This window comes from Coloeus monedula (assembly GCF_965178545.1).
Source record: "Coloeus monedula genome assembly, chromosome: Z".
Lineage (NCBI taxonomy): Eukaryota > Metazoa > Chordata > Aves > Passeriformes > Corvidae > Coloeus > Coloeus monedula.
In genome coordinates this window covers 12,791,036-12,935,214 of record NC_138822.1, presented here as the reverse complement: position 1 = coordinate 12,935,214, position 144,179 = coordinate 12,791,036, and the positions used below count along the sequence as shown (strand labels likewise).

At 38.0% G+C, this 144,179-nt stretch overlaps 2 protein-coding genes across 2 annotated transcripts; one reads left to right on the top strand and one right to left on the bottom strand.

Moving 5' to 3' along the window:
• Positions 1–54,331: 54,331 nt before the first annotated feature.
• SRFBP1 (serum response factor binding protein 1) lies at positions 54,332–121,741 on the top strand. Its single transcript, XM_082302105.1, has 8 exons — positions 54,332–54,424; positions 76,797–76,885; positions 77,860–77,932; positions 97,803–97,874; positions 118,168–118,249; positions 119,124–119,865; positions 120,292–120,329; positions 121,069–121,741. Exons 1-8 carry the CDS (start codon positions 54,395–54,397, stop codon positions 121,257–121,259), a joined length of 1,317 nt encoding a protein of 438 aa, XP_082158231.1. The 5' UTR covers positions 54,332–54,394; the 3' UTR covers positions 121,260–121,741.
• Positions 121,742–130,738: 8,997 nt separating this feature from the next.
• LOX (lysyl oxidase) lies at positions 130,739–138,882 on the bottom strand (the record flags this gene model as incomplete). Its single annotated transcript, XM_082302018.1, has 6 exons — positions 137,971–138,882; positions 137,443–137,551; positions 135,997–136,134; positions 133,501–133,657; positions 130,991–131,086; positions 130,739–130,858 (listed from the first exon to the last, which is right to left on the bottom strand). The coding sequence occupies exons 1-6, from the start codon at positions 138,695–138,697 to the stop codon at positions 130,739–130,741; spliced, it is 1,347 nt and encodes a 448-aa protein (XP_082158144.1). The 5' UTR covers positions 138,698–138,882.
• Between the last annotated feature and the right edge of the window lie 5,297 nt (positions 138,883–144,179).

Below are 144,179 nucleotides of genomic sequence, written 5' to 3'. Positions count from 1 at the left end.
TCAGTAGTATGGGTTTTATTGAACAGTAAGTGAGAGAGAGAGAGAGAGAAAGAGAGAGAAAGAGAAAGAAATAGAAATAGAAAAGAGGTGGGGGCAGACAAAGAGAGTGACAGAGACAGATTTAAAAACATCACCACTCTGAGGATGCCAATGGCATTCTGTTGATGCTCTCCATCAGGGCTTCTTGGCAGTAAGGGTTCCCTGGAAACATGGAGTTTGGGGGATTGACGTACGTTTGGGCCAGGTGGGAACGCCCAGGTACCTGCCCTGGTGGGGGGCAAGTTTGACACAGTCTCTTGCAACAGACTCTGGATCTGTTGTATCCCTTTGCATGGCGTGTGATGCTCTGCTGCAAGGCCTCAGCAATGAGTCTGGGGAGCGCTTTGGGGGTCTTTGATGGATTATGACACCTGCTCAGCTGCCCGTCATGTGAATTTCTCATGGATGTGGCCTTCCCAGGGTGGGGGGTTTTACAGCTGAGCCAGTTTGTGGGAGGGAGGATGGGTGTTCAGTGCCTCTGACCAGAGGTCACGCCACAGCCCCAAAACTCTCCTCCTCCCTTCTTGGTTGTGGGGGACTGTTGGGGTTTTAGGAGCTCTGCTGGTTTTTTTTCTGTTACAGGAATTTTCCCCATATGTGTTGCTGGGGGGACAAATGGCTGCATATTTCATCAAACAAAAGAGCTGGCGATGGGGGTGGGGTGCATCTGGCTACTCTTTTGTTTTGCCTGGGTGTGTGGGCAGTCGGTGCCCGGCGTTTGGACAGAGAGGGAGGCTGCGTTCTTTGGCTGCTTTTCCTTCTGCCAGAGAAACCCCGGGATCCAAAGCCCGCCTTCCCTGCCCCCACCATTGCTTTGAGCCTTCGCTACCTTGTAGCCCTGCTCATCCTGCCTGCCCAGACCTCCGGGGGGCTCCCACCGCAGCTCCGCGCTTTGGATACATCTCGCCTGCCACCCAGGATTTGTGCTCGTCCCTGCCGCTCCAGCCTGCCGCTCCAGCCTGCTGTTGCCCAGGGTCCGGCCGGACACCGGGATCGGCTGCCCAGGGCTTTGCGAAGCCTTTGTCCCATCCCTTCCCGGCATCCCAGGCCACCAGGGCCGCGTGCTCCCCGAGCTCGCTCCGGAGCGCCCCCTGCAGCCGCGGGGGAACCATCGCACCTGCCCTGCTCACCGGGAGCCGCCAGCGCCCCTGCCGGCTGCGAGCGGAACTGCACCCCAGGGGAAAGGGCCCGACAGCCCAGAGGGCTGGCACTGGGCTTGGGATTGTTTGCTGCTACTGCCAGAATTGTTGCTGTTTGCTTGACTGGTTATATACATATACATATACATATATATATATATATATATATAGTAAAGAACTGTTATTCCTATTTCCCACATCTTTGCCTAAAGGCCCTTGATTTCAAAATATAATAACTTGGAGGGAAAAAGGGTTATATCTGCCACTTCAAGGGGGGCTTCTGCCTTCCTTAGCAGACACCTGTCTTTCAAAACCGAGACAGATGGATAGGTAGCCAGCAAATTCCAATAAAAGAAAAATCAGAAAGGAATAAAAACCATTAAGAGTATTGCAAGAGGAAACTCCATTCCACATAATGTTCATTCTTCCTGTAGAAGTCTGTAAAGTTGTCTCTTCATTTCCAGCTTGAACAGGAAAGGAGCCCTTCAGCCAGCAGAGGAGTTAACTATTGTCAACCTAGGCATGTTGCTCACTACAGGTTTATATATTTATAGCTCCTTGCTTACAATAAAATCAATACTCAAGGAGTAACTGTCTCAGAATTACCATTCACAGCAATCGACAGGAAAGACATGCTGTGCAACACTGCAACAACAGCTCACCCCAGAGGCAAGGCACTGGTTCAAAGCTCATTATACCTCTTCCTCTAAAGTACAACCTCAGACAAGGCATCTGTTCCAAACTAGGCATTATTAAAGTCTCTCATCAAAGGAGACATAAAGGAGGTAAGGGTTCAATGGGATCGTAACAATTAAAGATTCTAGTATTTTCCCAAGACACTTTACATCATGTAATCTTGTCCTCATGTATGCTTCCACACCTGTTTTCTGGTCTAGTTTTGCTGGGGTTTTTAGCATCCAGGTTAGGAAATTTGGAACTTAGTTTTCTAGCTGGTTTTGTTACAGACAAGGAACTGCAGCTGACCTATTGAAGCAAAAGGATTTGGCTTATTCCTTCTAAGGTCAGTGGAAAATTCTTAAACGTAAAGAATCCATTTCTAAGACATTTCACTGAAAGACGAAAAACTGACATAGCATGTGTATTGAAGGATTCATATAATCTATGCAGCTATGTTTTGAAATTCTGACAATTTTTACTCCCCAAAGTGTTCGTTCTGTTTCTGTGAACATGAGGAAACATTCCACTGAAATCAATGAAATTAATTACAGCTATTGCTGGAATAGACTAGACTAGACTAGACCAGACTAGACTAGAATAGTTCATTTGGAAGGAATTTGGAACAATCATGTAGCCCAAGTACCTGGCCATTTCTGAGCTGACCAAAAGTTAGTACACATTATTGAGGTCACTGTCCAAATGCATGTTAAACTCTGCCAGGCTTGGGTCATCATCCATCTCTCTAGGAAGTGTGTTATAATTTTTGACCACCTTCTTGGTAAAGAAATGCTTCCTGATGTCCAGTCTAAACCTCCCCTGGAGCAGCTTTGAAAGATTTCCACATATTCTATCACTAGATACCAGGGAGAAGACACCAGTGAAATCAACAAGTGACCTCACTAAGATGAAAAACAGCCCCCATGCTAAATAATAATTAAATAATAAGTAACAATCCTGCTTTACTATGCAAGGAAACTAGTGAAAATATACAAATAATGTCTCTATAACAATTTAAAATATATTTTCCCCACTCAAAAAAAAATTTACTTTCTTGATTAAATTAACTGTGCAACCAGTACCATTTTTTAAATTGAACAGCTCTATCTGATGACTTGTGCCAGGTCAACACCAATCCTTTACTGTGTAATTAATCTAAGTTGAGTTATCCACCACATTAGTAAGGACCTTGATTTCTAACATATAGCTTCATTTCTGTGAATTTAGATCCTTCCATGACTGAAAGACTGCAGAGGTATAGCAAAAATCTCACATTTCTGCCCCATAAGAACACTGAAATCTGCAGCTACCATGGGATTTTAAAATCTGAGTTTAAAAATATTAATATGTTTCAGGAAAAAAAAAAAATTAACAGAAAACTGTACCACTCTGCGACCCAGGTGTCTATGCTCTGGTACACCACCAGAAGCAGATGTACTTCCCAAGGCACCAAAAAAAGTGCTCTGGCCTGTAAGTTTGTCATATCTGGAAGTTTTACAGAAACTCCTACATTTCACTACATCCACTATAACAGTTTTACATCTTTATTTTTATATTTCACTATATCCAATCAAGAAGAGTGTACTCAGATTTGCATTTTGCCTTTTTAGGCCACCTTCTGTAGGCTTGAGTACAGAATACAGATTGATTATCAAGTTCAATGACGGCATTTATTTCCCAGTTTGCAAGATTGTTTGGGGAGGCAGGGTTTGACTACTACTGCTACTGGACTAAATAAAATGGCAATCCATCAATATGCTTTTAGAAACAGGCAACTGGATATATCATTGATGCTTAAATATGAAAAGAAATGGAATTCTTAAAGCACTAAATTATTTGAAAATGAACCAAAGTTTTTTGACACTTAGGTTTTATATTCATTTCAAGAATCACAGAAAACAGTACCAAACTGAAATATTGCCAGGAACAGTCATTAATGGGAAACAGCATTCTAAGTGGAGAAAAAACAAGTGGAGAATTTGCTCTGAGACTCACTTTCTCTAGAGCTGCTTGTCTTTAATTTCACTTTGTATCACACTCTAAGGCAAAACTACTGAACAGGTGAAAGCAGAAATTGTTTAAAAAAGCTTTAAAGTCTCAAACCACCAAACGTTCTCAACTTAGTTCAATGTTATGCATCAGATTCAGGCCTAAAAACTACACATAATAATAAAACTTTTACTAGATCAGACTCTGATATTTTGGATACAATTATTTTTATGTTAGGCTACACATAGATGAACACAGATATTGCCTACAGCATAACAAAGGAAAAATAGCTACTTACACTTATTTATATTTATTTTGAACTTTCAGATTTGAATGGAGATATCTTTCTTCATGTTTAAAAAATTTTGATATTTAGCATCTTTAGAGATGTTAAATGAAAAAGATTTACAAAAAGTGCAGGTCCATATATTTAGAAATCCTTGATATACTGATGTTTCCACTGACTTTTAAAAACCGATATTCTGAAGACATCCAGTATCTAACATGGTCCTTTTATCTGCAAGAATTAAGAAATCTCAGACACAGTCTATTATCAGAACAAACTCTGGCAGAAGACAAGAACAGAAAAGTGAGTGTCTGGGACCATCATACACAGCTGGAGGATTATTACAATCCACCTGTTGATTATTACAAGACCTGGGATATGACCAGTCTTGTCACTATCATGTGCTGATATGTCCTATATGGTATATCAGGAAAAAGAATTTCAGAAGAACAGGTTATTAAGTCTTCGCCACTGAAGGATTTTTTCACCAGCTACAAAATGGTGTTTCTCTGTGGCACCCTGGGCCATTAATCATATTTAAGTAGATAAGAAAGTCTCCAGGATTTAAAAGAAACACTTTTAATATTTACTGTAGCTATTGGAAGTCACCAAAGAGCTACATAGGTGAATGGGAATGAATGGGAATGAATGGGAATTAACATTTCATGAGAGACATCATCAATAGATACTGATAAAAATTTGTGCATAAGAATTTTTTTCACAGACAGTAGAAAGGATTCTTTCTTATTCCTGCAGTTTAGAATGGTTTTTCTTGAAAAAAGAATGCCAGTAGTTTGTGTTAGTACACCATCTTGTGGATAACTCGTCTAATTGGGAGTGTTGCTGCAACAGCCAGCTACAAGTACTGGAAGTAACAGGATTCCTTCTTATTCACCCAATGCTTACAGTCACAGCAACTCTCTCTTTTATATGCACCATGGCTCCTTTCTAAATCTGTTTGTGAAGAGCTAAATCATTGAATGTGAAAGAAGATGTACCTATATGAAGAAATATTAGTTATTATTAAATACTTTTCTTAATATACACTTAAAACTGTGTTTGGAAGAAATCATAGGTATTAAGCTCTTTGATATACTATACAATATATACAATAACCCCAGAAATTGCAAACTAACTCCCTAATCCACTATAAATAGACTCTCATGGTCCTTTATGGTCACCATTGGCCCCTTGGACTGCTCTTGTGCTCATTGGAAAGTAAATGCTAGCTTTGAAAGCCCCTGTTGTTCTTTTTATCAAAGATGCTATTGTCTTTCTTCATAACTCAGACATTAAATTCAAATGTCTTCCACGATCTATCATGCTTCCAAAGCATTACTTGTAAAAATTTCTATCTTATTCCAGACCACCGGGGGAAAAAAAAAGTATAGGCTAAGAAGAAGGTGTGGGAAAGTTTCAGGATTTTCATATTCTTTATTTTCATACATCTATGATCAATGATTCCATTCTCTGCCATTTTAAGTTATAGGCATTAGAAAGTGATTTGATTTGATTTGATTTGATTTGATTTGATTTGATTTGATTTGAATTCCTCCAGGTTGGTTTCCCTGGCAGGGACCATCCAGAAATATTGCAGAGAATATGAGATATCCTAACTCACATGTGCCAAAATGGGCGTCTCTAGCTATTTCAATCCAGTATTGGATTAGTGCATAAAGATACAAGAATTTTCATTCTGCATGATAAATTTTCACAACTGAATTTTCATAAAATGAAGCACTGGAATAGACTGCCTTGAGAGACTGTATAGTCAACATAAAGTTAGAATAGTGCAAAATCAATTTGAAATTATGTAAAGGTTACTATCAGCAATATATCTGTTTGGAACAACCACAAGGTCCAGAACAGTGCAGAGCATAGCTTATTGAACTTAATTTCTGTGTAAGCTGCCTTTTTTGCCCTCTCTTCACTCTGCAGGGAAACACAAATAACTTGAAAAGGTATTTCAAGGTCCCAGGGCTGTAATTACCAGCCACGAGCAATATACACACTCTGCTTGCACGGACCCATATAGCCTCTCTGTCACCATCTTGAAAGCAATTCACACAAAATATTAGAACTGACAAAGGAAATAAGATCATCTGTTCCATTTACCACCCATTAAAATCTTTATAGAGAAAAAACCGTCTAAACAAATACTCTTGCAAAATGCTCCTCCAACAGCCCTATAGTTTATGTATTTTAGAGAGTAGCTCTCTTGGAACCCTTCCCTTGCATTCTCTGCTGCTACTTCTGGCTAAAATGAAGATCGATCAAAACTGTAAACCAGAACGCATAAAAAAATCCTAAACAATGAAGAATCAATATATTTACCACTTCCATGTCCACACCTTTGTGTTGCTTGCTGCATTTCATCTTCCACAAATACAGACAAATCAACTGATATTTATTATGTAATAAAATAACTGGATGTTTGGTGATACAAGTGAATTGAATCCAGTGTGCTTTGCTGCAGTCTGTAATATTACAAAAAAGGTTTAGTAGGATTTTCTTTCTTTCCTTCTTTCCTTTACAGGTTTATTATTTAAGCCTGGATTATTTTTTAGAAGCCGTTTTGTTTGATATTGTGTTTTTATGAGACTAGATCTGATCTTTAATGATTATGCTTAAAACACCAACAGAGATATAACACTGGGATATTTTATCTGTTGATGATGTAAAACTGGGCAAGGAATCAATCAGTACAATCAGTTGGATTCTTTTGCAAACCAGCACAAACAAGTAAATAGATGTATTATTAAGTATCTGAATGCATAATTGTTAGAGGTCTTCCAAACAGAGATTAGAACCTGAGTGCACTGAAGTAAAAACTATTCTGAAGTAAATAGTGGTTCTGTAATGTTATTTAGTACAGTTTAAATTGCCAGAATCAGAGAGAAAAGGCAGAAAACACAGAAAAGCAACTAGAGCAAATTAAATTGAATGTATTTCCTTTATGACAAATTTTCATTGTGTGCTCTGCTGCATACTTACTCAACAGGCCTTAAAGTAAAAAGAGGGTTGCTTCACAAAGTTACCTCATAACTTGCTGGTATTTTAACTTAACTCATTTCACAGTTAGAAGAAATAAAGCCTGGGATGAAGTGTAAAAAAAATCATTTTTGGAAAAACAGCAAAACACTTATAGCTGCTTCACTTGGTTGGCCAAACTGAAACACAGACAAAACATTCAGATCAGCATGTGATGATAATTTTTTCCAGAGAAAACAAATAGCCAAAATTTTATTTGATACAGCTAATTCTATTTTAATTCCAGAATAAAATATTTTGCGTTTCATTTTTCCTCTGTAATGAAAGAAGGATGTGTAACCTCTGATTAGCTTGTTACTGTATCGCCATTTTCAGTTTCTAAAACTAGACCTCAAAATAGGAGTTAAAGCGCCTCACTTAAAAAATCTGCGAAGGACATTCCAAAAATTACAATCATGCTTCTGTTTTGACTTTTCTGTAAGCAGTTTAATCCTCTTACTCTATGAACGCTCATAGGTGGGCTTGTAGCATTTTCTGGTTTTGATTCTCCCAAGTGTTCCAACGTAAAGTCATCATAATCCCATTGTTGACAACTTTGCAGTTTCTGGACATCTTTGTTTGTGCTGGCTCTTTCTGGAGCTGTCAAAGACTGTCCCAAATAGTCCTCTTTGGAGAAGAAGGGACCATTTTGCACATTCTCAGTGAAGACCTGGCAGAGTTTGACTGCTTATCTATTTCCTGATTCTGTCTCCTAATGATGAATGGACTGTGCATGACTTCATGCATCGAGCAGCTGGGCATGACCAGCCCTTGTCATGACTGCATCTCAACAACAAAAGAAGACAGGGTCAGATGGGAAGAGTTCACAAGCTGGATGGCAGCTGACATAAGAAAGTGCACTGACCTGTGCCATTGTCCAGGGTCTGAAGGAAAAACAGGATTCTTACGCCTCACTGTTCCTCTGATACCAGGATACATTTGTGGAAGCACTGGCAAAATACACTGAAGCTGCTCCACATTCAAATGGTGAAGTACAATGGAGATCAGTTAGTTTTTTTAACTCAAGGGGTGGAGACAATTCTCATTCTTCTACCAAATAACACTGATGTCAATGTGACAGTGTGCCACAGAAATTATTTCTCTTTCTTAAATAATGAATTAGCAGTAACAAATCAAGAGTTCAAGAACAAAGTATTTATCTGCAAAAGTTGTTTGACCTTATTAAGACTTCACATGGACAATTAATTTTGCGTTGGTAATGTTTTTAGAATTAATCACACTACGGAGTGAAGATGACATAAAAACTAGGTTTTATTGGTTTCATTTTCACAAAAAACTTAAAAGACTTTTAATGAACTGCTTAAGTAGGAAATTATAAAGACAGTCAATTACTTTCCTGGAGGATTGGAGATGTCTCTTTCAATTTTTATGTATTGTACAAATAATCTCAAAAAAACTTATCAGATATGATCTTTCTTTTGGTGTGTGAATTACTTGTTCTGATTTTAAGAATGGATGAACAGGTGACAACTGCAACTGAAAATTGTTGGACCTTCTTTAAAAAATTCTAAATCATGTCTATTCATTTCAAATGGGGCACTGGGAAGGACTATGCAATTTCTAACCTTCATGTGTAATGATGAGAAAACTGTAAATCATGTGCTTCTGAAATGGGAATAAACACTCAGATTCCTGAGTCTTTGGATCATGTAATTAATGTTTGTGAACCAGATATTATAGTTATAAGCAATACAGAAAAGCCTCAGGAAATGAATTATTCTTCTTTCTGATGTCTGTTGAACAACAAAGATAAAATGCAATATTAAATATTTGCTTTTTATGTGAGCATCATCTGTCCTGTGTTTTGAGTGAACCAGAAATTCTGAAAGAGAATAGTATGGCAACAATAGAATTAAGTCCTCTCTCAAGACAAATGAACAGTAGGAGAGGGTTTCTACTGTGCTTTAACTTTGTCGTTTCCTAGCTTCTGACGTGGTGACTGAAAATTGAATGTTTTAGTATGCTGAAGAAGGGAGAAAGTTATTAGACAAAGCAGTTATAAGACAATGCAGTTATAAGACAATGCAGTGACATCTCAAGAATAATTAATCCCAATGAGCAAGAAATCAGGCGAAGGAGGCAAGAGTTCACCTGTGTGGGTAAATAGTGAACTTCGGTCAATACCCAAGCACAAACAGGAGACACACAGAAGGTGGAAGCATGGACAAGGCACTTGGAATAAATATTGAGATGCTGTCAGATTATGAAGAAATGAGATGAGGAAAGCCAAGGTCCATCTGGGATTAAATTTGGCCAAGGATGTCAAGGACAGCAAGAAGAATTTCTTCAAATACACCAATAACAAAAGGAAAACTAAGAAAAATGTGGGCCCATTACTAAATGTAGCAGCAGCCCTGGTGACAGAGGATGCAGGGAAGGCAGAGGTAGTGAATGGCTTCTTTGCATAGGTTGCCACTGACAAGGACAGCCCCCAGGAATCTCCGAGGAGACCAAGGAGGAATGGCAGATCCACCAAAATGCTGTGAAGCCATTCAGAAGGATCTTCACGAGCTGGAGAGCTGGGCATTTATTAGTGGGCCCACATCCTAGACATAGCAAGATAGCATGGATACTGCATTTGCTGCAGTACCCATGTGCCTGAAAAATCTTACATAAAAAAGTTAGGATATGTATTAATACAATCAGGAACAGAGAGAAGTTTTTTTCCTTATGTGAATCTACACAGACTAATTACAATCTAGAAAATGCAGTACAAAATCCTTTTAAAAAATCACCAAATAGATCTCATCAACTCACTGATTGCAGTTACAATACCTGCTTCCAGAATGCTTTTAAAACTACACAGTTAATTGATGTTAATAAATAATTTCCATTTCAGGAAAACAATTAATAATTCATGACATTTCCCTTTAAAGGTGAGAATTTCTGTGCCTTTACAGAAAATCTAAGTAATTCCAAACTTTTTACAGAAGATCCTACATAATCCATTTTTTAAAACTCTTTCAGAACAATGTAGCCCCAAAAATTTCTTTTTTCCTCTCTGTTTCCCATAGTATAGCAAACTGAGTCTTAGATATTTCCTTCTGGCCTCTCTCTATCTATCTAACAGCTACAGCTATGGTTTCCATGAGGAAAGCATGAGAGTTAAGAATTTATTACATAATTCTCTTTACTTTACTGGAAATTTTCTTGCAAAATAAAAGAATAGGCTCAACAGCCTCCTTCAGTAAGGGCTCTGCCAGCCTCCAATTGTCTTCAACAACAGTCTGAGAGCCCCAACCTTTGTCCTACTGTACAGACGTGAAGGAGTACAGGAGTGAACCTGGCACCATCAATTCATTCACTTACCCTAAAACTGTGCCTCTCTACCTCCTTATATCTCATTTATTGTATGAAGAAAAGGGGAAAGTGGTAATGAATAGAATTCCTGCTTTTCTTCATGAGCCCCAACACTGTAGTGTCCTTTTCTAGTGCCCTCCTCTTAAGCCTCTTTTAAATGCATATCACTGGGTTTAAGTGTCATGGAGAGACATGAATGAGGTCCTTCCAACCAGATTAATCAATAGAGAAGACTCAATGTTTGTATCAGGGTATCACTGAAATGATAGAAGTATTTTTTAATTGCCCGGGGAATAAAAATAATGTTCGGGGAATCAGCTTCTTATACATGTCAATAACATGACAATAGTTACTGTCCTCAACTTCTGACAAGAAGCTAATGGTAAGGAAAGCTCTATGGCACCCAGCACAGCTTTGATGCCTGGGAAGGACAGCAGTTTGTCATTTAAGAGAACAAATACCAATGCAGGAGGGAAGTTAAAGAGAGTTAAACAGGCTTTAGTAAAATTGCCTTTACAGGGGCATGATACAGCTTCGCAAATATTTGATTCTGTTTAACTTCTGCACAGCTACAGTAAAGCACAGTGTTGGAAAATGCATAATCTGCCCACCTGGAAAACACTGAGCAAAAGCCCTTAGAAGGAAGGATTGGGACATGGTATTAAAAGACTTAGCCTAACAGTATCCTGGACAGCAAAACCATTATTTATCATTTAGATGATCACTAGCTCTGCTAAAGCTTAAAAATCAGGGGAAGTATTTTGACCAAAAACATTCAGATCTTGTCAGTGTGCCATTTAGATCCAGATTAAAATCTGTTATGGTCAAGGAACTCTGTTTACTAGCTGGAGAGTGGACAGAACTGATGGAAGTATGTTTTGCCACACATTCGAATGATCTGTTACGGAAAAAACAGTCTATTCCTACACTTATTTCTTAGTATTATAGGCAGATCTTTCTTCTTATTTTTCCTTTGTTACCACAAGATTTCTCATCATCACTGGCATGATTCCACTTTACCTTGTGCAACTAAGTTTAAGCACTAAAACGTTGTCACTAGGATTTTTAAAATACTAATAGGTCTGTTCATCACTAGGAACTGGCACCTTGGATGGATTAACTGATTAAAACTAATGGGCTGAGCACCTCACTTAGGCGAGCACTTCAAAAGATATAAGCAGAAAGTAATTGAGAAATATAAGAGGTTCTTGTACAAAGCAGATATCTTGAGCTTGGAGTGTCGTGCGAGAAAAGTCTGTGAAGTCTCTTGTTTGTGGATATGGAAAAGGATGTGTGAATAGGCACAATACAATGTGGACCTCTGATATTTTCTTAGTCATCTGCCCACACATATATACCCTAAATGATTCACTGAAAAGTGATTCACTATATCCTAATGGACTCCATTTACAGATATATGTAGTATGAGTACTATGCAAAATTTTTCTGGAATCCTCATGATTTTGAAATATCAAATAAGAGTACTTCAAAACAATAGTACCAGAACCCAAACCAGTACTTTTTCAGTATCTTAAAAACTATATCCTGAAAATATTTCTGAAGCATTTTGTTGTTCAGTCTGGTTCTGGTATACTGCAGTGATTAATATTTCAGCAAGTGATTCATGTTTAATATTTTTTGTATCCCAAATGTCTTCCATATAATCAGAAGGCTTCAAATAGGATGATTTTATATTATACCAAAATAAAATTATCTCAGAAACAAAAAGAAATGCTTTGCATCTGTAGAAGCAAACTTGTTCCTCTGTAATCTACTGATTTAGAGAACTTGATCTGCATAACAACTTTCTGGCTATGTTTTATTCATTTACTGGGTATTCATCAATGCTCTGAGCAAAATGAAAAATCAAAATGCAGGGAGTTGCATAATCCATGCAAGTACACACCAGTCTACCCATTATGACTGGTTAAATAATCTTTTAGGTATGTGTTTGAAATCAGCCCATTAAAACTGCTCCCCAGAAGACAGAAAACACATTTGTATATCAGTTTTCTCTGTTGAACAAGACAGTTTTCTTGTTTCTGATTTTTCATGTGTTTCATTGGGTTTTAACATGAAAATTTTGTAGATTCTGTGTAACTAAAGACCAAAACTGATAAATAAAACCTTTGTAAACTAGTAGTAACATGAAAGAAGAAACATGATTACTTTTAAAAAGTGCTCAGTTAACAGCAGCAATATGGGCCCTTCTAACTGGTCAAATACCTCCCTTCCTCCACTTGCAATCTTCAAAACACTGATCAGCCATTGAAGTGGTTGAAAAACTTTTGGAAAAGATTTTGTGTAAGAAAAGGTTTCCTGAAAACTTACAGGTCTTCCAATTTGGTAATTCTACTTCTTAGTGGGTACTTGCATGTTCAAAAGACGTGGAGAAGAAACAAATGCTGCTTGTCACACTTAAAAAACTATTTTTTTTTTTTAATATGCTTTGTGGCTAACCCCTCTTTTATTGATAGAAACACATATCCAAAAGTGGAATGAGGGAACAAAATGAGGTGACCAGCAAAATTCTTACAGTTACTTACAGAAAAAAAATTAATGAACACTACTGTCAGTTTAACAAAGATGACCAATGATGAAGAAAGGGAAAAAAAACCACCATGAAGATTTTGTATCTATTGTAGATATCATAGGAAATGTAGCTATGCTGGTAGAAGACCTTAGCACAGACAAAATGCAAAAGCCTCTACAGAGAACTAATTAAATGTTGCAGAAAAAATAAACAAGAATTGCAATTTACCATGTGAACTCTAAGTTAAAATGCCTTTGTAAAGAATTTATTCAGAAAAATAAAAATAATAAATGGGAAACATAATGTGTCACATTTGGATGATGTACTGACAAGAGGTAACAAAGGTTTTGACGCCAGTATGACATGTACATGTCAGGACTGACTAAAACAGGTAGCATTAGTCTAAAAGAAACAGACTGTGGTCTGATAGTCTAGAATAATCTTGTCTGTGCATAGCCATCCACCTGGGCTTCACTGCAGGCTGCCTGCCTGGCCAGGTGTCAGCCCTGCCTCAGGCTAGTCACCCACCTTCTGACCTGTGCCCACAGGACCCCCCTTCTCTGCAACTGGACAGGGCTGGGATTTGTGAGTCCTCTGCTCTGGTGGCTGCTGTCACACTCAAATCCATCTCCTCTGCTGGCTCCTGACATATATTCCATATGAGATTACATATTAAAGGCTACATACAAAAGACTCCAGAGTCTTCCTCAGAAATCACAGAAAAACACAAAGAGCATCAATATATGCCCCTCTTCTGCAGTGCAGGAAACATAATAAAATTTCCGAATCCAGATCTAAAAAGGACCTAGATGCCTAGAATGGCACCTAAGTACCAGACTTAGCTACTGGAAATTAGGTACCAAAATTCCAAACTTCAGCTGCCTAATCTGTTAATTAAAACCCACAGACAGGTGAATGCTGATTAGAGAGAGGCAAGACCCTCAGACAGAATAGCGAGGAAGGCTGTAGATTTAAATGAAGGTCAAATTTCAGCCCTGTGCAGTCCAGGGTTACAGGTTTTTTTCCAAAGCAAATGCAGAGGCATTGGTGGAGGTGGTGATAATTACATGCTTTAAAGGAACGTGGATACTACAGAAAGTGATTGCCTCAGGATGAAGCTTGTACAGCTCTTAGAAAAAGAGCTTCAGGAGAAAGTTCAGGGCCAGAGATGATGCTTTGCAAAAGCCATACAATGGAGAAATTTAAGACTAATGTGGTCTCTGTTACCCCACTGGCTGACTCTCATGGCGCATTTGCTCAGCAGGTTGTGAGGCTCCAGACCTCCCCGGATTTGCAGCTGCAGATAGTACAGGCAGAGTAGGCACACAGTGGGCCAGTCCACTTGAGAGGCCACACATCAAAACGTTCAGTGTTGAAATGCATGTTCTACATGTTTAAGTATTTCTACTCTTATTCCATTTCCTGCTATTCTTCTACTTAAATAAAAAATGATGGGTTTTGTGGGATTGGGGGATGGGGGGGAGGGTTGTTTTTGATGGATGTTGGTACTGATCTTTGCATCCTTTCACTGCCATGACTGACCTAAATAAAAGTCCTGTTTATGTACAATCTAATTTACTACCTTAAAGAGATTTATATTAGTTTAAAGTAACAGATACAACATTTAACATCAGCAGGATGGAACATCAAATTGCTAATGGCTATGCCAGACAGCAATGTGAAATCTAACCTATAGGCACACAGGAAGACAAAGCATTGGTGTTCACATGTACATTCTTCCACTATGCTGAATCCTAAAAGAAAGTGACTTCCCCACCATGCTCACTTTTTAATGAGAAGTAGAGAAGTCTCTTCTCACTATGTTTAAAATATCTGTGGAGAAACAATGCTAGATAAAGCGAAATGAGGCTGCAAGCTATAATTTTCCATTAATGGAAAAGAGTTTGAAAAGTTCAAATTTAGTCACCAGGAAACATTTCTAAATATGTTTAAGTAACTGGAAGTGCTGCCAACACTGGATTAGCACTGTACCCCACGCAATTCCTCATGCCATACACCAGAGAGTATATGGAGTGATGGGAATAAATTAAAATTTAATCTTTCATTTTTGTCTGTCATTTTTCAGAACCCTCTAAGAGGCTGTTTATACAGAACTCAAACAGAAGCCTTTTAACTATGCTGAAGGGAAGCCAGATGCTATTTTCTGAAACCCTGAAAAGACAGAAAGTTTGGATCTTCTCAGTGGTCTTAGTCTACAGTCGATTTCATGTTCAAACGAATACTGGTTTAGAGCTTTTTAATTGAAATTAATGAGACAAATAGACACAATTTCTGGAAAACTTAGGGAAATCCTCTTATCAGTGTCCACTTGAAAAAACTAGAAAGAAATAGAACCTTATTCTCTCACCTCAGACTAAATCCATTTTAATACTAATAAGGTTTATTTTTGTTATGACTTTCTAATGTACATCGTATTAATGCAATAAAAATCTTCAACGGCACCAACACAAGAATAGGTTTCAGAGGTTTTTCATACTTTAGTGTTCCCCTGCCAACCAGATGAATGCTTCTGCAGACGTGACTTAAAATTCCATCAGCTTATAATGGGTACATTGATGAAATGAAACACCCCTAATTTACTATAAACAGTATGTTTTTGTGGTTCCTCTTACCAAAAAACTAAGATACTGGAAAGTCTTACTCTGGGACAGACATAAATTCAGTAGTGTTAATGGAAGATTTGTTACTATGTCTATCCCCATGCCAGACCTTAGAAACGTGCAAAACAACATTCTACAGTGTTTCTCATCCATACAAAATAAAAGGATGAATATGTCCCTGTTATAAACCAGTATGAGTTGGCACCAGTACAGTGGTCCTGAAATAAAAGAATAAAATAATACAGTGCTACCAACTTATATGCCTCATATGAATCTTTTTCCAGCAATTGAAATGTTCAAAATTAAGAGCAGAAAGTATGACAAATATTAAAAAGAGACCCTGGGACTCATTGTATTCTCATTTATACATATATGAAGAACAAGTGCAAAATCAGGGGAATTATACTTTTATAAAAGTGGCACAGGAGAGGAGTTCAGCACATTGTAGAACGTACAGATTTATGGTAATATTCTTAGGTGTACCAATGTACCATAGCAGAGAAGCATACAAAGTTGTCTTTGACTGATCTAGCACCTAAGCTGGAGGAGGCTGGAGCATCCCTGTTAATCCTGTGGATGCTGGGCCATCCCAGGCAGAGCATGTACACAGGTGGGAAAAGAGGTTGCAGCACACGCATAACAAAAGCCCGTATTGGGGCTTTTCATCTGATTTTAGGAAGATTATGTTTATTTTATTGAGAAAGCATCTCTGTACACACTGATGCAGCCTAGTCATTTATATGAATGGAACTGAGCCAATTCAGAGCTGAGGGCATGACCAAATTCCTTTCCAGCTTCTATTACTGCATGTGCCAGAGGGAATTGTTACTGCGTAAACTGTCAGTTCAGATGCCCTCTTGGTGTTGTCCCTACAAATGTGAGCAGAATACTTTATGATCAACTCTGTGCAACTACAGCAAACCTGCTAACAATCAAGGGCATTCAAAGACAGCAGTGACATTTATGGAAAGTTCTACATTTGATTAAAGAAGACAAAAATTGAGCTCAATAGGCACGGTTAGAAGCATTAGATGCTAAATTATTCTGTACGATTCTGTGGTTCAGAAACACGAATTAGCTGATGCTCGAGGCAGTGAATTGTTGGAGTTTAAATGTGAGAAGTTCTGCCTATTCCTATTAACAAGAACTGAAGTATTTGTCAATACCTCTCTCACACATCCCATATACATCCATGCATTGACACCCAGCAGAACACGGCTACTAAGTATTTAACTGCAACTTCTTCTGAAATATTCCATAACACATGCCAAGATTTTTCATAATTCTAACATTTACTTTGAGATAACTAAAAATACATGGTGATGAATAGGGCAGTAAACTTCAGATTTGAGACAAACCTTTGTTTTGAACGTACCTTGTGGAGTTATGATCAGGGCAAGATCCATCAAAATGTTGCAAATATCATAGTGACAGAGCAAAGGAGCACAACATGATCACACATCCCTTCTATCAGTATTAGTGTACTAGCAGGACTTCTTGCCACATAATAATTATCTGGGGTAAAGGAAGAAATTGAAGTATGAAGTAATGTTTTTTAAAAATCTACATGTAAATATGAACTTAAATTTTTAATGAATGATGACATCCATATTCCTCCTTAAAATACTGTCAGTACTAAGAATTAAAAATCAGATTTGCCTATTTTAAGCTAAAGAGTACCATGATGGTATTCTGCATTTGAGCCCACACTTTGCCCATTTATTTTGTCTAAAATTATAAGTTTTATAAATAATATTTGGCTTATCTTCTGAGGCTTTAGTTTTTTAAACCACTTCTGTATTGTAATATGAATTTCAACTCACTTAATTTCATCTCACTGAATTCATCTTACTTCTCAGAAGGCCTGTTTTTCCTTGAATTTTTGGTCTAATTTCAAGTAAATCAGTTCAATCCAGTTCAAAATAAAACAGCAGTCATAGAAACTACACAGTTTGTGTATGTTGTATGTTATATGTATGTTATACTGTTGGGTTTGTGCTATAGTTATTGTGATCCTTGACAATATGGATTGCCTATTTGTTCTTGAAAAAACCCTTACTGGTTAATCTGGAAAATATATTTATAATCATTGAGCCATAATTTTGAAAAAGGTCAGAGATTATTAGTACAGTACATTTTAAAGCAGAGAAATCATTCTTTTCCATTTTACAAGATCAATTTTCCTAAAGCATAAGGTCACAAAAATGTAATCCATTAGCACTTCTCTTGCTTCTTTTTAAGTAGTTAAACTCTTTGTTTTAAGAGTTCATAATATCAAGATATTCATCTTGAATGATTGTCTTCACGGTGTAGTATTGATAAAAAAAATATAACTTTTAAGCTCTTAAATGCGAATCTACAAAAAATTACAAAGCCCATTTTCTTTTCAGAATTGAGATAGGAGTGCAACTAACTATATTTGCAGTTTTCAGTTTAGAAACTTCATAGGCTTTACATATGAGGTTTTTTTACACTGAAGTCAAGAGCAAAATTCCAGTTGAACTCAGGGAAGTTCTGGAATATCTCATGAGAAAATGTTAAAAACCACTCAAACTCTACAAACAACAATACAGAAATATCTGCATGCTTTTGTTAAGTACACTGAAATACATTAGTTTGCATGTCTTTCAAATAATACTACAAATTTATTTTAACAAACCATTCTGGAATCTCTTTATTAAAAATATTCTCATAACTGAAGTCATTAAGGTTTTGACATTTTTGAAAACTGCATTTTTCCCCTCTGTAACTTTTAAGCTTTTCTTACATCGATCAAAATAGCACATGGATACAAAAACGTGTATTTATATACTCAGATAAACATTTTGTTTCACATTTCTGTTATCCTAAATCAAAAACTGGAAAAACTATTTTAAGCTGAAGCATTGTAATAAGAAATTCATCTTGATTATTAAAAGACTACCTTCTGCAGAGGGTAGAAAACGATAAATAGCGATTATATTTTCTTCTTTCTCTAGATTTTAATTGGCTTATCATTTGTTTTGCTGTAAGATATCTCACTGCTATTGTTCCTTGCTTAATCATTACTTGAAAGCTTGATCATTGGTTTCATTCCTGCATTTTAAAAATTTATTGAACATGAATAATAACAAGGAGGAGGTTATTGATCACAGAAAAAGAAGAAAAACATTTGTCCCAGACCAGATTATATACAGTTCTGTGTCTACAGCAGGAAGACTTATTTTGGCAGGATTCTGATTACAGTGAAATTAATGGAAAAAAATACAGCTACTTCAGAGGGATCAAGCCTTGGTATAAAGTGGCATCAAACCTTTACAGTGTTTTTCAGGTTACACAAGAGACATTATTTTAAAATAATTCATACTTAATTAAAGACTCCTGACAATTCATTTAGGTATAAATGTTTTTTTAAGAAATTACAGATCTTACCTGAAGTAACGTTACAGAACAGTAATGTCCCTACTAGCCATTTCCTGGCCAAGAAATCATTATAACTGTGACATATTTACCACCACCAAATGATTATTCATTTATTCTCCCATATGCATGAAATTACTTGAAGTTTCCCGGTCACTCTCTTCCTCATTTGTACCACTCTTCCTCTGCCACTCTGCATACATTTGTAACACTGTTCGTGGAGTTCTGACAATAGAAAACAATACCTTCAAGGTCTTCTCACATTGATTTTAATACTGCATATAGTTCAGAAATATGCAGTTCATTGGTAATACCTTGATTTTCTCAAGTGTGTTTATAATGATCTCAAAATAATTTTGTGTGGCAATCTACCGGTCACACCCTTGTGAATTTATCATTACTTATTAGCGTAACACATGCCACGAATGACACCTTTAACAGCAGACATACAGAAGCTTAATATCTAGCTGCAGGTGTCATTTGATGTATGGGAGTAGCTAATAGTTCATCATCACCAAGAAATATTACAAGCATTTTCTATCTTCTTACCTAAGAATAAGAAACTAAATATGGGGCAGAATGCCCAATAAAATTTACTCCCCACTGCTCGGATGTCGTTAAAACTGAGAATTCTTGAAAGGTGCTCAATCCCACAGCAAAACTCAGATCACCAAATAGCTTTTATATTCGGTATTGAGTGTTCATTAATTCATTAATTCATTAATTTGAAAACTGGTCCTTGATTCTATCACCTTTGTTGCCAACATTTGAGCTGTTTGAGATTATATTTGACCTAACTGATTCCTGCTTCTCTGAAATTGTCTGTATACAGCTCAACAGTTTGATCGGAGACATAGTGATTTGTTGTGTAGAAATGCCATGCCATTGGGCTGCATAAGCCCCAGCAAGCACATTAGACACAGCTTGGCTGTTTCAAAGGATTGTATCTACATGTAAAAAAAATGTTTATGAGCCAGCCTATAGCACATTTCTACTTCTGGTTAGTCACTCCAATCAAACACTTCTCTCACTGCTTCTGCAGCAAATGCAATGTGTTGAAAGCTTTACTCAACTTTCAGTGACACAAAAAGCTATAATAAACATAATTAAATCAGTATTGAGCAGGATAAATGCTGGGGAGTAAGGATAGTAAAGTTTAATGTAAAGAAGATTCCAAGATTCTGAGGTGAAAAAAGAAATGACAACTACACTGAATAAAAAAGCAAATAGAGTAGATCAGCAAATGCTTCACTTGTTGATAATAGAAAAGCTCTCCAACTTGTTAGGCACGTATTAACATGTCTGAAGCATGTTATTTTAAACCTCCATCTGCAATTCTTACTCCAGAAAACCATCTTAGTTTCTCACTTGCATACTGTTTATACACTGTTCTTCTAAAGAAGTTGGTACTTGAGATGACAAAGCAGAGATTCAAGACCAGGTATTGCACTGGAGATGTAGCTCAGCCACAGGGACTGACAGTGTCCAGATCCAGCAGACCCACTGAAGAAAATGTGATCAGCTGCAAATTGCGAGTCTGACCTGAACTTCTACTCAAGATACCATTTTACATCCATGTTCATTGCTAAAACCTACTCAACTATTATACATGTTTTTTCTGGGTCTACTTCTACTCCTTACAATCATTTCATTTTTGGTTCTGAATGTGATCTTATTTTGACTAATTTTTGAACAACACAATTTCACTAGCTTCAGGAAAACTGAACTTGATTTACAAATGGTGGAGTTGTATTAGAGTTAAACCAATGATTTTGACATTATCATTGTCATTGTAAGCTTGATTTTTCAAAAAGCAGATTTCCCCTGCTATTTGCTGTCGCTATGGCAACAACATCCAGTGACTTGCTGTGACAGCATGGGCAGGAGTGGGAATTGTGATGAAGCCATAAAAATACTCCTTTTGCAGCAAATAAAATCATATTACTATTTTCTCTCTATAAATCTATCTTTTCCACACTATCTTTCCACCAGATTTTTAAAAATCCCTGTTGGCTATTTCTATCCTTGCGATACATGAATAGTTTTTGCTTTGGCACTTTTAAAATTGGAGAGTGCTAATGCAGATTTCGCAGGCTAATAAATTCAGGATTTAGCATTTATGTTGGCTCTTTAAGGCAATATTTTATTACTTGTAATTACAGGAAAGCCCTGAGGGGACCTTGGGTGATATACACAGTATAAATATGAATATTGATTCACTCAGTCAATCAGCCAGACATTTTTTATATAGTACCTCTCAGTGTTTATCTTTGGTCACTGTAGATAAAAAATGCAAAAGGAATTAGAACCATAAATAAAGACTCTGCATACAAAGAATAGTTCTGACAGAAGGTATAGCATGTAATAAATATGCACATGAGGGCAAGTTATTAATAAGATAACTAGTATTCTAGCCTCTGTAGGAGCGTCCTCAATCATGCCATGAACCAGATGCCAACGAGACTCCCCAGAGGCCAGCTATTAATTCCTTGGCTAAGCAGCAATATAAGCAACATTACTTTAAACACGGGCTGTTTCTCCTCTACTCTTTAACTATCCCACAGTGCTGAAATTGTAATGAGAAGAGATCTGGAGCTCAGCCAGCCAGCCATTTGCAATCCAGCCAAATGGATGTTACTGCACAGAGATTTTTTTTTTTTCTTTTTATGCTTTTTATCAAATTAAGGTTAAATACACCTGGTTTCTTAAAAATCCTCCTTTAACTCCTTTAAGTATGTGGACTTCAAAGTGGCCTCCTTATTTGTAGATCTACAAATTGGATAGAACACATGCTGCATGGTGCTAGTCCAGAAAAATACTAAAATGCATTCTTAACTTCATGTGTAATCCAACTATCATTGAATCAAACATTGTCTCATCATATTTTTGACAGTGTTAGCTATGTTTGGAGTGAAATATGTGTATAAATGCTTTGCTAGATAAGTTATAAAGTTTTGCATTTCCAGTATTTCCTTGACAAAGAATTGACACTAAAAAAAACCCCAAAATTAAACATTGCCAGTGGTATGTGTGTAATCTGATTAAGTTCTGAATTTTATAGTAAACAATGTAATGATTGGTAAGAATAGAAGTTTACTGTTTTTTCAGCTCTCAAAACTGCATTCATATTTACCAACAAACTGTGCTGGGTTGGCCCTTGCTGGTATGCAAGTCCACACCTCACTCCTCACTCACTTACCCCTAGAGCAAGATAGGGAAGAGAATTGGAAGAGCGTAAATGTGTTAACACAATTAAAAAGCAAAGGAAAGAAGTAGGAAAAAACCCCAAAAATAAACCACAAACTGATTCAAAGACACTTACCACCTCCCACAAACATATTGATAAACAAGCAGTTCCTACCCAAAACCCATCTCTCCTATGCCTTTAATTATGCTCATGGTGCAATATGGTATGGAATATTCCTTTGGCCAGTTGAGGTCAGTTGTCCACATTGTGTTGGCTCCCAATCACTTGTCCACCACAACCTTCTGTAGACCTGAGTGCGAGACAGAGAAGGCCTTGGTACTGTACAAGTCCACCTTGTCAATAGTCAAAACATCAGTGTAATCAATAGTGTTTTGGTAACAAACCAAAACAGAGGACCATGAGGGCTGCTATGAAGAAAGCTAACTCCAACAGAAGTTTCCTGGAATGCCTTGGGTAACTTCCTTCTCCAAGCAATAGAGCAGCTAAAAAGGAGAGGTGCCGTGTTGGATTTTGTTTTCACCAAAACAAAAGGAGGGGCTGTGGGGGGGATATGTGAAGCTCAAAGGCAGCCTTGGCAGCAGTGACCATGAAATGGAGTCCAAAATCTTAGGGTAGTGAGAAGGGTGCACAGAAAGGTCACTACCCTGGAATTCAGGAGAGATGACTTGGCCCCTTCAGGGATCTCTCTGGTAAAGTGCCTTGGGATAAAGCCTTGGAGGGAAGACAGGCCTAAGAAAGCTGGTATTAGTCAAGCATTTCTTCCTCCAAGCTCAAGAAAATGAAGAGGCAACCTTATTAATGCATACAAATAAGGACATGTGTCAAAAAGATCGACCCAGGCTCTTCTCAGTTTTACTGTGACAAAGCAGTAGAGAAAAGCCTCTCCATTATGTTATGTGGATGATTATCTTTAGATTTATTGCTAATAAAGTATCTAAATATTGTCAATGCAGTATATAACATAAATTTGTCTAAAGAGATAAAATATAAACAGATTGCCCTAGAAATGTACAGGCTTTGGCCTTGCAGAATGCAGTTACAAAGCAGCAAAGCACCTATGGAACTACTGCAAGATTTTATCTCTGTAGGTGACCATAACACTTTAACTTATCCATTCAGAAGTGAGTCTTGCCAGCGTTATGGCTGGATGTACCTGGCAGACATCCCTGCCTTGAGGTGCGGGAGAAGGATAGGGGGAGTGAAGGGAATGGTGTGGGTGGGGGCAGATCCATCTGGAAGCCGCCTGCAGCCTCAGGAGATCAGTCAGCTCAGTCTCCAGCGGCATTTGATACCCTTTTGCAAGCCAGTGTGCACCAAAGCCCATCACGGGCATCACAGCTCCCTCATCTCTGAAATGCATTCATCATGTGATCATCTGGAGTCACCTCTGCAATTTGTATTTGATATTCTTATCTTAGGAAAAATCATATTGCCCATCAGAGACAATTGCAGGGGAGAGGAGGTGTGAGTGAGGGGAGAATGCAGGAGAAGGCATTTTGTCACCAGACCACAATATTAAAAACTTTCAGAGAAATATGAATCAATACCTCACCACTTAGTTGTTACTCTGTTTGGTAAACCTTTATGGGATTCTTAAATAAAAACTGAATGAATAATGGAGTTAATCTAGGAAAGAGCAATTCACTAAATTATTTCAAAGTGGCATTTACTGGAGTAAAAAGCCCATTACTGCGCTACATTCCCCAGCATACTGAAAAAAAAATACTCTTCGGAGAGGTCAATAACATTTAACTTGATTGAGAGTTAAAGTTTCTTATTTGATGGTTGCTCTTCACACCTTAAAAGCTAAGCCTATCCAACTGTATCATAGCAGGCAACTAACATTTAAGGGAACTAAACTAACTAACTAAACTAACATTTAAGGGAACAGAAGGTAAATATCTCCATATTTTCCATTCAAGCATACATATATTGAAAAGTACATAACTGCTGTGATGCAAGGATATTCCATGAAACATGTCACACAGTTTCAGTATTAAAATAAATTTGAATTCTTATCAATTTATGTAACAATTTGTTTAATTTATACTCTTTATTGCACAAAAGTGGTATGATTCTGGAAACATTTCTCTTTATTGCCAGAGCTGACCAACAGGCTACTATTCTCAAAATCCCTAGAGCATCCAAATGCAGGCTCAGATAGCCTCAAAACCAGCAGTAATTTCCTATGAACACAATGTGTCTTATTTATCTTTGCTTTTGAAAAATATCACATATATCACAAATGAACATCATTACTGGCATCAAAACTCTGCCAGAATGATTGAATACTGAATAATTTAGAAATATCATGCATAAGTCTCAATTAAGTCTTCATTGGTAAGATCCAGCCTGCCCAAGATCTAGTTGCAAAGACTGTATAAAGCACTTACAACTTTCTAGAAAAAGTAACTCTATTTACTCATACATTTTTAGATGAGAATGTCAGCTTTTCTAATTGCCATTTAGAAGGACAAAAGCTGGTTGGTTGGGAAATGTCACCACAGAAATCTTGCTGCACATCTCCTAAATTCTGGTTGCTTTGGAAAAAAAACAGACTTTCAGATGCTCTCATCTCTGTTATTTAAATTATATAGAGATTTCAGAAGTAATGAATATTCTTATCCAAGTAAGGCCTGTGAAAGTTTAAGGTGTTCAAAGATGCAGCCTAGCATCTTACATGATGAAGCTGAAAGGTACCACTGTACAGGAAGAAAGCAGGCATGCCTCTTGGAAACTGGTTATGTACACTGACTCCAAATAGCACAATAAGCTCAGTCAAACCTGTCCACACTCTCTGTTCTCCCTAAAATGCCTCACTCATAATCTCTGACAACTTGCAGTGATACAGTTTAAGAGTTTACCCTACTCATTGTTTGTCCCAGTCCTTGCACCTTGCCAGAGACAACAAAATGGAGAGAATATGAGCGTCATTCTGGTGGGAAGGTAACACTAGTTGTCAGCCTCCTTGTTGCCCATACTGACACTGCACAGTCTGCTCGCTGTTTTCACAGCTTCCTCCTCTGAAACTCAAACAGGACCACTATCTTCTCCAGAGGATGAGAAGCAACACATAATTCCTGAACTCCACGAGCTGGACAGCAGTATCTTCCTTCCAAAACATCAGCTAGAGACTTTCCCTGATGAAGGACTAGACGATCAGGAAACACCTACCAGATTCAGACTCACACGTCAGCAGAACCCGAAGTCCAATATAAACAAAGCAAGGGCTAGTGGTCTGCAGCATGAAGCACGTCCCCAACTCTTGCAGAAAGGTTGGGAGCTCCTGTAGGAAAGGTTCCTGTCTGCAGCCACCCTCAGCCTGGCACATGCCTATACTGCACCAAATGCTGAGCCTCCAGTGAGGACCAAAGATGCATGTTGTCTTCAAAAAGACCCTTAAGTCAACTGTGGGGGCAAGAAACCTTGCTCAAGTGTTGACAGTCTTTCTCACAATTAGACAAACTCAGGTTGAAGGCCACTTCCAAGGTAGTCTCACATTGACTACAGCACTGTGCTCTCCAAGCAGCCACTTTGCCTCTACACAGAGAGGGCTGCTGCCCTGGGAGTGGCCTGCTGCCCACCTTGCTGGGCAAGCAGTGCTGACTCTTCTCCAAGGGGGCTCTGCTTGCTCCTTCGCCCCTCTCCTTCCCCTCTTGTTCCTGTATATCTCCTTCATATCATCTCTGGAACTGAGCTGGCTATGTGGCAAGTTGGCTACTTTCAAGTAAAAAAGATCACTTTCTTACTGAGTGAAAGACAGGATGGGAAGATGTGTCTGGTATCAGAAGAAAGACAACAGTGGAGACAAAAGGACCATCATCTTGGGTTGTTACATCTGTGTTTTGCAAGTTGGACCTGGCAAAAAATGCTAGTTTGCTATTACACCTCACAAGGCTGTTATGGGAACAGTAGGTATGAAGTGTTAAAAATTTGCCCCTTTTGCTTTGATCATGCTTATAGCCAAATTCATGTGTTCTATATGAAAAAAAATGGCAATTCTTAGCAACAAATCTGGAATGGTCACATATTTAGGAACACACATCCTAGGACATTCTTCTTTAAGACATTATTCATGCTTTCTTGTTTCTGATACATAAAAAGAATTTACATTGGAATTTGCCTTGTTCTAAGTTTGAGAGAGATTTATCTTTGTATGAATGAAAAAGGATGATGTACTCTTTTCTAGTGAAATCACTGCTTTAAAAAATGTGCTTAACAAATTTGTACACAACATTTGTAAGTCAATATTCAGTCATGGTGGCTTATGATGAGAATTATCTGTTAAAACTCTTCAACAGCTATCAGAAACACCAGATTAAGGAGTCTTGACATGACACTCTTAGTGTAAATACAGAATTAAAGAGCTCTAGAGATTACTAGAATGTATAAATCAGCTTTAGCAGCTAATGAATCAAGCCCCCAGTGGAAGATGCTGGTTTTGTGAAGGGTTTTGGTATGCCAATTTATGACGAACAAAATACAACTAAATTTCTCTATTCAGGCAGCACAAAGTTATGTCTTGATCTTGGATATTTGCTTCCTAACAACTCCCATCTAGAGATCGGACTATTCCTGAAGCCACAGCCTTCACGCAGATCTAGTGATTTTGCCGGACAGGCACACATATAGCGCCTAATTAGATTGCAATACAACAAAAATGTTTATAAACAAAAACATTGGACAGATAAATGCAGAAAAACACATTACTCTCCATAAACAAAAACATATAGTTGAAGACTTCATATTTTCTATCCAGAAGAACTGCCTTGGCCTCTTCCTTGCCAGCAAACACACTAATAGGCGGTGTCCATCTACTGCTCATACTTTCAGTGTTTGCATAAAGTAGTCACCATGAAACACCACTTGTACAACATCCAAGTGGCACTGATGTAGCAGTACCATCATAGCTGGAAAAGACAACAATGCCAAAACATAAACACAGTTTTATGATATTAAAGGCTTTATGAGGAAAGGTATACCCCCAGAAAATACAGGGATAAGACAATGCACTCATACTAGGGACCATAGTTGTAATTATTTGAGTAAAATAGCACATCCACTACTCTGATAATCACACACATTTAAAATGTTTACATTATCTCGAGGACTGAAATCTTTTCCATTATTTTCACATGTAAGTTACATTTGGGGACAAACTGTACTGTTCTGCAAGATGAGAGCAGACAAGCCGGATTCTTTTCTAATGAATCTAAAGAGCAGAAATTTGAACTGCATGCACTAGTTACACCAGCTGCTTACAAGACGTAAGAAAATTTGGTCCCAGTTATTTCACTGTTTTCTTATTCTAAATTAATGGTATTATTGTGAAGGTAAAATTAAAATGCAGTTCTGTTCTGAAAAGAAAATAGGTAAATATTGTTTATTGTGTTTCTCCAACTGCAAACTGTAGAGGGATTCCTTGTGGAATATAGGATACCCCAGGAGGGCTTGGGCATCCCAGGGCTGTTGCAGAAGTACCCGTGACGGGGCCTCAGGCTGAAGATAGGCTTGCAAGGCACCTGCTAGCCAGCAGCCTTGAACAGCCTTGGGAAAAGGTATACACTGGTCAGCTCCCCCGCTGCTTAGAGGCTTTCTCATGGGAAAGGGGCGTGAACTTTGGAAAAAGTATAACTTGGTGTAACCGAATAATAAAACTGGAGCACGATGCTCAAATCATATCGGTGTTCGTATCGTGACTCTGGCTGGATTCCCCTGCTCCTGGGACCCCCCCCTGCTACAGCAAACTACCATTTTATTCTTTCTAATTAACAGCACTAGTATAATTTATCTGAGATGCATTTAAGGGCAAAAGAGATTTGCTGCAAATTTACCATTTTGCAACTGGAAGTTATTCAAAACCTAAGATGAAATACAAACTGATTTGCAGACCCACATCACTCCAGACCACTTTTCTGTAGTTTTCACTATGAATTTTTAGCAAACATTAATACTACTTCCCTCCTTATTTCTGTAAGTAAAGAGACAAAGCTTGAAATAGATACAGGTAATTTAAAAACCCCATTGTTTTATCAAGATTCTATTTACTTTATAGAAAAAGTATATTTAAGGCTAATCAAAACACAGCTAATAATTATTTTTTCTTATGTGTGGAGTTTCATTAAATCAAACAAAGTTGAAGCTTGTTATTTCACAGAGATTTATTCAGGGGAGGGTCCTTTACAATGCCCAATGGCAATTATAACTGCTGAAGATAAAAAAGGCCTCAGGCCACTCCACCAACCCTTGTCCCCGTAGAGAGTGGATGTGCGAACTGGTGAAAACCATAAACAGAAATCTACCAGTCCATATTTCAGTTGAAACAACTTGTACTCCATATTCCTGCTTGAAATATACATCAAAATTCACATTTCAAACCAGTACATGTGACTTTTAGAGATATGACATTAGGGTGAAATCCAAAATCACATGCCAGAAGTACATGCGGTTAAACTGATCTCTGTATGGCAACGTTAAACACAGGCCTGTCGTCAACAGAAAAAATTGTGTACCATTTCATGCCTCCAGTATATCATTATGTAAGAACCAAAGAGAGCCTCAGGGCTTATAGAAGGTCAGCGTGTTTGCTTAACTGTGGTTTTGCTTCCATTATAATGTCATTATGATGAACTGAGAAAGAACTCAAACCCTTAAACAGGCTCAGGACTTTCTTAAGCAAACCGTGGGCCTTTTCTATGTCAAACTTAAATAAACCTTTAATTCAGGGAATGGTTTTGTTCATCTAGACTATTCTAGAACTAAAAATTTTCCGAAGTGCTAGACGATAATGGGGCAGAGATAATTCATGCACTTCATATCCTCTTAGGCTATTCAGACTTTCACTTGGACCTTGGCTGCCCAAAGTGGTTAAGTAACTACTTTCAGAATCATGGTGTCACAATTAGGTCAGGCACTGGAATATTGGATGAAGAAGAAATGAAATGCAGTAGCTTTATAGGAAAGAAACTCCACAATAAAGGTCAAAAAATGCAAATGAGATGAATATCAATCATAACTTTACAAAGATTTAACTGACCATTGCAGCACAAAATGTTATTACACTGTCACCCAGTAAAATTCCTGTGACTGATAGGAAAAGAAGTTCATTTTTATCTCCTGTCATGAACTATTAAAGCATTAGAAGCTATGTAACTAATAAAGGGACTGTTCAGCTTTATCAATTTTGACAGCTATCCCCAGGAAACATTTGCTTTCACAATAGCTGGATGTTCTCATTATTTTGTTGTTTATCATTTTTATAATTTTTTTTATCCTAATCAGCTCTCCATCAGCTGTCCAAATAGCTAATAAAGCTGGTCTGTAGAGATCCCTAACTACAATCTTTTTGGCCTCTCCTCTACCATATCAAGTCTGTGGTTGTTTGCTTTTAACTTCCTCAAATTCCAAGGGGCTTGCAATCCCTGTGATTAAAATTCTCTTTGGTCTTCTCCTATAGCAATCTTACTGCCACTTGTCTTGGCTATTACCTTTCGTTTGTTCCCTTACAGTGTAGAAAGTCACTGTCAGAATCATCTTGCACACTTACAAACCATAGAATATCTCCCTTTTTTATCTGTTTATCAGCTTCTGATTTTCTTGTGATAAAATTTCTGACTTCTCATAAATTTTTCATCCTCCTTAATTTCCTTTAGCGTTTGTTTTTCCCCAGTAACCTCAACATCTTACCAGTTCTTCAGTGTTACACCTTTGCCTGATTATGACTTCATGCTTTCCAAGACAGGGCTCCAACGCAAGCCCTAATCTCATGAAAAATGCCACATCAGACAAACAGGTGCAGTAGTCCATATCAGATCTACAACTTTTAGTGCATGAGAACAGGCCATTAAAACCATTCTGTATATTAGAAGTGTGACAGACAAGAAATCTGTGCTTCAAACACCTAGAACATTCAGCCTGTTCTTCTGTTCCTTAGAAATTGACTGCACATACTCATTTTCTTCATTGTCATTATGAGTTGTGTAGCTGTTTCTTGTATCTTGTAGAAATCACAAAACCTTTGGAACAAGCAACATACACTTCACTCATGTTGACAAAACTATCATTTATAGAGCCCCTACAGAGATGTACTAACCATAATTATTTACTACAGTCTTAGGTGAGACCTTCAAACTCACTTCATGTGCAGTGAGCTGTAATACAAAATTTAACACCTTGCTGACTTTAATCAGCATTTTGTTCTGGAGATATTTTGGATATCAGTAGATATCCAAAGATTAAGCTGTTTTTCTAACCCACCTCTTCTATCTGAACCTTTGTAACTACTGCTAAAAACCAACAATGTATAAACTAGTAAATTTTCAGAAAAAGTGAATTTGGCCCCTTATGTTTTGCATGATCTTTTATACAGAATGAACACTGGGCAAGTGGAAAAGTTATTTAGTCTTACGCTTTCCTAGTTGATATTCTTGCCATGATTCATTTCTTCTTACCATCTAAAATTAATCACAGAATCCTCAGACCATAGAATGGTTTGGGTTAGAAGGGATCTAAAAGATCATCTAGTTCCAACCTTGCCACCATGGGCAGGGCACACCTTCAATTAGACCATACTGCTCAAAGCCTCATCCAACCTGGCCTTGAGCACTTCCAGGGACAGGGCATCCATGGCTGCTCTGAACATCCTGTTCCAGTGCCTCACCACTTTCACAGTAAAGAACTTCTCCCAACACCCAATTCTAAACTTACTCTTTCAATTTAAAACCATTGCCTATTACTAAATCGGAGTAAGCAAGCCTGAAATATTAATCTTGCATGCACACATTTTTTAAAAACCCCCCACCAATTAAAAAAAAATATGCATTTACTGTCACCTTTGTTACTCTCTTTAAATCCTCTATCGCACATGCTTTATTACCCATTAAACCAGTATGGCTTACTCATAGCTTCCCTCTTGGGAAAATTGATTTAATACTGCAACAATTTAATTTTTTACTATCACCTTCTTTTTAATTTAGATTTCACCTTGAATTGTTAATATCTTCTTCCCTTCACTCATTTTCACTTAAACAAATGTAAATTGGCAATGCAATGTCATTTCTTGACTTCTGTATCTGTTCATTAATTTTAATCTATTTCACCTTTTTTTTTTTTACTTTAAAATGAATTAATATGTTTCAAAGTTCTCTTTATCTAGCAATTATTTCCTTGACTCAGTTTCAACATAAGCACAGATAGCTGATGTTCTGGAGTCTGTTTTCTCATCAGCTATGGAAGAAGCTTCTCCACTTAACAGTCTCATTATTTCAAAACAAAGCAAGAAAGCTTCATTTTAATGCAAAATAATGTTTGATGGGGATTTGTTTCATAGGTTTGCTTTTTGCAGTAGTCTTCTAAGTTAAAAAAAAAAAAAGAAAAAAACAGAGAATCCAAATGCGTTAAAGTGTACAACCTGTGGATTGACCCTTTGTAAAAAGGTGGTCTTTAAAAGTAGAGGTATACTCATTAGATCCTCTACACATAAAGAAAATTAAAGCAAAGGGTGAATCTATCCCTCAGAAAAGGGTGGCAATAATCTCTTAGATTAGTCAGAATTGAGCAGTTCAAAATAAGAAGCAAAAGCCAACAGCTCATCCCCTGCTTGTGTTTATTACCCATGCAGCATGTTCAGTCTAGTCAGAGAAGACTGAGTGAATTTATATTCAAATTCATCAGCCAGAATTGAAATATGAAACTACTAAGATACTACAATTATTTTCTAAAGAACTTACAGGAATTTTAACTTTTCTTATAAATTGAATGTAGAGAGATGGCAAAAAATAGATATAGCAGCAGGGGAGTTTAATTTTCTAGTACCCATGAGATCATAAGCTATTTTTAAGGTAATGTCTTACTGGGATTACTGGCAGTGGTAATTAACTAAAATTGACAAGGTACTCATTGTGACATATTATGACAGGGAAGAATTTGTATCACAGCTCTACTTTAGCACTTCAACATATTAGAATAAATTAGCCTCATGGTCTCAAAAGGATGTTCAAGGGTATTCCTCTCTTTTAATGTTTTGTAACTCCATCAGCTTCTCTAATGTATTACTATGAGTATTTCTATACCATCTGTACCACTAGAGGAGACTCGCTATAAAATATCGTTTACATCTGCTAACCACACTGACTTGATGACTTTTATCTCAATGCACAGCGAGAGGAGCTTTTGCTAAAGCATGTAAGTCTTGCAGCATAATATCCTGGCTACCTTCAAATAACAGAAATCTTTCACACTTCAGAAGTACTTATTCTAAGTTTGGGGCTTTTGATTTATTATTTGTTTGGGAATTAATGAAGTTTTGATCTTTTTGCTTTTTATTATTGCTGCATTTTGATACATCTCTGAGAAAGGGAGAGAGAAGGAGTTTAGGATTGGTTTAAAGCTGACTCAATACTGTGTTTGCTTGAAGCTACTAATGGCGCATCATAAGAAACACTAGGTGCCTGCCTAAACTTTACACTAATGCCTCTTAGATGAAAGGACTTTTTGGCATGAAATACAGGGCAGCCAGGCAGCCTAAGAGTAATTACAAGATCATACTTCATTTCACTGGTTTTTAACCGGTTTCTAAAGAAGAGGGTGGTTTTCTGACTTTGATCATTATGTACTAGTGCAGTGGGAAGTGAAAAGTGGTTTTTCCTTCACCAATAGTCGCAGTCCCTACTAACATAAACATGGTGGAAGCCTTCAAAAACAGATCCTATAAGCTATTGTTGTTCAAGAAATAGTTCAGTATCCTCAGCTTATTTGGAAGCTCTCCTACACAGGCTATAATCAAGTATTAAAGGAAATTAATGAGACAAAAAAAAATCTGATTTAAAATTTAAAACCCGGGGAGCACGGATACTTTTTTGCTCTGTGCCAGATTTTTTTATAATTCAACAGCTTTTTATGAAAAGTACCACTTAAAAACCTTGACAGATATAAAAAATTATAATTTTTAATTAGAAAGATGTTGCAGTATGTAACATTTAAGAGTTTATTTTGGGTACATGCAATAATCTAGCCCAATTAAAAGAGAATTGCTTCTCTTTTAATGGCACTTTCTGTTTTCATTAAATGAATAGAGGGCAACCTCCTTTTGACACTCATTTGTCTTAATAATAAATCACAAACTCTAAGTTCTCTGAATAAAAAGACTGCATTTGGCTAGCATCAGCAATACCTTTCCATCAGGACTCTACAGGGCTGCCAGTTCAATTCCTTCCAAAATGCTAGTAAAGCAGCTCTTCAACCAGAGGAACACCAGTAGAAATTCTAGGCAATAATGCTAAACCAATTTCCACAGCTCTAGCTCACAAAAGTTGGGTTTGAAACACAGACCTTGTTTTATAATCACATTCTTTGCCATATCATAAAAAATGCTCAAGTACGAAAAGTCTTCAGTTGTGTTTCAGATCCTGCGTAAGAATCTTACAGTTTTAGTGAAGATTTTGGAATGACCTAATTGAAGCCTTCCAGTATCTGAAGGGAGCCTACAAAAAAGATGGAGAGATACTTTTTACAAGTGTATGTAGTGACAGGACATGGTGGAATGGCTTTAAACTGAGAGTAGGTTTAGATCAGAGTTTAGGAAAAGATTTTTTACTGTAAGGATGGTGAGGCACTGGAACAGGCTGTCCAGACAAGTTGTTGATGCCACAACCCTGGGAGTGTTCAAGGCTAGGTTGGATGGGACTTGGAGCAGCTTGGTTGTCCTGGATTGCAGTGTATTCTACTACCATCCTCATGAGCTGTTGAAACCAGGTGGGGCAGTGTTTCCTTGCCTCCTCCCTCCGGACTATCTTCTGCTAATGAGCCCATCAATGCCTGGCCGAATGATTCATCATCCCATTGGGAGATGCTCCACCCAGAAGGAGGAACCAAGCATTTCATCCTGGATATAATCTGAGATTCTGAGCACCACAGCCACCCTTGCCACTGGATTCCCAGAGGACAGGAGCTACACAGCCACCACTGGACCCTCTGAGGAAGAGCAGACCCCGCTACAGGACCACCACTTCAACAGAACCACATCCACCACTTCAAGAGTGTCATACATGAGATCCTTAATTGTGCTTGGTCTTTGCATATTAAGTGCCTTAATTAATAAATTCTGAGTTAAATATTTTTAAATTGAATGTTAAAATTAACCCATCAGCCCAGGTACAAAAATCAAGTTCTATTATTAGTGTTTTCAATTGTTCAAAGTCGTTTATTTGCACAATTCCCAGTTAAAAATTCCCCAGTTAAAAATCCCTAACTTATGCTCCCTTTTCAAACTTTAAACCACCTGTACACCATAAGAGTTATCTTTCCTATGTTCATTGTCTACTTTTACAAGTGTTTTAAGATGTATTAGATGTATTTTAATATTTTTTAAGGGTTTTTACTTTGCACTTTAGTCCAAGGACTAACTCCAAAACCCCAGTTTCTAACAGCCAGCAGCTATTTTTAGCCCTGTAGCCCTTACCCTGCAGGCAAGCTCCACGGCAACCTGAATTTAATGAGGGTATATTACCACCCTTATTTCAACTGATACTACCCCTCTGACAACGACGAGCTATTGGTGGATGGAGATGATCTGTCAAAGGGAAAGCATCAATCACTTTAAACCAAAGGGGTGGGCTGTAGGCAGGCTGTGGGCGGACTGGGGCGGAGCAAAGGCACTATAAAACAACGAGGCAGCTCTCAGGGAGGCGGGAATTTTCTGCAGGCTAACTGTGGTGGGTGTTAGTGCTGGGCTTTAAAAGCCTTGCTCCTCTTAAGGAGCCTTTAATAATTTTTTTTTCCCCTGACTTTTGGACCAGCTAAAAGTCAGCCCAGCACTGCAAGTCCTTTTCTCTATTGAGGTCCAGTGCTGTCTCAGCCAGAAGATCTCAGATCCCTGCGCTCCTGGGGCATACCATCTATCGAGCCATAGGATCCCAAATTTTTATATTTTTCTAATTTCTGTAATTTTTCAATTTTTCTGTTTTCAATAAATTACTCTAATTTTTTATTTAACTAAGAATTGTCTCTTTTCTCACAAGGAGGACTGCAGCCACCATCTTACTGGACTGCTACCACCACCCTGACTAACAGGGTGTCAGGTTGTGTCCTGACTCTGTCAGTTTAAACCAGTGTTTTCTGCCTTCATGTTTTTTAAATTTCCCTATTAAATTGTCACTCTGACTTGATGCCTCCCACTGATTTGTTTTCAAACTAGTACATTGATCTAGTTGAAGGTGTCTCTGCCCATAGCAGCAGGGGGGTTGGAACTAGATTGTCTTTAAGGTCTCTTCCAACCCAAGCCATTCTATGATTCCATGTGGAAAGCTGTCATACAACAGCCTGAGCAGAACTGATGATGGGGTCTGTGAAAATACTCAGTCTTCATTAAGCAGTAATAAAATTCAGAATTTCCAGATGCAAAGTCTTGTAACATTACACTTACAGCACTGAGAAAGGAATTTCCTGGACACATAACAGGAGGCTCAATTGCACATGCTGGTTGCTTAGAGTCTGTGGTGTAGTAACTCACAGACTTTGATTGCACTGTTACTTTGGCTCACAAGAGCTACTGAAACCAGAATTTTTGAAGCAAGTTCTTTTTAAAAGTCTTTACTATTTCTTCACCAGTGTTTTTCTCCTGATGTTCATTCAGTAACACAGGATAAACACGTCAGCCCACACATTACCTTCAGGAGATTCAGACTTAACAGGAAAAGTCTGAAGTAATGAACTATACCAAACCAACCCTTTTCTTTCTTCAGCTGTGTACTAATAAAACACCAGAAACAGGAGATATGGTCTTGAAAAGGTCATTTCGTTAAGTCAAAGGACTGGAATTCAAGAATTTTGAGTTCTTTTCTTAGCTCTGTCTCAGACCGTTAATAAACTTGGGATGTTTTTTGCATCTGAAAACAATGATGATAATAACTACCTAGCAGCCTCAAAAAGTATTTGTGGTGCTTTATTCTTCAGTGCTGTTAAGAGCAATGAAGTGTTTGTCATCAGACAATGAAATACACAACATTATTCTTTCACATGGAGCAGACTGTAAGAACTATGACATCTGTCAGTATGACCAATTTTCCTTCCTGGTTCATGTCAAGCATTTAAGTCTGGGTTTCTATTTTTAACAATTTTTTGAAGTATCACCTAAGTTCTCTGCTTCTGTGAGCAGAAATTGAGAAGGCCCTACCTGCTATCCACAGCATTTTCTCTGTTTTACAGAAGTAACATAGGATTATTGACCACTAAAATCCTTTATGCTAGTCTGCTATTGTTTTTAAACTATGCAGATGACTTTTAACATACAACTGGCATATCTCTACACAAGGGAGTATTGTCTTGCTTGCAAGACAGAATTGTGACAACAAAGTGTGTGAAGGTGTATAAATCGATCCACATTTGAGAATGAAACTAGGGAGATATCATCTATGGAACTGACTGAATAACAGCTCAGAACTGGTTTATTGCCTGAAAACATAAGTTTCTAGTTATAAACATTTTTAGACTAAGTAATTGTTAAGGAAGTAATGTCTACAAATGGCTTCAAGAACAAAATTTGGAATAACTGGATCCTGTATGTAAGGACTGTGAGCAGGGGGGGAAGGAAAGTCTGTGATTCATTGGTTTTTGTATGTTTATGGTTGACATGGGAAACTCTTTTCCATTCAGTGTAACTCCTCACAATGCTCTTAATATAAACATATCTATGACAGAAATCGTATCTAGTCTTTACAAATAAGTTCCTTATGAATTTCAGCTAGAAAGAACATAACTGATGCTTGATCACCAGTTTCTACTGAAATATTTGTCTTCCTGAAGGCTCTTGGATTCAATTTTTTTAAAAAAATTTACTAGAGCTAGCACAGTTCTACATGTTTAGTGAATAAACAGTTGCTTAACTAATATTAATACTAAAGCTCATTGTGAATTTTCCACAGGAAACCTGTTTTTCGTACGTAAAGTCAAAATTAAACATTTCATTGTTGGTCTATCTGACTCATATATCTTATAATGCACCAAAAAGGAAAGGTCCTTTTGACATAAAAAAATATTAACTAGCATTTCCCAGGTCCTATAATGCATTATGGAAATTCTATGTCAGGCATCCATTTCAGCCAAGGCTCTCCAAATACCATTTCCCACGATGCAAAATGAACTTCTCTCTCTTTGACCTGGCTGGTGCTACATGATTGAAAAATTTGAATTCACCATAGAAGGAACTGGAAGGCAAAAAAGACCATTGAGGCAAAGGCAGTGTATAGTGGGTAAGAAACAGTCTTTTCTTCCCTTGTCAACTACTGGAACACTGAAATGTCATCATACACTAACTGACCAAAAAAACCCCAAAACCACCAAACCAAAAATAACCCAACAACCAAACCCAAAAAAACCCCCAACCAACCAACCAACAAAACCCAACAAAAACAACAACAACAAAAAAAAAACCCACCCAAAAACTGAGAGCTGACTCTCAAAGCAGTATCTAGCTGAACTTCTGTGGGGACAAAACAGATTTCAGCCTCCACCAATCTCCCTTTACCATACTTTGTGCATAGTGTTTTGACTCCTAGCAGATTTCACTCTCAGCATTGCACCATGCTGCAAATGCACCAACTTTGCTGTCACCTAAATGCATTCTTAGTGGCAGAGAAGTTTGTGTCAGAGTCCCTTTTTGCTGCATCCCATGAGTCATTGCCAATGTGCTCTAGACAAATTTCAGTTTCTCAGAATTCTAAGAAAAACGTTCCATCTTTTAGAAAAATATCCTATACAATTTTATTCTTACAGCCCATTTATATTTAAATGAATTTTCTGAAAATATTTGTCTACTTTAAAAAAAAAGAAAGTAAGTCCAGAGACATGTCAGTTCCACTAAACCTCCTTAATGTGTTCTTAAAATGTCTCCACTGGACACCTGTTGAAGTGGGATTTGGGTAGTACTGCTAGTTCTTGTTCAGTGAAACCTGGCCCAGCTCAAGCAGAGTGCCATGTCCTGAAAACTTGTGGTGGTACCTCCCCTGCCCCACTCAGGCCAAACTATGATCTGAGAAATGCTCATTAGGCTTCAGCCTTGACGAAAAGCACCTGGGCTCAGCTTTTCTTGAGCTTATTAGGAACACTGTTCCCAGGAACTAGTGCTGTCTCCTGGTTTTTAACAAACGGTGGAAATTTATTTTTCATGCCTGAAAAACAGCCCAAGGGGAATAATACTTTTCGAAGAAAGTTACCAGTAGGATTGCAGCCAGGATGAAAAAGTTATTATGACCAAAGCTCACTCTGTTTTAACCCTATAAACCATGGTCCAAAGTGAGAGCCTTGGAGCTCTGCTGGATTACAGAAGCTTCTTGCCTGTGAGTGGGGCCCCTCAGAGCCAGCGAACTCTCAGGTTTGCTGTACTCAGAGGATCACCAAACAGCAATGCTGGTGATATGCTCTGTCCTCCAGACTCACCCCTTCACCCACTGAGAAGATGCAAACGCATCTGACGCGAATACTTCCCTGAACTGAATCGGAATTTTTTCAGAAGTGTATCTCTTAAACATCCTTGAGGTCTGCGTGCATGCTAGAGTTAACATGCCATATCATATGTGCTGTGAATGTTACTCCCCTGGATTCTTAGTATTTTAGATTTGTAAGTAAGTTAGGCCTGTGAGTTACTGTGGTGCTATAGTAAATTCTGTATGAATCCTTTGTTCAATTGTTTAACTTAAGCTATACATTAAGTGCTGTTGAGTTTAAGTGCTGTTAAACCTTTATGCCAAAAATTTCCTAGGCTCCATTTAGCAAGAGGGTCTACTCCACACCTTGTGAGTCAACAGCAGGTTGACTTCTTTATTCCTTTTTTCTTTTGATCCTTATCCTTTCCTACCCTTTCTTTTCCTCCTTCCTCCCTCCCTCCCTCAGCCCGCAAGCTTTCTCACAGGTATTGTGATTGGATTGATTTTGGTCATAGATTGAAGGGGTTTAGATTTTTCTTTGCTTTTTCTCTGTGTGCTTTAACCATCTAGTAAGTAGTAGGGTGAACCTTAGCAACGAACTTTGTAATGCTTTTGCTTTTACACTAACCTTGCTTTTGCCAATACCTTTGCCAGTGATTCTTTAAGCAACCCTAAAACACACATTCACGACACAAGTCTTTGGAATATCTTGGCTCTTCGAGGTAAGCGCTCTCAAAAGGATTGCTGCCCACTGAGTCCTGGTAAGTTATTTTCCTGTGAAGGATGACTTAGTCCAGATCAATAGACTGGTAGATCTTTTTGTAGACCACAATGTCTAAAACATCCTCTGGAACCTGGGAATCATGTATCAGCCTTTTTTGCTTCTTTTCTTCTGTCATAAAGTTGGCTAGAGTTTTTCCTGCAAGAAAAAATGTAGAATAAGAGACAGCACACGTTTTGCATGTCTGGTAGTGTAAAAAGAAAATATTGCAGAACACTGCTGCCTGACCAGAGTTTCAAGGGACCAGAAACTTCTTTTTTCTTTATTTTCCCTTTTGGCATCTCTGTTTCACAGAGGCCCAGACAGGGCAGGAAAATAAAGGAGTACAGAAAGTTCAAATGAGAAACAGATGTTGGGAACAAGTGTTGAAACAATACTCAATGCCCCAACAGCCATTTGCTTCAGTACCCTTAATACCCCAGGAACATAAAAAGAATATATTATAACAACACATATATCAGTAGAGTGATGGAAACTAATGAACTAATTAATTTATGATTTACATAACTGAAATTGAATTTAAAAATACAGAGCTTGGTAATATGATTTTTTAAGTTATTAGACAAAAAATTATTCTGAAATTAAATCCAAAGGTAAAAACATTACTGAAATGAGAGTTAGTTTCCAGCATAGGGTTAGTACCTGTAGAGTAAGTGTAATGCCATAATATAAATTCAGTTATGACCATGAAGACTGAACTGAAAGTTCTATTATATTTCAAAAGTTGCAATGTAGACTGATGTTAAGTAAGGATATTCATATACCACTTCTGCATATAGATGTACACAAAAATGTCTCCAGTGAGGACCTCAGAGCACGTAGGGGAAGACAGATTTTCTCTCACGCCATTATACATACTTCCTGCTCCATATGATATATCAGTTTGAGAAGAGAACATGCCTTATGGAATTGTTGCTCCTTCATCTTCTTCCCTTGCAAGAGGTGTAGATAATAATATGTTGTACTGAGATGGTTGTGGGTGGTTGTTATGCTATCTAAGGTGTTTTCAAGGATATTTTGCCCAGTTGTACTTTCCTAAAGAGATTGCCACCTCAGTCTCATAACTGCTTGGGTGTCCCTTGTAAAGAAGTGAAAAGGAACAACTGAAGAAACATATTTCTTACCTTGGTTGAGCAGTATTCGACTATATATCTGACTGCTTCATATACGCATTCATGTATTTCTTGTATTGGCTGAGCTGTATTAAAGTCTGTATCTCACTACTTCAAACATTGTAATCTGGAGTTTTTCCACCTTTCATGCAGTACTGAAGAGGTCTTTGAGCAACACTACCCTCTAACTTCAGCTGCTGAAATTTGAAGTTGCAATTCTGCTTTTAGCTACTGCCACAAACCACACTGGCAACGACCATTAGTAACGACAGGTCCCCTACAGAGAGCTCCTGAAGTAACCACCCTGGTATCAAGCAGGAATGAATCAATAGTCATATTATTGTTAGTACAATTCTGCTCCTCACATTTCCTGCTCTGTTGAGAATTAGAGATTATAGACATGAGCTGGTCTTCACATCTAAAACTGAGTAACAGAGGCTGTAGATACAAGGATTGATTTTACATATTTCAGAAAACCCTGAATTTCTAACTGCAATTTATTTTTACTTATAAGAAGGTGAATAACAAAGTAACCTTTCAGCAAACCTTGGTGCACTCCTTAAATAAAAGGAAAGAATAGTATTTAAGGATGTATGTGCAAAACTGTTTTCTACTGACATACAAAGCTCCAAGGTATTCTGCAACAAAGGTGTTTTACAACTAAGTCCTTGTTGTTCATAAAAACTTTGAAATACATCCTTAAAGTCAAGATCATATCTAAGCATTACCTTGTAAGCATACATGCATTTTATACCTGTGCTATTATATTATCTATATAATACGTAAATAATATATATTCTAAATAAACCAGAGCCTAAATTATGGGAGAACTTGTAATACAAGATGTTAAACTTGTAATACACTATAGAGAGTATTTCCTTCTAACCAAAGTAAAATCTCCTGGCCAGTTTCTCATAACTTCCAATAATACCAAGAATCTTGTGACTGAATTTAAATTTCAAAAAATTATTCATAGATTTTTAACTTACTTATCTGTTTTCTGGGTCTCAGATATTAAACAGAGTTAAGAGAAAAAACTCCAGGGCAGCAAAATCAGCTAATGATAAACATGTGCTAAGAGTTTCCTAATCATGAAAAAGAACTCTCTATGTGAACACTGCTGCACCTTGCCCCTGCTGTCAAGACTGAAAAAAATTTCCATTAAATGGTGTGAACTTCCAGAAAAAATAGTGTGAACTTTTAAGAAATCTGTCCATTTTAGCAGTAAAAAGTCCTTTAACAACTCCAATAGTAGCCTTACTTTTCATTCTTTTAAGTAAAAGAACTTTGGTATCAACAGAACAAAAGATAGGACACACATGCTTACGAACACCTAAAAATTTCTTCAGTCACTGAACACGTTCTTCCCAATGGTGCTTCCAGATTATGATAGTAGAAGACAGGCTGTTTATTTATTAGTGGGTAAAATTTTTAAAAATAACTGAAATTACATGATCAGATCTGACTCTTGAGTGATGTCTGAAGGCATTGCTTGGTGATATTAAAAGCTGAACTTCTTTCATATCCACCTTAATTAGTAATTGCCTGACATAAAGGTACAAATATGACCTTTACATTTTCACTCTTTCTTAAAGAAAGAAAACACTTCCTGTTCCAATATATGAGGTGCATCCCACCACCTGTTTTATGTGGCTAACTATATTCACAGGCTATTATGTGGAAGTACACACATCAGACAAATTACTTAAAACCTGCTCACCATAATTCAGCAAGCACTTGCATGGACTTGTATTCAGAAAATGGGTAGAATTTGGTCAGTATTACACTAAAATTTCTATAAACTATTTTCTCTCTCCTGACTTAAGCAGACTGAAAATCCATTTGATTAACACATACCTAAAAATATGCTACAAAATGCACCTGAACATCCACGTAAATGAATGTTAGTGGTTACTAGGGTTTTGGACCTCCTAGTTATAACAGCCAACAAACTGTACGATTTCCTCACTTACATGCATTATCCTGAACTTCACATAGGCTTTCTACAAGCCAGATAAACTAAAATTTTGCAAGACTTATGCTTTTTTTCATCTTTCAGACTATCAGAAGTACTGACTTCTTCTGCCAGTACAGTCATTCCTCAATTCACTGTAGGTGTTCAAAATGCACATAACACTTCTTCCCAGTGAACTGACAAGCATAACAATGAAAGAGGTTTAGTTATAGAGGGTCTAAATGATCTGCTGTGGGGATGAACAAATTTTATTAAAGTATTTGTTTTAAAGTCCAGCAGTAGCCAACTCAGAGCTATTGAAAAACCCAAACCCCATTGGGTTAAACTTACTCATTTCAGAGAAGGAAAACAGAGGAATAGAAGCTAGAATTCAGAAATGAAAGGAGAAGAGATTGTATGATTTACTCAAAATCCAATGGTTGGGTCTATTTCTACTTTATCCGTTACCGTAGACACCAGAACAGCTATTTCTATATGTAACACAGAGAATACCAAAACCTGAACTCTTGACCTTGCTATACTTGCAGCAAATCTGTATAACTTCAGTATGTAAAGCAATTCATAGAAGACATTAGAAGTTCATGCACAAGATCTATGAGAACCAACCAAGAGAATCTGTAATTCCTAACGCATTGCCAAATTTAAAATTAAGTTGCTATACGAGAGTTGATGAAAATATTCAAATGACTGTCATATTAATGTGATTAACACTAATTAAGCACCTGATGAGATACCTTCTTGTGTATCACGAACATACAGTCTTTCTCTAATATTCAGGATGTAGAAAGAAAGCTGCTGAAAATATCGAAATTTTTAGAAAATCAGAAAATGGTAATTTTTCCCTTAGAAATTACAATATTACAAGCATAAAGTACCATACACAACCCAAATCAGGGTTCTCGGGTGGAGCACCCATCTTATGAGTCAATAACGGAACAAGCCAAAGCATCACACATGGAAGAGATTTTGTAACACGTCTGTTACAAAACCAATATAGCTAAACAAAGTCTGTAGAGCAACTTCTTTGAATAAAGAAGTCATAATTTATTGATTACTTTTCCACAAACTCTCAGACAATAATACAAAGAAAGGTGTAGCAAGATTTTTCTAGTCTAGATGTTCTTCCAAGTGTTGTTCTACACAATAGGAAAGCTGGTTTAAGCAGTAAGTGAAAAAATTGGTGTAATTAACCATTATCTTAAATTACAACCATCTAATATTGAACTCTTTTCCTTCAGGTTTCTAGTTTGACACCAGGGCACAAAAATAAATTATACACAGAGTGCTTTTCAGGCTATGTGTGCAAGGTGAATGTCCTCATTCCTCTTGTTGTACTTGCACAGTTCAGGGATGTCCATGTATTACGTTAATGACTATATAAACATTCAAAAAGCAGTGTGGAAATTGGTTTCTGGTCTTTTTCACCAATTTTTCACTTTAATGGCATCATAAAAAAACTCATCATCTCTGAAAGAAGTATCTCCTCATGGTAGTAGAAAAATCCCCATTGGTCAGATCATTACAACGAGACAAACCCTGTGCCCATCCCAAACCACTCAGCCCGACTCTAGAGTAATCTTTATTTTCCAGCTTTAATGAGATACTTGAACTTGTATAAAAAAGATATGACTAAGCAGATGAATTATTTACATGAGCTGAAGCCAAACTTTTTATGTGTGAAGCCTAAGCACAAAAGTGCTTTTGCACTGCAGATTTCCAATATGATTACAGCCTAGATTTTCTGGTTCCCAGTTGAGCTATGCTCAGCAAGGAGTTTGTATCAGTTTGGAATATCCAGCAGCCCTGCAATTGGCTTTCTTGACCTTCAAATAAATTAAAGCATCCTAATAGCCTGCTGCTACCAACTGCAGAGAACAATTCAGTGGGTAAGAACTATCCTGACCTTGCTTCTTTCCCAAGGAGCGCCCATGCCATGGTGAGGAGTACAATCAGAAGCCATTAGCATTAATTAACCCCCAGAAGTTATGCAGAGAAGTCATATGGAGGCTGAGCTATCAACTTTCTATCTGCCTTCCAAAACTTGCACTGCACAAATGTCATGCAGAGTCAGGTCTTTCACATATCAACAAAATGAATGAGAAATCAGAAGGACTGACATAACCTTTCCCTTGGAAACCAGTGGCTAAAATGTTGCTACTGCAGTAGATAGGCCATAAAGTTAAAGCATAAAACAAATTTATTTCCTTGCTTGATAGAAAATCGAGCAAGAATTTTGAGCAAACCAAGCCTGAGCAGTCTTAAAAGACCTTCTTAACATGTATTTTATGACAGTTTTCCTCTGTGAAATTTTCCCAGACGTGGGTATTCATCATTGGACATCAAGAAATTAGATGATGAGAATCATTTCACAGAAGTTCTAACTCATATATTCACTTGGAAATTGCACTTTACACATGCTTCATTCTGATTGGAACATCATGAATATATTTGTTATTTTCTAGACATGATGCTATGATTCGAAGAATTACAACCAGGTATTGATCAAGATACTGCTAAGGGTTGTAGAGATTTTGTACATTCAGTGGCAGAGAACTTGACAAGTTCTCTATGTACAGGCATTTCTTCCTAAAATAACTGCTAGTCATTCAGAGTGGTAATCACCCCACTGCCTCCCACTTCTGGATATTTACTTCTGGTGACTATTTTCAGAAGAACTCATATGCAAATTTACTTACTATATCAAGCCAGTCATCCCCATAGAAAACTAATAAAACCCAGAAATATTGTGACTGAAAGATTGCCTGACACTATTGTCAATGCTACTGAGAGTTTTCTATTGCAACAGATGCAACAGAAAAGCCAGGTAATTCACTTAGCTCCTCTCCTACTCTATTTGCTTCAAAAGAAACAAAATCTGTGAAGAGCCATGTCTGCAGTAACTAAGCTGTGGAGAGGCTGCTGCAGTAGTCTTATGGAGGCCTTGTGAATTAATTCCTCTAAATTTTTCTCAGTAGTGCGAAAGAATTTTCTATTTATTCTCTCATGCAGTATCAAAGCAAAGACACAGATCCACAACACACATATGCACAGACACACACACAAATACCAAAGCAGTGAAAAAAAACTCCCACTAATATTTTATTAGCAAACTTAACAAATTTGCCAATGCTTAAAAAATCAAGGAAAAAAGCAAAGAAGAAATTAGAATATTCTTCCTACAGTTATGATAAATTAAAATAAAGAGGTTAATAAAATTGCTGGAGTGCTCATTAGAAAATTTAATGAAATGCAAGAAAAATGAAAAAAATCCAAGCCAACAGATGTGATTACTTTCATATTCTGTTTCACAGCTTATGGCATCATAGAAAGGCTTTTATTTCAGAAATGGAAGTTAGACCAAGTCAGAAACAAGACCATATGTATGTAATTTAGGCAATTTGAAAAAGAGACAGGAAGAAAAAAATCGGGAAGTCCCTGACAATCACCAGGTAGAATCTCAATTCAGAATAGTCTTCAGTGGACTGAAAAGCCAGGCTTAATCTGGAGTGTGTGAAAAAAACCATGGCAGGTGCTTAATATTTTTATGCAGTAACAACATCCTTGAGTCTTACATGTTCTAGTATATTCCTCACTTGCTACAGAAAAGGAAGGCCACCTTCATAAAAAACCACATCAGAAAAAAGGAAAAGACACCCAGAAGAAGGAGTGCATTCTCTTTTGTTCAAATCATTCAAGTCTGTTGGCTAACATATTTTCATCACTCTAGCAGTGTTCCTCTGACCAAAATAAGATATACCATTGATGTGTTCCCTCAAGATATGACAAAGTTGCTCAAAGAAAGACCAAAGAATTGAGATATAAATACTGATCAGTTAGGAACTGCATACTCTTCTTCCCATCACTTACCTGTTTCAATGTAGAACAATAAACACTAAAAACTTACTTAGACACTGGGTTTTGATATTATTATCAGTTTGCACCCACCGCCTCTTGTCCTATCAAGTAGGCACCGCTACACCCATCACACAGTTATATTCGTTGGTAAGGTCCAAGGCTGAGCAGTCCCAGCTCTCTTGCCTGCTCCTTGATGATGCGGTCCTTGACTTGACTTGATCCAGGATGTTCTTGTTCTTCTTGCACTGGGAAGCCTAGAAATGGACTGACAGCTGCAGATGTGTCTCACATGTGATAGAGAGGAGGGAACACTACCCTCAACCTACTGGCAGGCATTGCCTTTCCTAATGTAATCCAGGAGACCTCTGGCCTTCTTTGCTATGAGGGTGCATTGCTGGCTCATCGTCAACTAGTGCCCACCAGGACACCAAGGTGTTTTCCTGCAAAGTTGCTTTCCACCATGTCAGCCCCAAGTTTTTAGAATTCAGGAAATTATCTTGTGTTTAGTGGTTTCACAGCAAACATTCAACAACAGCTTTGACATTGGAAAGACACCAGATTTTCTCCATCATTCTGTGGCTTGAAAGCTCAGTATGTTTAATCTTTGCCAAAGGATCACATGTTACATAAACTCTGGGTATATCACATAATGTTCTCTTTTGCAAGGACATGGAGTGCTTTTAAATGAAACACTTTTTACTGGTTGTAGTGGTTCAACAACCTTGTAAATTAAAAAGACTTATTAAATTTTCATCTGTATTTTTCAACTCCACTTTTAAAAACCTTGAAACATGATTCTGCTAATGCTGCTGGAGCTACAGATTCATTAGTCAGAATTTTCACCACAGACTCTTACTCTCAAAGTTGCATCATAAAATTGTGTTTAGGTATTAACATTAGATTTCTAAGACTAATTGTAAACTAGTTCTAAGCCAGGAGCACACACATACACACACACACACACACAGACACACACACACACACACACACACACAGAGACACACCAAAAAAAAGAACCAAAAAACATTGTCCAACTTTAAGATATAAAGTCTCCCAGGTTTTTTGTTCCTATAAATTGTGTAAAATAAAAATCAGCCTGTTTCATAAACCACATATTGAAGAGAAATTATCCAAAATTGTTTTAACCTTTTGCTCATTTTGATGAAAGAAATGATGCAGTTGTGCTTGAAAACTTGATACTACAAAGAAATATCCATTAATTGGACTCACATGCTTGCAAGTAGAACTTTCTGCTCTCAAGCTGCTGCAATCCATCTCTTATATGTATCCTGAAATTGACCAGTAATGTACTTTCCTATTCAAAGATGTAACAGATGGTCTGGTGAAGACATGTAAGGGCAGCTTATGAAATATATATGAGATCATCAAATTCAATATGCACCTAATATTGCAACATTTACTCATGTTTTTAGATACCCAAACTTCTTAGAACTTCCATTTGTTCTGTGATTATGCTCATAACCTAAGTGACAGCAGCTGTTTCTTTAAAGTCAAAAGACCAGTGACAGAAAATTTGAGTGTTCCAAGAACTGTTGTGTACAACTAATTACTTTAAGAAAACTTATAGTGCATTCCAAACTTTTGTTTACATTTGCTGATTTTCATTGGGAAAAAAAGTGATTTTTTTTTTTTTCCTAGAAAAAATTTAGTTTACTTTGAGACTATGATATGAAGAAACAATGCCTTTAAAAAAACTCAAGTTAAAATGCCACAATCCTTTGCACATTCTGGTAACAGTAACTGTTAACTAGTAGACTGAAAAATTCGGAGAACTTATATTGTTAAAATTTGTTCTTGTATGTCTTCTATCTTTCTCATATATCAACATGATTAGTATCAACACTGAAACATGATTTTCATTAATCACCACATAACAGTATTGTGCAAGTATGCAATTTCCAAAGTAGTACTCTTTGTACTTTTATCATTTGATTTACCAAACTAAAGCTTTGCTTTAGAAGTCAGGAAGCTTCACAGATCACTTTCTGATCTGTGGAGTTTGATGAGTTCCATTGACTGGACTCCTGAGGGAGGAATCCTACCTGAATTCTGCTCAGCTTTAGACTTAACTCCTAGATCAGTTCCAAAGGGAAAAGGAAACAGAGAGAAATCTTGATCAGTCAGGTGCCCACTGGAATACACTACAAGACTCCAATTCCTCAGCTGCTTTTGTACATGAACCTGAAGAAAGATGACACTGACTCAAACGCTTTTAATTACTGAAGGGAGCACTCAAGGATCACTTTGTTGCATCTGGAGTAAATCACATCTGTTTATGATTTCAGACTTAGGCAGACAGTAACTTCCAATTTCTCTCTCCGTATTTCTGAGTTTTTGTTCACAACTACAATTTGACATCAATGCCAAGATTCATCCTGCCTAACTAATTTTTAATTGAGGCATTTAGGTTAAGAATCTGATCACCCTAGACTTCTGTTACCCTCAGCAACAAGATCATAGATAAGCTTAAGTGCTCTATGGAATTAACCCTGTGTCTCCCTCTGAAGGGAATGGAAGTAACAAATAATCCTGATTTGACTCCTGCTTGATTAGACATCCTGTTTAAAAGCCTAACATAGGGTGTGACAAACTTTGCCTTCAGACTTTTCTACACATAAAATTTATGCTTACCAAATTGAAATTCTGGGACAAAATAATTTCTGAATTGTCAGAGTACAATTAAACGATGATGTTTTGTTTTATATTTTCACATAAGTAACTAAAACTATTCTACAGATGAGAAATTCTCTTCCATATTAGCCAAGAAGTTTCTCCTCTACTTGTCTGTTCACACCTCTCTATTCATAGTAAAGATTCCATGCTACTCCTGATCCCACTCACTTAAAATTTCATACTACAATTTATCCCTTTCTTTCCCACTCCTTTCTGCAGCTTTTTCTTTGCAATACAGACAGCAATCAGCTCCATTAATCCCATCAGTCACTCCAGTACTATCCCATACACCCCTGTCCCATCTATTTCTAAGCTCCATCACCCACTTCCAAATTCCTCTTCAGGGACTGGGTATGCAGACTCATCCTGTGTAGCTCTAACTGTAGACACCACAGGTGTGCATTCCCTGTGCATTTTTTACTGAGGATTCCAACAACCTCTCTCTGTGAATGAGTCAGACCCACTTCATTCTCATCTTTCCCAGCACATCTGTTGTTTGAGAGCCATGCCAAAGAACCACCGTCCATTTTTTGCTCATGGGATCTCTTCAGAGTGCTTCTGCAGTATATTTTCAAGTGTTCCTCCTGCAAGGGATCAGAGAGAGCTTGCTCTTTTTTCTCCCCCTGAATCTTACCTTTGAGTAGTCTTTTCTGCTATCATAAATTCAGCGGTCATCTGTGGACTGAAACATAGAAGTGTTTTTTTCTACTCCAAACTCACCAACCAGGTCTTAACGATTTTTGGATATGGAATGTTTTGGGTTACCCACAACATTTTATTGGAAATTATATATAGTTTTAAAATTTATAATAATACTTAAGGAATCTAGCAGACTTTAGGATCCCATTTTTTACTTAACAATTTACCTGTGTGTAATAAGGGAAAATTTCGGCCTCACACAACAAACAATTGAAATAGTCAGCTGAACTACTGGAACCGCTTAGTAAAAAAGGAAAATGTAGGATATAGGAATTATTCAGTGATGTGTTTATGATGGGTTGCAGAAGAAAACAATGTGCTTTACACATTTAATATCTCAGGCTGGAGTTCACCACAAAATCTTCTTTCCAAGCTCTGTTTTCATATACATTAAAATAATAATGAAATTTAGAATTTTTAAAAAAATTTAAATTCCCAATGTGTTGCTGAATGTTGAATGAATTTTAAGTATGAAGGAATCTAAATGTTAATTCTGCTTTCTTAATAACAGGGATATGATCACTTATGATGTAAATATAGTGAGTTTCACCAAAGCATGTGTTCTAATGAGTACATAAGGACAGTAACACAGGTATGTGTGTATGAGGACTCAAAAGTGAAGAAAGCAATACGGAAAATAATTGCAATAATAAGAGCAAACTTTTCTATTCTGTCTTAATAGTCGAAAGTCTTCATAGAACATGTTTATAGATGATGAAAGAATTTTTTACTATATATTTTTTCAATAATTTTTCTATGTAAATAAGAATTCATATCCTGTGGCAGAGGCGGACACCACCTTCCCTTTGTCTCCCTACTCATAGTTGGCAGTGGGGGCTGCCGTCTTGGGAGGGAGCGGTACCCCCCCACATTTTGGGTGTCTCCATGTTCCTGTGGGGTTCCTGAGATTTAGTGATTTTGTGTTAAGTGATTGTTTTTTGGGTTTTTTTTTTTGCCTGTTGCTGTTTTGCATGTTAGTAAACTGTTATTTTTTTCAGTTATATCTACTAGGTTTTGTTCCTTCTTAGTGGAAAGGGATTGGTTGAAACTAAGGGGAGGTAACTCATTTTAGAGCATCCACAGCTTTAAATTGTCAAGACAAAAAGAAAGGGAGCAAGCCCAGAAGAGATGTCTTGGTATCAGTATAAAGAAACTCCTCTGGCAAAAGTCAAAGCACAAGCTGCAGGAAACTACAAGTTGCAGAAAACCTTCTGTGTCTAGCTAACATTACTGGCACTTCTTTCTGTAAAGCTTCTTAAATTTGATTCACAAAACATGAAAGATTAATTGAAATTTCTACAGTTTACTTCTTGTCATTTCCAATACAAAACAAACTTCGTACATATTTCATTACATCTGTACTGAGCGTATGAACGCAAGAGTCAGTCTGCAATAATCACATATTTCAGTAAGTACTCCAAAAATATAAATTTATGCATGGCCTCTGGGATCAAGGCCAGTTGTAGCTACAAGATGGTCTACACAGCTGCTACCACATCACATGAACCTGGAGCGTGCCAAGATAAAGGGAGAGAAATAGGACCCAGCCATAACCCCCTCTTTCTTTAAATAGTTTTCCATTTCAACTCCCCTGTATTGTTCTGCAACATCTTATGTCCTACAAATAGAATCATAGAATTGTAGAATATCCTGAGCTGGAAGGGACCCATCACTGAAGTCCAACTCTTGCCTTGCACAGGACACCCCAAGAATCACACCACATGCCTTAGAGCATTGTCCAAACCCTTCTTGAGCTCTGTCAGGCTTCCCTGGGGAGCCTGTTCAGTGCCCAACCATCCTCTGGGTGAAGAACCTTGTCCTGATATCTGACCTAAACCTTCCCTGACACAACTTCAGGCCGTTCCCTTGGGTCCTGTCACTGTTACCACACAAAAGAGATCAGTGTCTGCCCCTGCACTTCTCCTCATGAGGAAGTTGTAACTGCAGTGAGGCCTCCCTTATCCTCTTCTTCAGGCTGAACAGACCCAGTGACCTCATATGGCTTTCTGCCTCTAGGCCCTTCACCATCTTCGAGGCCCATAAATAGATGCTGCCCTGCAACATGCATACACAGACAGCTGTTCTCAAAGGAGAGAAAATGGTTCAGAAAAATGCATTCCAACACTGAGAATAAGTGCCAAAATATTGGAGTTAAATACTGACATGACAGGAAGAAACGTCAGAACAAAACATCAAAGTACGAAAGTGTTACATGGGGCAATGCCTCAGAGCATCCTGACTGTGACAAGCTGACAAGAAAATCTTGACTCAGAACGAATTTAAGTCAAAATATAGTATGACAAAGGGCCAACAAAGAAGTTGTGAGGCACAAAGATTCTTAACTCTGGAAGGTCAGTGAGGTTTAAAAAGGGAGAAAGAAATAAACTCACTTATTTTCAGCAATGACTAAGTGAGAAGAAAACAAAATTGTTGGATGAAAAAGGGCCAGAAGTATGTCATCAGGGCCTACAAGAAACTTTCAAAGCAAGCTAATTCAGTATTCAGAGGAAATGGAAAGGCAAATTGAAGTTATTACCCAGTAGGCTACACAGACAGGGAACAACTCTAATTGATGTGAGACCAGGCCGGCACTGTTTGGATTCACAGAACCGCAGCTGGCTCCCTGGTCCTGCTTTTGTCTTTCTCTTTGCTAAGATGCACAATGGAATTTAAGACTGGCATATCTAGGGATTAGTTTTGCATGAAATATCAAGACAAAAGGAAGAAGTGCTTTATTTTCCTTGGAAGATCTTTCCTTCTGGGGTTTCTGCAATCCAGTTTTACACTCAGTGCAAACAAATCCGATCTAGATGTGAGATTATATCCAGCAATTCTTAAAAGTACATTGACGGCATTATGCGTATCACATCCAAAACTAATCTATACTCGGATATAGTCAAATTCAGCTCCTTCTCATGTAGAACACTATAGCTGCCTGACCTTGGTGGTACTACAAAGAAAGATCACTCCATGGCGGTTGGCTGAATTTCAGTAAACTGGATATAACTGTCCAAGTCAGAATTTTTATGAAGCAGCAGCTGTGGTAAACACCCCACATCTGCAGTGAGAGTCAAAGCACTCGCAGCAAATGCTTTAAATGAAAATCAGCTCCTGTTGGAACAAAATTTCTTTACTACAAGATGAAGGGATGAGCTCAAAGTATTTTCAGTTGGCTTTTTACTGATCCAAATGAAACCTAGACTGCTACTGAACATCCAGCACCGCTTTCAGAAACATCCTAAATGGAACTCAAAAGTAATACGTTGAAGGACTAGTCTGGCTTAACCTCACTTCCATGTAAGACTTGATAAAAAGTTCAGTCAAAGGCGATTTTGCTGCAGTTCACTCACGGGAGATGCCTGAGCACCAGTTAGAAATTAAACATTAAAATATAACAAGATCCAAATGCTAGATCCTGCAGATAAAATGCATTGCAGAGACAGCTGACAACAGTTGTATTTGTTTAAGTATTTAGACTTCAAAGCAGAATCCTAGGCACAAGAGTGCCATCCAGGGGCCAGCTAATTGCTGGTAAATGTCCAAAGAATTTCCTGAAACTTTTTTTCTGTATAAACAAAACTGGGTTTGTTTAAAACAATTTCCCCAAATATTTTCAAATATGACCTCAGTTCTTTTTAATACTGTAACAGATAAACAGCAATATGAAATAAAAACTGATTCATTCTCTAGACATACTAAGATTTGCTTACATTTAAGCATGGATTTTCCAGAAGTTTTGTTTCAATAGAAGAATATTTGTAGCAATTTGTATCAAGAAGGTCTTCTAGCCCAATAAACTGGCAATCACGAGGAAAGTTCTGATGAAACTTTGCCAAACTTTTGAGACTGAGACATCGCGAAAGCCAGAACACGTGCTCAGCCACATTTCACTACAGACATTTAAAATTAATGATGTATATAAAATGTCACACAACCAAAGCTTCAGGAGGTACAGTTTCTACACAACTCCAAATCTTCCTTCTGCTCAAATGAGAAACCCAACCTGGAAACTGTAAAGCACTTTGGAAATGGAGGCTGTTTTGTCAGGGTGGGGATAGAGCAAAGCCCAGAGATACGGCAGTGGTCACAATTTACTCCTGTAATGAGTTCCACTCAGCAGCAAAAAGGGGGGGCAAGAGAGGGGAAGCAAGAACCCCAAAATATTTCTAAGATTACAAACCAGTCGTGGGGGCAGAGGCCACTTCAGTTTAAGGATTTACAAGCGTACATCCCCCGAGGCTTTGGATTCAGCCAGCCAGCCAGCGATGCCATGCACGCAGCAGCGCAGAGCAAACGCCGCGCTGCGAGGCTTCAGCTTTCACCTCATGCGAGGCGAGCTCTTTAGGAACGGTCCCAAACGCCTCGGGTAGGCCGGGCTCGGGATCCGCCTCCTGCCCACGCCGCTCATCACCCGCGAACACCAGAAAAAACAACCCAACCAAAGCCCTTCGACCCCGTTTCGAACGGGAGCTGCGGGCGGGGCGGGGCCGGGGCCGGGGCCGGGGCGGGAGCGGCCTCGCGGCGCCTGCGCGCGGTTTCGGTTCCTGCGGCGGCGTGGGGAGCGCGCGGAGCGGCCCGTGCACGGCGCGGCCTGCGGGGCTCTGCGGAGGCGCCGGCGCCATGGCTCCCGTGCTGAACCTCAACAACGAGGTGAGACACCCGCGGCCTCGGGGCGCCGGCGGGAGCGGGCCGCGGGGACGGGCCGGGGGGACTCGCGCCGGGGAAGGCCCCGCGGCGGCCGGGGGAAGGGCCGGCGCGGCGGTCAGCGGCGGCGGATCGCCCTGCGAGCGAGCCGGCTCGGGGCCGACCCTCCCCGCAGCCGACGTGGCCGCCTGGAGCGGTAGGGAGGGCCCCATGCGGCCCCAGGTGGCTGCCGCCCTCCCTCGGCGTGGGGAAGCGCATCCCATCGTGCTGGCGCTCAGCTGTGATGAAAACAAACATCCGTCTTGTGAAGTTAAGCTACTTCTAGGGGAATGCCATGCGATTTCTACACGTGTGCCTCCGTGCGACGTCCTGCCCATGAGTGTCATTTCATCACGCCTGTCTTGCCGTGTTTGTGTTCACACTGAAGTTTTGCAGCTGATTCTGGCGGACCCACCAAAGCCCGAGGTGCCTGCCTTCTGATGGCAAAGATATGGTGTTGCCTTATTTTCTTGGAGAGGGAGGGACAGAAAATGAAAAATTACTGGGTTACAGCTAACTTCTTCCTGTTCTGCAAGAAGTTTGGTGTTTCATATTTATTTCAGAATATGTTTTTCCTCTTTACATTTTGGTTCGGTTGAATTCGGTTATGAGTGTTTCACTTGTGATGGGTTTTGGTTACACATTTGCAAATCATTGTGCACAATAAGCCTGACACAACTAACGCAATCTCTTTTTAGGTGTTGCACCAACAGTTTAGAGTAGCTGGCAGTTCTGCTGCGCACATGTGGTATGAGCACCTGCACTTGGCACTGTCCTCTTCCAGAATTCCTTCATAATTAACAGCTTGGTTACAATTTGTTATCAGCAGAACAAAAATTACTTTGTTTTAGGCACGTAGTTACTTGGAGAGGGGTTGATCCAAGTTGATTTCCTGGTCAAGAATTTAGTGAAATGTAGCCTCTTCATCAGGGAAAAAGTTTGATAGTACATAAAATAGAGATATTTACTCAGTAATTATTGGTTCTTGCTGTCAACAAAGGTAAGGTCAGAAATGAGTGATTTGACACTGAAATACACCTATAAATCACCAAAGAAAGAAGAGGGTATTTCATTCATTGTTGTAGCGCGGACTTTTTTCTGATTGATGCAAGTTTGTTTCATAGTCTTTCACCACAAAGATGCTAATATAACAAGGGATGAAAACAGAAGCATTACTTGACTGAGGTGTTCTTCAGAAAAAGAGTACAATGAGTTTCTATAAAAACATTGGAAAATTTCAGTAAGGACAGTGGGAATGTCATTTCATCTTATACTTCAAACATAACCTTCTCCTAAGAGGGAACTGAAAGTAAGTTCTGGAGGAGGTAGCTTTCACCAGAGTTTCTACAGAAAGTAGACACTCTGTAATAATAGGTCCATCTGAGATGTAAGGTAGGACAGAGAAAAATCCTGGATGCCATGTCTTCCGGAGGGACAGAAGATCAGTCTGACTTAGAGTAGGATGGAGATCTAGCATGAATAGATTAAAAAGTGTTTTCCATTTCTATGCATGTGCCCTTTTGTATGTGTCAGAGCTGTATTAATTACCATGGTGATTAGTCATAAAATGTGAAATAAGTTTTTTACCAATACCTGGATATTTCCTGTCTCTGTAGCAATACCTTCTGTGTATTTGTTCCAGAGATGCCCTTTTAAGAAGGTATCTTAAGAGTAAAAGTCGTATCTTCCTCTAGTAGACAAGATGGAGGAATTTTATTTAGGACCTTGTTTAAAGGAATAATTTTTGAAAATGCAATCTGTTAAATAAACTTTCCTTGTGTATTGTTGCAGCTTGCAAAGGGAAAGCAAATTACAGAGCAGCTCTATACTGTGCACCTTCAGCTTTTTGCAATCAGACAGTACTAGGGATCATGCAGATTTTTTTCCCCATTTGGCTTTATACTGTAGGCATGATGATATTTGTTGCAGAGACAACCTTTTGACACTTATATAGCTTATAAACTTGTTATCTTTGCTGGATTTACAGGAGTCCAGTATCTGAAGGAGGTCTACAAGAAGGCTGGAGAGAGACTTTTCTTGAAGGCATGTTGAGATAGTACGAGAGGGAATGGCTTTAAATTGAAATCGAGTAGATTTAGATTAGGTATTAGGGAGAGGCTCTATGCTGTGAGGGTGGTGAGGCACTAGTGTATGTTGGCCTGTGAGTATGTGGCTGCCCTGTCTCTAGAGGTGTTTAAGGGCGAAGTTGGATGCACTCTGAGCAACTTGGTCTAGTGGGAGGTGTCCCTGCCCATTGCAGCAGGGTTGGAACCATGTGATCTTTAAGGCCCCTTTCAGCCCAAATTGTTCTATGAAATTCTGCTGTGTTATGCTTACGTTACATATTTCAGGTTTTAATTCTAGCAAAGAAAGACTTCTGCTGTTAATGAACTTAAAATACCATGTCCTGCTGAATGGTGGAATCTTAAGAAATTCTAGGATGATAAGATTTCAAAAAATTTTTTACCAATTCGTATTTCATTTATAGGAAGAGCAAATAGTCTTAAGACCAGTGTTTCTCAGTGGTATAAACTGGCACTTTTCTTAATGTTAATTGGCCTTTTTTTTAATTGCTTACTGGTTTATGTTTGATATTGGTAGCTAACAAAACAAATACTTACAAGTGTCAAAAAAACTTACTTGTACTGTAGTATCTACTACATGAAGTGTATATGTGCTTTGAAACTAGATGACATTTAATTGCATGATGATTGAGTGGTGATGATGATGATTACTATTATTAAAAAAATTATAAAAAAAACCCTAAACAGTGGACTGTGATGTCTGTCTGCTTTTTCAGAGCTTTTGAACTCAATGGCTAATTTTGGAGAAATTGGAAAGGAGTAGAGTCCTCAGAAGTTGTTGGGCTTTGTTTATTTTTTATTTATAACTTGCTTAAAGAATAGTACCTCCATGGAGCAATATTGTCCCAACTCTTCTGATCTAATAAGGAACAAAGAATAAAAATACTGTACTGTTGAGGTGACTGTATGAATGAGACATTTGATGTAAGTGTACAGTGTTAAGGATCCAGCATGAAAAGAGGAAATTGCAACTGTTGTGGTGAGGTGAAATAAGACAGAAAATATTATGAGACCAGTCATAATAATTCATTCACAAATAATTAATTTAAACATTTCATTAATCTTTCTTCTCATGGAAAGTTGTTTATAGCAATGTAAATGCTTCAAAGTTTCACATTATTTCCATGTTAACAAGTAGGACTTGTGCCAAAAGCATATAAAATTTTCTTCCTCTTTCTTTAACTGAATATATACCTAGATAATAACAGAAAAAAAGCAAGGTCTTGGCAGTACCCACAGTCAGCAAGGTCGAATAATTTTAGAAAGCCATCTTGCTGCTAGTAAATAGCATGGTACAGTTTCAGTGTGACTGAAAAACTGAGGTTGAAAAGGGTTAAGAAATTACAATTCTCTCGTAATTCAGGCATCTTATTACTGTATGGGATTGCTGCATTTTGACTACTGCCCAAGGGAGAATTGGGTGGGTGCAGAGGAAATAAAAACCATAAGAAGTTGGAACTAATTGAAACAGTGAAGACTAGAGTTTTTGGGAAAGAAGAATATGCAGTATTATCATTTTCTATTCGCTGCATTCTTTGATAGAAAGGAAAGCATAAGTCGTAGAATGAAAATTTCAGTTTTGCAATTCCATATTCACTGCATATGATCTTACTTTTGAAGGAGTTGTCTGTATTAAGCCTAATTGTATTCTCCTATTGTGCTTACTCTTACAAGCATACAGGCTGAAGGAATCATTTTAAAAACTTGTTGCTGTCTTGAATACGTTTCCTATTTTGAAAAGCTTTCTAAGAAATTTCAGGTGTCTTGCCACAGAATAGCTTCCAAAGTTAAACTTTTCTGGAAACATTTGCTAGATGGCAGCACATAATCATCAACTGCCATAGAGAAGGGCAGGTTTAAAGGGAGATAGCTCATATTTAATGTGAAAAATTGTCCTTGTTGATCAGCAGTATACAATAGTATGAAACAGAAGGTACAGATATCTAGGGGTTTTTTTCAGAACCTCTGTTTCTTAAATTATGTTGTTCTGGTTTTACAGTCATAATCTGCCATCAATACTGTATTATTGCAACAAATACATTTTTCTTCCTACCCTTCTTTTTATTTTTTTTCCTTTGAATGATACTTTGTTTGCCAGTACCTCAAGGAGCTACACTGCAGAAAGCTCATTAAGCTAATGCAAATGAAGTCTGTATAAATTGTTTTAAAAATAAGTGTTCTAATGTATACCTACATGAATGCCGCAATGGCTGAAGTTGAATATTAGTAAGGTATTGTATTATGTAAAGCAAATTCATAGAGTTGAAAGTCATTTCTGTCTGTGGGACGTGAATCAAATTTCTCAAACTTGATTGGATATGGAAACTTTGGTATCAGGTGAATTTTTCTCTTAAATTTGTAGTAATTAATTTCATACAGACAAAATAATTTTTCTCTGTATTTACAAAGCTATGAGTTTTAGATAATAAAAGCTGGTGTCTGCACAATGCTTGTCATCCAAGATAGAATTGTTCTTTTTTATTTCCTAAAAGGTAGAGTTAAGATAAAACCATATCCTGAGAATGATGTGTGTGCACACATATTTTTCAGTCCGCCAAGCAAAGTCCAGAATTAAAATTGTTATGTCGGGAGCTTAGAGTATCACAATATAAACTGTTGTACCAAAACACTATGAATGGAATTAATCACCTTGAGCTTCATTACTATGTGGCAACACTTAGCTCTTTTACTCTTTAGATTCAGGACTGATATCCTATCCTGTGATTGAGCTGGGCAGCAGTTTAGGTGAATAGCACATTTAGAAAGCAGTCTGGACATGTGAATTAAGAATTTAGATTGGTGTATGGCAAAGTTGAGTATGAGTAGCGTGGCTGATAATGAAAAAAATCAGAGAAAAAGCCATGGGGAGTGACCTTATGAAGAAAGACTGACGTACAATCTCTGGAAGTCTGAAACTGGAGTCTTGAGTTATAGCTGAATTAATTACTCAATTATATATAATTCAGTAGTTATACAGAACTATATCTGTAATCTTGTCTCTTTTATCACAGTGCAAACAGAAGTAAACGTATATTCGGAGATGCTTATATAAAGACTGAGTTGTCTTGGTGTAGCATGGGTAGATGTTGTGTTTGTCCTTAGGTGGTCACACACAGCTAAGATACTGAAATTGCATTTATACATGCCTTCATTCACAAATTGCAGAAAGTTCAAGTACATCCTTTTATAATTAAATAATTTTTGGTGACCAAAGCTTCTGTATAGCAGTAAAGAGAACGTGGTCTGAATGGAGTATCAGGAAAGATTAGAGAGGGGGAAATTTGAGTGGGTCATTCATTCTTCCTGAAGCTGAATTGACTTCTGTAACCAAGAACTGCCTCATGATTTTTGTAAGGTGCACTAAGTGTGAAAGATCTGAGTACTTACCATGCTAGTCTTTACTGTATTATATATTTCTGGATTTTATACAGTAGGTCCAGCACGCTTGTATAGATATTTTTGAATTGATACCAGAAAAATTAACTTAAAGTTTTTTAGTCTTTGAATCGTCACCATTTTTGCAAGAAGTATTCTGTACAAAGTGAGTTTAAGACTTCACTGTGGTATTTATTTGCAGTTACTTAAGATCTTCCTTATTTTCAGCCTTCTTTAGCATTATGTATGACTAGCTTATCACTTAGATGTGATATACCTCTCTGTGTTTTTGTTGACTTAGGATGAAATTAGACATTTTGTTTATTAATGGTCTGGTTTTTTCCCCACATTTTATTCTATAGAAACCAAGACAGTTTTTAACATTGAAGCGCCTTTTTGTGGAGAATTGCTTTGCAGTTCAGACAGATGTGACATGCCCCTGAAGGAGTGCGATTCTCCAGCTGTGGTTCCTTGAGCATCCGGACTTGCTGCTTCTGAATCTGGGGCTTCTCACTCTCCTTGCTCTTCACCCATTCCAGCCACATGGTCTTGCCTCCCTCTTCGGGGATCATAAGTTTTTTGCTAGGGTAGCTACAGATTGAAGGTAGCAGGGTCTTACAAGTGAGTGGGAGCAGCAGTGAATGGGATGGGACCAGAGGAGAAGTGGAGAGATGGACTGTGCCACCACCATGAGTGAGCTGTTTGCTTGGCTGATAGACATGTGCTGGTTTTCATCTTAAGTATTTATCTTTAAGTAGTGGCTTTCTGTGAAATAAACATAAGATTTGGGGAGGGTGTTGAACTAGCAAAACCTAAAATAGGGTGATATATAATGAGTAGTTATGCTGTCCAGCTGGTGTTTGTTACAGAAATTAATTAGTGATCAAGGCTGTTAAGGCAGGAGAATTAGAAAGTTCAAAGGGGAAGCCAAAGGAGCCCCTTACATTTGTCTAATCTTGATAGCTTTACATAGTAAGTTCATAGGAGACTAGTTACAAATCAGCTTGAAAGAAGAATGTTAAAATTTCAGTGATGTCTAGGTATATAGGTGCCTAAGATCCTCTGTGGTCAAAATTGAAGCTGTGGCTGGATACTGGTGCTGCCAAAACCTGTTTATCCCTGACTAACTTGTTATCTTAAATACTTCCTTGAAGCTGGTCGTACAGTCTCTTATATGTTACTAAGTTTATGTTTATTTTTTGGGAAATGTGACTCGGGGTGTATCAGAGGGGGAAAAAATGGCCTCTTACCTGTTGCAAAAGAACAGGTTTGCAGTCCGGTAATATTTGAGTTGCGTTTCCAACAGTAATTAGGGAACTAACACTTGGGCCTTCTTGGGCTTTCTTTGAAAATGTTTTTCACTATCATGGACAAGTTGATGTGAGCACTCAGGTTTTCAGTGTATTAGATCCAAAGATCCAAATGGCTTCTATTACCTAAGGTATGTTGTGATATTTTAAAGTATGTTCCTAAGCCTTCCTTACACTGATGAAAAAGAATCCTAGATGGAAACTTTCAAAATAACACTGACAGAGTGCTGTAGACATTACAGTGTGTAAAACAGTTTGAAATACTGGGCAGCCAGTCCAGTGCAGTGATCCAGCATCTCACTGAAATAAAGTAGCTACCCTTAGAGATCTATTTGTGTGCTATCACCTGGGCTATGTGGTAATCAAAGAGTCTCTTAGGGCAATTTAATATTTGTGTCTGCTGTCTTTATATAGAGGGGAAGTGAGACTTGAGATGAGGCATCTGACCAGTTATCTGGTATTGGACTGAGCTGTGAGATGTCTTAATGCTCATAATCCGAAATATAGTCTTGTCTTTTAAGGCATGACACTGTCTGATGGGGGAAAATACTTAGTTTAATGGCTTAGTCGTTACAAAACTTTCCAGTAATTGAGAAAGCTGATGTATAGGTTCCCTCAGTCTGAGATGAGTTGAATCCTGTGAATCTTGATGACCAGCAGAGTGCACTGATCACAAATATTAGCAAGAACTGTTGCTGGACTACTGTCTGGCAAAGAAGGGCAGTTTTATGGAGGGAGGGGAGCCTGGTCATGTATTTCACCAGTGGGAGCATTTCCGTGGGAAAAGTCCTTGGCAGTGCTCCAAGGGCTGCTTATCCAACAATTAGCATAAAATACATGAGCTCCCTGAAAGGAAAAACTGGAACTCAGAACTCTTTACTCCTGAGAAAATTGTTCTTGCTGGTCTATAGATGAGTTCTCTTTTGCTATTTTCTCACTGGTTTATGAGCCTTATTTCATCCAGCACCTATACAGTATGCTGACCAAGCCATTTTCTTGAAGTAGAAGTGTTTACCCTAGACTCCTATCCTAGGTTTTTCAGTTCTCTTAAGTGCCCCAGCATCTAGGCTGTTCCTCAAATGGTGGACACCAGTTCTTGTACTCCTCTGAGCTATCTGCCAGTATGGTTCAGCTGTATCAGAGAGTCTCTGTCTCTTGGTCAACTTAAGCCAGCTTTAGGTTCATCTGTGACCACTTCAAAATTATTCTTAAGGTAGAGTGGCCAGCACTTGGATACTTAGGAAAAAGTATGGGTGTTAGGATGCTGTGTGGTCAAATTGAAGCTGTGAATGACTGTTGGCACTGCCAAGATCTGTGTATCCCTGGCTTGCACATGGTCTTAAATACTCCCTTGAAGCTGGTTCTGCAGTCTCTTAAATGTCACTAAAGTCAGTCTAAAGTCTTCGAAAGGCATATAAACAAGTTATGAGAACTGAGAAAAGATAAATTTGTAAACAATTCAAAACTAAATAGCTAATCTTTTCCATCAGTTCATTTCTTAGTATACTGGCAAATCACTACGTTTTTTCTGTATATTAGAAGTCTAAGCAAAGTTGGAAAGCAAATACGGCTTTCTTCTTAAACTGTGGAATACTTGGCAGCAGTCATTTTAGCTCTGTGGAAATGCATGTAAAAATTCTTGCATTAGTTGTGTTACTAATAAATAATACTAGGCACAACAGTTTCTTGAAGAAGAAGGAAGTTGTGCTACATAGGGCTTGATTTCTGCTTAAAACAGTTCAAGTGTTAAATTGCTGACATTCTTTTACAGACCATGTAAATGTCCTAAGGAAAAGGTCTTTTGAAAGCTTATGAAATTTCCAAACTTATACTCTGCGAGATAGAATTCTGAGGAATTGTGGCTTTTTTTTTTCCCTCGGAACTCTTCCAGCAGCTGTTTCTAAAGTTTCTAGAGTTGCCACATCATCAGTTTTACTAATATTAGCAGCAAATTCTGATCTGCATGCTCTTCACACAGATTTTGTTTCAGCAGATTACTGAAGCAATTAAGCATGGCTAACAAGGCAGTTTTTTTACTTCTGGCAGTATTGTATACAGCCGTTACTGGACTGCTGTACTTGAGGACAGTAATGAAAACTTTTTCTTAGCTCAAGTGGTTTATATAAAGTGTGTGTGGTAGGCCACGTAGGCTAGTAAGATGCTCTCATAAAACAAAAACATCTGTGGTTCCTTGGTGTGGTAGTGTGCAATAATGAAAAAAACATGCAAATGGTCATGGGAAACTTTGTAACTTTTATTTTAAAGGAACTGTGAGGTACTTCCAGTACACAGTGTCGTTTTTTTTTTTTTTTTATCAAATGTAATTTATAGCTATATATGCCTGATTAAAACACAGTTTTAAAATGGTTCTGTTACAGTAGATATGCGTAATTGCAGAGGTGTTTCAGCAGCATTTTATTGCTGGGTGTGGAACTTGCTGCCAAATGAGGAAGGGAGCAAGGCTGAAATAGGTAGAAGGGAAGCGGTGATGTTAGACTTTTTTATAATAGAATTTGGGAGCTTGGGGGAGGGGATGTTCCTAGAAGGAGAATAGTAGTCAATTGTGCATTCATTGCAAATTGCTTATTAGTATGCAGTGATAAAATGTTTTCAGTTTGTCTTACGTTGTAGAGGTCAGTAGTGAAGAGCAGTAAAGGGAAAAGTCAAGTGGCCAACTGCTAAATTCAGTGATTCTTTTCATTGTCCTTCAAGTCATTTAAAGGAAAGGGCTTTTATATTCTTGTACTGATTTTATATGAAAAAAATTACCATTATGTTGTTGCCTTTGCAGAGAAAGGTCACAATGATAGCTGTTTATTCATATGGCATTTAATACCAAATGAAATTGTGTATTGAAAAAGAAGCTGAGGCAGATTGCTCTCTACAGATACCTGAAAGGAGGTTGGAGTGAGGTGGGGATTGGTCTCTTTTCCCAAGTAGCAGGAGAAGAGGAAATGGCATCAAGTTGTGCCAGATTGGCTGTTAGGGAAAATTTCTTCACCTAAAGTTTTGTCAAGCACTGCAGCAGGATGCTCAGGTTAGTGGCTCAGTCACCATTCCTGGAAGTATTTAAAGATGTGTAGATGTGGCACTTAGGGACATGGTTTAGTGGTTGGCTTGGCAGTGTTTGATTTGCAGTTAGGCTTTATGATCTTAAAGGTGTTTTTCAATGTAAATGGTTCTGTGAATCCTCTTTGGTGTTTTATGAGGACACATACTGAGAAGACACTAGATCTTGTGTAGGTATGTTAATGTAGAAGGAGATGAGTGGATAGAAGGTGTTTGCATGAGAGGCTGGTGAGAACTGTTCTGAATACCAACTAGTCCAAAGGAATGAATGGGGAATTTCATCGAGAGGCAGTTATCACTGAGGAAATGCTGCAAAGATTATGAATAGCACAGAAGAGAGTACCTTACATGTATAAGATAGGAATTCCAGACAATATAAAACAAAAAGGCAGTTAAGCTTGTAAGTCTTTAAATATTAGAACAGACGTAGATGATGGGTGGGTGATGAGGTGTGTTGAACAAGATGAAATAGGATGAGGAATGAGGAGAGCTCATAAGGGTGGGAAAGGGAAAATGAGTTTGGTTAGAAAAACCTAGAGATCGAAGAAGAATGTAGGAAGCTTCAGAAGAAGGAAATCTTCCAACAGAACCAGCACTTGATTCAATGGCTGGCCAATGAACATACCACTGGGCAGACCAGTAAGCATGAGAAGGACTTGTTCTGTCACAACAAAGATTTTGCAGGAGCCTTCAAGCGTTGCTCCAGGTTGTTAATGAGTCACACTGGGATAGCTGTATACCAATCTCTTGTACATTTGGCATCTTGGCAACAGATAGAGAACAACTTGTGTAAAGGTGTTTAAATGAATGAATGGATGTCAGACATCTGGCAGGGATATTTTAAGCTCTTTATTCTTTCTACTTTTCATACTTGTCCCTTTCCCCAGTTTCTATTGATGTCATGAAGAAACTTCTAGGAAGAATACAGATCATTGGATTTTTGGGGTATTTTTAAACACTGACTTCCCTGTGTGTTTGTGTTTATGAAAAATTCTCACAATTAAATAGGGTTTTTTTAAACAGATCTGAGGGAATAAGGAACACTAACTGGAATAGCAAGGTAATTCTCCATTCCCATTAGCAAAATTCTTCCCATCCTTCAAAAAAGACTCAAAAGTAACTTACATGTTAGAGACACTTTTTTTTTTTTTTCATAAATCTGTAACTACTAACTGAGATAAAGTTCCCACAAAAAATACAAGTCATAGAGGCATAATAGCAGAAAGCACCTTAATAGATGAGCAGTTTTCCTGTTGGAAGTAGTATAGTATTTCAGTTTGTTAGGCCAATAATATTGCAGCATGTTTGAAGCCAGTGGACATTAACTTCCCATTCTGGTGATGTTCACAGTCTTTGGCTGAATAATCATCCTGTTTGGAAGTGTAAAACAGAGAGATTATCAGGTTGTATTTCCCGAGACTATGGCTTTTGCTGGTCACTGGCATACCCTAGGCCTGAGCAGGGGTTGTGTTCATTTGTACTCACTGGATGTGTTTTGATGTGTTTCATATGAGTGTCAGGTGTCTGTGCTAGGGGCACCATAAAACACATGAAAAGTTAGACTTGATAGTCTATTACTAAAAGAAGTCTCATGCTTCTTCAAAGAAATTTGGATCTGGTAGCATTTTTTTAATAAGGAGACAAATCTTTTTTTTAAGAAGAAAGGCAATAGTACCAAATACTTTGAAAGTCATAAACCACAAACAGCTTTTTTGTTCTTTCCCTATTTTCTTGTTCTCTTTTCTTTTTTTAACAAAGGATTTTTTTTCCTTTAAAAATGTGGATACTAAATCCTTATTATTTGTTTCTCGACAGCTTTTTTTCCAGGCACAAGAAAAAAGTGCTTATGATATTTTTGATTTTTTTTTCCGTCCTGGAACTCCATGCACTAATTTTTATTTAATCAATGTTTTGGACTTAACATCATTCCCTGCTTTTCTTACTATGCTGTGTCATTCCATGACATACCACTCTACTTACTTCCTGTGTGATGGTTTTCGTTACAATCTTGTGATGCTACATATATAGATGATTTCTTTGTCTTTCTGAACTTTATACATGTCATATCAGAACATAAGAACTCTTGGAAATTAGAGATTAGAGAGGAGAAACTTCTACTGTTATTTTAAAATATACTTGCTCGACAGAAATTCCTTAGGGTTGTGAGGAGAGTGTAATAGAGCTGCTTATCCTTCCGAAATGTATCAATACTGGTGATACATACTTACTCATATCATGAAAATTAGCTGTAACTGTTGGAAGATCCACTTGATGGGTGGTTTGCTTCTATCCAGAACACTGACTTCTGCTTTAGCAGCTGAAGTTGATAGCTGTTCTTTTGTTAATGGTTGAGCATTCCCCTTTTTTGGTGGGAGTTTTCACATACCTAAGGAGCCTTCCAGTCTTTCTCCAGTACTTAGGCCTCTCCTTGCTTGTGTTGACAAACTTGGCAGAGGAGGAGTTTGAAAAAAAAAAACCAGTTTGAATTTTAAAACAAAAAGTTTATTTTTCTTATCATAGTAAGATCGGTTACTTTTATGATGCAGGCATTCTGTATATTTATGGTCAATATAAAAATCGTGGTATTTGGCTACTTTTTTTGTCTTCCAGATTTATGGAGGAATGGAAAATGATTTAGTAGGTATTTCTCCAACTTCATCACTCCTTTGCTGATGCTGCTTTGTTTCATTTAATGAACTTGAAACCATTTTTCCATAATGATTCCTTTATGCTTGCATAATAATAATAATAATTTTTTTATGTATTAACATATTATATTTATATATTACAATTATGCTTGCATAACAATATATAGTGACACTGAAATATAAGTTTTGAAATGGGTGAGTCTTGCTACAAAACAAGTGTTTATATTGAATGACATGATAATAGTAATAAAAAATTCCTGGTAAAATGAAGATAGAAATATTTGTCAAATATAGTGATGCTGTAACATTGCACAGGCTTCCCATTCTTCCCCAGCCTCTTGGTGTGTGAGACTAGTATAAGCTGAGGGCAATTGAAGTAACTATAAAAGTATCTTTTTTGCATGAAGTGTCTTGCACAGAAGCAGCTCTCTGTCTTCTATCCCATTCAGCAAGTTGTCAGTGTTCTAATTTCTCTTGACGTTTCAATCACCAGATTAAATCATCAGTACAAAGAATGTGGTAAAAATAAAATGTATTGTATATGTAAGTTGAGAACCAGTGATGCCTGGCATGTTACAGCTTTCAGTACAGTATTCCATAAAGCTTCATATGGATATCCTCAGTTATTCCTCTGTCTCTTTTTAATTTTTTAGTGTGTTATCCTTATGGTTACTCCGTTTGAGTGTTCTCAGTAACTGTAGTTATGGCTTATGTTTCCTGTCCGTTTGGACAATCAGGGGATGGTGTTCTGTGTCTGGTTCAGAGCCAGATGTGCTGGTGAATGAGTATGCATGCACTGTTCTCAGCCAAAATGGGAAAGACTTGAATTCTGCTAGTGTATTTCTTCCATGTGGATGTTAGTTCATAGCTCCTACTTGGCTACCAGTTTTCACAAAACACGTGGGAGCTCTGGCCTGTGATGATTGGTCAACCTTGATTTTGGTTTAAGAAGCCCAAAAGTTACCAGAGACGGATACTGACAGACAGTGTGCTTACAAACCTGATTTTCTCAGAAACCAGGCTAACAAATATAATTTCGGAATACACAGTTTCGATGCTGCACTCTTTCAGAATAGCTGAGAAAAGTTGTAACATACTAGCACTCAAGACTTGAGGGTTTCTGTGGTGACTTATGAAGCCAGTACTACCATTTATATTAGCATCTCTTAATTCCAAGCCAAAGCAATGACACCACCAAAACACACCTCCAAAGTAATACTTGAATCACTGTGGTTGAATTTCTGTATTTGTAATGGTGAAAGGTTCTTACCCAATTTTGACACTATTTTCTTTTCATGATGGCAGTTGAACCCTACATGTTTGGATCATGTTTGTGACCTATATAATTATCGTCAAAATTACACAGATTGTTTGTGAGTCAGTGTAGTCAAGTTGTGGTGTCGTGCTTCGGATTATGCAAGTAATGTAGAGATTCATAGTGTTGCCTTGTGAGCAGTGCTCTTTTCCACCTGCTTTTAAAAGGTTCAGCATTTGAAGAGGGGAAAAAGCCCTCAGCACTCTTATTACCTATAGACGTGTGTTCACCCTCGTAATTCATACGTCACTACTGTAGCTTCTGCTGTTAACTGTCTTTCTTTAAAGTCAAAGCTTAAGGAGGCGTGAAATTCACATGTGACTTCTAACTAGATCTCTGGTCTAATTAAGAAGTCCTAGGCATAGAAATCCGTTGATTTGAGCTTAGCTCTATTAAATGTCTTTATCACATCCCCCTTCAACCTTCCATGGAAATATTTTTAGCAGAGTGATAACTGGGGGTTATCAAACTTGCATTCAGCTGATCAATTAAATAGAGTTAGAAATTACCTTCAGGTAGTCCTCTGTTTTGGAAGACCTGTATAATTTTTACTTCCATGTGGTTACATATGCAGTGATTTATCTAATGTAGCATCTTGAGTTTAAAACAGTTATTTCTTATCTGGACATTTACAACTCTGGTGTATATTTAGGGTTTAGAAATCTGTCTAGCCATCTCATGATCCTGGTTTGGACTTGAATGCTTTCTGAAGTACTACATAGAGTCTGACTCCATCCAGTGAGACGCTGTCTTTGAAGCAGTAAATCCATTAAATTTTGGTCTTTGGCAATGAGCAAGTAATTCTAGGCTAGCCTTACTCTTTCCCAACTATCTTAGATATTTGGAATTGCTTTTCAAAACCTTTAGATGAAAATGATCTTTTCTAGCAGTTCTGAGTACTCATTGTGGTTTCCACTTGGAAAAATTATGCTAGAAATGACAACTGTTCTCCATGCAGGAGGAAATACAGTGCTATATTGAATAAAGAAACCCATATTTCAGTGCTTCAGTTGAGAAAGTACAAAGAAAGCAGCATGGGCAGACTGTGGAGGAAGCATTTGACAGTAACTCACAAGGGGTGTGTGCATTACTTTTCCTGTGAGGAAGGTGGAAATTCGCCCAAGTGGGCGGTGTGCTTTTTTTTCATTCATCTTTAGCAAACCCCTTGGGAAACCTGACAGGGGGAATACCTGAGGCCTGAGAAGCTGCAGGTGTTTTGCTTTCTGGATGCTCCAGCTAGTGGTGGCATTTTTGCCTGCTTTGGGCAGCAAGGTTCGGTAGTTTAATCCAGAAGCATGTTTCAAGAATTTTTATGCATTCTGTTAGTTGTATTGGGATAGGATTGAGTCCACGTGATTCAGACCTGTTTGCATGTAGCTGAAGATGTCAAAGGCAAGATTAAGACCGCATTGGTGTGGCACAAACAGTAACTGAAAAACTGTGTTCCAGCACTTTCTATGCTGGGATTTGATCTTTATATTAAATAAAGAGATAGCTCATTTATTGTAGTCTGATTTGTTGTGGTCCATCCCTCTGTCTGTCTTCTGTGTGTTCTTACTTTGCTCTTTTCTGCTGGAACTAACTAGCATTCATGTGACCATCAGGGAAAACAGTTCAGGAAACTGATCTGGCTGAAAATTCACCTTGTTTTGGGTTTTTTATATATTGTTTTTTGCAGTATATATTTGTATAAAACTGTTACAGAACTGAACACTGATACTCCACCTAGGTGTGTTTATGTTGTTTCTGCCTTTGCCACCCTACTTACATATATTTTTATAGTGCAAATATATGAAGCTGTATTAAGTCTGACTGCCTATTTCCACATCTTTTGACATGTATAAAAAATATACTGTAATATAGGGATTCTTTTTGTAAAAAAAAGAAAGGAAAAAAGGAAACTTGGCAATTGCTAACGTTTCCTAAGGATCTAAAAATCATTAGATCTTTCAAGCTGACATTCCAGATAATAGAGAGAAATATTTGTAATGAAGTTCCAGAAACATTTTTTCACTTAGATTATTCACTCAAAAGATTATGTACTATTGTTAGTTCTGGCTAATATGTGATCCAACTGCAGGTGTTTTGAATTTTAAAACTCTGTGTTGCCAAATAGCACCAAAAATTAATGTTGAGAATACTCTGTTGCCATGGTAATTTCTTGGTTAGAAGACTGCCGAGTAACTGTAAAGTGAAACCAATGCTTTTGATGTGCCCTAAAATGAGGAAAAGAAAGAAGATCAGTGAGAACTGAAACATCACTTAGTTCCATGTCTTTCTTGTAGGTATTGGAGAGACCTTGAATATTCAACTTAAACACATTTCACTTTATTTTTTGGTTTGGGTTTTTTTCAGCTGGAGTTCTTGCTTTGACACTTGTTGTTGTGTAGTTTAAGCAATTTGTAAAAATTTGTAAAAAAGGCCACTGTACAAAACACGAGTGGTTTTGGTGTGTTTTTAGGGACTTCCTCCCTTTCTACTTTAGCAGCACTGTTTAAACTTGAGGGAGTTCAACAGTAAATCTCTTACTGCAGTAAAACCTAAAAGCTGTTGTATACCTACAGGCATATAAAAATTATTTTTCCTTTTGCTTTGAGCCATTTTGATCCAAATAGATCAGGCTCTTACTTCAACCTCCTAGGGTTTTCATGGCATGAGGGGAATCTATGAGGACTGAAGTATATCCTGTACCTGCAATTTCATTTTTTTCCTGTCATTCATTCACTAGACCCTGGTATATAGTAACTTGTCAATAGCAATATGATTGGCTGTATTTAAAATAGATTCTTCCCGGGACAGAACTAAGAACCTTTGTTCTTGATATTTTCTCCTTGTTATCCCACTCTCATGTGTGACCATGTCAGGTAAATCCTGTCAGCCTGGAGCATACAAGAAGAAACTGAAATGCTAAAGCCGGCTCAGAACTACCCTCTTTTTTTTTCCAGGCCTCAAGTGATAGAAAAGACATAAGAGACCTTATATTGCACAGTGAATTTGGATGCATCTAAGTAAAATTACGGAACATTGCTTTAGGAACATCATCTTAAAATTGTAAAAGAAGTATTTTTGCACTTGTGTCTGCAAAGTTGTCTTGTTGAAGACAATTTTCATACAGGAGAGACTTTGCCATGTTGAGGGAGGGGCTGGAGGCCTCTGTTTAATGGGTGTGTGTTTGTTCAACCTTATGGATATTTCACAATGCTATAAACTCTTACGATTAGGGTTTTTTTTCACTAGATGATGTTAGATGCAGTGTCCTTCCTTGAAGAGAACAGAATGATTTGTCTTTTCTGGTTGCTTGTACCAGAACTAGGACTAGACTGTGTGCTGGCATAAAGCAGAAGTGGATGAAGAAATTCTGGTCTGTCTAGTGCTGGTTGTTTAAGGATTTAATAATTTAAGCGCATTATTGGGTCAGGACCAAAATATTCAGTACCTCATGGGCTGAAGCCCAAGAAGAACAGTTGTATGTGCTGCAGACGGCTCCGAGGAAAAGGCCATGTCCATCAGTTTATTGGCTTCCCTGCATTTTGGATAGCTGGGGCTCACTGAGTAAGTTAACTTTTGTTAACTTTGAGTTAAGAAGATTTTTAGATGTTCTGGGTCCTTCAGGTATTTTCATATACAGTACTAGCTTTTGTACGTGGTAATGTGAAAAAACACTTTTCCTTCACAGTTGTTCTAGTATTTCAGTGTTTTTTGAATAAAATACATTCAAACAAGTCATATGCAGAAATGTATTAGTGCTTCTCTTAATCCATTGGATTTTTTTTGAAGAATGGTTTGGTTTCGGTTTTTGGGTTTTTTTGTCAAGTACAGTTGATACTGTAGTTCAGAGTAGACACGTACCTTTCTTGATACATCTACAAATCTTTAGTCACACTTTCCTTTACTTTTTTCTAATTGGCTGAACATTAGCTTTGTTTGGAGTCATATTGCTTGTACAGATCTCAAAACAAGTTTCAGAAGTGGCCAAGTATAACATTTTATTCTAATGTAATGTTCGTTTGAGAACTTTGCTGCTGTTTTCTTAAAAATGTGAAGGCAAATATCTTTGACTAGTCATGTGAATTTGAATGTATAATTGTACCTACACTGTCATTTTATCCACATTCTTGCCATCCCTAATATGAGGACTGTTTCTTAGTGATACAGACTTTCAGAACCTAAACCAGGCTTTTTTGATGTCGTTTTATCTAAAAATGCCTTACATTTCTCTTAAAGAAACTTGAAAAATTTAAAACAAGTTTTTTTGGAACTTAGTTATGTGGGAGGCTCTTAAAATAACTTTGTACTCTATTGCACATGTGTTTTATCTTGTATTATGTACAATAACCATGTTCCATTAATTTAAAAGGGATAATGTCTGTGATCAGAAGCCCTTTCTAGACAGTCTAACACTGATTTAGGAACTGATTGAGCCCTTCCAAGACTTTTGTTAGTTGAAATTAATTTCTGACTATGATGAAATACCAGTGGCCAAACGGAACTATTTCATGAAAAAAACCAAAAAAAACCTAGAGAAGACTTAAAGATCAAAGGTTCAGTTAAGTAATCCTGTGTCAGTTTCTTTCTGGGCACGAGAAGGGCTTGGACATGCTGAGGATTGGGAAGGTCTGATTGGACTACCACGCAAAAAGACAAATCTCTGGGAATGGCTATTAACCCTTTGGAGCCAGGTGTAACATGGGAGGCACAGTAGGTGAAGCTATTAGTTTCTCCCTTTCTCAGCTGTGGATTCTGGGTTAAATACAGTTCTTGTGATGTCTTTAAACACACACTTGCTAGAAACCACCCTCTTGGTTTGATATGTACACTCTGGTGGCTTTGTACTGTGTCAGTGTTACCCATCCATTCAAGCTGGGGCTGTTTTCATTGCCAGATGAGTACCGGAAGCGTTGTGCAAAGTATCACTTTAATGTAGGCTGTGCTGAAGCCAGCAATTGCTTTTACAATCTCCCTCAGTGGTGTGCACTCCTTGGAAAAGGTGAATTGCAGGGGAGTTTCTAGTTCTTGCCTGTCTTGTCATCTGCTGATCCCCTGCTGTGCTCTTGGTTTGCCCTTTTTTGAAGGGGCAGCAGCAGCTACCATCTGCCTATGGCTTAAAATGGTTTGCATGCCGCTGGCTGGTACATGTCACACTTTGTGGCAGTGCTTACTGCAGGTGGCAAGCTGTTGGGTTGATGGATGCCTCTCTTCTGTGGAATGCCATTAGTTATAGAAATTTTCTGCATTTCATCTTTGTTTAGCATCAGTAGTAATATAAATACATTATTCTGTGAAGAGGCACAGTGCCGCAGGGATAAATTTTGTTTATAACCATAGCTTTTGAAATACGCTTATGTGCATTCATGCTAGTATATGTTACTACCTAGGCTTGTTTTTAAAAGTGAGTTAATTTCTTTTATGATTTCTTTTAGTTTTAATAATTGATATGTAATTTATATCTATTCGTACTTTGGTGTTACCTATTATTAATAATTTGCAAACACAGAGGTTTGGTAGCATTAATGAATAAGAATGGCTTAATTGTCTTGTAAATAGTGTTTCCCAACAAAATAAAGAAGTGTCTTCAACAAAGGAAAGCATCTGTTGTTCTTTGTTCAGAGAAATCCTTGAAGTGGTTATTTCCACATACAGTTGCAGACTTCCTTAATTTCCAGGAACCCTAGATCCTATTGATAGAAGAAATTGTTTGGTTTGTGTTTTGCTTGTTTATAGTTATTCTTTTGTGCTTACTGTGACTGCTGAGTAGATTAAAAATCCTTATTGCCTTGTCTTAAAGCTTAGTTAAGTGTGATCCTGACTTACACTGCAGCCTTTTTATGTTTCAGTGCAAAGACTTCTCCTTCTCTTACTGTCTTTTCTTAAGGTATTTATAAAAAATACCTTATTATGAATAAATATTTATTATTTTTTGAAAGTCATGACTGTTCTTGGTATGGGTTTTTTGGTTTTGTTTAGTTTTGTTGGGGTTTTTTTTACTGATGGCAAAGTTGCCTCTCTCACTTTGTAACACAAGAGACCAGGGGCTACCCTGGTGGTCTAAGCATTGTTTCAGGCACACTGTGAATCTGAAGCTAAACTTTTTTGATTGCTTTCCCAAAGAGCCGACTGCTTTCTTGAGAACGGTATGAGTACTTCCAAGAACACAGTTGATGCATACTGTCCCGTGTGAAAGAAGTGACTGGATTACATAAATTGATATTCCTCGTCTGCCAAAGAGCGAATACCTTCCCTCATTCCTGCTGTCGGGTCTATACAGCCTTCATTGGCTGGCAGCAGAGGAGGCTGGAGTTTGGCTCTTGTAGGCCCTGGAAACATGTTGTGTGTGCATTAATATTTCTAATAAAAAATAAATGACAAAATATTTTTGAGAGAAAGTTAAATATACTTCATGTTTGCATACACAGTAACTAATATGTAAAGTATGAGTTACTTAAACTCCAGTATGTTTCTAGCTTGTGGATGTTTCTAGTGGTTATTAAAAAAAATAGAGAATAAAAAACCCCAAACTCAAAACAACCCCCTCTCCCCAGACTTTCTAAGAAGGCATACCCAGTTTGCATCTGACATTCCAAACTCACTAAATGTACATAGTATCAAAGAGGTATTCAAGCAGAAGCTGCATTATTTTTCTTCCTTTTAGAAGATGAGGTACTATAGGGACCTATGATAATCTCCTTCAGTGTCTTTTAAAACAGAAATATCTGCATGCCTTGATGGCAAATGGTAATGTTATGGATTTGTTCCTTAGCATGGTAAAGACTTGAGCAGTGCTGCTGTATAGCAGAAACTTGGCACTTAAGTGTTTCTTGGTATGTGGTTTCTGCTGTAAACTGAAATAGAAATGATTTTGTAGGTAGACCTGTGTGTAGTTCCTTCTGCTAGAGTAACTAAGGTAAGTACGGACCTTTGCTGTAACAATTTTTGGAACGCGAGACCACTTTTAGGTTAGTTGTTTCATCCCACAAACCTTCTACCTTTTCATTTCTCATGGTGTAAGTGGCTAACGCTGCCCCCCGTACAATTCCCCTCCCTTGATTCTCAGAGGAGCACTGCTCCCCATGTTCCTTGTCTTCCCTGGCAGAGGTAGGGGCATGTACGCCTCTCTAGAAGTTGTTTTGCTCTGATTCAGCCCTCAGTTAAGCCACTGCTGAATACAGTTCAGGGCTTAACAACTTGATTGAGTCAGTAACCTAAGCTACAAACATAATCATTAGTGCAAAGTATGTGGTTTTTTTGTTTGTTTGTTTGTTTTTTAGTATCATCTTTATGGTCTCTGCACAGGGTGTATATATACTAGCCAGACTCCCCATGACAGGTGTGAAATACAGCTCTGCGAGCTTTGAAGTTTTTTCTTTTCCTTTTTTTTTTTGTTCAGTTTAGGTTTATAGTAGTGATATTCCTGGTGGACTTGACTAGATGGTGCAGTCATCATCAATCTATCATTTTGATGTTATCTCTGAGAAATTAGAATAGAAATCTGATGTAAAGAACTTTATTGAGAAAGAGGTGCCAACTTAATTTTGAAACTTATCCCACTGGATCAATTTATGATAAATTTGGCCTTTGTCAGGAAGACTGATTATTTTTGTTTGTTTTAGTATTTCGTGTTATACTAAGTTAAACTATTAAATATAAAATCTTAATAGACATAGTATGATATATATGAATAAATAAGGGGGAAGTTGAGTTGTAAAAAAAAGGGTCACCACTGACTCCCTGTATCTCTGAAACGTTCATCATTGGCAAGACAGCACCTGGGCATAAAGTTTTTCATTATGGAATTTAATTGCAAACATTGGGAAGATTTCTTTGTTCATCCTGTCTGTCTAATAATAATGAAAATTCTCTTTCTTTGTTACTGGAGTGAGTAGTAAGACCAAAATATCATTGTCAAATTTTCTTTAAAACTGCCTGCTTTACATTTAGGAATAGAGTACTGGGTAGGATGGCAAATTGAGACAGACTGTAGCAAGTTAGAAATCACTTGGATTTTTGTTTTCAACAAAAATTAATTCAAGATACATAAAAGAATTTCGTATCTCAAATTCTGTTCCATCATGAATAATGTTTATTTTGAGAGTCTTTCCTTAATACTTCAAAGTGTTTCATAATGAAAATGCTTTTATGTATTATACACCAATTGACTTAATCTACTGCTGGCTGTTTCACTGGGACAAAAATAAGCCAAGTGAAGGCAAAAGGTGAGACTTTTCAAATCTCTAGCTCAGTCTAGCTCTAAGAATAATATTAAAATATGGCTAGTTAGGAATGTCTTGTCTTCTGTTTAGACCTCAGACGCATTTTTAGACTGTTGGTTGTTCTTCCTCTGATGTTTATGGCAGCAGTTTGATTTTAATGGAAATCTGAATTCATTTGAAATGGGATTTGGTTAGCAGGGAAATGCACTCTTTTTTCAAAAATAGTTCTTTGTTGAACTAATTTCTAAAATTTAAGTTAATGTAATGAATGTATTGTATATGGAACGTAATCAAGGAAAACACTTTATAATGTCTTCCATATTTCTCACAGGTTGTGAAGATGAGAAAAGATGTGAAGAAGGCCAGAGTCCTGACTATTCGCAGACTAACCAGACACATCGGGAAATTAAAATTGAAAAAGTCAGTTTTAAATAATAGTGTTCCTGTTTGTGTTTTTATAAATGAGGTAGTATTTTAATTGTTTTCACAAAAACAGAAAAGTGGGTGAAAAATGTACTACATTTAAAACTTAAGGCACTAAAATACCTAAATTCTGTTTGTCTTATTTTTACATCATTTTAGACTAAAAATACTAACTAGAAGGAGTTTCATAAAGCAGAATTGGAATGACTTTTTGTAGTGGGATTTAATGTATTGGAAGGTTATCTGAATCAGCTACAGAACCTTTTACAGCACTTACAGAAGTGTCAGATTTGATTTTTTTGGTTATTCTGTTGTTAAAGTTAAGTTTCACCATGTTTTCTCACTGCAGTTGTCTTCAAGATTGTGTAACAAAAAATACTTTCAGTTTGCATAGATATACAGGTCATACTTGATTTTTCGTCATTACTATTAATGAATTCTTATATAAACAGTTTAAACAATATTTAGTAGATTATACTTCTAAAGATTATTGGTGCAACATAATACTTATTTGAGTCTTTTTTGTCTTATTTGAGACAGTAGGAGATACATCTTTTACTGTGTTCATAGTGTAAATTGAGCATACTCTTCTCTCACAATTTTAGCAAGTTGTACCATATAAGAAGCAAACCCAATGAACTTCCATATTTAAATATTTCGGATCTTAAAGTATAATAGTATTTGAGACACTAGTGTCACCTATTGTTGATATGAATTGTGGTTTACTTTTTTTCAATACAGTAACATTGTTTTTCACATTGTTCTGCTAAATCCTCAGTGTTTCCTCCACTGTTCAAAACAGCAAAAGCGTTAGGCTGTGTTCAGCTCTTTGCTAAAGTGTTCATGTGACAATAAGGGATTGTGTTTATGCTCCATCTCCTGATTTTTTTATTTTGCTATTTAGTATTGCCAGTAAGGAAATAAAGTAACTAAACTGAGATTTTCTTAATAAAGATAGACTTCATTTGCAGGGGTTCAGAAGACTTGAAATTAAAGAACCAAAAACGAGTTGAGAGATTAATAGAAGAAATCCATGCCATGAAGGTAATGCCATGTTTAGATATTTCAATATTAGAGGCAGTTATTTTAGTAACTGAAAGTTTTGTCTGTTCTCTGCTGCTGCCTTACTGAAACTTAAAGTATTTTCAGAGTAAGCTTGAACATTAACACAACCAGAAAATGGTGAATATTTGCATTTGTCAGAGTGTTAGACAGTTTGAGTCTTAAGCTTTCCAGGCTAAACATGAATTTGCTTAGCAGTGTGTGGTGTTCGAAGTTTTTACTGTAACATTAAAGCACAGAATTTAAAGTTCTCATGGCGCTCAGGAGTATGGGGAGGCATTTTGTGTGTCTGACAGTACAGTATTGGTATTGTCTGTTCTCCAAGCTCTAAACATCATGCCATTTGTATTTAATTCTGTTACAGTTTCAAATTGTGTCTGCAAGGGAGTGGCAATGCTTGAGTCAAATCTTTTTTTTATTTTCAGCCTTGCTGTCAATTGATAGTTTTTGTATCTTATATGTTATGACATCAAGAAAATGCTTCAGAAATTTTATTACTTCATAATGATTTGTGCTGATCTCTCCATTTGAGTTGATACTACATAAAATTATGTGTGCTGAAATGAGTTATGAATTCCAGTCATAAGGGTTGAGCACAAGAGTCATGTATAGGCCATGAAAAATGTTTTCTCACAATATGGCTGTTTTGATTGTTTACTTGATAACTGTAGTTGATAACTGTAGTGATTAAATCACTCTTACTATTGCGTGCAATTCTGGGAGGTTCTTTTTTTTTAACATTACTGTCTTCCTTTCCTCAACCTTGCGGAGATCTATCTTAGTCTTCAAAAAAAGCTAGCAACAGGAAAGGCTTCATTGACCAAGTTAGATGTGCTGTGTGCCAGATCAGGTAGAATCATATGGATTTTTAGCTTAATACTTACAGTAAGAGTCCTCATAAACCAGTAAAAAGGAAAAGAAAGCAGACAGCACTTCTCAAACACCATGACAGTAATACTGAGGCACTCTGCTTTAATGACTTGCCATCAGTATTAAACTTGGTCTTGTATTTGCTCATTTTTCTCTCTCTCCTTTTTTTTTTTAAGTTTTTAAAATTTTTTTTAATGGCAAGTTTGTGTGTCTCAGTTCCTAAGAGAATATCTCAAGGGATCAGGTGTGCTGGAGCACTGAGCTCAAAAGTCCATGTTTTATGGGGCTTTTGTGAGTGTTTGTGAGAGGGTTTCACTGCAAGATTTGTTCTGCATGCATTTACCAGGAGTCTTTGTTTTGTCCACATTGTGCTTTTCCTTCCAGGATTGGCTCATGCAGACATCTTAAAGTGTGCCTGCACTCAGGACTGTATTGGCCAAGTACATTCAAGTGTTGCTTCAGTTGGCATGAATACGTACAGGGCTTGTAAGTGGTAGCTTTAAGAGTGGTTGTCAAGGGAGGATAGATTTATAGTCCAGAGAGCTGAAGGCAAATTTTACTCTGAAATACTTTGTAGAAAGGGAGGAATCTTCAAAGTAAGCAGCTGAGAAGGAAAAACTCTCCCACTTCTTGGGCAGATATCTAGTAAATGCACTTGGTTATCTGAAATTTTAAGTGCTGTAGATTGACTTTATTGTTAAAAAAAATGCACCATTATATTAATATTTCAATAGGAAAAATGTTGGGTTACTTGGAGATTTTTAGTCTTTAAAAATGCACGAATTGACACGTACTAGCTGTACTGTGTATTTTTTTCTTAGATGACAGAAAAATTTCTGTTTCTTATGAATCAGAAGCTAAAAGGCACTAGTTGTTTACGTATTTTTTTAACCACTGTTGATTTCTAGAATAACAGAGATTTTTAGAGATGGAATAGAAATACTCTTCATTCATCATGGAAAAAGTAAAAAAGACAGCTTTCACACCAGCTGGTAATGTTCTTTCAGATGAGTGGATGATTTTATATTGGTGAAGCCTCAGTATCAGCAGCCTTTTGTCCTAAGTTATTGATCATACGATTTGTAAAAAACACTTTCACATAACTCCAATTAGGAATTTGAGAATTTTAAGGAAAGATTGGAGAGAATAGAAATAGGAAGAGATCTATAGAGTTGCAATTTAGAGCAGGCTTGAATTATTCTAGATTATTTTAGCAGTTTTAGTGTCTGGATCTCAAACACATGCCAGAAGAGATTCAAAATCCTTTCAAAATTGGTGGTCTGTGTGCAGGACATAGCAATTGTTCCTGTTCTGTTAACACCAAGTTGTCCATGAACTTCTCCTCACATGTTTTGTATAAGAAAAAATCTCTGACTTCAAAGTCTCTTACTGAATGATTAGTCTTGAGGAGCTGCAAACTGCAAAGAGCAATTCAGTGGAAAAGAAAAAAATCCAAGAAAATAATTACATCAGCCAAAGTGGTTTGGAGCCAGAAAGTGGACATTACACCAAAGTCCAATAGCGTGTGTATTTTCAGGACAAAAGATTTATTGAAGTGGTTACTTAGAACTTCTGGAAATTCTTTATTGATTGGAGGCATGAAGGCTTTCTGTAGGTTGAAGAAAATAGTACAGAATTTTTTTGAGGTTTTCCCAGTTGCCAAAGGCATCTCTTTCTAAACATCAGTCCTTTTTTCTTCCATCTGTCAAGGACAAACCCAGACCTCCTTTCTCCTTGTCATATATCCAGAAGACAAAAAAAAAGCCTTCTGAGGACTGTTGGCAACAAAGTCTTTGGAAGGACTTTATATGTTCTGATTACCTCAGAAGGCATTATTGGGGGATTCCATTTTACAGGGAATTTGTTTCAATCTCAGGGAAGAAAGACTGAAATTCTGGAGTCTTGAAAGAGGTGTCTGTTTTACTGAAGCTTTTAATGCAATGGCTTAAGTTTCTCTTATTCAGAAAAAATATCTAATGGTTTGAAATCCTAATTAGGGAGAATTCTTTGCCTTCTTAAGAATTATGTTCCTCAGTTCAACTGCCTGTTAACCCACAAACTTTTTGTACTAATTAATTTACTTGGGGAATCTGTTTCTTGGTTAGCTGTGTTTCAATATGGCTGCTGCTACTTTGTGGAACAAATGTTGTCTTTCATCCAGGCTGTAACCAAAAAACCCAAAGCACACCCAAGGAAAACCATCCCAGTTGCCTGATGGTGCAATGCTTAGAGACTGCCTGCAGCTCAGCAGGACTTTTCTGAATGAAACAGATTTGAACTTTCAGTTACAAGATTTTAACTTCTCTTTCTAGAGTGGATCTTTACTAACTACAGTAGATACAATAGATACAGTATAATATACTGTTATACTGTATAATATATATACAGTATAATAATGCTGTAGATACAATAGGAAAGACAAAATGCTTGCTGTTACTAAATGTTGCCACTTACTCTCAGGGATGCTATTTTCCTGTCCTCAATTAAATTCTGAACAGACAGTGCTGACATAATATCACTATAAATACACTGTTTCCTAGGAATGAGACGATATAAGATGCTTTTACTTCTTAGGTTTAATACTCCTGTCCCTGTCTTTTTTTAATATGCTCTGTGTAGTCACATATGCACAGAGCATATATTCTGTGTATTGAATATCTGCATATATTGAAAATCTATGAAGTGTTGGTGCTGGGCTGTATTGGAAAACCTTTTGTTACTTGAATTTGTAAATATTACCTATTGTATTATTGTTAGAATGACAATTTTTTATTCTCTGTATTTGCATTGTTAGAACTGAAGAATAAAAAAACTTAACTGGCAAATACAATTAAAAGTGTCTCAAGCACAACAATCAGAAGTAAACATTGTGAGAAATGAGAGCAGTTAAAAGTTCAGCTACATGGGTGCAGGAACTGGGTTAATTGGTTTCAGGAGTTCTCAAAGCTATTGGAATAATACATTGGTTTTTGAGTTCTTCAGTTTTCATTTTTCCAAAAGAGTATAAAATACTTATTCAACAATTCACGAAAGATGGGAGAAAAGAACGGTATGACCTTTTCTAGTCCTCTATTATGATACTACTACTTTGAAATACCAACTTGTGTGTACTTACAGGTATTTCTTTGCTTGCTTGTCAGGCTTGATGATACTATGAAAATGGATTAATTATCCATGGTAGAGTGCTACTTATCATATTTAAGAAGCTATTATTTTTTGAAAGTTTCTGTACACAAAAATAACAGGTTGTCTGGTAATTTTGTACCAATGTGTAGCTTACCTTGAGTTACTTGAATTTCTTGGCTGAAGTAAGACCTTAATATATTCGTTGTTTCTTTACCACGTGTCTAGGAGTACTTTTGCCTTTAACTTACAGCAAAAACCTTGGCATTATGGAAGGTGTTGCTATAGCAATATCATGTTTGGAGGATGCCCTTTAAGAAAAGATGGACAACAGGCAACTTGCAGTGCTTGAAGGAAAAATGCCTTCCAGTTGTTACGAATGAGCAGCAGTTGGTTTCAGCCATTTTCAAGTGTCTTGGAAAGATATGTTCTCTATCTAGAAAATTATCACTGGAGAAACAGATTAGTTAATACAATGAAGGTGTTTTTATCATGGAATAAAATCACAGTATTTATCATGGAATGATTAATTTAATACAAGAGATGCAGGAAAAAATAATACTTTGCATTGTTTTCTTTCAGTTTCATATTCTAGCAAGATGTTAACAGAAGTAGACTTAAATATTAACTCCATTATTAAAGTTTTGAAAGCCAAATTGGTTTATAAAAGTAGAACTTCAGTTTGAAGGATGTTTTCACACTCTTTGTCCTTGGAACAACAATCACGCAATTTCCTGAAAGTAACAGTGGTAAGGTTGAGAACAGGGCTGGGTAACTGATGATTTTTGTAGTAGGTCAGCTTAAGGAACTTGGTAGGTTTTTCAGTATGGCCTTTTTGTGTGGAATTTTTATATTCTGAAATACCAGGCTTTTTCATAAAGTTTTTTGTCGTTTTCTTTTACCAGTAGTGTTTTCTTGGTTAATGGTTTCATCTTTTATAACTTGGGTTTCAGTTAACATCTTGCCGTAAAATTGTCTTAAGTCAGGTGGGAACTAATGCATTTTTTTGCTTTTTCTTTCTCCTAGCATGTGTTTCCAACAGTCTTGCATATTTTCTTTTAAAATAGATAGCAAACATTCATCTTAATGTTACAGAATCTTTAACCTGTAAAAGTTTTTGTAAGAGTAATGGGAAGTGCTTGAACTTCAGTGTAATCAGCCTAAGAACAGTCCTTGATGCTTCTCTACAAAAGGCAGAGGCAGGGGTGGTTCAGTTTTCACAATGGTGTGGGCCAAATGCCACTTGTATACCATTTTAGGGAAGGAAGAAGGGCTAGAACGCAAAGTTTTTCAGCCCTCCTTCAGTGGAGCGGTCCAGATCCTTGCATGTCTGACTTTTTATCCATGCATGATGCATTCCTCTGCAGTAATGCAGGATTCTTGGGACTTTGAGTGGCAGATACATCCACTTGTGCATTGGTCAGGCGTACACACGCGAGGAGTCAGGCACTCTTAGGAAACACAAAAGTTTGCTGCTTGTGCTCTCAACAGCACATCCTACTTTGCCAGTGGCAGTTCATTGCTGTTTTGAACAATGTATGCCTTAGTAAGGAGGATTATTTCTGTTAAACAAACTGAATATTAATTTCATGACTATCTAAAATGATGTCAAGGCTGAAGTAAAAGCTCTCCCAAGTAGGGAGCACAATGTAAAGACCACTTAACATAATGGAGAAGGTGCTGTGGATAAACAGTGTGTTCCTGAGCCTAAATACAAGCAGGAAGTCCACTGAAGGTCGAAGCAAGAACAGACAGCCTGTGAGGAATATAGACACTGTGCCTGAATGCACACAGATGATGTTAATAAAAACAAAACTGATGGATTTTCAAGTACTGTGGAGTGTGAAGCTCTGCAGGAATGGGTTCTGTAGGTATACTGGCAGCAGAAGTAAGGAAAACGAGAGTCCACAGCTGAGTGTGGAGATACAGAAAACAGTGAGATGTTTAATGGTTTTTTTTAATTGATGAATAAGAATGAGGAAGGAATGCCTCACCAGGAACCTACATAAACGTGTCTCCTCAGTACAGCCTCTTTACTTGAATATTCCTACCTATAGCCTTTTCTGATTCTCAAATAGTGAGAAGGCAGGTTGGTATACTCACTGGCTGAATTCTCTTCTTAATTTTCACAGCATTTCATACTCCATCAGTATACATGGCTTCCATTCATATTTATGGTAAAATGAGGAACTCCATACTCAATATTAACTGTTTTCCCAAGCTAGTCTCCTGGTTGCTCCCCCTGCAGGGTCAAAATATGTTGAATGAGCAATCTCAGCATGAGAAAGGTGTAGAATATGATACTTTCTTTTTTTTTTTTTTTTTTCCTAGATAGTGAGCATGAAAGAATACTTAAAGTTTGTAAGAAAGAAAGAAAAATTAGTGTGGGATCTTGTACTGTACAGTTTTAATTTGGAGGAAGAAAATAACTGACAGCCATTCCTACTGTTTTATTACATTATGATAGCAGAAGTTTGTTTGGGTTTTTTTAATATACTGAAATACTGTCCTGGACTACATTAAAAAAATGAGCTGCATTTCTTAAATACAAAAGTCAGTAAAAATATCATCAGCTTCATTTTGAAAATTTAATTGTTGACAAGATACTTAAATAGAAGCAGCTATCATGTGTTTTTTTCTTATGCATTAGATTCCTAGTTACAAAGTCAAAACAGATCACAAGGGCAGCTTTTTGCTGGATTTGAGACAATTTAAGGAAAATATTAAAGTAGGTTCTAAGTGCAGGTTGTCAGCTGACCTAAAAATATGGCTTGCAGATGAAGGTTTTTCAAGTCTTGCATAAGAATTTTACTATCTTATTTTTTGTAAGGATGCAGAATAAGCCATTTTCACTTTTTGAAAAAATAGGGCTTGCAGATGAGATATCATCTCCTTTCTGAATTCTGTGTATTTTCATTGTTTATTTCAATAAAGAGGCAACCTTTGCAATACTATAAAAAAAAAATCAATGCAAAAAAAAATGCCTTTTTGTGAAAATTGACCAGCGATAGCAAAACAAACCACTTATTATTAATCAAAATAATGACAGAAGTGTCAGCTTGTTTTTGCACTCATTTTGAAAATATTTATATGTATTCAAAATAGATATTTTTTTGTTGTTGGCTTCTTTCATCATCCCAACATGCATTTCACTTTATTGCACCAACTTGGGCCTTTTTCTTAAATTTTTCTGTAATTTATGAGAAGCTGAGACAGAAAATAATGTTTCTGTAAGTACGACATACCTTTCCTTTATATTTTGACCATCCTATGCTGAGGTGTAGTAGTAGTCAAGATAAGATGATCCTCATGAGATCTCTGAGGCAGTTCTAATTAATTTCTTGCTGTATGGTAGCTGATCTTTGTACTTAGTTTATTCTGGAGAAGCTAACAAAAATATCTGCAGTAAACAGTGAATCTACTTAGTACGGTGGATCAATATTAAACTATCTAAATATCCTTAATTAACTGTCCTTTTTTGTCCTCCTTCTTCTGAAGAAATTTTCCACAGAAACTAGATCTTTTGTTCTTCATGAATAGAAATTATTCTTTAATATTGTGGTAAAGGTCTTATTCCTATTTCTTCTAATTGAAGGGTTTGTAGTGGGAGAAGGAAGCAATTGGAGATCACTGTGAGTATCTTTATAGTCACTTGGAAATTAATTAATTTGGAATGGTGACTGCAGCTGCTGTGACTCCTTATTGCAACTGATACTTTTGTGTGTAAAATCTTATTTCCCCATGGCTGCCTCCTGCTTAAAAAAAAAGATGAAGTCTGTTTGGGAATGTAATGCTAATGTAAATAGGACTTCAGTGCTGAACAGATGTATTGAGACTTTTATTAAAAGTATGGCTTTAGTGAACACATGGATTAATAGGATGAGGCAGATTAATGGTATCTTTAGGAGATGACAGTCATACCTTGCAAATCAGCGGGAGTTCTTTGAAGGAGTAAATACATAGTAGATATTGTTGATTGAGTCTGTATATTGTTTTATATTATTTTTTAAAAGCTGTTGTCCAGCTTTCTCCAAAGCCTCTAGTGGTTTTATGTGGAATTTTCTACTTTAGTCATAGAGTTAAACATAGTAAGTGAAAGAGAAGAATAGATGCTTGGCTTTCACAGTGTTGGAAAGCTAAAAGTGGAGTTCTGTGCAGATCAGTGCTGGAAATGATTCAGAAAAAGAGAATGAATGACAGAGCTTGACGATTCCAAAATTTTGGGGTAGTGAAGATAGTAATACTAAAACACTGCAGAACTGACCGACTGGGCAATGAAATGACTGAAGAAATTCAATGGTGATAAATGCTAAGTAATATGTGTGATGGGGGTGAGAATTACATTTCCAGTAGTTCATTTTCACTGGATTGAAATTGGCTTTTACTGATACCACTAGGAGGTGGTTATCAGAGTTACCGTAGATATGTGTGAAAATGCTAGATTGCTCTTCCTTGTCTTCAGACAGAAGACAGTCTGTTCCTACTAAAATAAATTATTTTACTGTACACTGCATAAATCATCTTCGTTTATGTAAAAAACAACCAAATAAGCTAGTAAAAATATAAAGAAGAGTGTCAAGAATGATCAGATACGGCACAGCATCTATATAAGGTGTAACAAAACTGGAAGAGGATTCCCCAGGATACAAAGTGAACTATTGATGTTGGAGTTTTACACAATTCATGTATTTGTCCTGGATAGTTATTGTACCATTGGTGTACCAATATTTTGCTGAGGAGCTTTTAACAGCCAGTTTGAAAATCTGCATATGCTAAAAGTAAAAATTTTTCGTGTGTGTTTTGTTACAGTCTCTTCTGTCTAGAATTTACTCCTCACCCTGGGCAAATCAGGTGACAGGTTTGTCTTGCTGAAGTTTCAAGATCTCTAGGAAAGGACAAAAACTAACTTTTTTTTTTTTTCTATGGAGCCTGGAGGAGGAGTAGTTTTCCTGGAGACAGTGCATACTGAGAAGAGGAATGGAAACAAGAAGTTCTTTCTTTCTGTATGGTGTCTAATCTTTCTTTCTTTTATTCTCTCTGGAAGCAGACAAAGGGGTTGTGCATATAGGGTCTGTGTATTCACGTTCTTCTACTTCACACTGCATCTCTTCAGGTTCTTCTGTCCTCACTCTTTGTTTCCGTCTCTTATTTCAAACCCGAATGTAGCGGGTGGGGGCTGTTACGCGGATTGCGCCCATTTGTCAGCCACTATCTTGTTGTTTGGGAATGCTGCGAGCATCCATCACGTCCTTTCTCTGGCTGCCTCGGTGGCGCCGTGCTGGCTCTCGCTCCTGCCGGGCGGGCGAGGCGGGGAGCGGGGGCGGCGCTCCAGGGGTGCCCCGCGCCCTCTCCTGGCAGGTAGCGCCGCTTTCCTGCCGTTCGCACCAAAGCCGCGCTGCTGGCAGCCGCCGGCGCTGCTGGCAGCCGCGCCGAATACCGCGGACAGTAATTCAAAACCCGGGGCTCTTCCAGCCAGCACAGGGTTCCTTGGAAATATGTTAACCCTGAAATCGCATATGGTTGTTGTTTTAATATTAGAAAAGCATTGTGGAACAAATTGTCAGTACAACGAAATTGCAGATTGCATTACAGTGCAAACGAACACTGACATTCAGAACTAAGGGACTTTTGAAAAAAAATAATGGTAATTTTGGCTCCGTGCTTGCTGTACTTCTAAGCTTGCTTTATTTCTCTTCTTTTGTTAGTTTTGTATGCTTGTAATTGTAGTTTACTTTCATAATACCTTCTACTTCTGAAATCGTCACAAGATTGCAGACTTGCCGATTGTTTTCTGTATGCTGTGCTGAAACAGTGACTGCTCTCTGAATGTGACTACTGAATCAGATGTGAACCTCCAAAATGAAACAATTCATTTAATCTAATTGACAGAACAAAATGCCAAGTTCACAGTGTTCATCTCGGTAGACTGATGTAATTGCTGGCATTTGACTTGCATACCTCTTGAAATATTAAATTAGTTTATAAACGTGGCAGAAAAGAGCAGTCTATACTTGCCAAATAAAGTTTGGGTATTTTACAAGAGCTCAAACAATTAGCCATGTTAAGTGTACTTTTGGGGAGTTGTTTTTTTCATTTTGTTTTGTTACTAAAGCATGAATAAGTAGTCCTTCCCTCAGCTGCTTGTTCTGCTTTTAGACGAGGTTATGCAGCATAGAAGAATGAGGATATTTAGCTAGAGGAAGGTAACCATTTTTGCAAAACTGTGTTTATAGGAATATGGTGCAGTTTTATTAGATGAATATTTTAATAACTTTAGTTTTCCATAGAACAATAAACCCAGAAAACTATAAAATTTTGTATTGTGAATCTTATTAGATGAAAACTCACAGGTTGATGCTGAATTTCACTTGGATCTAAACTGAGACAGCAATACTGTAGACATTTAGTAATGTTTAAAATTGGTGCCAGCAAAAACCTGACACCAGTGTAGCTTACAAAAAGAACAATTACTAGACAAGTTCCCCTTGAAGTACATTCTTACATTCCCAATGACTAACTGTAATTTTGGAGTATTCTTTTTTTTTTTTTTTGACGGGTTAGGAATAGTTAATTCCCGTCAAACTCAATTGTCCTAGGTTCATCTAAAGTGAGGTGGTTCTCAAGCTTCTGATTTTTCTGGGAAGTTGAATTCTGGTAATTTCCTCTAGTGACATCTTTGGTTTTGTTATTTTAAAATACAAATTAAATTTTACCATTGTTTTCTTAATCTGTTTTGTAGTGTTACTTTCCAAGTTGTTATTAATTCAACAAGGTTGAAAATTAATGATTTCAAGGAAGTTTTTTTTTTTTATTTTGACATGTCTTTCTTATATTAAAATCAAAGACCAGTTAAAACAACTTAAAATTCAATAAAACTTGGAAATATAAGGCAATTGATAAAACATGCAAAGTCATTAAAAATACATTAAATGTCTTTGGTGCATACTTCAGGAAAATTAGGAACTGTAAAACCATTTCTTTTTATGCTTTTCTTCCTTTTTGTAATACAGACCCTAGATAATTCGTAAATAAAAAACTCTATAACTACTGTAGAACGCCATAATAATCTTAAGCCCAAGTGATACAGGGGAATGTATTTAAATGATAATTCACTTGCCTTCAATTAGAGAGAAAATGTCTTCATTTCTTCTGGATAAAACCTCTGTTTTTAGTATATGATGATACTGAACCAAGTGATTCAGTCAGGTTGCCGGGAAAAGCTTTGTTGGCTATACCAGTGCAACAAACAAACAAAACATCAATGGATTTTTTTTTATTTTATTGTGCTTTTGCTTTTCTTTAGTTGTCTGTCTTTTATGACACAGGTGTGTACAGTAAAATTTGACTTCCACGGAAAGCTAAATCTTTACATACATACATTTTCAGACATTTATTAGACTTGCTGCATTGACTGTCAGCTTAGCAAAGGCTTAACTTCTTGGAGTTATTTATTAAAAGAAGATGTTGTTTCTGAATATGTACAAACTTCTGAAATAGTATTTATTCAAGCATTATTAGATTTCTATTTGAAATCTGTTAGTACATATATATCTGTTTGATAGTGAGAAACTTCCACAACATGCGGGGAGCATTGCTAGTTCTAAAGACATTTCTACCTCCATTGTAATGTGATGTGTAATTTTCTTAGAATAAAAAGTACATTAGTAATATGCTGATTTGTCTTGTTTATATTAATTTTGAGTGGACATACGCCTCAACAGACAGTCTTTACTTTGTCACTATATTACATTATGTTTAATAAAAAGGTCTTCCCAAACATACTCACTCTACAGTGGTCTCTTACTACACAGTAGAGTCTTATGTTTTTTAAATAGATTTACATGTTAGCACCACTTAGATTTTGTGCCTATCTGTAATTTAAAAAGCAAGAACTTATGCCTGTGACTCACCAAAGAAATCATGAAAATAGCTCCCAAAAATAGACTCCTTTATTTTTTCTATCTGAAAGGTGTAGGCTCTGGCATAATTATGCACAAACATTGAAAATCCTAAATGTTGTCTTGCCAGGAAGAATGGTAAGTCAAACTTAGTGAGGCAGAGAGATCATTAACCTTAGTGTGAGTAGATCAGGCATACCTCGTCTTTTATTTCTTTTCCTGAGGACCTTGTAGATGTTTCTGAATTTTTTGAGTATTGAAAAGAAATGGGTTTAATGGCCTTTTATTTAAATCCACCATGAACTGTGTCTTAGTAGGCATAGCAAGGCCTTTCCCTGTGTAGTATGAGTGGATTGTGATAATCAAGGGGAGCTGAGTGCTGAAGTTTCCCAACACATCCTCTGCCCTGAGCCCCAAGAGTGGTTCACCCCAGAACTCCAAGAACGAATCCCCATTTCAGCTGCACGGGCCAGCAAGTGAGCTGACACTTTCAGGAGGGGTGAGTGGGTGAGTGCAGGTTTTTTCCCAATGACTGTTAAAAAAAAAAACAAAACAAATTAACAAGAAAGTTTTTAGCATGGAGATGCATAAATATTTACTTGATTCATGGATGGTAATAATATTCTTAACAATTATGATGACTTGGCAGTCTTCATAATTTTCTGGACATCAGTCAGTTTCAGACCTATGACAGGGATGGCCCTAACAGCACCATCCTCAATCTACCTCTCATGAGGCTGTTACTGACCCCTGCTGGATTCTCACCTGTGAGTTGAAAACCTCAGTCCTTCTCAGCAGAAATTTGAAACTCTTGGTAAGTCTGTAATGCTTTCACTTCCGCAGATGTGTCTGCTGCAAAAGGAGGCAATGGCAGGTCTTTTTAGAATTGCTTTAGAAATGCAACGAATGCAACATCTTAATGATTATCCAATCTATTTCTTACCACCAAGTAAAATAAATGGAGCAATTGCGTCATTTGGGCGTTCTCATGTTGTTCAGCCAGGGGGGATAAATTGTTGCTGGGAATTATTTGTCACAGTCAGCAAAGCAGGAAATCATTAAAACAAAAGTGAGTCTTCAGCTGAGAAGTGCTTTACTGCAGAAGGTGCAGTTGCAAACAAGTAGCAAGTACAGTGTTCTGCGTTTACCTATCATCAGGGTGCAGTTAGAGAAATTTGGGACAAATCAGTAGGCCTCTCTGGAAGGATTTTATGTAATTTACAGGTGATGGATAAAGATGAGAGTGACCTGGATTGCCTGGATTCCATTGAGGAAAAAACTAAAGCCAAATGGAAGATGAAATTTCCAGGACTAAGGCTACAGGCTCTTTGTCTAGAATTAGACTTCTCTTCTGTGCGATATTACCAAGAGAGATACTGCCTCCCATTTTATTCCTATTTTAAAAATTGTAGTTAAAAAATGAGAGGAAATACAGAAAATACTTTGAGACCTTAAATATCTTTAAATTTTTATTCTGTGGTAAATGAAGTTCAAGACATCTAATTACTTAGAAGACAGTTTGAGAGGTGTTTTACTAATAGTTCATAGAGACTGGCAGGAGGGCAGGCAGCTACTTGAAAGTGCCTAGCTTTGTCAGTGGTAAAATTACATAGGGATTTTGTAATAAAGCAGGTATGTCAGCGTAACTCTGATTTGTTTAATAAACTTGCTAATAAGCTTAAGCCACACTTAACTAGACAATGTCATATTTTACTTACCACTTAAATTTTGTGTTATTCTGTTTATTAATTTTATCCAGATTGCTCTCTTGGCAATACTGTTCATCTTGGTTGCACATCGAGTAAAACGGGACTTGGGGAGACAGAGGTTTGGGGGGTTTATTTATTTTATTTTTTTTTATAGGCAGAGTGCCATTTACTTTGCTATGGCGGTCAACTAATGTGACTTACATCCCTGGAAATCCTTGTGTGTGTATCTACGTCTGAGCTACTGACAAAGGACTTGTATTTACAAACTGGGGAAGAAAATACTCTTTTTCTTCATAATGAGTTTGATAATAAATTAGAGCACTGCATTTCTTGAAAATATGCCTTCATAACTGAAATGAATTTGTGCTCTTATAATGGATTCAGTTTCTTTTTGGAAGCTGGATAAGCTTTCAGGTGAGCCATGGCTGATTTGAAGGTATCCCGTTTTTGTGTACTTTCACAATGGGAATACTTACCCCTAAGTCTAAGACTGCTTTTGTTCTGAATGACTAAAATACTGAATTTCTAAAGATTTAAGGGAACAAATTGGTTATGACAAGAAGACACGCAGGGATTAAATTGTAGGAAAAAGTGTTCTGGAAGTTTTTTCTCTTGCACCTTTCTCCTCACTAAGCAACCTAGAAAAATGGCAGAAAGTAGAAAAATCAGACTGAATGCTGTAAAAAATATAAGAAGCTTCATGAGAAAGTAGTCTCAAACACAGGCTTAAGAGTAAAAATTATGGTTATGTTTTAAAAGCTGCAAGTATATTAATGGATAGCAAACTATAGCTGAGATTTCAGCAGAAATACGACTTTTGGTAAGGGTGTTCTATTTCTATATTCTCTGATTCTATTACTTACTTTTTGATGAAGTTTCACTATTTTAAGGTGAAAGTTATTTTTTCATATGGAAAGGCTTAAAACTTGCACAGCTAAGAAAATACGAAAAAATAATGAAAATTAATGAATTTTTTGATATACATAAACAAAAATTACTAGTCAAAACAAAATTGAAATTGTCATTTTTAATAGTCTGAAGACTCCTAAATTGTTTCCACAGGCCACTGGCAGACTGTTTTTTTTCTGAGTCATCTAAAACTGCCTGAGACAGCATAGCTGGGAATACATTTAGTATGAAAAATCTTACATTTCTGAGATGTGTTGAAGCCTCATTTGACAGTGAGATTTTTTGTCTTTGCTGTTTTCCAGAGGCTATTCAATAAACTACATTTCCATGCCTTTTAGGTTTGAACCTCTATCTTACCCAGTATCACTTTGATAAAGTGTCATCTGATCAGCCACAATCAATATAAGCATGAAATCCTATTTTTACATGCTATTTACGCTTGACATACTTCTCTTCAATGTAGTCTTGTCTTTCTGTGTAAGACACTTAGGGTTTATTAAAAAAGAAATCTCCCAACGTTGCTGTTCTAAGTTTCTGTAAGTACTGGGGGTGAGCTCACTGCCTTCAGTACCCTGTTCAGAGGCGAGTGCCTGCCCTGTAGCTACCCCTTCCTGTGCCCCAGTGCTCACTCTTCCCAGCCCAGGCCAGTCTTTGCCCACCCATATTTACTTTTTCCAAAATCTGGCATTTCAATGTGACTTCATATCCAACGCTGGCTTCACGCGCTATTACTAGTAGTTACCTTAGTACCTTGCAAGATGTCCGCCTCTGAAGTCTGCCCTGTATTCCACCTTTCCATGGAACTCGTCTGTTTTTTGTGTAACTCTGCCCTGATGATCTGTACAACCACTCTGCAGCTTCTTGCATTATCTGTCACATCCAGCAGTTTTCTTATGTCCAGTAGCTTTTCACATCCGGTTTATTCAGCTTAATCTCAGGCCAAGGCCAGGTCGTCTGCCTTGCAGCCCTGACAGGATCCAACTGGCTGACAGGTCAGTTCTGACATCCTCAACTGCCCACTGGAGCAGCTGCCTGGGCAGTGAATGGCTGGAGGAGCATCAGTCCCCACACTGTTGAAAAATTGAGCCAGACTGGTCCTACTGCTGCCACTCCTTTGCCACCTCCTTCCAGTGTCATCTTGGCATTCCAGTGGCCGTTTGTGGGCTCAGCTGAGGCATCAGGACAGACAGCTGCACTGCACCATCATGCTTTGTGTTGGGTACGTCAGCCTGCAGAATCTTTCCTTGCTCATGTCCCTGTCTCGTAAGGGTTTCATAACAGAAGTTGAGACAGGGGTGCAGTCTGTAAGTAAAAGAAAATTATTTCTTCTGTGGTTGCTTACTGCCCATTATCCATCAGCATGCCAGCATTTGCCAACTATAGTACTAATGCCAGTAGTGCTGGCAGTGTTTTACTTCTCATAATTGTCTCTCTCCCACAAGAGAAAACATGGTCGGTCTGCAGGGCAGAAGGGTCTGTTGATCCCAACAGTTTTGTATCCTCCCTTAGGAGGCAGTCAGTATGTCAACACCTTGCTTTTAAGGTTTTGGGTTCGGGTATTTTTAGGCATTTGGGGGTTATTTAAAACAGTTGTCAGGGATGATTTTCAAGGAGAAAGAGTGTGTGCCTTAGTTGGTAGAGGGCTTATGTCTGTATTTCCCTAATCTAGATTTATTGTGGTTTGTATACTTCATACAGTAGCATCTTTGTCTTGTTCCCTCTTAACTTTTGTATTCCTTGCTCACTTGGAACATAACATCTGTTTTGGAAACCTACTGACACAGGTTGTGACACCAAGCATTAATATAATTTCAGAAAGCAGCTATAATCTGTGAGAGTATTTGGAAGGCAGTGAGAGTGTTCATTAGGGGCCTCAAGAAGTGGATCTTCTCAGTGCTAAAGGGATAGAAAGGAGGGGGGGAAGGGATGAAGAAAAGAAAAACACAGAAAGTAAAAGAGCCCATGGACAAGGGATAAACAGAGACAGGGACAAAGACAATTGATCTCCAGTTGCTAATAATGGGCCATTAAAAAACTACTGATACTTTGCAGAAGTTGGCTTTGCAGAAGGCCAACCTTGGCTTTGTAACTGATAAGGGGGAACAATAGGAACATGAGGATTTGGGGATGTGGGAGGACCTGTGAACTACACAAAACTTACTAAGCAACACTTGGGGAGCATAATTGGAAGCGAGCATTTGAGGGGCCAATCTTAGCCAGTTCTAGTCCGTAAATTTACCTGACCAAGCACTGCAACTGATTGAGACAGTCTGTTATCTTTTTATTTTTCCTTACCTGTGTGTAATCTCACCCCTTTGTCCCTTGTGTGCAAGTGCTGTAAGGACTAGGTTAGGCCAGCTACTGAGGTTATGGGGCAAGCAACAGGAGTCAGGCTAGGAGTGTAGGGGTAGGGCCCTGAGCAGCCTGTTCTAGCAGGAAATACCCCTGCCCATGGTGGGGGTAGGAACTAGAGAATCTTTAAGACCCCTTCTAACCATTCTGTGTTTTTACGGTTCTGTGGTCTGGGAAGGGGTGTCAGGTGGGTAGAGGGCCCTTGCTGGTGCCTGTAACATGAGTGGGAGTGTGTGCATCTGCCTGCTAGTGACTTGCTGCCAGCGAGCAAGTAGGATGCCCACAAGGGGGATGGGCCCCACCCAACCTGGCTTTGAATATTCCCAGGGGATGGGGTATCCACAGCTGCTTTGGGCAACCAGTGCCAGTGCCTCACCATCCTCACAGTAAAGAATTTCTTCCTAATTCCCATGGTGTCCAAGAGCTATGGACACAGGCAGAGGGGTATTAGATGGTCAGAAGGACATGCTGTGCTGATACTGAGGGATCCGTGAGTGCTCATGTGTTTGTGCATTTTGAGGGGGTGGGAGGTGGCATTGCTGTCAATAGTGAGCTTCAGTCCTGATCAGAAAAGAAGAGGTCTTGGCTAGCTGTACTGATGCTTGTGTGAGTCCTGAGAGTGCTGTGTGCTGCATACCTTAACTACTGGTTGAACCTTGTCAATAAGAAAACAACTGCTACATCTGTGGACCTGGGACAGATACCTCCAGGTCTCTGGACACACTGGGCTGGACCGCAGCATCAGGCAGGAGGAATCCCTAGTCTCAGAGATGCTGGAAGGGGGCAGGGATTTATAACATCCCTTAGCATAAATGGTGAAAGAGAGTTTCATAATAGATATTCAATACTAAGGTTTTCTTGGTGAGTCAGGAGTTACTGAGGTATGTGCATCTCAAAGTTGAGAAAACTCTGCTGGGAAAAATACCACTATCTCCCTTTTTTATAATCTGCTGCTGACCATTAATAGACAGAATAAACATGTATTTATTACAGTAACTTGACTCACGTGGCTACTTTTACAAAACCAGGGTGCTCTGGAATAGTTAAGTCAAAAATGCTTTGTTTGCCTTAAATCTAAGAGAAGTGAAGGAGATTATTTTATAAATTTGGGGATTTAAGCCTTAACAGAAGGTTCTTGGCCTCATTCTGTATCTGAGGCATTTCAATGTGGCTTTCATGACTTCACATTCCAAAGTGTAATTCATTCTCCAGTATTATTCATGATTCTGCAATGTCTTGGGAATTCTGCAATATTGTCATATCAAAATTAAACTTCTGACATTCTCATGGAGGGATTGCTGAAGTTCATCTGCCTCTGCCCTGAACCCTGTTCCTGCATTTAAATCCTAAGGAGACAGGAAATAGGCAGTTTTATTTGGGATGAAGATCATAAGAATTATCTTTTTTGTTGTTGTTTTTTTTTAATAAACCAGCAGCTTGATTTGATGAATAATACTGGGTTTCAGAGCTTCATTTGTAACCCCCAACCTGCTATGTGACAGTAAGCATGTCACTTAACCAACGTGTCCTACTTTCACCATCTGTGAAACACTTTGAAAAGTCATGGAAAACTGAATCATAGGGCTTTTCCATCTCTGTTAGGTCATCCAACTGTTCATCTGCCAGTAGAAGATTGTTTCCTACATCCACCAGTGTTTTTCCAGTGTGGATTCTGTCCTCTTAAGTGTGGTTGGGCTTCCACTAGCACCTTTGGGAGATGATTTTGCAGAGTTCTAGATCTTACTTTCAGGAAGTTCTTCTGACATTCACAAAAAGAGATTTTTGTTGTTGTTGTTAATTTAACTATGTTCTGTTACTTTTTTCCCCATTACTAGATAGTTTTTTACAGTTTCAAGACATACACAATTCATGCAACACCTTAAAGGTCTAGATAAATTGCAAGTCTCTCTGTAAGGTATCTTATCTATAAAAAGAAGAAAAACAAAAGGTTTTGAGATGCAAGGTATGACCTTTTATAAGAATGTAAACTACTTGGTATTTCCTGAAATTATGTCTAAGGAAGTTTACAGACTGCTCCAGAGTTAGGACAGAAGAGGGATAGAATATGGAACTTAGCAGTGATGTTAAAATGAAAGTGTTGGAATAGGTATCAAAGATGGTTAAGCAGGAGAAGAAAGAAATTAACAAATGCAATATAGTTGTTGAACATAAATAAATTACTTTGTACAGAGCTTTAACTTTTCAAAATGTGTGGAAATTATTTATGTCCTGCATAAGAGTAGTTACACTGGTTTTAAAATAGCCATCTGGGAAACAACTGGTATGTAACATGATTTTTTGTTTCACTGCCCTCGGAGGAAAATAATATTCAGTTAATTCAGTTGATGAGGTTAATAGAACATTTTGTAATACAACCTGCATCAAGCATGTGTCTTAAAATAGTGAGAAATCTGTCATGGGGGCATCTTTCGTAAAATACTGAGCTTTTAACAAAATCCACTTGTCCAGGATTTTCATTCCTCTATTTCAGCTGCCAGTGGAAATGCTTAGGTCCAGGAATAAAAACTGCATGTGTAGTCAGTTTCTTTAGAAAAGATATGTTTTTTTTCATCTCTGCTTCATTTTCATTGTCTTAAACTTATATGTTCACATGTGTTGATAAGTTCTGATATAACTTCAGAGTCTAAGATAAGTCAGGAATTTAAAGCCTTGCAAAGTTTATTTGTAGTAAAACAATATGGGTAATTGAAATATTTCTGCAAATAAAACCACCCTACTGCATACTTTGCTGCTAAAAAATCCCTTTTGCCTTCAGCAGTAGTATATACAGTTAGATTAGGTATAAGGTAGTGTTTTGGAAAGGTCAGTATAAATGTAGTGTTTACATGCATACCAAAAGTCTCCATATAACAAACTGGTTTTCTTCCTTTAAAAAGAAAAGAATGGTTAGAATGTTTATGAGGAAGGTGAACCTTAGAAAGATTTCATGAAGTCTGATCATAAGAAGAATAAACCTATCTTTCATTACAGGAGATAAAACCAGATGAAGTTACCAGACTTGCTCTTAGGACAGAAGTTAATTTTGAAATTGTCTGCAGAAAGGTAAGACTTGCTGGATCTTGTTGTCCTTTCCCTGCTTCTCTGAGTGAGAAAAGATGCGTATGTGAGTGCAAGTACATGGATTTCGCACAGTGTGTTCTGTTTGTTGTGTTGTGTCTTCATTATAGATCTTCCTTTTCTGAGGAAGTTTATCCACTCGGACATATCTACAGAAAAATGAGTATCTGTCTAGTACAAGTGACTTGTCATCATTGGTCTGGTGGGCTAGTCCCTAGTAACTGGAGCAGAATACCAGGAAGCATAGCAGTGATTTCTTAGTATTTATAAATAGATTTCTTTTGTTTATATAGTGTATATATACATGATTCAATTAGTGTAAATAATCTAAGTAAGGTTTCAACAACAGTTGGAAAAAGACTCCCAATACTTTTAAATGTAGAGAGACTTTTCCACATGTAAACAAAGCACGACAAACGTTAGCTTGAAATAAAGGTGGAATTCTAACACCCCTGTGGCTCATTTGTTTCAGTGTAATGTTTCTCTTGAAGCCTGCTGATGGTACAGTATTAAATATTAACTGTCTAACTAGCGATGTCTGTAAGAGATTAAGTGAAGACATAGAAGTGGAGAGACACTTGTTGCAATAAGCAGCTGAGGTTGAGAGCAGTACCATTCCAAATGACATGCTGCATTAGTGATGCCAGAAAGCAATTCTGAATTTAAAAATGTCAATACATGAAGTTTTATGATTTTTTTTGCTTTATCCTAAATTCTTGTGGGTGGCCCACTGAGGAAGGCTGAAACCTGAAATGTTTATAGTACACAGGGTAAGTTTTAATGTAGAATTGGATCATTTACTTGTGTAATGGCATCATTAGTTTGTAATATAACTCTGCTGTTGCATATGGCAGTCATGTGTGATGTAGTTCAGTTATTAGCATAGTATGCAGCAAGTTTTTCAATATTTCATGTCAGCAAAATCAAGTTAATAGGAAAATATCATAGGAATTTGGTATTTCTGGATCAGTGTTTGGGTAGAAGCATCTTAACTGTTTTTCCTTCTCTTAATGATAGAAGAGAGTAAGGAAAAGGTCACAGATAAACTGACATGAAGCTAAAAAGCATTCTTCTTCTAAATTTATTTGACCAGGATTTTCCAGCGTGAAGATGAGGTAGTCGGAAACTGGTTACTGTAATGTTAGAAATGGTGCAGACGTGAAGATTTTGAATGTGCGAGCACATGTGGAGAGGGATTTAATTTTTGAAGAGTGATTATAAATTGAAACAGTGACGTTTAGTCACTTAACCATAGTAGACTCTTCTGCCAAGATTTCAAATGCACCATGCTGATTCTATGAAGTGTAGGAGTACCAAAATTAAATAATTGATGTTATTTTTTTAAAGGAATTTATGAGTTTACAGTTGGAATTCTATTTACTAAGAGGGCAATTTTATTGACAAGAATGCTGAAGGAGTATAATTGATCTTCCTGGTTTATTTCACCACATTGTTTTTTTATATATTCACAGTAACGACTGATGGTATGCTTCTCATATTTACTTAAAGTCTTAAAATAGGCTTTAATTTAGCTTTAGTTCTTGAAAATGTATAATTGTGAGCATCTTCATGGAATTTTTGGGCGTTTTGATCTTTGCTGTTTCTATTACTTTTTGCTGCTGGTCCCATTTTTCAGAGGAATGGAATTCTGTTAATCTCACACTTTGTAGTGGATGGAACTTACATTTCAAATCAAGCTGATGGATGAATGCTGATGTTTTTTTAAACCCATAGAAGGTTTTAACCTCCTCACTGCAGAAGAAGAATATGTACAATTAATTATAACAGTATGTTGACAAGTGGTGGCTGTGCCATCATAACTTCATTGGTTGCTTTTGGTTGGCCATAGCATTTCCCCAACTAAAGAAGGCATCGGTTCTGTGGTTAAGCAGGAGTTAATTTTCCAGTATTTTATTTCTTATTTTCCCACAGTTAGTTATTAAACATACAATAAAAAATATATTTGATTTTCTCTCCCTAGCAATATTCTGTAGTCTCATGAAATACAGACCACACTGTTTACCTTTTCATTAACTTGAGTTTAAAAGTATTTGAAGGAAAACATCCTGTGGCTGTTTTCGTTTTCAGAATAGGTTTGTTTTCATTGACAAAAGGCAATCTGCTTTTAATTCACTGTGGAATGCTGAATATTAGTTTTGCATAGTGGTCATGTAGTCAAGATACTTGTTTAATTGCTTCTGCTCACTGAGATTTTATGTTTCATTATTGTTTCCCCAACATTTTTCAGAATAAGTGAAGCATAGTTTTCTATTTTAAAAGAGTTTGCATATATTTCAGTTAAGTACAATAAAATTGTGCTAAGTGGCAATTTACTGTGAGTTACTGTGATTTAGCTGTAAATATCTCTGTATTGATAATAAGCACATCAGATTTATGTAGTTGCAGGGGGAGTTGGCAAGAGTCACGAGCTCTGTGATGCAAGACTTTTCATAAAAGCATTACAAGAAGCAGCAGGTGAACAGTTCTTCATGCACATCTGCTGAAATATTTTTAATCCATATGAATATTGCTGCACCTGGCACCATTGTTACCAACAGGTGATAAACTGTATTGTAAAACTTGTAGTAAATGTTACCATGCAACTTTGACCAGGCTTTATATTGTTGATTGTATTTACAGCTGTTGAAAAACAGAAGCTGTATTTTCTAGGTTTTCTTCAAGTCCTTGTGAACTTTCTATACCAAGCTGTGCATTGTCTGCCACAAATATATTTGACAGACATTAGTAAAAGTAGAAAAACATGTCACAGAGCTCCTATTTTAAACTCATATTTTCAGCTGTGATGGCATTTTGAACTGTTGCACACAGCATATATTCCTAACTGTTATGGGAGGCTTGGTTCATCAGTGTTGTGCTCCACTGAACTGAAGTTATAAATTGGAACCTAATCCTAATATAATGCTATTCATTACAAGCAGAAAACTGAACTGAGAACTGACAAAGTCTTAACTGTTATCTTCAACTTGTTGCTAACATAGCTTTAAGGTAATTCAGATAGGTGAAGATAGGCAGGATAAGTAAGTTAATATGTATTGATGTTTTCCCAGTATTAGAAAATTTTGTGTATAATCTGGTCTGTTTCCTCTGGAAAAGGGGACGTTAGTCCACCTGCAAACACCTTCATAAGCACAGTGAGTTTTGTTGCCTTTGCTAACAGATATTGACTAATGTATTGTAGCATCTCATTTAGCTTTTTTCCAGTAAGTCTTTGGTGTATAGCACATGAGAAAAAAGTGCATGTGTTTTAAACCCTTCAGAACAACAAAATTCCAGCATAATGGAACTCTGCTACAAGCAGTGATATGTCATCTTGCCTTAAGTCAAAATACTTCTAATTTTTTCTAACAAATAAAGTCTATGTGTTTCAAAATTCAGTGACTGATTTGGGGGAGCAGGGTTGAAACAGAAATTAACTATTGTATTTTACTTTGAGTGAAGAATAGAGTACCAATAGACATTATTATCAGAGATTGAATTGAGCACATGGTTCTGACTTGCAGAAATACCAACAAGCATTCACAGATGATAAATACTACCTATATTTTTTGCTTTCAGATGCAATTCTCACATAACCTTAGGAGCATAGTACTCCCTTCTTTTACACTGATCTTTAGTCTGTGGTCCTTGAGAACAGTGCTACCTTTTCCTGTTAAGTGTTGTATTTCCATCCATTGCTCAGTCCTGTTGTGTTTGAATCATACAGATGCTTGTCTGCAAAGAGGATTCTGCACAGCAAATTTTGAGTATATTATGATCCTCAGAGTTTTTTGGGGCCATGCCACATCCCTCTGAAAAGCTTGCCACAGTTTCTAAGTGTGTTGAGAAATTTTTTGTAGGCCAGAAATGTAAGTCATTAGTAGCCCTTAGAAGCATTTCACTCCCTCCCCCTGCCAATTTAAGGTCTGCCAAGCTTATTTTGGATTGCTTCATGTACAGGAACCAACTTTGTCTTGTTTGGAATTTAAAAGGAATTCAAAGACTTTAGAAATAGGATCTCAGGCGGCTCATGCACAGCCATAGGGGGACATGTCAGGACTTGACTGAGCAACTGGATACACAGTATGAGTTTCATCATTTAAAATCTAAGCTGCCTGATGAGGGCAACTCGCCTTAACATGATTTTGGAGGGCTTATGTTAGTGCTGTGTTGCTTCTGGTTCAGATATTTTTAACAGATGCCCAGACTGATACATTATAGTTAGAAGTTCTGGGGTGAGTGAATTTAGTGTCTATGGGACTTTACCTATATGACTTAAATGAACTTGGGATAGGGGAACCAACCAAAATACTAACAGTAATATGAAAGGGTGATTTATCAAACAAGACTTTGTCTGAGGTACATGTGAGAAGACCCTGCTTCCCAGACTTCTTGAATTCACTGGATCTCTGCTGTGGGACTAAGGAAGTCGTTGTGCAAAAAGGACATGAGAAAAAGGTAGAAAGGTGTTTCTGCACAGGACAGACAGGAAGGACGAAGTTACAGGGCTAAATATGTATTGGCTTTATTTCTTTCAAAAGCGTGTTTCAATCTTATTATCAAAATAGCATTTCTCAGATTCATGTCCTTTTTAAATTATGCAGGTGATGGCCTTAGAGTCATCTATGAATTCTCAGCCTCTCATCAGTATGCAAGAAAGGAGCAAGGGTGGAGAAGTCACAATACTAGTTTTGGTTTTATTCTTCTTTTTAGATTTATATTGAAAATGTTTTTCACACCAACAATATGTGAAAGGCAATCTATGAAAGGCTGCTAGCTTTCAGGCTTTAATTAACAGTGAGTAATTAATTGGAGCAGCAGTTTTCCCAGAGTAACTCATTAGATGGATACAAGGCAGTGTTCTTGCTCAAGGAATACACAAGACATTGTTCTACTGAATACACTTATTTATTGGGGAAATTTTAAACTTAATACTCCTAGTACTTTCAAACTGTGTGGTAGGAAAAGAAAGATGTAATTTCTGAATCAAGTAGAATTTTTGAGAAAGCACATCTGCAACTACAGAGGAACAGTCATATCTGTATTTCCTAATTTTGAGAAATACAAAGGTTTCTCTTTCATCTGACAATCCTAAATCTATGCTTGTGATCTTTGCATTCCTTTATTTTGAAAATGTTTTTCCTAGTGGAAAACACCTAAAAAAACCCCTCTGTAGGGGTTAATCTGAGGAAATGCACTAAATCATAAAAAGGGCCCCTAAAAGGGGTTTTTTGCATTTTAACTGAAGACTTGTTGTTAGCTTCAAAGGCTTTGGATCAGACACAAAATAGTTGCTGTCTTTTGTTTGGGGTTTAGAGGATTTTTCCACAACCTCCTCCCTTCTCCTCCCCCCAGCCCTCCTGAAGAATTCGACTCATAACACAAACATACTAATTAGGATAGATGTTATTACAGATGTGAAACTTCTGTTTCTGTTATTAGTGCCTTTAATAGTAGATTATTATGTACATGGATTTTTAACATTGCTTATGGAAATATTTTGTTTGCAATACATAAACCATAAGGATAGGACTACTGTATGAATCAATTTTCTTTGTGATACTGATGTGATAGTCCATAAACTTTGTATAATATGCTTATCATTAATACTTTGCAATTTTGTGGTTTGATTTTGCCTGTGTAGGGGCAAATGGCTGGTGTTTTTGAGAAATCCAAGAAAAACTTCATTCTCCTTTTTATATGAATTCTGGTTGTTACACTCTGATGATTTAATTGCCTACCTGGATTTCATGAACAATCTCCATCTCACTCCCGTTCCCCTTCTCTATAAGTATTAATTATTGGTAACATTGTTATCTTACTTCCTTTTGCTCCAGAAGGAATGGATTGCCTTACTAGGTGCATGGATGTTTCTATTCTCCAACAATGTGTTTATGCTGAAAATAATATATTCAATTTATTTTGCCACATGTTAAAATGTTACCTTCCCTTCTTATTTCAGTATGAAACAATAGATACTCATTTGCATATTAGATGCTAGATAGACTTTTCTCTCTGTAAGAGGTGCATCTGTCACTATGTTATATTTTTTGGAAATGAGTTGCATTAATTTAATACTACAATTTCCTGCATCACAGACTAAAATAACTGTCTTGGTGCTGGGTATCAGTATTACAGAGCTGAATTTGTTTTGTCCTGAGTATTTTGACTCCATTTGAATGAAAGTTACACTAAATGTATGAAGCCACTGTTTCCTGAGAATTTTCCGTGTCAAACACCAGATGTTAGTGTTAAACAGGAATGTCTGTGGTCTTCCTAAGACTACTGATGAAGTGAAGAATTTTGCATTCATTGATATCACATTGCGTTCACTGAATATCACATTCAGGTGTAAATACTTTCTCTGTGTGACTGATTGTTTTCTTTTCCTGAAAGTTCCTCATCTACCAAATTTGATTCCAAATTTCCAAGCTGTTTAGCATGGCTTTCATATACATCAGGCTATATTTTAGAACCTAGAATCCATTACTATGGCTGCAGCTAAAGTTTAATGTCTGTCTGTCTGCTAGCCCAGCCAGTATCAGTCCCTCCCCAAGCTTCCAGTGGGAGACTACAGGGTTGTAGTAGGTTCTGTCCATGTCACTCCCACTTTTGGTTAGCCACTCCTTCCCTCCACCACACTCTTTCCTTACTGTCTCTGGAACAGTAGATCTCTTCAGTTGCCCCTTCGTATTCAAACTAGGCTGACATACATTCTCCACTGTAGTGCCACTGTTTGAGAGCAAGGAGGTAGACTAGACCAAGGTTAGCATCATCTTCAACATCAGAGTAGCAATTGCAATGAGCTCAGTTTAACTGCAGCTTTGATTTTGTTAACTCTGGAAAGAGTCTTCTTTTAAGTTCGGTATCGAAATAAACTGCTAGTAACTTTGGCAGTACTTCACAGAGATACTGTTTATCTCTGACACAAAAGGACTGTCTCCTTTCAAATTTTAAATTGCTAGTCCAAGAATCTTTCTACCACTCATTTGCATTCCTGTGAGGCTGTATTTCTTCAATTTTGTTGCCTGGCTGAACTGTTTAAGTTTGCTAAAGTACAAGGGCTAGACAAGGCTCAGACTCAGAAGTGGTATGATTGCCTTTGATTTGAATACACTCATTTCACTTATTTGATGTGCCAGACCAGAATGTGGGCAAGCATATTATTGTTAGTAAAGCTCAGAGGAAGTTGATTCACATTTTTGTGAGTGATATTTGGCTTGGATCCCCAGGTGATTCAAATACAATGAATATGCTTGTGAGGGTATAATGGATGAAAAGCTGAGTGGGAAGAGCAGTACTTTTAGAGTCAGATATACCTGTGGTGGTGATGTTGTGATGCATGGTGCTGCACATGCACATGGTGGTACTCCTTCAGTCCCAGAAAGCTTTATGTCACACCACTCACAAAAGACAAGCAACTCATAACTTTCATTTCTATTTTAAATGAGTATTTGAGTGATGTGTGATCAGTATCTCACTGGATACGAGCTGTCATGGGAATAATAGAGGAAAATATTAGAAGTAGTCTTGTTTCTATGCTTTCCTTGAAGAAAATACAAGAAAAGTGGCATAACAAGAGGTTCTCAAGGTATTGTGGTTGATTTGGCTACTTTTTGGTTTGGTTTGGTTTGGTTTTGTTGTTTTGTTGGGTTTTTTTAAATAAAGAAAGGCCAGGTTACTGATGTCCACAATCTCCTTCTCCACAATATTTTCCAGACTCTCATACAATGCCTATGAGGCAGAATATCAATGCCTGGATGAGTATATGGTATAAAAATGAGACACGTAGGTATTTGTAGTACATTTGGGGCCAGGAAAAGCTGGAAATGAAGGATGACCTGAAGCATAATCAAATTTGCACTGGGCTCTCAGCACTGAAAATTCTGAAGGACATAAAGGAATATTTAAAAGCATAGGGAAGGTTATATGTGTGGAGGAATATCAGATTAACATTGACATGACATACAGGGAGCATGGGGCTACTTTTCAGGATGTCTCTCATAGCCCAAGGATAGAACAGCTTGATCCAATAAGTAATGAAGGTAAATCAGACTGTCTACAGTGATGATTGACACCTCCAATACTAAGCCACGGGGAAAGAGTGTAACTTATGAATGCTTCCATATTAACCCTTGCACCAAAAACAATAATGGAGGGACACTAGAATTCCTGACATGTGTCATCATCACAGATAATACAGATACCCTCCTTCCACCAGGTCTTCAAGATACGTAATGCAATTTACCATCTTTACAGGGATAATGGTGTGGGATGTACATGCATGAGAGTGGTACTTTTCTGTGAAGCACTGTAGTTTAACAGCTCAAAGGTATTACTGGAAAAGAAAAGCTCTCTGAAGTGTTTTGAGTGGAAGTTCCAACTGTCACGAAACTTGGATACCAATAATGTACTACAGGCCCCAGTGAGAATGGTAATGGTGAACAGAAAATGTTCAATGAGACTAGAGAAGCTACACATTTAGGATAGATAATAGGAGTCAGTGTTTTCAGTTATTCTTAATTCTTTTGGATACTAAAGACAGAATCTTTATATTTTATGTATCCATAGGGAAAGTAATCCATTTGTAAAGTTGATCCACATGAAGGGGTAGGGAGATGGATGTGCTCAACCAAATGACAAAGCAAAATGTTTCCTCTGTCTTGTCATCTGTCTGTAAATCCTCTGAGAATTGATACTCATTGAGCAATTTCAGCCGAGGTTCCCGTAGCTGGTTTTAAGAGTATTAACTTCCAGTAGGAAGGCTTTTGTGTGTGTATGTATGTGAGAAGGAAAGATCAGTGTACCCTGGAGGGAAAAATGGTCATAGTTTATTACCTCTTGATCTTGTTTTGAGAAGCACAATACAGTTGGCACTCTATGATAGTGCCCTCCTATCTAGGAGAAAAGTGCAGGGAGAGAGAACATAAGGTAGAATTTACATGAATTTAAACATTCTTCTGGTTGCTTGCTTAGAGAACTTTAAATGTTAAGATGTCTTTAATGTTACATAAACAAATGTGATTACTTAATGTTAAAGACTAACAGTTCCTTGTGCATTATTAACTGGAAAAGCTCTTTCTGTATATTTGCTTTGTAGTGTGACTCAGAATTGCATTGCAAAATCAGAAAAAAAATCTGACATTCCTGATATTTCTAAAAATGAAAAACAGCTGCTGCTGTCTTATTCTCCTTTTATTTTTACAAATGAAACTCGATCAGTTTTTCATTATATATCATGTAAAAATAAAGTGCAATATCATTCTGATTTCCACCCATCTCTCCTGTCCAGGTAAGTTTTTAAAGTGCCCAACTCAATAATAAGAAATGGATATTTATAAAAATGTAAAAAAAAAAAAAAAAAAAAAAAGTTACAGGATTAAGTGGGCTCTTTCAGCTCATTATGAAGCCCATCAGTCTGTTGTTAAGACTGGAAAACTAGAAGAAAAGTGCTAGAGCTACCATTGCTTGAACTTTGAAAAACTTAACTGTAAAACGAGAAAAATTAGATGTTCCTGAATTATTGGAATTCTGTTTGAAAAAAACTCTCATCTATTGGGACAGCAGAGAATATAGCTGCTACAACCATCCACATAAAAAGGTTATAGCTTGGTAAAATGACAGCATAAGTTTGCAGCACATTGCATCTCTCTGGCAGTATTGGTAGGTAAGACAAAGTACGGGAAACTGGAGATAACTGATGACTTAGTGGAAATAGAACAACATCAAATTTCAAGTGGTGATGATCTAGTTTTTCTTGGGATTGGAAGTCAAATAACTGCCAAATGATTGGAGTGGTTCAGTGGTTACACGTTAGGAAAACTCTGCATGCCAGAGTTAAGTAGTAATAATAATGTAATAGCCTAAAAGATGCCCGAGAGCCTCTAAGCATAAAGGTTCTATGTGCCATATGGTGAAATACGTGATATAAAATCTGAACACCCAGGATTTCCATCTCTTTTACATCCATTCTCTGCTGATGTGCTCTAGTAATACCAGGGCTTACATATATATCTGATGTGTGCTTATCATTAGAGTAGGTCTTGAATGCATTGAGTCAATAGACTTAATAACGGAAAATCTGCATTTTGGTGCCAAAGAACTGGCATGTTTATCTCTGATGTTTTAATAGTTTTTCAGTGAACTGAATTTGTATTTCCATTGTCTTTTTCAGAAAAAGGCTGAAAGACATATATATATGTTAGAAAAAAAATCTGTTTTCAATCATGCACACAAATTGCAATGTGGTATGCCAAGAAATGCTGTCTTGTTTTGAGTAGTATATTATAACACAGCCTAACCCTCATTAGTGCGTGCAGTGCTTGTGACGTCTTTTAAGTCATCTGTGCCTCCAAACCTCTGGCTCTCATATTTAGTTCCTTCAACAGTGTTTTGAACAGAAACATGTCTCTCCTGAGAGTTCTGTTTGAAGACATTAACCTGACAGTATTTTAGTTATATATAGGTGTGTTCCTTGGTGATAATGCTTGTAAATGTAAAGGTCTGAGCAAGACATGGTTTGTCCACAGGGATAATTTTTTTTCCTTTATATCTTAAGTTATCTGAAATATACCTGATTGAATTGGTGCTTGTTTTTCAAACATTAGCTAGTTTTGAAGCATTACATCTGTTTTAAATTTGAGGAACTCAACTATGTCTACTTTCTCTGCTATAAACTTAAATTAATATGTGCTTATACTTACCATGCAGTATCAGGCTGCATCTGACAAGTTATAGTTGGAGGTTTAAGCATCTGTTTTAAAGTGAAATATTTTAAGGACTTTTCAAGATTACATCCCTGGTAGTTGGGTACAGAGTTTTGTAGCATATTGACATCTCATAGGGAGAGTAGTGGATTTCTTTGGTTCATCCAAGACAGAATGTTTTAAACTTTTTGGCCTATTATAATAGTTTTAATAATACAGAGCTCATCCCTGTATCACACCAATTTAGTTGCTACCATGAGCTCCACTCAATCGTTGGACAAGCCCATGGTGCACAGCTGAATCATGGGAGTTCAGATGCATTCAGGTTAACATGAAGTCAGAGAACTGTTTACTGCTTGGTTTACAGCACTGCCTGAGTGTTGTTGGTCTCCTTTGTGTTTCTGCTCTCCTTTCTATAACAAATAGGTATAAATAATAAATTTTTAATTTTTTTCTAAGAAATGGTTCTTTGAGATTTCATTTTGGTATTACCCAGCTTAACTCTCTATTCAGAGTTAAGAAACAGCTGCCTGTTTTAATTTTTCAGACCCTCATTCTAGTAGCCAGTTACAAGAAATGATTTCTCAACTTCACTTTTTTGTACAAGTCAATTGTGGTTTCAGATCTGATATATATAGTTGGTGTCAAACTTAATTTGTATATGATGTTTCTTCCAGATTTCATTATCTTCTCTTAAAACTGCATGAATTTTGTGGCAAAGAACTTTCTCTTTCTCACAGTTGCTGCCTGTTATCCAAGGAGTATTTTGTTTCTGTTCCCCCTGAAGTACATCTTTTGTTTCAGGGTTTCTATTTCATCTTATTTTGCTTTCCAGTTTAATTTCCCAATATGATTGTCTCTTGCGTTTTTCGGGTCAGAATGTTTGCTTGGTTTTCTTATGTGCAGTTTGAGTGGGTTTTTTAGTGCCATCTGTTTTACTATGCTGTCCCCCAGAATTGTTTATGCAGTTTGGCAAGATGCATATATTTTATAGCGATACTGTGTCTCAGCTGTTCAAATGTCAAAATACATGAAAGGCATATATTTTATAGAAAGCTAGATATTAAAAAAAAAGCAAAAAATATGTAGCCTTTATACTACTATATATTATGTGTTTGATTTTATCTGCATGTATTATTTGCATTTGATTTTATACTGAATGTATTTTATCCTGGTCAGTTGTCCTGGATGTGCAATTTAAATTATGGGGGGTTTTTTAATTGCTGATATTTCTAAATAATATTTTTTAGACACTAACTTAGGAAGCACTCACTTCACAAGTGTTTTCCACTTTCAATTTGTCCACATTTGTCTACAGCATAAAGTAATGTTCAACATGCCCTAGGTTTTCTTAAATGCCAGCAGTGGTTTCAGTGTTGATATGAATTAGACCATCACAACTGGGGGAGGAGTCGTCACAGTGCTCACTTTATGTCCTCTTTCATAACCTTAAGAAGTAGTTTGGTTTTTTTTTTAGTGTGTGCATTGTTTGTGTGGGATGCCAAATTGAGAGGATTATAGACACATAGCCTTACTAGCTTTGGAAAAACCGAAGGTGAGTTAGAAGCATTTTCATTTTCTCACAATCTTGCTGTATCCACTTACACCTGGAGTTGACCCTGTTCTCCATAAGGAAATAATTAAGAATCCATGCTTACTTGAATCTTGACTTTTTTCTTCTGACGTTTCTTTATTGAAACAATCATAGCAATTGGTTTTTTTGCATGAAGAGAAGGAAAGAATTGTAGAATATTAAGTACATAATTTTTAGTTGGGCAGGTCTGGGGTTTATGCCAGGCTCTGCTGTAGATCACTTGGGTAGTTTGGGATGAAACACTCCATTTTTCTTTGACCATTTCCAATCTGAAAAATAAGCATTTACTTCACACTTCTTTGCTTGGCTAAATTAATTGTGACAGGTTAGCCCAAAGAAACTATTGACTCTTTTATACTCATTAAATATGGTCATCTAACACTTGCAGAGTACTAGGCTTTTTAAAGAGCTTGTAAACTTCTTAAAATGCTTGGATAGTACGCATTTTTTACCATGCATGTAGTAAAGAACAGCAAATAATCTATTTTTGTTTGAATCTATGACCTATTTTGGAACTCTTATTTTAAAAGGAGGAATGACAGAAGCATGTTTATACATCAGACTTCTTTTTGATAAAAGACAAGCCAAAAGACAAGACAAAGTTAATGTGGAAATGAACATGAATCTAAGTGAACAAATCTACTGGGAAAAGGATAGCTTTGGTCCAGATGTACAAATAAAATTAGAGCACTGTAAGTACCTACAGTATTTAGAAGAATCGTGTGCTCTTCCCTGATGCTGGATTCAAGGGTCTGTGGTAGGCAGTGATGAGTTGAGTCAGTGCTGCTGCCAGCAATGCAAGCTCAGCTAGGCTTCTGCCTTCTACTTGGTGTAGTTCTACATATGAGCAAAAACATTGCCCATGTTGCCATGGGTCTTCAGTTTCATAATGTTCTTCATAATGTTTCTGTGTTGGGTTTGCATGGCAAGATTTTGGTAGACAGGTTGGCTGTCAGGGTAGCTTCTGTGAGAAGCTGCCAGAAGCTTCTCCTGTGCCAGATGGAGCCAATGCCTGCTGGCTCCAGGATGGACCCACCACTGGCCAAGCCCTTCAGCAATGGTAGCAGCACTTCTGGGATAACTGAGTTAAAAAGGAATGGGGTAGAATGCACAGGAGCAATTGCAGCCAGGGAAGAGAGGAGTGAGAATATGTGGGAGAAAGAGCCATGAAGAAGGAGCAGAGGAGGTGCTTCAGGCACTGGAGCTGAGGAGGGAGCAGCAGAGACAATGTGTGGTGAACTGACCCACAGCCCCCCATTCCCTGGGGTGGAGGAGATAGAGAAAATGAGAAGTGAAGTTGAACCTGGGAAGAAAGGAGGGGTGGAGGGAAGGTGTTTCAAGATTTAGTTTTAGTTCTCATTACCCTATTCTTTTTTGATTTGCAATAAATTCTATTAATACTTTCCCAAGTTGAGTCTGTTTTGCCCATTGTGGTAATTGATTAGTGATCTCTCCCTGTCCTTATCTCAACCCATGAATCTTTCATTGTATTTTCTCTCCCTTGTTCTCCTGAGGAGGGGAGTGATAAAGCAGCTTCACTGGGCACCTGCTTGACCCACCACGGCTTTCAAGATGAATAAATATCCAAATACTTTCATGGCTGAATTACCATGATAAAAGAAAACAATGTAAATTAATATAAACTGTGGCAAGCATTGTAAAGAATAATAAACAAGTTTGCTTTATATATCTCGATGTTTTGTAAGAAATTGTTCAGTTTTAATTCTGTAGTTCTATCACAGAACATGGTCTTGATGAGTTTTTGCAAGGGTTTTAGATCTGTTAAGACTTTTTTTTAGCTTCAAATGGAAATTTTTCATCAGCCTATTTTAAAAATTGTATATGATCCAATTAAAAAAATTCTTCTGAAGCTAGGACAATTTCCTGAGATCCATAAAGAATGTATTTCTGTAAGAACTTCTCAGCTGTCATGCTATTTTATAACTGCTACTTCATAACACCTGTATGATCATTTTGGTGTTATGTTGAAAATTGTTAAAGCTTGAGTGAAAACAAAGTAATAGTTTATTATAAAAATGACAGGTTTTGGCAGATGATGAGTAAATAATTTGTCATCATTTGTCATCATTAATGTGAGACACAGCAACCAACCTCTTGCTGTCGGGAGCTGAGAGACGGCAGTGCTGCCATTAACAGTTGCATCCCATACCAAAGTCTTCACCATATCTGATGGCCACAAATCACATGCTGTGTGTCTTACAGACATAAAGCAAGAGAGAGAACTAGCTGCATTTCACGGTCAGAAAGTAACTTCTCTCAAGTCTTGTTCCAAAGTAGTATGAGGTCATGGTGTGGACTTGGGTGGCAGCCATGATTTGGCACCTTCAACCACCCTGTGACTTCACATTAATCACATCTCTTGTTATGAAGGACAGCTGTAACTAGTTAGAGTTTTGTAAAGAATGTGTGGATTAACAGGTTTTCTAGTTGTTTGTTTGGTTTTTGCTGTTTTTTAATAGAGAGCTCTTCTCCCAAGCTGCTGTGAAGGATATTGCAATGACATCTTGTTTTGGCTCTGAATTGGATGTTATTTTTTTAATGCTTACTCTGGTTAGTATTGTCTGTGGTTTTTTTTTTTTTTTTTTATTGGGGTCTTGTTAACATTTGACATTACATTGCACTTTTAGATAGTTTAGAAACTAGTATGACATTCTGCAAGGCTGGTTTCTGTGTTATGGTTTTTGACATGTACTGCATACTTGTCAGTGGGGCTTCTGACTCTCTCCATTTCAGTGTCATTGTTTTAAATAACTGACTAATGACAGATGCAGCGCCACCAAGCATTACCAGTTTGGCAGCACTCTCACGCAGGTGAAACTCTAGTTGTTGTCCTTATAGTAGTATATGCTTCTACTTACAGTCTTGTTTCCGATGAGATCTGTAATGAGGCAATTCCCTTTTGTGTAAAAGTCAACTGAAGAGCAAAAGTATGACCTCTTTCATTTTACTGATTATAACTATGGCAGAGCGGGTACAGACAAAAGTAGTCTTGGAACAGAAAGATTAATCAGCATAAAGTGATGGTCAAAAGTCTCCATTTCATGTTCTGGAATTAATCACAGGTTTCTGTCCTTTAGTTCATCCTGAAGCTCTACTGTCTCAGGCGTAGTACCAAGGCATACCATTCTGCTTCTGCAATCCCATCTACCTCGAGACTATGAGACAGTTTCTCATTCTCCCTTTATTACCTGCATTGTATGAAGCAGGTTCTACCCACACAGCTTCTACCTGACGTTTACATCACACTGCTCCTTCTTTTGATCCTGTGGTGCTAGGTTTCAGAGCCATTCCATACTTCTGACCCCTGTTTCAGCACATCTCAAAACTTTAATTGTGAATCTGCTTTTATCTTCACAACTTTTTAATGTCCATTCTCTTCACAGTCATTGCCACGTTTTGCCAAGTTTCTCTTATGTGGGGCTTATATGTGTGTTTGACAATAGATGTTTTTAATATTATTTACAGAAATAATGCATTATTTACCAAGATAGACTGTTAGAGGAGACTGACTTCAGGTGGTTCTGTATGTAACTGTCATGGTTTAACCCCAGCCAACACCAAGTGCCATGCAGTTAGTTGCTCACTCACTCCTGCACCAGCAGGATCAGGGAGAGAATTGGAAGAATAAAAGCCAGAAAACTCACAGGCTGGGATAAAGACAGATTAATAGGGAAAGCAAAAGCTGTGCACAATAGCAAAGCAAAACAAGGAATGAATTCAGTGCTTCCCACGGGCAGGCAGGTGTTCAGCCATCTCCAGGAGAGCAGAGCCCCATTAGACATGACAGTGAATTCAGAAGACAAACACCATCACTCCAAATGTCCCCCCCTTCCTCCTTCTTCCCCCCACTTTCTGTACTGACCATGATGTCACATGGTCTGGAATATCCCTTTGGTCAGTTGGGGTCCCCTGTCCCATCTGTGTCTCCTCCCAGCCTCCCATGTACCCCGAACTCCCTCACCAGTGTGGAAGTACAAACAGCAGAAAAGGCCTTGGCTCTGTGTGAGCCCTGATCAGCAATAACAAATACAACTCTGTGTTATCAACCCTGTGTTCAGCACTAATCCAAAATACAGCCCTGTATTAGCCACTGTGAAGAAAATTATCCTACCTCAGCCTCAACCAGCACAGTAACTTCAATCTTCTCACTGCAAAGTGTGACCATACACTGCTCTGTTTCTTTCTTCACTTTGCAGTGCCTCGTTTGCACACTGAAGGAGGAAGAATGTTCCTGTAGAAAGTACTAGCACATTCTTGCGTAAAAATATTAGTGCAAAATAATACAAGAAGTAGCAGAAGTGTGTCAGAATAAAGGTGTACAATTCTAGTATCTAATTAAACATTCAAGGGACAGGAATGGTGGGGGGAGGATGTTCTTGCTTGTAAAGACAGTTGACATTTGTTAAGTTTTTTTTTCTGTACTGTTTATATTTCTATAACGTTTTATATACTGGAAAATACTTGACGAAAAATAAATTGAGCATGGGCTGTGACAAAAAAAACCAAAACCAAAGCAAAACCAAAAAACCAATGAGACATTTTAGAGAATGTGAGTATCATATTGTATGTTTGTTAACTGCTGGCTATCAGTGTGAGTAGTGTTTGTGAAGTATTTTGCTGAAAGGAAAAAAATGTGGTTATTCCATATGGATTTGCCTATATATGCTTAAAGCCTTTCTATAAATATTTGAATTAAAGGACACCAGATGTTGCACAGAAGCTGCTGTTGCTTTCTGAACTTCATGGTATATTCTTTCAAAACCACAGGAAGTAGCTGAGGGAAAAAGTGTATTAATTAAGTTCAGAAATAGATTTTCCAGCTATAGGAAAATCTCCAAAGAAAATAGCATATGATCTTCAGAAATGTAAGCATTCTGTCCCAAGAATCTGGTGGCAGCATGCAGCACTGTCTGGGGATCAAAATTCAGATTCCAAGTTCTCAGAGCTAGGCTAGCCTGGAAATAAGCCAGTCTGTGGCCCTTGGAAATAGACCCATCTTTTGACCTGTCCCTTCTGGTGAGTGTTCATAGTTCTGTAGACAGTCTTCAGAAAAAATATTTTTCCAGTTTTTCTTGACCTGAAAAAATAATGTTGTAGTAGCAGAGACTTGAGGGAAGGGAAAGTACTAGAATTCCGAGATGCTCTACGCTTCAAACATGAAATATGGCTGACCATAGAGTATATTTTGTAAGCTCTAAAACTGTGGCAAAGGAATTACAGAATGGGATTTGTTTTGCACTGGTTGAGGAAGAAGATTTATTGTTGGCAAACCAATTAAATGCTTCTGCATTTAGACGTACTGACTCCAGTGTATTTGTAGTGCCTTCTTTTGCTCTATTTCATTGAGACCAAAGCACTGAGAGTGAGTCTCCTGCACTAGCAGTTGGTGGAAGTGTCCCATCTATCTTTGTGCAATGAATATATAACTGTTTATAGTTACATGGTTCTGCTGTAAGAAAATGGACATGCAAACAAGTAACATTCAGTGTGGCGGTGCAGGTGGCTCCAGCCACTGTTTCTCCTGAGGAGAACTCAGACAACCACCTATGGTGGTCAGCAACCCAAGTTTGGCATGTAACTTCAGTCATGGTGAGAACCCATGATTCCCTTGTTTTGTCTTTTGCATGTTTTCCCCTGATTGGTTAATACTTTGTCTCCCTGTGTGATGTATGAAGTCAGGTATGTTCATTTCCTGTCTTTAATATGTATTAGTTCTAGAAAGTTCCTTGTTCCTCGATGCCCCATTGGATCCTTTCCTGAGTCCCTCTTATGTGTTGTTCCCATTGGTTCCCTTCCTGTCAATCCCACCTGCTTGTCTCTATCCCATTGGCTGAGATCCCTTTCCCCACCTATTCTGTACCCCGTAAAAGATCCCTGGACCCTCCCACCAATTGGCCTCTTCGTCCCTGTCTTTTCATGGGAATAAGCCTGCATGGAACACACATGGAGAGTCCCCTGTCTTTACTTCTTTGCCTTTGCCTGCGTGCCTGCTTAACAGACACAGGAAGATACAGCCCCTTCAGGGTGAGGAGCTCTACCCCTTTTTCATTGTGTGCTGGGCACTGAGTGCTGCCTTCCAGAGGGGTTTCAGCACTGACCTCTGGGCTTCTTTGTGTCGGCATGCAAGGGGCAAAACCCCCTTCTGCCAGCTCCCAGTGGCTGAAAACCCCTCAATTCACCACTGAGCACTCTTAAGTGGATCACATCAGCTACTTGAAACGTGAATTGCTCATGTTTTGGGTAGCATGTGTGTCCTGGTAGTTTGACCCCAGCCAACAGCTAAGCACCCAGCAGCTGCTTACTCACCCCACCCCTGCGGGATGGGGAGAGCATCGCAAGAGCAGAAGTCAGGAAAACCTCTATCTTGAGATAAAGACAGTTCAATGTGTGAATCAAAGCTGTATGTGGAAGGAAAGAAGAACAAGGAATTTATTCACTACTTCCCATTGGCAGGTAGACGTTTAGCCACGTCCCAGAGTGCAGGGCTTCATGTAATGGTTAGTTGGGAAGATATATGTCATAACCATAAACATCTCCCCGTACCTTTTCCTTGCCTCAAGTTTTTATTGCTAAGCATGACTTGAAAATGACTTGATGTCCTTTCGGTACATGTGGATGAGCTGTACCCAGGGATGTTTCTTGCCTGTTGCAGGAGTAGAGCAAGAAACAGAGAAGGCCTTGATGCTGTGCAAGCACTGCTTAGCAGTAACTAAAACATTGGTGTGTTACCAACTCTAAATGTTTTTAGTCACAAATCCAAAACACAGCACCATCTTGTCTGCTACAAAGCATGTTAACTCCATCGTAGGGTAGAGCCAGTACCACTTCTACTCCTTGTTCCCTGCGAGGTAACACCTGTGGCTTGGGCTCCATCTGCTGTGGTGATTGCTTAGGACAGGAGAGGCAGCATGCTCTGTTGAGCTGATGGCCCCAAAATCAGCTCAGGTTGGGTCACAGGGCACTTGCCTGGTTCTTTATGAATATCATCATCTGTTGGTGTTCTGGTGGCTTCTGCTGTGATACTTCCTGTAGCACAAAGCTCAAATCACAGAAACAATTTGAACATTTATTCATTGCAGCATCACTAGGAGGAAGAGAGAAAGGTATGTCTTTTCCACTCTCCCAGAGAATTCAGCTCCAGGCTTTAAGAAATCTTCTTGCTAAATTTGTATTTTACAAATGTGTTAGACCTACTTTTCTTCCTTTCAAAGAAGAAGAAAAGAAACAAACAAAAAATCACACAGAAAAAAACAAAACAGAAGACAGAGCTGTCTTTGGGAAAGTCTTAGATACTTTTCATTTTGTTGTTCAAGCAGAGCGATGACAAGAATCTTTTTTTTTTTTTTTTTTTTTTGTCAAATTGAAGCAAGAAGATCGTATTTCTTCTTTGAATCAGTTTGCAGAGTTCCAGTATTCTATCACATCACATCACATTCAGGCTTGTCTTTGTGGTCAAGTTAGACCTTGCCTTTCAGTCACGTTTTACGTATATTCCTTCAATATCTGCTTTGTAATTATGCCAACTTTTGTGGCATCAATACGGTACTTCTAGCAGGCTGTTGCATTCCTTCAAGCAGAATGCCTTCTACCAGTATGATGATCTTTATTTGGTGGATTCATGAATTTTCTTTGCTCTTGTATGAAATAGTAAATGTAAAATCAGTGAACGATGTATCTGGTATGCTTTAAAAAAAACCATAAGTCACGTTATCCCTGTTCAGTACCTGAGAAATAGCACATGTATGTCTGCTACGTTTCAGTCAGTGTTTAGGCAGCCAGATTTTTCTGCATTTAGAATGACGGTAATGCATGAAAAATAAAATACTGTTAGTGTCATAAGCTTTCCTCTTGTTCAGTTCATGGTGAGAATCACATTAGTACGCATTGTAGCGTAACTGACACAGACCTGTGTAAGTTGACTGTTCTGTTGACCTCACGCCTTTGAATTTTTCCTTTGTAGCCAAATTGTACTGCAGCTGAGCGAGCCATGGCAAGACTTGCAACACACCCCACCTTGAAGCCCAGATTTCTTGAACTTAAAGGTATGAAACATTTTATTGAATTGTTTATTACATCTGTAGCTTACCGGTGTGTTACCTTGTTCATGTATATTTCTGGTGTGAACAAAAGTAAAAGACTCACAAAACTAAAAGTTCTTGTAAAAAGCCTAACTAGCTGCAGTGAACCAAGCCACAAACTTGAAACCATTTATATTGGTTGAAATGGGCTTGTATGTGACAGTATACAGTATGACATTTATTTAATACAGGGTGTTGAACAAACAGAGCATATAATGGGAATTCTGAAAATCTGATAGATGCAATGGAGTATTTCTAAATTAAGTAGGAACATAAATAGATCATTACAGCTGGGTTGTAAAAGGTTTTACAAATTACTTTCTTAGTCTTCCCTGAAAACTGTCCCAGGAATCCTTAGGGTATCTTTCCTGATTATTTAGGTTTTCTCTTTTTCTCTTGAAACTGGAATTTTCCACCTAAAATTGATGTTAAAAAGGGTCAAGTCCTAGCAGTAATGTCACAAAGTTACTTTCTTAATAACAGAGCTATCAAATACTCATTTAATTATATATATGCAATTTAATATTAGTTTGCAATTTTACACACAAAGTGAACATGATTATCAGCTGCAGATTATTTTTGGAAAGCAAAGTTCACACTTCAACCCAAATCTTATAGCATATTTAATAGATAATATTTTCAAGGTTTTTCCTTCACTTTTGTTGATACTGTATTCTAAGGTATTTCTTGCCTCATGTGTTCAGGGAATAATTGATAAGGACATTCAAAGTAAGCTCAATACAACACATACAAGTTGTAAAAATGTTTTATTATATAAAAATAACTTGCCTAAATTCATGTGTAGCTGAAACAAAATGTTTTTCTGCCCTTTGTACAGCTGCTGTTAAAGCTTTTAAGGATGCAAGAAAGAACCCAGACAAAGCCACTCCTATGAAAAAGGATAAGTCAGAAGAACAGCCTAAATCAGCACAACATTCCAAGAGCAGCTTGGATGACCAAGCTCCTAAGCTACCTCAAAAACAGCAAGGATGTGAACACAAAAAAAAGCCAGCCATGAAAATAGAAGCTGACAAGGTGGTTGAAGAACTCTGTGAGAGTGAATCTGAGCAGAAAACTGTGGAAATGGAGGGAGCATATACTCCAGAAGAATCTTCATTTCAGGCAGTAGAAATGCAAGCAGTCACTCAAAATAAAACAGGAAAGAAACTTGACTATCAAAAAAGGAAAGAAAATCTGAGTATGAACAAATTAAATGCAATAAAAGAAATAATTGATGATAGTGACCAAGAGCATCCCAGTAAAAAGGAGTACTTTGATGATAGTACTGAAGAGAGGTTTTATAATGAGTCATCAGATTCTGACAGTGACAGCAATGATGACTTCTTCATTGGCAAAGTAAAAAAAAAAAAAAAAGTAGCAGCAGTTAATAATTTTTCTTCAACAAAAGAGAAGGATAGGCTTCAGAAAAACACAGTGAAGACAGAAAAGAGCACAGTGCCTGGGATAGCACAAGATTTGATCATGGAAGAGAGAAAGCCACTTGCAAAAGCAAGCAAGCTGGAATCAGTGTTCTGCAGTTCGTTGTCTACCACCAACCAGAACTCTCAGAACAGAAGAAGGTAAACCTTTTCCCTGTGTTATGTTTTCCATTCCTTCCCTCCTTCGCAGTAATGGAAATGGTTGTGATTTTTAGTAGCCCTTATTAAACAAAGAGAATTTCAGCCCATTAAACCTTAGAACATTTTCACAGAAACTACTCACCAGTCTTCTTAAGCTTCCTTGACAGTGCATATTTTTTATATTCACAGTAGTGCTGATGGATGCATAGCATTCCTAACTAGATCTACACCCAAATTCAATCACTTCTGAATACTTGTCTTTCTACTTCTTTATTAACATGGGTGCAGCAATATTGACAAGGCTTGCATGTTATGTTTGAAAAGTTACAGCCTGAGTGTTTTGGTGATGATGATTCTTTATTCACAGGTGTTTGTAATCTTACAAGTTCCTTAAAAAAATCTTAATTTATCTTTTTTTGTTTTTAGAAATGCTAAAGACCAGCCTCTCAAAAATGAAAGAACAGGTATGTATTACTTAACCTGGTAAAATTATGAGAGAAAAAAACATTTTGAAATTCTGTTGTTTCTGCAGTCTATTCATGATGGGCTGTACTTTGTTTCTTTTCAATTATGTGGCACATATTTTAACATTTGTTGTTAAAGTGGTCAAACCACTGAGCTCTCATTTTAGTCTGTGGATATTGTCTGCTATTTTATATTTTTTCATATTAGAAGTACTTGACATAAAGTTTACACAGGAAAGTGCTTTTCTGTCTGTCAAGCGGTTAGTGTTACTTGTACACAGGTAAAGGTTATATTTATATATATATAGTTGTATGTAACTATTACCTTGTCTCATAAGTAATTGCTTCAATAGATCCTGAATATGGAATATTCTATTCCATTTGTAGTCTGTGGTACCATTTTGGAATTAATTGGATGGAGGATATAATTTCAATCATATTGAGCTGTATTGTGTAACGCTCATTAGCTTATTGTGATGCAAAATGTTTAGACTGTGCTTAATATTTGTCTACACAAATTTTGAGTGTAGTCAGTATTAATAAATCTTAAGTATCTGCAGTCTACCAAGTGGCAATTTACTGGGCTGCAAGATGAAGAAATCTTGCTGTGAATATTCAAATGACTGTGTTCCCCATAGCTCACTATGAAATTTTTGAAAAGATCTGGAATCCCAAGGTAGTTTGCATACTTTTATGAAGATTCATGATGTAGTTAATGTTTTGTTTTGTACTTGCACAGGTTTTCTTAAAAATGAAACAAAGCTCAAGAAGAAACCATTTGCAAAAACTTCAGTGGGTATTAAAGGCAACAATAAGAAAGCATGTTTGGAGCAGCCTCTTCATCCTTCATGGGAAGCAAGCAGGAGACGCAGAGAGCAAATGTCTCAAATTACAGTATTCCAGGGGAAAAAGATTAAATTTGATGACTAGACTATATGTAAATGGAGATTCAAAAAAAATTTTTTTCCAACTGCTGTTTGAACATTTTTGTTATTCTGTCCATATCCTTTGCATCCTACAAAATTGCAACTGCTATTATTTGCCATCTTAGAACAATCAAGATTGCTTCATTCATTCTGTGTGCTGTCTGTTGATTAATGTGATGGCCATATAGTGTTTGTTCATAAATCCCATTATGTAGTGCCCCCATTCATGAAATACACCCTAACATGAAGGAAGGGTTTTTAGGAACATAATTTGTGCCCTGTCAGAATGGTACAGATTCTTTTGAGGGGGGTTTGGAAGGACTTTTTTGTATGTGAAAGAGGGTACTTTATTTGAGAATTTGGTTGTCAAAAGAAAGGTTCTATATTGTCAAATACATCTCAACTGAGACAAAGTAAAAGATTTTTGAACTTGAAGAGACTTCACAAATTCATCACTGTATCAGGTAGCTGGAAGAGCCAATCAGTTGTAAGCATAATATGAAAATTTCTGGAGAGAATAAAATACTGTGCTTTTAAATTGTGATCTCTGTCCTCTGATTATGCTGCCAATTTGAAGAACTGAAAGGGTATCTTTAATACTTTATTCTGGTAGGTACATCTGGATTCATCAACATGTGTGTCCAACTCTTTCTGAAAGAATGTGAAAACCTGAAAAAACTTTGTACACTAAGAAATATTTAAGTGCCAGTCTGACATAGGGAGTTCATCTGATTGGGATATGACAAAAAAATTTTACTATTTCTTCAGGTGCTTTTCCAACTACCTAATTGAAAGAAATTCTGAACATTAGTCTTTAATAGTGTTGTTTATTTAAATATAGTTATCTTTCATAATCAAATTAATTCATAAACTTAGTAAATTACTGCACTGTACTATTCATGTAACATTTTGAGATGCCTAGGGAAAGTCCTGCATCAGACTAAAGGCCCATCTAGCCTAGCATCTTTGAAAGTAGTCAAAAAGGGATGGTTTAAGGGTAGAGGGAGCACACAGGCATACACCATGCAACATCCATCTCTTCAAGCTTCCAGCTTTACAGCTCAACGACATCATGTGATATTGCAGCTTATGGTGTTTAATAATCCTCTATGGATTTCCTTTCTTCAGATTTGTCTGCTCTTAAATCCATGCAAACCTGTAGAATATGTCATCCCTTACGGGTAGATGGCCTTCCTACATATTTCAGTCTTATAAAACCCAGTCTTGTTGTGTGTCTCAGCCAAAGCCAGCAGCCTCCTGGGCTGCATTAGAAAATGTTGCCAGCAGTATGAGGGAGGTGATCCTTGCCCTGGACTAAGCACAGATAAAGCTACATCTGAAGTGCTGGAACCGATACTGGGCTCCCCAGCACAAGGTGCCGAGAAAGATTGTGGAGTCTCCATCCTTGGAGACATTCAGAATTTGACTGAGTCATTCCTGGGTAGCTGTTTACAGGTGGCCCTGCTTGGTCAGCAGGTTGGAACTGAATCGTGTTTAGAGGTCTCTTGCTATCACATCTACTCCTGACCACAGAGGAGTTGCTGTAAATGTCTAAAATACGTAGTCATTGTGGAATACCTCTGTGTATTCTGCGTGGGATGGCATTAGAGTCAAATGGCAGGAACAACTTCAATTTTTTTAATGTAATGTTACTCTGTTGGTGGTATGGCTGATTCTGTCTCCCTCTCCTGCACAGAGGGAGGGGGCAATTCCTGCCCATTGTCCATCCCATCCTATGTGAAGTTCTTGAAGACTAAACCTTCAAGTTGGTCCATTCTGTATTAATATCTAGGCATGGTTTGCCCCAGATGGTTAGGCTTGCTTTTCTAAATACTGAAAAAATGTCAGTATGTGTAATACTATCTTAAATGGCATTGTCTCCCAGAGGAATGAGAAATTCAAGCAACCTTCCATTTCCAAGTGGGTTTTGTTGCTGTTATTTTCACTGTACCATATGGATTTTAAGGCCAAAAGTATTTAAGTATTTAAGGCCAAAAGCTTCAAAATAAAGCACAAAAATATGTTTACTGTGGTTTTGTAGGATTATATTTCACAGAAAAAGCCATGCATTTACCTGCTTTCTACAAACTTCAGAATTTCCAGATGCAAATGTTAATCCATAAAGCTTTAACTAAAATAAGTAAATAAATCCTAGATTAATGCCACACTAAACAACAGTTTGGTATGTGACTTCTCTGGTTCCAATATAAGGCAAGAGAAGTTTCTTTTGGTAGATATCATCAGCTATAACAGTTTTTTATGGACAGCTTACCTTTCTTTTAGCAGATGAGTACCCAGTGTAAAGATCAAAACCTTAAAGATTGCAAATAGTTTGAAAAAAGTTCAAGACTCTAAAGAGCCAGTGTTCTAAAGTGCTTTTTTGCATGTGCTTAAAAAATCTAGGAGCATTGGTTTATCTTGGCATTTGAGCAAGTTTCTTACTGCATTATTACAGCTGTAATTTGTGGCCACAGAATTCTCCCTGAAGGAAGCCTGGCTTATCAAAACATCTCTTTTTTTTTTTTTTCCTCAAAAACATTTCTGAGCTCCTGCTTTAAAGAAAAGGAAAAAGATAACATACACTGAACATGAATGAGAGAAGAGAGATTAGGATACTGGCGTTACTTCATATTTTAATGGGTTACTGCTACTTTCTGCTGGTGCTTAGTGACTCACCTGGATCCCAGCATTAATATATTATACAAATGAGTAGTAATATCTTTTATGTGTAACTGAGCAATTTATTTGTGAACTGATAAGCCCAGGGAACTTGCCTGGAAGTTGTTGATAAAGTTTAGAACATTTTCTCTTCATTATAACAATGTAACATGTTCAGCATATGTGTGATTTTAACTCATATCTGTATCACTGTTTAGACAGAGGCCTCTCACAAAATACTACCAATGTGTTTTTGTAGTGATATGGGAAGTTATTTCATTCTGTGATGATTAGATTTTAAAATGTTGAGAACCATGCTTTTCAGTTCAGTACCATACCATAGAAGAAATGCCTTTAGCCAGGTACATACTGTCAGATACTACTGGGCAGCTTCAGGTGCACAAATTTTTCACTTCAGACTTACCAAGAAGACAATCTCAGATTTTTCAGTGTTTTTTAAGACACTAGACTAGTTTAAATGTGGTTTTGTTGTTTTTTTTTTTTAATAGCAAACAGGCATATTGTTGATCAGTTTGAAGACTTCCAAACAGGCATAAATATTTTTTAGTGAGTTTTTATGGAATTATTAGATCTGGAAAAACAGGGCTTGAATGAAAATTCAGTTACAGCAATACTTTCTTATGTGAAAGTGTTGAGCTGCTTTGTGAATGTAGACTGGTAGTAGATAATTTTGTGATACTAGACAGGTGATCTAATGTGAAAATGAGATAGCAGTATGGGGATAGAGGGTACTTGGGAACTGGGAGATGCTTTATTTTCAATAGATTTGAATATACTTTCTGCAATTATATGCAATTTTTACTGCATTTTTGTATTTGCACAGATTCTGATCCACACCAGGTTCTGTGCTCAAGGAATAGCATTTGGAGAAGTTCTCAGTTGAAGCTCTTAGCTCTAATAAGTAGTAGGATAGGAGATACTTTGTTAAATAGAGAAACATTACACAAATTGGGTTATATCTGAAATAATTCTGTGTTTATTTTACTAATTTTAAAATATATTGCATTACTTTTTTCTCCTTTTACGTGAAACCAAAAGTGCCATTAGTTGATATTTTAAGTGTTTGACAGCTTCTTAGTAGAACAAGTCTCCAAACTTTTTAACCATGCTCTTCTGTACTAGTCCCTCAGTGAAGGGACAAGACATGCTTCACAACTCAGACTGTTTCATCAGTTTAGCATACAGATTGAAGAGGCAGCAGGACACTGGCTTGTACTCAGAGAATGTAAATAACAGAATAAAAAATTCTTTGGAGTAATTGCATGTTTAATCTGTTAGTCAAATTTCTAGAGTACATAGACTTTTCTACTATGTACTGCTCAAATGTTCTTTCCATGAAAGCATAGCTTTTGGAGCAGAAATTCTGAAAGTGCTTTTTAAGTTCCTGTTTTTACCAAGGCAGATAAGGTAAGGAGATCATGTGTCCAGATAAACCAAATGCCTCATCCTGTTAAGCCTTTTCATGTTAATCCTTTGTGTGGTATGAGGGATATTTGATCATGCCGTGAAATTTTATCTTTCTTGTTTCTACCTTGTTGTGACATTTTTTCTGAGACCACGTCAGATGACAGAATCTTCCTCATTTTCATATAGACATAACCACCTTAACTAAAGCCTTCTCACTAGGAGATGGATCTGGCCTGTGCAGTAATACTTCAACAAGTAGAACGCTTGAAACATTTTATTCAAGTCATTTTCACATAAACTTGCAACCATAATACGGGCATGTAACACAAGAATATGAAAGTGCAATGAAGAATACAAAGCTAGTGCCTGAATATTATAAATTAGAGCTCTTCAGATAAAGATGCAAAGTTACTGAAATTAAGACTCTTTGAAGAAAAGTGAAGGAAATAATGAAAAATCTTCAAGAAAGTTGCAAAAACAAGTGGCATTTCACTGTATCTGTAGCATTTAGTTGCATAATAAAACCTCCCAATTACATACTCTTTGGTTTTAGTTCAAGTTAGAATCTTTCAGCACCTTTTAGGATTTGGAGAAAATGAAAATGCCTTTTGGCATAAATATGAGACACAGGATAAACCACCTTTCAATGTCTCATTTATGAAAACCACCCTGCTGGTTTTGAATGAGCACACTGCAAACAATGCATGAATGATAACAGGAAGGTACATTTGATATGTACACTCATTCTGGAGCAGAGAAAATATGAGTAGACTTCTACTAACACAAAAACATCTACACAATATTTTGGTTCCATTGGTGACCAGTCTGTCATTTTTGTTACACTTTAGAAATACACAAATATCAAATGTATTTCAGGATTAAAAAAAAACATATAACAAACCCTCTAATGAGCCTGACATACATTATGTTCCTTATGTGCAATTCTTATGTAAAGATTTGAAATGTGGGAGGTGGTTATTTCACACACATTTTTACAATCTTGCTTTTCAGAACAAATTTGAGACTGCAAGACAGCAAATTTATAGTTGAAATTTCACAAAATTTAAATCTGGTTTTGCTCCCACTGAGACCAATGTCAATATGCCTTTCAAAGATAATGGGAATAAATAAGCCTAATGTCTGGTAAAATTGAATCCAAATATAATTTGCTGTAAAAGTAAAAGCTTTTACGAAAACAGATTTTAAAAATGTTTTTGAACAAAAATGCACATAATCCCAAAAACATATTCCAGTATGCAAAAAGTAAGGTGTCAAATCTGCAGAGCCAAGAAACTGAAAATACTCGTTGGTGCTCCCCTATTTAGAACTACTTCTGCACATGCTATATAACAAACTCTTCTACTGCGTTGTGATTTACTATAGTTAGACAGGGTTATAGTCACATTCCTTCATTTTTTTTAATCCTAAAATCCCTTGTTTTTCTGTTCATGTCTTAGGCAATTTTTGTGCTATTGTACATCAATGTCATGTTGCTTAACACACATTTCAAAACAAATACAATATTTTGCTACGGAAAAAAAAAGCTACATTTTCGTAGCTCCAATATCCCCAATATTCAAAGTTACAGCGTTCAACACCTTTCCAGACGAGGCCATTCCCACTTGTTCCACCTACACAGATGCTCAAGGCCCTCTGGCTCCTTGCTGACTGCAGTGGAGTTCTGCAAGTAGTTTGGGCACAGACATGTGAGCATGTGAGTGTGTCATGAGCGAGGGGTGCCGCCCTTCTTGCGGCTGCTCCGTCTCCAGTTACTGCTGTCATATCCCACATTCAGCATCAGGCACAATGAGGTACGAGCACACCACCTCTTCCCAGGAAGCAGCCCGTGCCCACAGCCGAGCTTCCATTCAGTAGCTTTTGTGTGCATTGCCCAAGCTGCTCTCAGGACTTTGACCCCAATTTTGACTCAAGTCTATAGAAAGGTGAATGCACTTGCTGCGTTCAATCCCTTAAAGCCTCTTAAACTTAAAACTCCTTGGGCTGAGATTTCAGAAGCCTAGACTTTAAACAGGCCCTCATTTTTGCAGACATATGTAACAAATGGTTTTCTAATAAATTGAGTTTCCAAATTTTGCTTCTGTTCATTGCCCGTACTGGTTATTGATTGCTGAAATGGATCTCACAGCAAACAAAAAGGGACCTGCAGGTATAAATTATATTATTCTGCACCCTCTTCCACTGGTCGGTAGTAATCACCAGGTTGCTGGTTCTCAGGTTCATTTTACGTGCAAATTTGTAACCAAGTTATGATTAAGGTGGAAATAAATAAATGTACTAAAGAACAGCTGATCCTTGAAGGATATTATGGTAATTCATCAAACTTCCAAATTAAATCCATAGGGTTCTAATGCATAAAATATTTCCAAATACTGCTTTAAGTATTCCCAATAGTGATAAAAAAATCTTCTCCATACTCCTCAAATTCTTCATTTCTAACTACATTGAATAGCACTTTTTTCTTTTTTTTTTCTCTTTTAATATATTGAGCTTCCAATGTTTCATTAAGTGTTTTGAACTGCTGATCAAACTTATCAAATACCAATCAGTATTTCTAGGTCCCATTGTTCCAAAAGTAGATTCTTCATTTTACATGATCAGAAATCTGAAAAAAGACGCCAGATCCCCTTGTGATATGTCATTTCACAGTTTAAAACAAAAATCACAGCTACTGTAGCTTACAGCAGGGTGCACTGCAAAAGCAAAATAATTTGGGGATGGGAGGAGGAGTAGTATACCCAGCACCAGTTAAGCAGTTCAGCAAAAACATTAATTTGGGCTGGAAATTTTTTGCCTTAACAATTTTGCATTTAGTTCCTGAACAGCCTAAAGTAGGATGTTAAATACACTGACTTTTGTTCTTCCTTTCTATATAGTATATTTCCAACTTTGTTATCTTGAATACTGAGATACACATTTTAAAGTCAACTACAGTACTTAAGGGGGAAGCAGGTAGTAGGTTTTCTTCACGCTAAAAATACTTTGTAAGAGATTCCGACCTACTTCTGTTTGTGGTGCCACCTGAGTTAATTGCCTGTATTATTTTGATGGTTAACCTGTTCAAGTTGGATGTTTTTCACAGATGACCACATCAGGGACTCTTCATCATCTCTAAGAGCCCATTTCTTGACAGGTATTTTTTTATCCACATGAAGTTTGCAGAAGTCTTTCTAAAGCCCCACCTTGAAAAATTTCTCGAACATATAAAGGTGGGTACGCTTTTTGATTAATTTTCACAGATGAAAGGTGTATTTCAAAACCCCATCTGTTTTTCACTTAAGAAAATGGAAAAATTTCTAAAGTATTAAAAATGTAAACATAACTTTTCTTGCAGGGGTATAACTGATATATATAATATATATGTATTTCTCTGCTATATGTTAATATTCCTTGAAAACTGAACATACTTCTCTCTTTCATATCAATGTGTCCTAGCAAGAATTTTTAATGGTACTGTATCGTTACTCTTAATCTGTTTTTCATTATTGTATTTTCTGAGATAGCTGACATTAGTACTTTCTCTTGCATTTTATTTAATTCATTTTGCATACATTTTTTTCTACCTTTTAAAATACGTTCAACTCATTCACCAATAATATTCCCACTGAAGTCTATTATTACGTAAACTCCAAATTTGAAGGAGCTAAGAAATGGTCCCATGTGTTTATGAAATAGTTAGATTTTCAAAATTTAAAATATCTCTGCACGAAGCACCAGTTTCACACATTTCAATAGCAATACAAGTAATGCCAATTTAAATTCTTAAAATCCAGTTAAGTTTTGGTTGAGAAGCAGCTGAAGTGTTTCAAAGTCACATAAGGTGTGTGGATGTATCTGTGTATGTTCTGCAGTTTTGCTTCTATAGTGTTTGCAACCTAGTGAAGTTTGTAAAATGATACTTCAGTTCAAAACATTTGGCACCATCTCATCCATATCTTGCATCTTTTCAGTATCTGTTGGAAGAAGAGAAATAATTTTATGCAGACAAGCAAGCATGCACAGAAAGAGGAACTGCTAAATACCCACTTGTCAGCTTGAATGCACAGGTCAGCAAACGACAACACACCTTTTGTTTCCTAGCCCTGTGTGGGTATGTGTGCATGAGACAGAGAGCTGTGAAGTATGATGTACATATATACATAAATATAGGGTGTTTTCCTGGAGAAGAGGAGGTTGAGGGGAGATCTCATCACTCCCTACAACTCCCTGAGAGGAGGTGGTGGTGAGGTGTGGGTCAGTGTCTTCTCCCACGTAACCAGTGAGACAGGACGAGAGGAAATGGCCTCAGGTTGTGTCAGAGTGATTTAGATGGGAGGTCAGGGGAATCTTTTTCACATAAAGGGTTGTAAAGCATTAGAGCAGAATACCCAGGGAAGTGGTGGCGTCACTATCCCTGGAAGTGTTCAGAAGCTGCATGAATAAGGCACTTGAGAATATGGTTTAATGGTGAGCATGGTGGTGATCTGAGGTTGATGGCTGGACCTCATGATCTAAAAGGTCTTTTCCAACCTTTTCTATTATTCCGTGTACTCAGTAACATTTTCATAGGCAAGATGGGGAGGCTAGAAGTTAAAAGCACGAAACATAAGTTTGCCTCATTTAACTACTGATTTCCTAATGCAAAGTAAGGAATGAATATTTTAAAGGCTAATTAAGCAAGTCACATTAGTTCAGTGTATTTGTTTCACTGACGCTGTTACAGAAGACTATACTGGTCATCTGTTTTACTTTTCAGTTAGTGGTCTGGAATTTATTTCATATGAACCTCTATACAATGTTAATACTCATTCCTTATGCAATCCAAATGAAGTCCCTTGATAAATATTTTATATGACTAACTAACACAGTATTCTGAGAACTGCTTACCTCTGTGTTACAGGAGACTGCTTTCTGTGTGTTTCACAGATACTAAGGTATAGTAGTTCTACTGTGACAACATTTATTAAATGAATTTGCCTTTTTGGATGAAAAATGTAAAAAAGGCATAATTTTGGCATTGTTTAAACTTTAAAAGAACTAAACTGTAAATGGAGTGTGTGTGAGAAAGAACTGTTTCAGTGTGAAAGAACTGCAGCAGAGTAACATACATGTGTGGGATTTTGCAGAATGTCTTAAGAGCACTGCAGCTGGTCAGTTCTGTGTGGATGCTATAAAAGGGTACTGAACGATCCTAGAAAGATCCCAGTGCAAGAACAAAGAAAGTGTGTGAGCCAGAGATCGTTATCTAGCAGACCAGACAGGAGCAGCAGTTTTGAAAGTGTTACATATTCCAACGGCACAAGTGCAAGAGCAAAATTCCCACAATTTTTAAAATTCCTGAAACCCAAAAAACAAAATACTAACAGTGGGGCACAGTGACACAGAAAGCCAGGGAGGCACTTACGGTGAAATTGTACAGCCAGAGGCATAGGCATGGTGGCCCGTGTAGCGGATATCGCAGCGCACAATGTTGTTGGAGTAATCGGATTCAGGCACCAGGTAGCTGGGGTTCACACTCACCTGGAGGGGAGAAAGCACAGTGCTGTCTACTGCCAGGTTTCAGCTGGTAACTTATATGCAACAGGGCAAATTATTTTCTTCTTTAAAAGCAAAAAAAAAACCCCCAAACCTCCCCATTCCCAGTACACTTACCTTCAGAATATAATTTCCAGGTTGTACATCAGTAATATCAATCCACTGGCAATCTATGTCAGCATTGTAAGTGTCGTAGCAGCCAGGGCTCAGACCCTTAAGAATGAGGTTAAAATGGGTGTAAAAAAAATTAGTCTTTAGAAACAGTGACATTCTAGACATTAGGGACGCTCGGACTGAAGTTCACTTAACCATCACAGTTCACTTAGAAAATTAACCTAGAACATTAGTCTTATTTTTAGTTGGCATTTTACTTGTGTGTCTAAACTAGAACACTTAAGTCTAATGTATTTTATAGACTGCTGTTTATTACTACTGGATAAGAAATGCCTATAATATTGACAGTTCTTCATCTGTGAGATACCTGTATTTTCTTATAATCACTTGTTACAGTACTCCTTTTATGAAAAAACTGTTGATGTTACTATTTCCTCTTTACATAAGATCAGAATAAAATAAAAACTGACCAAAGACTGGAAGTAAGTATCTGTAAATGTTGAGTGAATAGCTTCTGAGGTCCTTGAGTACAGACAGACTTGATCACCACATTGGAACCTCTCTCTACCCTTTGAAATGATGCAACTTTTTGCTGTGGATGCACTCTGCCCAAGTGCCATCTTTGAACAGTAGGGCCAAGGGCCATTTTCACACTGACCCTTGCATGGAAATGGTGTCTCTTCAGACAAATAGTGACACAAGAATCTGAGGGAACTGAAAATGTAGCCTTTATTCTAGATGCATCTTTCTGAAAAATTCTTTGTGTTAGGAACATTAGTAAGAACCCCTACATATGAACGTATTGGTAGTTCAAATCTAGTGTCATTAGCTGTGGCCAATAGAGATTGCTCTAGGCAGAGCTGATCTGTTCTGGCAACACACAGAATACAGAAAACCCAAGTCCTGCAGGAATTCCCTCTTGACCCAGCCGGTGATCAGCTCAGACTCTCGCATGTATGTGCCAAGTCTGAGGCTGGAGAAAAGTTTTACAGTCCAATTACAAACCCCTGAATTATGGGCTTCCAGTGGAAATGCTGACACAGCCATGATTCTAGTGACACAAATACTCCAGCTGTAAAATATGTATGTTGCTTAGTTAGATGTCATAGTCTACAGAAGTAGAAAAGGTATTTATAAAACCTCTTCAAAGCCTTTATATATTGCAGATCATTCATTATAGTTAAAATTCAAATGTGGGCACGTCAGCCAGTGAAACATAGCTGTCATTTCTCTGCTATAGAATAACTACCTTCTAGATTAAAAGCTGCAGTATAAGGGATAAAGTTTATGTGTAAGTATGGCCACATTGAGTTAAACCACAGATCCATCAAAGCTCAGTGTCATGTCTCTGATAGTGGTCAGCAGCAGATGCTTGACGAGAAAAGAGCATAAGGTATGGGATGTGTAATGTCAGGCAAATTCCTTCCACCAGGCAGTTAACTGTATTTAAGGCATGGGGTACCATCATATTTTTGTGTCTAGTAACCTCTATTACTTTGTCTAAATTTTTCTTAAGCTCATGGAGATTTTTGATCTCTGCAACATCCAATGGCAAGGAATTTAAATCATCATTCACATGTCCAAAGAGCACTCCTTTTGGTTTTAAAGCTGTTGCCTGACAGGTGTTAAGTTCTTACATTGTCAGAAACAGCAACAATTGTCAGTAAATATCAACAATTTCCTCTTTCAATCCACAATCACTTAAGTTTTGGTCTTATTTCTAGTTTTCCAAATGGAATAGTCTATGAAAGGTCTTAGCCATACTACACTGTTGATCATCCTTGTTCTGCTGGGGTTGGCTGGTTTGGATTTTTTAAGCTTTTCTTTAGCAGTTCTGAGAGGTGGTGATGCAATATTCAAGGTAGGAGTCTTCCATGTATTTATCTGTCATAATGGTGTGTTCCATTTTGCATGTTCCCCTAATAAGCCCTGGCACCTGGCTTTACGTTTGCACATGGCCCATCACAATGTCCACACAGCTGCCATTCCCTTTAACAGCCTCCTGGTGTACAGGCACAGAACAGTGCTCTGAGTTTTCTATGCCAGACTGCCAGCCAGCAGCTGCAGGTATTGAAGGAATCCAGCACCTTACAGCTTCAGACTCCAAGCAAGGGAAGAAATACCAGCTATGAACTCTGGGGCCAGCCAAGGACATCAGTGAGCAGTCTGGGGCTGATGAACATTGGGAACAGCTTCTTTACAAGCTGTCTTGAGTGCCCCTTAGCAAGCTTGACCAGTCCTACAGCCACAAGAACTTGTGGTGTGTTTTAATACAGTTCAGTTACCAGTGGTGCTATGCTACTGAGTGTCACTGCACTTTGATAAACCCACAGTTAACAGCAGGTGGGTGAATTAGCTGTCTCCAGGTTAGTATCCTGGTCTCCAGAATGGGGAATTCCAGAAGCTAGTTAGGGCATCAGCTAACTTAGGGCATCCTATGATTGGCAGTAAAGTTATCCAAATACAAACTGGGGGGGTGAAAGACACGTGGTTTTCTTCAAAGCAGTTCCTACCTGCGTGTGTGCTGTGCATGCATACCGCCTGTAATATCCATAATCACAGGAAGTATCTTCAAGGCAGAAACTTGCTTTGTGTCCTTCAGCAACTTTTCTATGTGAGCTCGCATCCAACAAGTCATAGTGGCTGAATTCATCCATGCTGTGATAATGTCTGTTAAACCATAGATACATTATTAGAGATGGATCAAATCTTACCAACATTTTAAAATATACTTATTTGTTCTACATCCTGTTACATCTGGCCAAATTTTATTTATTACTCAAAACCTGTGTGTTAGTATACTTTCCTACTACTGATCACTCAATTATTTTCATTACTCTAATTTTCAAGTACTACATGTCATCTTCTATAAATAAATAATAGATTTTAATTTGTTATGGGAAAGATTCCATAGCAGCACTCTTTTTCCAAAATTTCCTGTTTCAGCTCTTTTCCAATAACAATAGCAAGTATTAAGTAGTTCATATTTGAATTGAACATCTTATAAGTGCCTTTAGCCAGGGTTTTGCTAGGAATGCTTACCTTACATACCATAAATTCCATGGAAGTTTGCTACTTGCTAGCAAAACCCCAACAATTTGGTTTCACATTTCCATGGCCTTCAGACAATGTAACACATTCATAACATTGGTGAAGACAAAATCTGCATAAAGAATTCAGCTTCTGTGTACTGGCAATGCAGATTTCATTCAATGTCAACTATTTTTGCAGTCTGTACTTAATGCTGTCTCTATTTCAAAAGTGTGTATGGTTTTGATTTGGGCAAAGTGATGCATTTTTCTTGCTTTCACACAAAGTTCACAAAGTTTCACACAAAGTTTCACGCAAAGAAGTGAGTTCTAGCTCTTACTGTGCAGCTTAACACCTCATATTCTTGTAATTTCGCTTTTTCCAAATGTGTGGGAAACCAAACTCATCTTTTCTACATGCTGTCTTTGCAGCATTTGGCTGTTGTTACTTTTGAATGCTTTCAGCTCAGGAGGTGTGTGAAAAAACATCTAATTAAACGCAATTCAAATGTATTGGTAAAACAAAGCAGCACAGGAGCCTCACAAGCAGGCACATCCAGAACACTAAAACTGGGCCACAGATGATGATGACTAACACTGAGGTCTGATGGCTAGCCAAAGTAATTGGCAGTTGGAGTTCATTTCCAAATGAGTTTGTTTCACTGTTATGGAAATGATCACGAGAGATGCATTTTTTTGTAGGCAATGCATTTTCTGTCCAAGAACTGAATCAACATCAGAGACACTTTGCATCTGGACAGTGATAGCTGGGCTGTTGTGGCAGAGTAAGAAACTGTTTTTCTACAAATAGAAGATTTCAACTGCTCTCTACCCATTTCATCCATTTATCAACTTTGTAAGAATGAGGGTTGGGGGATTTTTGTTTTGGTGAAGATTTTTTTTGGGATGGAGGTTAACTAAAGCACTTGTGGAGGGGTTTTTTTAGGTTTGATTTAGTTTTAGCTTTTTGATCCTTGCAAGATTTATAAACTGAAAATATGAGTCTTTTTTGAAAGAATTTGTTCTAATCATATTGATTTTTCATTCAGTGCTTCAAGCCTCTGAACCTAGAGAGAAATATTCCATTGGCTCAGAGGCCTTCAGATCAAGCCCACATTGCATACCATTTTTAAAAAGAATAATATTAAGTTATCATTTATGTACCTGTAGCAGCAGAGCCATATTTTAAGTAAGTGGAAGTAAGTATTCTGGGTAATTAGTTCTGGTATTTTACAACTGCTCCTGCTGAGAAGTAGCAAAAATTGGAGAAAAACCTGCAAACTCTTTCATATGAGTTTTCTGAAAAGGTACAAGTTTGCAGTGTTACCTGCTCCCAAAGTGCTGAAAAAGTTCTACTACATTTCCCTTGCTGTGTTTCTAGCAATTATACTATTTCTAGAGCAATGCTCCTATGTCAAAATATCGTCGTATGATAAGAACATCATTGATAATGGGATCAGTCAACTCAGTAACTCTCCTTTTCCATATTGATCAGACCATCCCTTGTGAAGAATTAATTCATTAAATTCAGCTCAAGAATTATGGGTCGCTGTTAAAAATGATGTGTTATTATAGGGAACATGCTAGTAAATGAACATTTTAGGTTTTATAGAAACCCTATATATAAACATGTTTATTTTAACATAGTTGGGACTTTTATTTACCGATTACACTTAAATGTAAGGGGACTATATGTAAAATAAAAGGAGTAAGTGCTACTGTCAAATCTCATTTCAGACTCGTATTTATATTTAATTTATATGTTGTAAGAGTTTCATACATATGGATAAGTTGTGTATCCATCTTGGTTTCATGTGTCTGTAGAAAGAGTAATTACCACTACATAAAACTAATCAGACAGTTATAGGGTAAAGTTTCCCCATGGTTTCTCTCTGCTTCACTTCAGTTTTAGAAAGTGTCCCCTTATAAGTGACAATTTGTTAGTGAAAAGAATAATTAGAAGATGAGCACTTCACTCACTGGTGACAGCTGTGCCACTCCCATGAATAACGGGGTCTGCTGGGCAGAAAATCCGACGTGCCTTGATTTTTCACTCTTTGGGGGAATCTCAGGAGCACCCGATTGTCATAGTCTCTAACATCTGCTCGATAAGCTGAACTGCAATGATGCAAAACAAGGAAAACAAAGAAAAAAGCCATAAGTATGTGCAAGAAATACTTTGAAAAATACTTTATATTGTCTCAGAAGTAACACGGCAGAGATCATTTTGAGCCCCAATCTCCTTATGCATTGGAGATTCACAACAGGAATTCCATATGGTGTGGAAATGCCTCGTGTCAGACCAAGACCTGAAAAAGACTCAGATCTGGTTTTAATTTTACAAACGGAAGGTTGACCACTGAATGACTCTGTCTATGAAGAAGATCAGTGCTTAGCTGTAAAATTACTCTGGTACCAAAAAGCACAATTTCATTTGTTGCTCTTAACCAAAATGACTCCCTGTGTATGCACGATCACAGAACAGATGTTTCATAGTGTTGTAAAAAAAAGAATTAATATGTATATGAATCAGGGTACATTTTCTTATTCTACGTAGCTATTATCTACAGTCTTTTAAGTACTGGAATATTTTAATCAACTAATAGCCAGCAAGAACCCTTCAATGAGTCTTCATTGTGAAGCTAGCATAAAAAATACTGCTTCTTATGTCATGTTTTCTTTTTTCTGCAAGTGAAGAGCAAGCATGACCCTGGAAACAGTCTGACATAAATTAATGACTCTGGTAAATAAATAAATCTGTTTTGCATGATAAGGTATCAAACAAGTTTAAATGGTTAAAAACAGCCATGTCGATTTCTTTCCAAGCAAAACAGGAAAAATCCCTCCTTGCCAACTGGACAAGACCTAACTTCATAACAAAGCTGTTATTTCAACCCCTTAAGAGACTCTGAAACACTTTTCAGAGAGATTTCAGTTTTAGGAGACATTACAAGGCATAGGCCCAGAAACAATTATCTTATTATAATCTTAATAGTAAATTGTGGTGCTTAAGAATAGGGTTTTTGTTGTTCGGTTGTTTTTTGGGGTTTTTTTATGAAGTAGCATATGGTCTTGTGAGAGTAGAGGAGGGAGATGAAAATCAACAGATTGAAGTGGTTTTCTAGGTGCCTCCATTTCATAAAATTCAGAAATGTTCAAGTGAGCCTGGCAATAGAAACATGTAATATAATTTTTCACAACATGTAGGTTCTTCAGGAGATCTGTAGCTTGTCTCTCTAACATGGCAGTATTGCTTTCTGATGTGCACACTCCACCATCTGCCACAAACTTGGAAGAAGGTTACAGTGGGCTGTGTTTCCTTGCACCCTCCAGCCTCACCCTTCCCCACTCTTCACCGTGTTCACAGGTGGAAACAGGAGCACAGCAACCCGCAGAGAACGGGCAAAAGCTTGGGACGATGCCTACCTTGCCAAGCAGTTCTCCTCGGCAGCACATCTCAAGTTATACATGGACATCCTCTGGACATATGTGGACGCCTGGATGTAATAGGGATCTGGGACTAAGTCAGGGAGACCTGCAGTTCATCAAACCAACCACATAACAGCAAGATCAACGCAGGACACGTTTGCAAATATTTGGCTACCATCCCAGTCGTTAGGGGCCGTCGTTTTGCCTCTGCCCTCCGTTAACCTCGCATCCCCCTTTGCTCGGGCTTGTCCCAAACACCCCATCGCAAGCACGACGCCTGGACCCCTCGGTGGGCTTATCGGCAGCTCGCCCCTCTCCCAGAGGCGGGGAGCGGGGCTGCCTGCCGTCCGAGAGCCGGGCGAACGCTTGCCCGGTCAGGTTTTGCCCCGAGCGAGGGCCAGCAGGGCAGGCGACCCCCGCAGCTCACCCCGCCGGGACCGGCGTGCGCGGAGCGAGCGGGTCGTGCGGCGGGGCCGGGGCCGCCGGCGGGGGAGGGACGGGACGGGCGGAAAGGAGGGCTCTTACCGTACTGGAAGTAGCCGGTGCCATAGCCGGGTCTGTACCTGCTGCCCTGGCGGGGCCTCTCGTAGGTATCGTAGTAGTTGTAGTAGGGGTTATCGTCCGTGTACTTGTAAGGGTTGTAGGGGTCGTCTCCTACCATGACATCTTCCCGGCCGGGCCTGAAGCTGCCCAGGGGCGGCAGGCTGCCGACCCCGGTGCTGCTGCCGTTGCCGTCGCTGCCGGTGCCGCCGGCGGGGCTGGCGGGGGCGCTGGGTCTCGGCGCCCCCGAGGAGGCGCTCCGGGCCGCGGCGGTGGCGGCCGCTGGGCTCCGCTGCGCGGCGGCGGCGCGACCCCCGGAGGAAGCCTGGTAGCCGGCCTGGAACCAGCGCCGAGCGCCGGAGCCGCCCCGGCTGCCGGCGGCGGGCTGGGGCTGGGGCTGGGGCTGCGCGGCGGCGGCGCGGGCGGCGGCTCTCCGCGGCAGCACCGTGCCGTTGTTCCTCAGCAGCAGGATGGGGCTGCCCGCCGCCTCCGCCGCCTGCCTGCGCCGCGGAGGCTGGTACTGGGAGCCCAGGCTGAGCAGGCTGTACACCTGCCCGTTGTTCTCCCACTGGATCCGCTGCCTCCAGGCGGCGGGGGGCGGCGGGGGATCCCGGCGCGGCGGCTGCTGCTGGCAGCCGGCGGGCCAGAGGCAGCTCCAGTAGATGCACGCGTGAAGCTGGGCGAGCAGGAGCCCCGGCGGCGCGAAACGCATCTTCTCCTCTTTCGTGGGCGCCGGCGGGTAGCGAGATACGGGCAAAACTGGGGAGGGGAGGGGGGGGCGAGCGGAGAGCGAGGGGTGCCTTTCCTGCTCGGAATGGAGCGGGGGGAGGGGGGGCGGTGCGGGGAGGCCGGGGGGTGCGGGCTGCGCCTCTGGAAGGCTCAGGCGGGCAGCGGGGTCTCAGGCGCTGCGGCACCCGGGAGGTGCCATCGGGCAGGTCGGGCCGTCGGAAAGGAAACCCGGCCCGGGGGAGGCGGCGAGAGCGGCTTTTCTTCTCCCCGGTATTTATAGGCGAGGGGATGCGAATGGGAGCCGGAGCAAACAATCAGCCTCTCATCGTCCTCCGGCCCGCGCTGGTGTCTGGAGCGAGGGAAGGAGGAGGAGGAGGAGAGACCAGGGACTTTAAACTTGCTGGCACGCTCGCAAAGTTACACAAGCCCCGCTGGCTGGGCTGGCTGCACCCCCGCCATTTGTTCACGTAATGCGGCTGGAAACGTGCGGCCCTGACAGTTCCCCCCACGGCCGCCCCCCGCCCGCCCCGCGCGGGGGCGGCTCGGGGGGAACGGGGCGGCTCGGGCCGGCGCGGCGGCGGGGGCTCCCCATCCTCCCTCCCTGCCTCCTTCCCTGCCTCCTTGCCTGCCTTGCCTCCCTGTCTCCCCCCGCGCCCCGAGCCGCGCCGAGCCGTGCCGAGCCTGCGGCGGGCGGGCGCGCTCAGACACACGTAGGCTGCCAGAGCATGCCGTGGGGCAGCGCCAAAGTATGCAAAGGAAAAATGCTATTAGCTCATCAGCGCTGGAGAGACTAGAAACGGGGTGGCGGGGAGGGGGAAGGGGCCGCTGGCGAGAGAGGAAACATGTTTCTGGAAAATGTGCTGGCCGGCACATCTCCCGCGCTAGAGCAGCTGCTGGTGACCTTCGTCTCAGCGCTGAGTAACAGTCGGATCCCCTTAATGACCTCTTCATTAGGAGAAAACTTCCATCAAATAAACTCTTGACTATTGACTTTTGGGGTTTGTGCATATGAGTCACACGAGAAATATATTGGCGATGGTCCTCCCGGAGTAAGTTTTCATTGAAAAGTGAAATTTCACATGGGAGAGGCTTACCCCTGTCACCAGAACAAATAAACCTAGTTCAGGCGGTGTCTCCCCAAAACCGTGCCGGGGAAGAGGAGCAGGCTGCAGCCCGAAAGCCTCTCCCTTCCTTCCTGCTTTTACAAGAGTTCATCAAGGTTGTGTTTTGATAAGTACAATCACCCAGCAAGGCAAATGAATTCAGGTCCGTGGATTTCAGCCAAAACTTCTTTTGGGTGTATTTTTCCAAGGGCTGTTTGCTTATGAATCCTTGCAAAGGAATTGAGAATACACAAAAGTTCTTCTTCACCAAAAGTTGGGTGGTGAGGATATTTAAGTGAATCCTGTCAATGATGATCAGCCTGGGCTGGAGGTTTTCACCCTACTCAGATAGATTCAAGGCAACCTTGGACTGCTGCCAGCTTCCCCACATCAGGTTAACAGCCCACAAGTCACTGGCCAGGTGAATATTTGCCACTGGATTTTGATGTTCTTGACACACTTCTCCTGTCATTTGTTGTGCTGTAGTTTATTTTAATTGCATACTACTTTAAATGGTGCACACCTAATAATTGAAAACCAGAAAAATGTGGTCCCACATTGCGGCTGTGATGGATGCTGGTGGATGCTGATTTACGCTGCTATAGGATTAGTTGTAGTGCTCATCTTTGAAGTACTTTCACCACCCTGAAATCAGTGGTGCCACCCTACATGTCAAAGGTCCCCCCGTGGACAGGGGGGTCATTGGCTCTGACTGGCACCAGGTGCTCACCATGGTAGGCTTGCTCGTCCTGCTCATTAAAATGGTCAGTCTGGAGAGTACTGAGGAGCACAAGGCAGGTGTGCTCTGAAGACAGCAAAGTCTTCTCACTTGAGAACGTACCCAATAGCCAAGTAGGTGCTTGTTACCATTGCTAGCCAGCACCAGGGTGGTGGGGAGCATCTGCAGGACTGGGGCCCCAAGGAGAACAGTAACCGGTGTCTTTCCACAAGTGGGTTGTATGTGCTAGTTTGGGCAGTCTGCTGCAGAGGTGGTTGGGTTTGGGCTCTCTTATTCATTGTATTTGCAGGCTGTTCATCCCCTATGATCTTTCTCATTGTGGCTTTGAAAATATTATTGTCCATTTAAGGGTTTGCCTGGAACAATCAATGACTAAGGCTGAGTAAAGCGGAAAGGTTGAAGATAGGGAAAATGCAACACTGAAGGAATGAGATTTCTGTCTTTTTAATCTTCCTCTAAATATTACTAACGGTACAAACAGCAGGTTGTTGCCCAATGTGTGATATTAGACAATGTTTCCACACAGTGGGATTCCAGCCATTTTTTCTTACGCCTGATTAAGTTACTACTTTTCATGAAACCGGAGAAAGCATATTTGAGACTGGTATTCTCATCCATCTATCATCCATTCACACTGTTTGCCATTTTTCCCATAGCACAAGTGTCATTTGTTAATTAATTTAGGGTTCATAATGCCTGGAAAGCACTATTAGCATCCCTAGAGAGTGGTGTCCTTCACTTAGCATTAGGTGCCTATGTCCATTTAACTATTGTCCTCTCTCCACAGGTTGCCTGATTACACCAGGTTTTTACATGATGGGTCTGAATAGACCATCAAAAAGCTCTGTGACCTGAGGTGTGGAGGCAAAGATTTCTGCAGTACTGAAAAAAGACACATAAGCAAGTCAGGTACTGTGACTGCTTTAAAACTGCCCTAAAAACTGTCAAGCACTCTGATATTAAACTTTCTCATGGAGGTTGATACAGCTTCTTTGTAAAGTCCATTTCTGATACTGATCACAGTTAATTTAGTTACTTGAGCTTTTGCCTACCTTTCTTTTTTGTCTGGAACAGCTGGTATTCCTGGGTACTTGTTGCACTGGGGATTTTGATTTCTGCCACCTACAGAAATAAATACAGTCTATATCAACTGAGAAATAAAATCTCCCTTCATTAAAAAATGACGCTAATTAAAGCAGATGTCAGTAAGTAATTGCAGTAATGTCTCAAAACCTCCTATCAGTGGGTAACTTATATTTAAATTTACTTGTAAGGTTGTTGCAGCCCTCATTTGGATGTTACAAACAGAAAATGTCTCCAATGGCATGAGTAGCATTTGGAGTTACCCTAATGTGTACACTACTGCTAAACTGCTAATTCAGTTGTGAATCTTGAAAAATATTAACCTGTTCACCAACAAAAATACCTCAAATAGAACCAAAGCTATTTGAATTTGGCATGTCTTAGTACGTGTTCTAAGACAGACATTTTAAGGTTCTTTAATCTTACTATTTGATATGTGTATGAAAAAAGTATGATAGTGTAGAAAAGGGGAAACAATTTTAAATGTCAGTTTACATCAATGGCTTTATTTGTTACTTTTAATATTATTTTAAAAATATCAGTTCTGTAGTTATGGGTTGGATAATTTGTGGTTTTGTTTAGTCATAAACTGGTATGCTTAGCCAGAGTCACACACATAAAACAAGAAATAGAAATAATTTTATAAAATCCTAAAAGGAAACTATACAAACGTAGTATGTGTTAAATATATTTATAAATTGATATTTTTTCATTTGGGATTAAAGGGTTGTTTGTTGAGGAGTCACTACAAGACAAATCTTGAAAAGTAGTGGTTGGTTTCAGCTTTTTCTAGCTGGGAAAAAGTCAGTGTGCTCATCTGATTGATGCTTGAATGGACAAAGAACTTACTTCTTCTGTTTGCATGAACACTGAGTCGTAGCTAGATTATTCAAATTTATCTTCTTTTGTAGATCTTACTTATAACACTTTTTATAAATTGCCATTTTTTGCATTCAAATATTAAAAATTGTGGAATTTTGTTGCACACCAGAACACTGTGGATTTTTCTGAAGCATATTTTACAGAAGGTCCAGGTATCTTTATTTAGGAAGTTGGTTGTAAATCCATTGCATTAAAAGATTCCTAATTATAATGAATTCCCCTTAATAATTGGAATTAAGATGTAAAGGTATTCTTTACAGCTTGTGAACATTACTAGAAACTAAGAACACTGAGCATTTTCAGATTCAGTTCTGTAATGAGATTTTTTAACAAATCAACTTAATTAGAGACAAGGGTTATAGACTTTTTCTGACATCAGTAGTCTTTGGAGCAGACAGTTATTATTTTTACAAAAGTTAGTCTTCTAGTTAAATTTAGCTACCCTTTGTATGTCTAATACTGTCCCTGTCCAGCTCTGTGGGGTCCTGTGTGCATCCAGAGATGCACGGGTGGGTTCAGTAATACAGTCGGTAGCAAAGAGTCAAGAAGGGCATTTGCATGCGGTTTTTTTCCCTTTGTTTGTTTTTTGTTTTGTTTTTCAAACCATAACAACAGTTTAATGTATCTTTTTTAATTATACAAAAGTCACACCCCAATAATTCAAACATTAATAACTGATCCACTTGATACAAAACCAATTCACCCAGGCAAAACAGTAGAGAAATGTAGGATTCATTTTTAATTAAAGATTATCATTGACAATCATAGTATGGACGGATTTGACTAATTATTATTCTAACTGGTGTTTTGTCCTGAGCAAATCTCTCCACACCTTGGCTATGCCACAGTGCACTTCCAGTACACACATGTAAAGCTGTCTACAGGAGCCCTTCACAAAGTTATGTTCAGTTTCAGCTGTCATGAGTTAAACAACATTGAAATCGTGTATAAATCATCAAGGACATTCAGAATGTCAGATGTGAAGCCTGTGTGACAAGAAGTGATTCCAAATAACTTTGTCCCCAACCTCCACAGAAGGTGTCTTAAAGGACCCAGGAAACAACGCGGAGGCACCAGGCACCACCACACACTCCTGCCATGCCCTTCCAGACCAGCACCTACCCTTCCCTTCCGCTGCTGGATCATCTTCTAAGGCAGCCAAGTGCATCAGCAACCTAGGCTGTCTTCACATCCTCTCTCACTCAGTCTTTAGACTCCACATCACTCAACTCCTCTGTAACATTCAGAACCAGATTTCCTTCACAGCAAACTGAGATACAAACATCTTTCTGACTACTGTCATGAACATGAAAATGCTGCAGAACGCACATGGCTCAGAGACCATAGTCTGGGAGCCAGGTAACTTCAGCCGAGGGACAAATTCGGAGTCAATAATTTGTTGCTTTCACTGGAAAACCTTTCAGGAACCCGGGCTTTGTAGTGCTTGGGAGGCAGGGCTGTGAGCCTAGTAGCTCGAGCATTGATCAGAAAATAAGGCAGGGGAGTAATCCCTTTCTAGCTGTTGTGACTGCTCAGTGATTTATTTATTGTGTATGGTATACAGATTGGTCTCTTCTTGTTTGTTCTGGGGAAGCAGGAGGTTGGCCACATTCATGAACTACCCCTGAATCCTCACTGTCAGCTTCAGTAGCTAAAAT

Coding starts and splice junctions, on each gene's coding strand:
- SRFBP1 (XM_082302105.1), top strand. CDS start 54,395: ATGGCTCCCGTGCTGAACCTCAACAACGAG. Junction 54,425..76,796: donor TGCTGAACCTCAACAACGAG/GTGAGACACCCG, acceptor TATTTCTCACAG/GTTGTGAAGATGAGAAAAGA. Junction 76,886..77,859: donor GGGAAATTAAAATTGAAAAA/GTCAGTTTTAAA, acceptor CTTCATTTGCAG/GGGTTCAGAAGACTTGAAAT.